The following is a 143,072-nucleotide window of genomic DNA, read 5'->3' on the forward strand; positions in this document are numbered from 1 at the left end:
AGGCAGGGAGAGTTATTAATGCAAACAGGATACAGAGATTTAAGAGCAGCCTACAAGAGGTAGAATGGGAAGAAGTATACACAGAAAATGATACTGATGCGAAATTCATTTTATTCCATCGTAAATTTGTCTCAATATTTGAGAGTATCTTTTCTAAAACGTTACCCAAAAAACCCATTACAATGTCAAGTATGCCATGGATTACTAAGGGAATTAAGATATCGAATAAGAGAAAGAGGAAAATATATGTGCAGGCCAGAGTAAGTCTGGCTTACTACGAAAGATATTGTAATATTTTAAGGAAAGTCATTAAGAAGTCGAGAAGCTTATATGTTCTGACAGAAATTACTGATGCGGAGAGTAAGACTAAAACTATATGGAATATTGTGAAACGGGAGATGGGGCAGCCTGAGAGCACACATAATACCGTAGCAATAAAGCAAAATGATGATGTTGTGAGTGCTAACTGACAAGTTGCAAGTAGTTTCAACAATCACTTTATGAATGTAGCAGTAAAAATAAAATTAAAGGGTTTAGTTGAAGAAGCAGAAAAATATGTTGAAAATGTCATACTGCAGGACTTTAGGCCTTTAGGAAAAACACCAACATGCACCACTGAAATTAAGGGAATTATAAATATAATCAAAAACAAGAGCTCATGTGATGTTGATGGAGTCTCTAACAGAATTCTGATGTGTTGTTCTAATTTAATAAGTGGAGTCCTTAGTGATATATGTAATGCTTCGCTGGCATAGGGAATTTGTGTTGATGGAGTCCCTAACAGAATTTTGAAGTGTTGTTCTAATTTAATAAGTGGGGTCTTTAGTGATATATATAATACTTCGCTGGCATAGGGAACTTTTCCAAACAGATTGAAATACGCAATTGTCAAACCTCTTCCTAAGAATGGAAACGAGAGTGACTTAAATAATTACAGACCCATCTCACTGCTGATTTCATTTTCTAATATATTCGAAAAAGTTATGTCTTCAAGAGTAGTCTCATATTTAAGTGAAAATAATTTACTCAACATGTCACAGTAGGATTCCAGAAGGGTTACTTGACTGAGAATGCTAGCTACATATTTACCCACCAAATAGTACAAGCCCTAAATAACAAATTATCGCCAGTTGGTATTTTTTGTAATCTTTCCAAGGCATTTGATTGTGTGGATCATGTTTCACTCTTAGAAAAACTCATGTATTATGGAATTGATGGCTACACATACAGCTGGTTTTAATCATACTTAACGAAGAGAAAGCGAAAAGTTGAGCTGATTAACTCAAATATTGTTGGGAGGGTGGTAAAGTTTAGTGAATTGGGAGGTATCACCAAGGTAGTCCCACGTAGTTCCATATTGGGTCCTCTGTTGTTCCTTTTTCATGTGAATAACCTCTCACTTAATGTTCAGCAAGCAGAACTAGTACTTTTTAAAGATGACACGAGTGTTATAATAAATCTCATTCCAGAAAAATCAGTAGAAAATAATATTAAGGATGTCTTTCAAAGCATTATAAATGGTTCTTAGAAAATGGACTCTCCTTAATTTTTAAAAAATTCACTATATTCAGTTCTGTACATCGAATAGACTCATACTGGCAATTGATGTGGCATATGAACAGGGCTCAGTTAACAGGGTAGATTTCTCCACATTTTTGGGTGTTCACATTGATGACGAACTGGAAGAAGCATATTACTGAGCTTCTCAAACAATTAAGTTCAGCTTATTTTGCTCTTCGTATAATCGCCAGTCCTGGTAATAAATAGATCAGCCTCCTAACGTACAATAATGTCTTATGGAATAGTTTTCTGGGGTAACTCACTACTTACAAATAAAGTATTCATTGCACAAAAGACAGCAGTGAGAATAAGTAGTGGTGTTCAACCAAGGATGTTATGTAGGCACCTATTCAAGGAGTTAGGTATTTTAACTGCACTATCAGAGTACATATATTCGCTAATGAAATTCGTTATAAATAATCTCATTTCGCGAAAAACAGTGATGTTCATACATACAACACTAGAGAGAAAAATGACCTTCACTAACCGTTATTGAAGCTTTCAGTTGCTCAAAAAGGAGTGCATTATTCAGCAACAAAAATATTTGATCATTTGCCCAACAACATAAAGTGTCTGGCAGGTAGCAGATCAAGATTGAAATCTATATTAAAATCATTTCGTCTGGAAAACTTCTTCTATTCCAAGGACGAGGTTCTGTTTCAAAACTGGTAAAAAAATGTACCTCTAAATGTAGTTGCATGTGTAGAACAAAAAATTTCAGTAATACTAATATTAGCCCTATTCATTTGTGTATATGTATCTTGTAATCTGGCCTGTTCCACATCATATCGATAAAATTATCGTGAGAATGATCTAAGGAGCATGATATTACTAAACTAAACTAAACTAAGGAGATGTATCGAAGTCGGTCGGTGAAGCCTGGCATGAAGTCGGCGTTCCAAAACATCCTGAATGTGTTCTACAGGATTCAAGTTAGGACTCTGTACAGGCCAGTCCATTACAGGGATGTTACTGTCACGTGACCACTCCACCACAGGTCGTTTTGAAACATGCAATCGCCATCCCCGAATTTATCTTCAACAGTAGGGAGCAATGTAGGCCTGTGCCGCGATAGTACCACACAAAACAACAAGGGGTGCTAGTACCCTCCATGGAAAACACGACCACACAATAACACCACCGCCTCCGAATTTTACTGTTCGCTCTAAACGCGCTGGCAGATGACGATTCCCGAGCATTCACCATACCCACACCCTGCAACTGGTTCGCCACATTGTGTAGTGCGATTCGTCACTCCGCACAACGTTTTCCCATAGTTCAGTCTTCAAATATTTATGCTCCTTACACCAAGCGAGGCGTCGTTTTGCATTTACCAGCGTGATGTGTGGCTTATGGGCAGCCGCTCGACCATGAAATTCAACTTTTCTTACCTGTCATGGTACTTGGAGTGGATCCTGATGCAGTTTGTAATTCCTGTGTGGTGGTCTGGATAGATGTCTGCTTAGTACACATTACGATCCTCTTCAACTGTCGGCGGTTTCCTTCAGTCAAGAGACGAGTTCGGCCTGTACGCTTTTGTGCTGTACGTGCCCCTTCACGTTTCCACTTCACTATCACATCGGAAACAGTGGTCCTAGAGATGTTTAGGAATGTGGAAATCTCGCGTGCAGATGTATGACACAAGTAACAACCAATCAACTGAGCACGTTCGAAGTTCGTTAGTTTCGCGGACCACCCCATTCTGCTCTCACAGCATGCGTGATACTACTGAGGTCGCTGATATCGAGAACCTGGCAGTAGGTGGCATCAAAATGCCACTAATATGAAAAACGTATGTTTTTGGGGATGTCCGGAGAGTTTTGATCAGATAGTGTACGCAGTTTATACCTGTCAAATTACTGGTTGGAGGAAGAGATACTATTACAAGTTAAAGCAGGATGTGAGTAAAAATACACCAGACAAACAAAGAAATGGTTGTCCTCTGTGTGTAAATGTATATTAGATGTTAATTAATGTTTTACGAGAATATTTGCTTGTCTTATTCACTAACCCAATAAAAAGCAAACGAATAATCCGGTTTATAATCATCCACACACATTATTTCAGATGTTATGCGTAACTGGATGACTTTCAAAAGTAGCTGAAACTAGATAGCTGAAGGGAAGATAATCCTCAGTTCATACCTTTACGAATGTTGTGTGAGTCACACCGTCGAATATCTTCCAATGTCTCCTGGAATAGTGGGTATTTAGTCTGATACAGCGTTTTTGGAAATACACATACGTATATGCTCAAAACGAACTCCATCTACTGTGTTAGCAGCGACATGTGAACATTTGTCTAGCCCCAATTGGATAGACCCCCCAGTAATTGCCAGTGTATTATCAGGAAGGCGTTTCTCGTTCTGGTCTTCTATGCTTTCACAGGAACAGTCGCTTACAACCAAGTCCTTGTGGTGGGGATGCTTCAGCCATCCTCTCATGATACCACTACATCAGTTACTGATGTGCAGTGGGCTTTTATAGGAAGGAGCCACTTGTAATAATCCTCTGTGTAGCTGCTATAGTGTAATCAGTAGCTAGAGGGGAGGAGGGTAGGGGCAAGGGGAGAGATTAGGAGTAGAGGAAGAGGGGCGGAGGAACACCATGACAGTATCTGCTATCATCAACGGTGCGATGATGCAACATCTACCAATACCATTATGAATAAATGTGGCAACAATGTAGACTGAATCCATGTCGGCTCTCCCTTCTACTGAGGTGGGCCAATGCATTATTGACTGCGCAGTTCAGCTTTGGCCCTTGAATAAATCATTCAATTTTTCTGACACTGTAATCATTTATTTCTATGTGGATGTAAATGGCATCTACCGATTTCCGTTCCATTTGGATAATTGCTCTGTGGTGCGACGTTTCTCTTGTCCTAATGTGTACAAACGTTACACTGTCTAAAACCAAGGAGCGGGGGGACACAGAAAGATACACTGAAGTGTCCTCTCAAGGGCCACCTCGTCGCGAGTCAGACCAGGGAACCACATATTCCCTGGTGCCTACGAAAGAACTTGCTACAGCTAACTCTGTGAGTCATTTTCGGAGCGTTATGCTACGACTGGCTGCGACGCGGCCTTGGATTGTTTCACCTCTATTTTAAGGACTCGACAAGGGGATGGCTTTGAAGAGCCATGTTCTGAAACCTATTCCTCATGTAGCTGTGTGGGCGTTGCCTCCGGCTCGCGGAATCGGACGCGCACTGCCAAGGCAGTTGATTTTGTCTTTCTGAGACAAGTAGACGGTGTTGAATTCGGCACATATTGCTTGTTTTCGTTTGCACAGGGAACAGTGCCTGTATTGGGATGCCACGACATTGAATTAAAGTTTTAGGTAGTAGTTGGCAAGACAGTGGCGTGGAAAGAGAAATAGTTGACCTTCAGGTTATCCCATAATTAATGTTCTATTACAGTGCACTTTGCCCCGCTGGCAGTTACGATATCCCTGTGTGATCTATGTTACCTTTTTTCAACACGTATGAGAAGTCTAACGAACTATTTCTTGATTATTTACAATTGTTTTGCATGTTACTATGGCAGAATATCAACGCTTTACTACGAACGTCGATATTCTTCAAGGATTGTCACGGCAACTGGCTGAAGGTACAGACGACTGACTTCAAAAGCAGGAACACAGAATGAAAAATGGAGCTCCAGAGTGATCACAAAATTGAGCACCATCAAGATCCAGGGAATTACAAACAGTTCAGGATATTCAACTAGGTGTCCACGTTTATAGAATGCATGTTGAATCTTATTGACGTAATGGGGTGATGAGAACAGAGTGAATGTGATGGAATGCAACCGAATGCGAAATAGCCTGTTATGGAGCTTATCGTGGAATGACTGTCCTTGAAGGTGTAGTTGCAGATATTGCGATAACATGTTTTATACGTACGGAAGAAACAAGCATCCAGAGCCTGAACTTTTCCACTGGTTGCGGGTGGTATGAACTGCAATGACACTCACTTTTCAGGAGCGGTAATTTACTCTAAAGCAGTATGATTTTCGTGCGCAAACCAGGAATCAAGTAAAAGTAAGCTATTTTGACCAACTTTAGGTCGAAAGCGGTGTTCACACCATAGTTGTGGTTCTCTGCCAATGATTTTAACATTCATGCTTCCTGTGACGTAAATATTCGCTACTACCCTTGGAAGACAAGAAAGAATCATAGGGAGAGAGCATATCCGACTTCTCGCAGCATAATATGTAACTTTCCAGTAAGTTTACCATCCAGATTAACCATCAGCATATTCTATCATTCGTTTTAGCAGCATTCTCTCTTCAAATCCCAATTGGTCGGAGTTGAAAACAAAACGATAATTTAGTTTCTCTCACCTACTAATTTTCGGGGTGGTTCCGCAGTTTGTTGTGCATCGTCAAGTTGACGCTTCGTTTAAACTTTCGTTATCTTACGTCGTCCAGTTCTGTAGCACTCTTTAAAGTTATTCAACATTTCACAGCTTCACTTGAAATCACTGTAATGTATGTCGTGGCAGATTTGTTTGCGTAACGTAGCAGGTCACTATCATGCACATCCTGTAGATTCTATGGAGCATCTCTGATACGCACAAACACCTGTTACGTTAACTAGTACGGCTTGTCCTCCCTTGAATATCCGTAGTTTTTCTTGCGTACTACACGGTCTTACTGCTGTTAACTTATTCAAAACCTCTTAATAACTGTGTTTTTACTTTAATGCGGATCATCTTCCATGTAGGTAATTATGTTTAGTACCTGCTCCTTCGGCAACGATTGTTCTTTACTTCGTTTCACTGGAGATACTCCTGAAATACAAGAACTCTGAATGAACTTAATCAAAATTAAATTTTTAACTTACTGTTCTGCAGGCTCGTAACAATCGACGGCTGGAACCTGAACGAGCGATTGTTGGCTCTTTAAAACAAACAAATGTGTAACAACTGTGCTACAGCTGCGTGAATTTACATTGGTAGTTAATCGTTGTAAATAGAAAAACATGCATGGAATTTAAGAAATATACTACTAAGGAAAAACAGAAAAAAACTTAATACTACTTGCTGCTCCAAAGGTGTGTGACAGACGAGAGTTGGATGAAGACATAAAATGTCGTATCCTTTCATTGCATTCGCATTGATGCTGAAATGTTGCACACCGCCAAGATGCCGTTGACCTTTTGACATAAGTTTCAGCTTGATACCTCTACCCATTCCTAAGAAAAAGGTCTTTAGCGTTGGACAGATAGACAGACGCACAAGAAATTGATCTTATAAGGGTTTCGTTTTTACCAATGGAGATACGACATGCTAAACATTAAGACATCAAGTAACCATGCACGCAAAATAGAACGAATCACAGCTTTGCTGAGGCTACTGATGCAGATTAAGAAAGCCGATGTGCACTACCTACATCAACATCTACCACATACAGCTCACTCAACATACTTGGATCAGTCAGACACACACACCATCCGTGTGGTACAGGCTGTGCATAAAACAGTAATAAAATGCCGTTACACTGCAGTGAATTGGTTCGTTTACTATGAGTGGTGACCTGCTACGTCGAAGCCTTACACTGGATGTTATCTTGTCCTTCATCTCTCCGAGAAAGCGGTCGGTGACGGATGAAAGACAGCTGTCTTTGGTTAAATGGCGTATTCACTACGGGCAGGCCAAAAGGATTAATCCTTCATTCCTTTGGCGAGAAGTACACGACCTTCATTTTCATCATTCAGCTCATAACTTTAAGAGGTCTCGACTCCCAGACCGAGCAGACGTTTTTCATGTGGCCAAATTACAAAAGTGCATCCAAAGAATCAGATTTACACCGGATTACGGTGGTTATAAAGATGACTTGTGGGCAAGCGGATCAATACGTGGATGGTTAGTTCAATCAGGCTACAAAAGCAGCATCACGTGAGGGAGGGAATATTGTGAATAAGCGTTGAACTCGAATGAAATCATCAAAACCTGGAATTGAAATCGTTTTGTGTTTAAATAACATTTTGAAGCGTATTCGGTGCTTGAATGCGCAGTTGTCACACTACTTTGAAACTCAACGAAGTAGCGTTAGGCCTGAAAGTTCACCAGGTGGTGCTTCAAAACGCAAGCTGACACATCTTACCAGAAATGAACAAGAAGTAGGTGCTGTAAATATTAAAAACAACAGTCACCTTTTAATTAGCAAGCACAAATTTTCCGAATTGTTTTGCGTGTTGCTTGATATGAGTACTGCCACAGTGAAGAATTAGTTACATTTAGTGAGGGTATAAATAAAAGAGGAAGCCTTTCTAGCAAAATTGTAGTGGAAGAACAAGTGCGTAAAGTAACGTAACGGTCATTGGTATCTTCATATCATAAAAAAATATAGTGAAGTGAATATTCGCCTTGCTTCTACCATGAGATATATTGGGAAGGGGAGAACAGCAGCCTATATTATCTGTGCTATGATGATCTTCCCAGTGCCACCTGACAAATCTGAGAAGTATTATAAACGTATGCATAATACCGTAACAGAGGTCAGTGAATAATCTATGAAGATGGCAGTGGAAGTAACTGAAGATATTTGTCCATCTACTGATGTCACTGCATTGGATGCTTCCTGGTGGAATAGGGGCCATATATCGCTGAATCGAGTTGTCACAGTTGCCTCTGAAGATACGTTTAAGATGATGGACTATGAATGTCTGATAAGACATTGCCAAGGCTGTGGCAGTTAGGCATATGAAGGCAAACGTGACCAAAACTTCGAAGGTTTCAGTGGGATATGAAAATCTCTATTTTTAAAAGGTCAGTTGCTAAATGTGACGTTCAATACACTCACTACCTTTGTGATGGTGACTCTAAAATCTTTAGTGTGGTTGTGATTGCTATACCGTAAGGTGGAACAGAAATTTAAAGAAAATTGGATGTGAAGGACTTGTGGAGAACGGGGCATGACTTTGAGAACTCTCCAACTACTTGACAGGAAAAGAAACTCTGTGATACCAAAGCAACTGGTCGAGAAGGGAGACACACTAATTCAGAATTAGAAAACCTTATACAATATTATGGTGCGCCCACCAGGAGAATCATTGAAAATATCAGTGAGATGAGAGAAGCAATTTGGGAAATTTTGTTTTAGTCACAAACAAAAAACCACACAGAATATTGTAGTCTATCATCACGAGAAACAGCGAAAATATCTGTGAGACGAGGAAAGCTACTTGGGTAACTGTGTTTCGCAGAATATTCACTGACGAGCATCGACAGCATCGCGACTGCAAGATGAAAAGCACTTCATTGTGCAAGGATAATAGGTGTGAATCAAATGGACAAAAACATAACATGCACACCCCTTGCTAGAAATCCTTAACGCAGAACTAAAGCAAATATATAGAGATCTTGCAGGTTCTAGATTCCTCAAAAACTTTCGACATGGCAAAACACAGAATCCGAACGAAGGCTTCAATAGTTGTATTTGGGAACGCTTAGCAAAAACTATTTTTGTTGGCATGTCATTTTTTAAACTTCTGTGATGGACACCATAATATGTTTTAATGATGAAGTAAGAGGCATATTCAAAACCATGAACAGACCAGGATGCCAAACTGGGAAACAGGGGACAACATTAAAAGTGGGCTGCTACGAGTAAAAAGGCTGCTTACAGCATGGCAAAGGAGGCCAGAATAACAAGGAAAAGAAAGAAAATTAAAGAAGATGAAAAGGACGCTCACAATCAACAACATTATGGAGCTATTTGATTTGGTGTTATTGGTAAGAAAATGACATGCAAATCTTTAGTTTCAGTTTCCCGTAATCAACGATTTTGCTTCCTTAGGTATCATTATTTCATCCAAGATAATCCTACAAAAACAAAGTTTTGCGTGAATAATAATACAATGCTTGCCTATACAGCAAACTACATTATCCAGTAATACATCAAATATTTTAATTTGAACCATGTTATACATTCTTAAATTATTATGAGAAAAAAACTGACGTCCAAAAAACAATTAAAAAATATAAAAAAGCAAAAAATTGGTAAATGTTTATTATTTACTGTTTCAACAAGCATACAATTAAAAGAAAAAAAACTTGTTTTGATCATTTTTTTAATAGTGTGCAAGTAAAGTGTATCTAAAGTAAGAGTTATATCTAATTCAGAATGTAAGTTAAAAATCAATATTCACTGCATTATGTACTACAAATTTTTAAATGTTTTCACTAGGGTCACAATATACTAGTTATTTTGTTGCACTTTCTTTCGAATATCTTTTAATGTTTTTGAGATATTAAATTTCAAAATACTAGTTGTAACGAAACGCTATGACATCCATGTCCTCTTGAAGCACCTAATTTTCAAACATCCCTATCTCCAAGGTCACACTAGGAACTGTATCCAGCTAAGAGTATTGGGAAATAGGGCAGCACACCACCCCCTTTCCAACTCGGCACCCAGTTGCAATCAGTTCAGTTTTCTATTTGCTATATTGTAGAGAAGCTGTGTTCTAGTGGCATCATGAAGATAATGTGATACATAAATTGCGTAACACTGATGTAAGTGTCAAACATGATAATGTATCTGATTTGCATAAAGTACCAAAAACTTTAACAACTACATTTCCACACTGAACTCCAAAAATTCATTTAAGCAATGACTAAATAGTCACAGTGATTAATTTGATTTGAAGGTATATATTTTTTGCCACAGTATATAAGAATGAGTAGGTAGCATATTTTACACAAATCGTTTAAAACCAACATATGCTTATAAATATAAATAATGAATAATAATAAATAATGAATAATGAATAATGAATATAGTTGTTGAACATGAGTTATACCTTAAATATTATCAAGGAAAAAACTTAAAATCACAGTAAAATGCCAAATTCTCTTTAACATCCCATTTGCTCTCGTTCTCAACAAATGGGTGCACTGTAGAAAGTGAGCCTAGTTCATTCTCTGTACCATCAGTTTTTACTGCCACCAACAGATGTCTGCACTGCAGGAAATGTGTATAGTTCGTTTCTTGTATCATGAATCTCTTAGTACCACCAACAGATAACAGCACTGTAGGAAACAAGCTTAATTCGATCTTTGTATCAGAAGTAGAAAACATGCATTCCCCTGATAAAAGCGATAACTGAACTTTCTCTGTACAGCGCTTGGCTTAAGATGCAACAGAGTCGTAAATTAATTATTTTACATATTCATTGTTCTTTTAAATGCCAAAAGTGGTTCAAATGGCTCTGAACACTATGGGACTTAACATCCGAGGTCATCAGTCCCCTAGAACATAGAACTACCTAAACCTAAGTAACCTACAGACATGACACACATCCATGCCCAAGGCAGGATTAGAACATGTGACCGTAGAAGACGTGCGGTTTCAGACTGAAGCGCCTAAAGCCGCTCGTCCAGACTGGCTGCCTTTTAAACGCCAACAAATTATTTTCAGTCATTATCCAGGTTAATGATTCTTCTCAAGTGTTAAAATAATCTAAAAGTCGGCAAAAATACATCTAAAATGTGTTGTAACGTTAATATCCACATACATACATAGTTACCAAATTAGGGTCCAAAATTCTAAAATATGTACTCCAATGCTATTTTTCCATTCCTTAATAACATTTGACTATTTAGAAGGTAGTCTCTATGGAATCGATGTAACAAGACTAACCTGACCAGGCTTATAACTGCTGAAAAATACTAATACTAAGCAGGAAACACCGAAAGCAAATTGTGTGTGTGTTGGGGCTTATGGGCGCTCAACGTCGAGGTCATCAGCGCCCTGACACACATTAAAGGGAACGAATGTGGGCAGACCTAATAAAATTGAAGCACGCGCGCAAAGAAAGCAGGAAGAGAAGGAAAATGCTACATAAGAAAGTAAAACGTAAGCAAAGGGAAAACGTAGAAACAAGAATGCCACAGTAAATTGTCATTAGCTGGCCGCTTACATAAAATATGGGCGAGGTTGTCACACAGTGAGCAAATGAAGATCCTCTCCCTAAAATCTCTGTAAAAACATTTCACATGGCACAGAACTTTAAAACTTTAACCACATTCGTCCGAGTGTTGCCTAAAAGAGATGGCAGGTCCGCTGGCAAGTCAGCTGCGGCCCGCTGGTCAGAAAATAAAACACAATCCAATAAAACGTGGCGCATAGTGACCTGGACGCCACAAGCACCACACATTGGAGGGTCCTCCCGCCAGAGCAGAAAGCCATGCGTCATAGGGCTGTGGCCTATCCGAAGCCGAGTGAGGAGAACCTCGTCCCGTCGACAGGGCTGGAAAGCAAATTGACAGTCTGGATGCAACTAATTAGGCTTACCCTTACTGTAGTCACAATACCTCTTCATGTTTAATATTTCGGCGTTTAAATTGTTGTCAAGCGCCATTTTAGGAGGAACGAAGGTAACGCATCATGCATTATAAATGTATAAGAAATAAGAAAAATATAACCAATGATAAAGGTTGAATGTAATAGCAATTAGTATAAATGACACAGGCCTACTGGAGCTAAGTAGAATAACAACTACCAACGAAGTTTGCTATCAGAATAGTCGCGTCACGTCCCCCTCTAAAAGCTCTATAGACTTCATTTCCTATACTATTTTCCACATTTATGATGTCACAATATTCTAAAACATGAGAAAACTATACCAGTAGCATGTAAAGTGTGATGTTTACACATATTATCCACGACGCTGTAAGGCTCAAATCAATCACTATCAATGATGTCGCAAAATTCTAACGTATGTGAAGTTTGTATTCAATCAGCATGCAACTGGATCCCCTATCTCTTCCTTGCCAACTCCTGTTTCTTCTTCTGTCACATAGTTACACAAGTACCCCCCACCGTAGAGGCCTCCAGTGTACTCTTCCACCTGTCCACTATCTACTCTGCATTTAAGAGTGAAATTCCCCTACTTTTAATTTCACCGAATGATATTTTGGCTTTCTTATATGCTGAATCAGTCCTTCTGACAGTCATTTATTTTGCTATTTCTTCTCAGTTTTCAGACTGCAATTTTGCCTGGATCACAGCACTTCCTATTTAATTCATTTGTAAGTTAATTGTATTTCTGTATTCCTGATTTTCCCTGAACACTTTTGTGGTTCCTTCTTTTGTCGATGAGTTCAAGTATTTCATCTGTTATCCAATGTTTATTTGCGGTTGCCACGTACCTACAGTTTTGATCCCACTTTCTGTGATTGGCATCTTTAGAGCTGTCCACTTCTGTACTGCCTACTGAGTTATTCATTGTCACAGTGTCTATAACTTCAGATAATTCCAAGTGTATCTCTTTATTCGCCGATTCTGATGAGAACAACCCTACCACCGAACTGTACACTGCAACTTAATTTCCGCCCTACCTTCCTATTCACAACAAATTCTGCTCCCGTTATTAAATCAGATAAGTGAATTACAACACCAGGCGCCAATGAGCCACACATAGGGCATTTGTAATACTATGATCAGAGGAGGGCAATACAACTTTGCTGAAGGTAGTAATCAGAATATCTGTCAAATGTGTCTGGGCAATAATAATTCTATTTTGGAAGTCTCTTTACGATAATAATAAGTATCACAGCCACTCCAATGTACTGTAAAAATGGAAAGAATTTTCCTGTAAAATATTGTGCCGAGGATATGTGACACGCAATGTACTGAAATTTACATTTTTCCTGTGCTCTGTGTGTCTTCTTTACATAAGAAGGCATGATTTTGTTAGAAAGATAGACAGGAAAACTTGAAGATCTTATTATGAACTGTGTTTGAGAAAGATATAAGCATTGTACAGCTTGTGATGTCAGCCAAACATATGTGCACTGTTTGTGTGTGTGTGTGTGTGTGTGTGTGTGTGTGTGTGTGTGTGTGTGTTTGTATGTGTGTGTGTGTGTGTTAGAGAGAGAGAGAGAGAGAGAGAGAGAGAGAGAGTTTAGTGCAAAGCGAAATATGTGAACAGTATAACAACGTTTTTGGAGTGTTGTTTAGCTGTTTTATAAATGCTTCAGATGTGGTTTATATTTGCTTAGAATCCAGTGTCTGTTATTATTTTTTTGACAGTGTCTTCTTTTGCATTTACCTCAAATAGTTGGTGTTACCATGTAAAAAGTATTTTATTAGCGTTTCTCTGTCGCCTGTCTGATTGTCAAACAGTCAGATCAGCTTTTATCCTCATTTATATAAACAGCTGTACCATCTTGTGATCTTATACATTTATATTTCTCATACAGCTAGTTAATGCATCCAACACACTCTCTGCAGTTTCGGGTGAAATGAATCGATGGTACGCCATGGTTCTTTGGAGATTGTTTGTAGATGGATGCTGACTTCTACACCTCTCAATAAAGTCACAATGAAATTCCTAAGAATTATCCACAGATTCCAAATCTACATGAAATTACAAATCTTAAGGAACAGAATAAACATCTTAACAGTTAATCCTAAGATGTTAACTGAATGAAATGGACGCTGTTGATTTCCTTGAATGACAGTTGGAATTTCTATGTGCAGTAGTGATTATTGTAAGAATAGTAAAGGATTAATCCAATTTGTAATTAATTTCTATGAAAACGATGATATGCTTAGGAAGTTGACATGAGCTTCTAAATTCCATGCTGTTAACAGTTTTTCTTTTGTAAAACAAATGTGAGATTTCATATGACTGTTGTATACTCATAAGAATATACATATAGATCAAATGTTTGTTGAAATTCTTGCCACTAGGCAGAGGATGAGCAATAGTTACTTACTGTGAGAAATGTTCATGTCAGAGATTTCATAGTTTTGCTTCCAGTTAAGAGTAAAAGTTTATTGTATTTATCGAAATTTAATCTGTTCTCAAGATAAGAACATATTTAGCAGCAGAATTGGTAATAGTTAAACATAGGTTTGACCATTGTACGAAACTGAAAAAAGTTTTTGCTAGGAAAACCTCATTCATAATGGTGACATTCATTTTTCTGTGCATGGTCTTAATAGAATGACATTTATTCAGAAATCTTTTGAATATCCTAATAAATTGCTTCTATTCAAAACCATTGAAAAAATTTAATTATCTGTATTGGCAATGAAAATTTGTATAAACACATTTTCATACATTTCCAGATGTCCCACAATGATTAAACATATCCTATTGTGGATTTGAGCACTGATTTAAGATATTTTTTAGTAGCTTACATTCATATTCATAGCTTCCTTTTAGAATTTTCTTAGTTCTGTGCTCCATAGACTTCTGGCTCAATTGAAACATTGTAGAATAAATAAATTTATGGATTATGAATACATGATCTGTTTGTGAATATGGATGCATGCCGAGTAATTGCAGATCACTGAACATCATTATGGTTTCAACGTAATTAATTTTGCGATTAGTGAAAATCCTTTAACAAGAGCAAATATGTTTAATGCTGTTGATTGAAGGACTATTTGAGTCAATTACAGATTTATTTTTGGAAAGTACAGATTGTTTCTTCTAGTATTATGGCAGTGGACATCATTATGTTTCCAAATTTTTATGGATCACGTGTGACAGTGTTTTAATTACTTGAACAGATGACTACAAGTTTTCTGTGTGTGAAGAGCACTAGTAGTTTTCATTGGTCATTGGTTATATGTCTCCATTACTGCATAGGTCTATACCAAAAGATCATTGACAAGGTGAAATATGATAAATTCCTTAGATTATTGATTTGATTTTTCTTAGTAATTAAATTTAGAAAAAAAAATTTTCTAATAACATGTTCGTTTGCATGGCTGTCCCCCACAACAGCTGTAGAATTCAGATACTACGGAACTCTCTGTCTTAAGCTTACTTCATTTAATTATATAGAATTTAATGCGAGATGCATTTCGCTTTCATTTACATAGCATCTTCAGTAGTCATTCTGGAAATATGGATACATATGTCCATGCATTTGTGTTGTTATAGATTAAAAATCGTATTTCTTTGTAATGTTTGAATGCTGTATACATGCAGTGTTTCTGACTCTTGTTGACATATTCTGCAAAGCCCTGCCCTTTCCTTCTTTGTAGCAGCGATTGATAGCGAAAGAAAACTTTGTCATACAGTAAGCAAAGAGATGGAGATGGAGAAACCACTAATAATGGAAAATGTTTCTATATCTAGTTGTCAGAGAAGCTCATTAACATTTATATTCCAGTTTAAATCTTCCATCCATATGTAAACTGAAAATTTGGCATCAGTCTTCACCGTTCACTGGCGAGTGTACATGGGGTGCATCAGTTCTCATTTTCCGTCCGAATAGGCCTCGTTAAGTCCAACGGTACGATCGATCGCCGTGTCATCCACAGCTGCTAGGTGTCACTGGATGTGGATATCAGGGGCATATGATCAACACACAGCTCTCCCAGCTTTTGTCAATTTTAATGACTCTAGCCACTACTTCTCAGTTATCTAGGTCTTGAATTGGCCTCACACAGGCTGAGTGTATCCTGCTTGCTTAAAGTGCTCGACAGACCCAAATGGTCACCCATCCAAGTGCTAGTGAAGTATGACAGTGCATTAACTTTGGTGATCTCACAGGAACTGGTGTTTCCTCCAAGGCAGTGCTGTTGTCACGTGCATCAGTGAATGGTGTTAATCTCTTTGTTGTACAAGGCAGAATGATTTACGTTTTTCAAACTACCAGGTGATTTCGTTTTCTGAAAATTGATTAACAATTCTTTCGAAAGTTGTTAACACTTTTTCTTTTAAAATTGAGGATTTCCTCAACATAGAGGCTTATCTGTAGCATAACAATTCTTTAATATGTTTTGAAGTAAATATTACTCTTTACAATGAATGTTACAAAAGTACAAATTGAATTCATGTTACAATAAATATTACACCAGTACCTAAACATTATCTCTTCAATATGTTCCTGCAAGTATTTCAGTCATTTGCATCTCCTTCTTCTTCTACACCATATCTTCTCGTTGTTAGGTGTAAATTTTGTAGCCAACTTGTCATTTGTCGTTCTTGCCCTCTTCCTCCAATATCCCACCTCATTATCAGTTTTGGTATTCTTGTTTCGTTCACTTTCTCTTACATGTTCGCTCCACTGTGATTTTCTTCAATTCATCAGGCGACATACTCTATCTTCTGCATCCACTGTATTTGTGTTTGTGGTGCTCCTTATGTAGTTTTTCCTGTAAATTCTTACTCACCCTCAAACATCCGTCTCTAATACATTCATCTCGTCCATATGTCTCTGATCAGTTAACCAGCTGTGTGCTCCATATAATAATGTACTCTGTAATACTGACTGGAATATCAGTCTTCTATTTCTCACAAGACTGCTGTATAGGATTAAAATCAGCACTACTAATTAGTATAGTTAATATCTAAATTTGAGTCTCTATGTGTTTCTACCCCCCATGAACCATGGACCTTGCTGTTGGTGGGGAGGCTTGCGTGCCTCAGCGATACAGATAGCCGTACCGTAGGTGCAACCGCAATGGAGGGGTATCTGTTGAGAGGCCAGACAAACGTGTGGTTGCTGAAGAGGGGCAGCAGCATTTTCAGTAGTTGCAAGGGCAACAGTCTGGATGATTGACTGATCTGGCCTTGTAACAATAACCAAAACGGCCTTGCTGTGCTGGTACTGCGAATGGCTGAAAGCAAGGGGAAACTATGGCCGTAATTTTTCCCGAGGGCATGCAGCTTTACTGTACGATTAAATGATGATGGCGTCCTGTTGGGTAAAATATTCCGGAGGTAAAATAGTCCCCCATTCGGATCTCCGGGCGGGGACTACTCAAGAGGATGTCGTTATCAGGAAAACGAGAACTGGCATTCTACAGATCGGAGCGTGGAATGTCAGATCACTTAATCGGGCAGGTAGGTTAGAAAATTTAAAAAGGGAAATGGATAGGTTAAAGTTAGATATAGTGGGAATTAGTGAAGTTTGGGGGCAGGAGGAACAAGACTTGTGGTCAGGTGAATACAGGGTTATAAACACAAAATCAAATAGGGGTAACGCAGGAGTAGGTTTAATAATGAATAGGAAAATAGGAATGCGGGTAAGCTACTACAAACAGCATAGTGAACGCATTATTGTTGCCAAGATAGATACGAAGCCCACACCTACTACAGTAGTACAAGTTTATATGCCAACTAGCTCTGCAGATGACGAAGAAATTGAAGGTATGTATGATGAAATAAAAGAAATTATTCAGATAGTGAAGGGTGATGAAAATTTAATAGTCATGGGTGACTGGAATTCGGTAGTAGGAAAAGGGAGAGAAGGAAACGTAGTAGGTGAATATGGATTGGGGCTAAGAAATGAAAGAGGAAGCCGCATGGTAGAATTTTGCACAGAGCACAACTTAATCATAGCTAACACTTGGTTTAAGAATCATGAAAGAAGGTTGTATACATGGAAGAACCCTGGAGACACTAAAAAGTATCAGATAGATTATATAATGGTAAGACAGAGATTTAGGAACCAGGTTTTAAATTGTAAGACATTTCCAGGGGCAGATGTGGCCTCTGACCACAATCTATTGGTTATGTCCTGTAGATTAAAATTGAAGAAACTGCAAAAAGGTGGGAACTTACGGAGATGGGACCTGGATAAACTGAAAGAACCAGAGGTTGTACAGAGATTCAGGGAGAGCATAAGCGAACAATTGACAGGAATGGGGGAAAGATATACAGTAGAAGAAGAATGGGTAACTTTGAGGGATGAAGTAGTGAAGGCAGCAGAGGATCAAGTAGGTAAAAAGACGAGGGCTAATAGAAATCCTTGGGTAACAGAAGAAATATTGAATTTAATTGATGAAAGGAGAAAATATAAAAATGCAGTAAATGAAGCAGGCAAAAAGGAATACAAATGTCTCAAAAATGAGATCGACAGGAAGTGCAAACTGGCTAAGCAGGGATGGCTAGAGGACAAATGTAAGGATGTAGAGGCTTATCTCACTAGGGGTAAGATAGATACTGCCTACAGGAAAATAAGAGAGACCTTTGGAGATAAGAGAACCACTTGTATGAACATCAAGAGCTTAGATGGAAACCCAGTTCTAAGCAAAGAAGGGAAAGCAGAAAGGTGGAAGGAGTATATAGAGGGTCTATACAAGGGCGATGTACTTCAGGTCAATATTATGGAAATGGAAGAGGATGTAGATGAAGATGAAATGGGAGATACGACACTGCGTGAAGAGTTTGACAGAGCACTGAAAGACCTGAGTCGAAACAAGGCCCCGGGAGTAGACAACATTCCATTGGAACTACTGACGGCCTTGGGAGAGCCAGTCCTGACAATACTCTACCATCTGGTGAGCAAGATGTATGAAACAGGCGAAATACCCTCAGACTTCAAGAAGAATATAATAATTCCAATCCCAAAGAAAGCGGGTGTTGACAGATGTGAAAATTACCGAACAATCAGTTTAATAAGCCACAGCTGAAAATACTAACACGAATTCTTTACAGACGAATGGAAAAACTAGTAGAAGCCGATCTCGGGGAAGATCAGTTTGGATTCCGTAGAAATACTGGAACACGTGAGGCAATACTGACCTTACGACTTATCTTAGAAGAAAGATTAAGGAAAGGCAAACCTACGTTTCTAGCATTTGTAGACTTAGAGAAAGCTTTTGACAATGTTGACTGGAATACTCTCCTTCAAATTCTAAAGGTTGCAGGAGTAAAATACAGGGAGCGAATGGCTATTTACAATTTGTAAAGAAACCAGATGGCAGTTATAAGAGTCGAGGGACATGAAAGGGAAGTAGTTGTTGGGAAGGGAGTAAGACAGGGCTGTAGCCTATCCCCGATGTTATTCAATCTGTATATTGAGCAAGCAGTAAAGGAAACTAAAGAAAAATTCGGAGTAGGTATTAAAATCCGTGGAGAAGAAATAAAAACTTTGAGGTTCGCCGATGACATTGTAGTTCTTTCAGAGACAGCAAAGGACTTGGAAGAGCAGTTGAATGGAATGGATAGCGTCTTGAAAGGAGGATATAAGATGAACATCAACAAAAGCAAAACGAGTATAATGGAATGTAGTCGAATTAAGTCGGGTGATGCTGAGGGAATTAGATTAGGAAATGAGACACTTAAAGTAGTAAAGGAGTTTTGCTATTTGGGGAGCAAAATAACTGATGATGGTCGAAGTAGAGAGGATATAAAATGTAGACTGGCAATGGCAAGGAAAGCGTTTCTGAAGAAGAGAAATTTGTTAACATCGAGTATAGATTTAAGTGTCAGGAAGTCGTTTCTGAAAGTATTTGTATGGAGTGTAGCCATGTATGGAAGTGAAACACGGACGATAAATAGTTTGGACAAGAAGAGAATAGAAGCTTTCGAAATGTGGTGCTACAGAAGTATGATGAAGATTAGATGGGTAGATCACATAACTAATGAGGAAGTATTGAATAGGATTGGGGAGAAGTTTGTGGCACAACTTGACCAGAGGAAGGGATCGGTTGGTAGGACATGTTCTGAGGCATCAAGGGATCACCAATTTAGTATTGGAGGGCAGCGTGGAGGGTAAAAATCGTAGAGGGAGACCAAGAGATGAATACACTAAGCAGATTCAGAAGGATGTAGACTGCAGTAAGTACTGGGAGATGAAGAAGCTTGCACAGGATAGAGTAGCATGGAGAGCTGCATCAAACCAGTCTCAGGACTGAAGACCACAACAACAACAACATGTGTTTCTAAAAAGCACCTCATCCAACCAAAGTTGTTAACTTTTTTGGTTCTTTCCCTTCTATGTATAGTTCCTTAACATGGAAAACTACACAGAAGGTGAATGTCTGACAGCTTTCAGTGCATGTAATGTACCTAAGTGTGACAGTAGGTGAGTTTTCCGACTTACCTGGCGTATAAAACATATATTATAAACCTTACGGATTTATTCTTGGCATCAAAAGTTTACAAAAACTTCATTAATTAGTGATGCACGCAAGGATATAGTGTTCATGGTACGAAACTACATTTATCACGATTTAATTATAGAAAACTTGCTTCATGTGGCCACCTGGTGTTTCCAATGCATCCCCTGTGTCTAGGTCGCACATTATGCCATTAATTATTTGGGCTCTCCATATTTGGTCAAATCCATCTTGGATACGCTCCATCAGAACATCGATACTAGGAATGGGAATTTAATACTACAATCATTTTAAAAGTCTCCAAACGAAATAATCCCTTGGCATAAAATCTGGCTATCGAGCAGGCCATAAAATGATTCCACCTCAACCAATCCTCATTAAGGGAACTGGTTATCGAGGTACTGGTGAGTTAACAATGTAAAGCGAGGCATAACACCACTGCTCACAACATGCGTCAGATGGAGGACGTCTAGAGCAAAAGAAGCAACTCAGCTCTGAGAAACTGTAAGCACATTTGTCCATTAATACTTTGCTATGACAAGTATGTTTCAAATAGATGATGATTAATGATTCAGTCCAGTCAGGATGAACCTCTATTGATGTCTGTCTCTTCCTGCTAGGTAAAGGATTTATTAAGAACAGACATGATTGTTTTGCTTACTGAAGATCGCATCACGTGTAAAGCCAGCCTCTCCAGTGTATAAAGAACATGAAAAAAAAAATTGCAGACCCACAGTACACTACCGTAACATGCGCTGACAGAAAGTTATTCTTGGCAGAAAGTCAAACTCATTTAATTCTTGTAACTGTTGAACGTGATATGAGTACAGAGAAATTTCATGCAGAATATTCCAAATCATCAAGTGATTAATGTCTTCGTTTCTAGCAATTCTCCTTGTACAAGCTGATGGAGTTAGCACAAAGAACTCGTTCGTCAAGCTCAAGCTTTTATACGTCGCGTAGTCTCCCACCATTAGAAACTCACTTCTTAACTGAGGCAGTCTCTCGGAAGCATTAGTAGAGTCGCTCAGAAGTTCTTGCTCAAGATACCTGTCTCCTACGGTAAAGTTTAGGAGAACGTTAACGTGCTAGGTCCGCATTCCCTTCTACTAGGCCATACATGTAGTCCAAATCCGTCATTTCAGACACAGAATACATCATCGTGGTGTGCTGTGATGGTTATGTGGACGGGGCTCTTCTTATCGGCGCTTTCAGCCATGATTCTATGGCAGAGATGACCTATAGAACACCAGTAAACCATCTTTTTCGGTTATGGATGCTGTCAAGACCAACCTCAGGCAAAAGGACAAATTTCTTGTTGCGTGATGTGTATTTATTCATTTTCACAGAAGTTATTTTTTTTTTAATGAATAGTAATGGAAGGTTTAGTTGGCATATGTGTGGGTTCAAAATGGTTCAAATGGCTCTAAGCACTATGGGACATCTGAGGTTATCCGTCCCCTAGACTTAGAACTACTTAAACCTAACTAACATAAGGACATCACACACATCCATGCCCGAGGAAGGATTCGAACCTGCGACCGTAGCAGCAGCGTGGTTCCAGACTGAAGTGCCTAGAACCGTTCGGCCACAGCGGCCAGCTAGGTGTCGGAAAAGTTGTCGTAGGTATGCTGGCTAACCCCATATGCCAATGAGCCCCGTGACGACATCGGTAACGAAATAGATACCACACAGTGCCAAAAAACAGAAACAAAGGATTAGTGCGTTGCCTTCATGATAAGTGAGTAGCTCTATTTCTGTTGGTCGAAGCCTGAAAACTAATGGTACCACAGATCACGCAGCCTCCTACATATCATAATAAAATAGAGAGATTTGCCTAATAAAACGACTGCACCTTGTTAGTAACGCACCACTCCAAAAGATACATAGAAACACATGCAATAGCAACCAAAATGAAATAGAACGACAGAAGTGGTAAATAGTAATGACTACAGCTAATAATAGGAAAACAGTATCAATATCAAAATGTGAACTCCTTCAGTGCAAAGCTACATTTACTTATAGAAGCGACAATGTCCTTAAAAAGTGTCATAAAAATTACAAATGACACTATTTAAAGTTCTTTCTGACTCTTTAAATAGCAAGAGCGAGCTTTACGTTGCAGCTTCTCTGTGCATGGTCGGTGAGTTGCGAAGTTGACGGCAGTTCAGCGGTGGTAACGACGAGATTAAAGTAGATCTATCGGTGATGAAATATATACATCTCCTTACCCGGTACGCGATTCACTCAGTATCAGTCTTATCTTTCGATCATCTCCCACTAAGTGCATGTTGGTCGTCAGTAATTATTGTTGCAGTTTGGATTCGAGCCCGTCATGAACGTCAGTAATGTTACTGATAAATATTGTACGAAAGTTAACATCAAATGCACAGCTTCGATGGAACGTAAAATCCACTTTCACTCAGTGTTCGTTGACGTTTGTTTCACCGTTTTTAGCATACACGTCGCCTTAGCGACTTCACAATTTAGCTAATCAGTTGCACAAGATGTAAATAGCTTAACTATTTCTATAGCGAAGTTTCACCGATTTAATGCGCACCGAAGTCCTTTTAAGTTGCAAATCGAATAAGATCTTAAAGTACATTTGTTTCTGCAAATTTTCTGCAAATAATTTGTTTCAAATGACGACAACCACTATTAACTGGCGGGTACATTGCTACTGCAACTTATAACTTTCCCCGAAACTCGCAGAATTCAAACGGTCAACGTTTTTTCTTTCATGACGTTCACTTCAATATTTAGTCAGTATTCAAAACATAAGTGTTCAGTAGTATAATTGTGTATGCGTGTGCGTGTGCGTGTGAAAATCGTATTGGTTACAAGCTAAAGCGAAACAGAGTGTCTGGCCGTGAGGAATGCTAAAGTCACGCATGTTCACTCATTAACCAACAACAGAAACAGACCAGCTGGCTTGTGGGTGGTCTTGGTATAGACAGTGTAGCTGCTGCAGATCAACATTTGTTGTTTTCAAATATCTGCATCTGGCATGTCACCTATGACGGTATTTTCACCACGAATGTGCACATACTAGACTGTTCCATAAATGAATTAAACCTGACTGAGACTTCAAATACATTAATTTATCCGAACTTGCAACTGAGGTGCAAGAAATAGATTGGGGAACTTCTGTTCCCTCTCGGACATAAACGAAAAACTTCTGGGATCCACTAACAGACGTATTGTACTATACGAAAAATATGCTTCGCTGAAGCCCGGAAAAGGAAGAAGGAAATCTAAACCTCAGCTACCTGAAGAACTGAAACACATCTCATGAATCTCGGCGATGCTGCATTTCGGGCATACAAACTATGTCCTACGTCTGAAATTCGTATTGGTTACAAGCTAAAGCGAAACAGTGTGTCTGGCTGTGAGAAATGCTAAACTCACGCATTTTCACCCATTAACCAACAACAGAAACAAACCAGCTGGCTTGTGGGTGGTCTTGGTATAGACAATGGAGCTGCTGCAGATCCCATTGTCCTAGCTCATCTGAACAACTGATCCGGTGCCTCACATTACCTACAACAACAGCTGAACATCAAATGAAACCCTCCGACAATTTCATGGGGAACATGTCTGTACCCGCGAAAAAATTTGTCTAAATAATGTTACCTGCAACAGCGCGAGAAACGCCATCTTGCATATGAGATCAGTGTCAGCTGGACACGATGACACCACAGACGAAATGATGAAGTTTGCCCACTACAGGAGATGTCTTCAATCATTCCCTGAAGCTTGGAAGAAGGGAATAGTTAGCCACAGCACTCGCAGATTATCGATCTACTCGAATTCTTCCTGCACTGTCCGGGTTCTTAGAATATGTGGTCCACGACCAACTAACAAACTACCTAATTACAAATAAATAGACAAATACGAATCAGGTTTCTGTGAACATAACAGCACAACATCTGACGCAATAAAGTTAACACGTAAGCTGGAGCTTCCTACGGACGCATAAGAGGCGACTATCAGGTGCTTCTTAGAATTCAGCAAAGATTTTGACACTGTCGACTTCGAAATTTTACTTGTCAAAATCTGCATCCTAAATATCTCTCCAAGCGCATAACAATGGTTTCGCTCGTACCTGACTTCTCCACAGCAGTGCATCTGGCACGATAGATTCATGATGGAGGCAGGTAGTAAAAGGTGTCCTCCAGATTTTGTTACTAGGTACTACAGCGTTTTTGATTGCCGAACAGTGATGCGTTGTCAATTTTGTCCTATGGTAATACCACATATACGCTGATGACCACCAGTTGCATGTAAATACTAAGACAATAAATGTGTAAACAGCTATCTAGCAACTGGATACCAACTTGTGTGCACTATTAAAATGGGCATAGAATATATGATTATAGCGCAACCTGTCCAAAAGCTGACTGGCACTAGGTGGCCATACTAGGCTCATTAGCGTGAAAGATCGGGAATCCTTACCATTTCTAATGTAAGACAAATATCAGCTTCTCTGTATCAGCAAAGGGTTTAGGAGCAATAATAGCTGAAAATCTAAATTGGACTAAAAGCGCAACTGTAATGCTCAAGAGGGCTTCAGTATCTGTCCATGTCCTACAGGAATATAAGAATAAAAATTCTTCCCTCTTGACCTGAAAAAGAAGCTTACACAATGACTTATAAATCCAATTATTTATTAAGGCGATGCTATCACGAAAGGTCTTACTCAGGAAAGCCTACTGCACCTAGAAGTGGTTACGAATGCCTGTGTTCATTACATGTTCGACTCCTTGATCATATTTCACCAGCATGTACGCAGGTGTCCTGGCTGCGTGCACATAAGAGCAGAGATTTACAATTTCTCTGTCTTCTGCACTATTTTGTGAACGTACACTTTTTCTCATATCTCTCCTCGACATGAACATCATGGCAGAAACATCCGTTCCCTTCAGAGCAAAATCCCTTCTGTTCCACCCTGTCGTTCAGCCATATTATCTCTGTCAGTAGCAGGAACCAGACTCAGGAATAACCATCCTCATTATATGACATAAATGAATAAGATCTTCAGCTTCACAAGACATTAATGACATATCTATTGAAGCAACTATGATGACTAACGTTGCCGCTGTATGCACTGGTTACCCCTGTACATTCTTCTTCCCCACCAGGTCTTCTTCAATTGCCAGTATTCCTAGCTAGTGCACTCTTCTTCCCCAGAAGTCGCTGTATCAAAAAACATCTGTTTCATAGAACTATAATTTTATATCTTCTACTAATGTTACAGTTAATATTATAACTACTGTTATTATTATTATTTTCATTATTAGTGGCTGCACCAGAAGTAGTACACAAACAGACTGTATCAACTTTATTAGCTCACTGTCAGTATTAATTACGCTCTTTATCCCTACACATATACAAATATTTTTAATTCAATATACTATATTAAATTTGTTATTTCTTAGGCAACTGTGATGTAAGAAAAGTACTGTATGCGTGAAATCATGGTGTGATGGGAGATGTCCGGATGATACTAATCGGATCAGGTTAAATAAATCAACACGTAAATAAGTAATAAAAATTAACAAATACTAACACCTTTCAAACAGCATACCCGCGCAGGATATCGACACTGCACACACACACTGGCTGTCTCTGTTCTACTGCAGCAATCGATGTCACTCTTGCTTCACAGTTCGTATAAGAGTTAGAGATATTACATTTAGTGTCACATGTTGCACTTATCAAGAGTTTTTCAAGAAAGACAAAAAACGGAAGTATTTGCACACACAGAAATAAGAATGAAAACATGAACAAGAGATTCCTGTTGTAGCGTGAATTGCCAGGTGTTCGCGTTTTTATCAAAATGTTCTATATTTCACCGCATGTTGGATGTTGGGTACCGAAACTGCATTCGTATCATTAATTTATCAACTACTTTGCAAAATCCAGTCAGTACACATTTGGTACACTGTCGCCAGCTGGTACCTGCTGCTTTCGTAAGTTTGAACCTAACCTAAGCGAGTGGTCGTTGTCCGTCTCTTTCTTTCTTTGGTTTCTGCTGCCGCCACCCGCATCCGCCACCCAACCCCGCGCGTCAGTTAATCAGTTGAACCTCAGAGCAGAACACATGTGAGTTTTGACGTTACTGTGCGCAATGTTTTGACTTTGTATCTAACCTACTTGTTATTTAATAAATCGTGACAGAAACGAAGGTGTCTGCTGATTTGGAAAGTTATTACTATTATATTGCAAGACCATTTTAATTGTTTATATTCCTTACATCACAGCCGAGAATTTCTTTAGGTATAGCTACCTTCTTTAATATCTATTATTGAGGTAAATTAGATTTTACTCTTTTGAATGTTACATAAATACTATAAAGAATACTACGTAATCAACAAAAAATATGGATTCCTCATCCCCCGCCCCCCCCCCCCAAAAAAGAAGGTTGTCATTGATCTTGTGGATTTAAAAAGGAGTGGATGCATGATGAAAGATTTCTCCAGTTGTATTAGTCAAGCCAACGACAGACAACAGACCATATGTGTGATTGGTTCATCTTCTGTTAGTGTACACAACAATGCGGTGAATTCTCTTATTCAAGGCAGAAACGGCAAGATGCAGCCTTCATCGGTGGCATCAAGAAAAGTTTCACGCAGCATTTCTAAGTTTCTTGTACTAGCCTTTGGAGGTTTAAAAGAGAGCTTTAGTAGCGTTCAATAAAATCTATCGCACGGTAAAACATGAATACAGCTACAATTCCTGTGACAGTGACAGTAGAATACATTGCATACTTTATTATGTCCCTCAATTAACTTCAGAGGTGCAGTTAGGTACAACAAAATTGGACGCTCGCACGACTAATGTGACGGCACTACATTCTAGGGAAACCGTCGTAAAAAGTAAAAGATAAAAGCAGTCCGTAATTCAATACCTATTGATGAAATGTACGCTTGGCTACGACATCACGTCGGATAGAGTAGTTTATTTATTTATCCTAAGGCATTATAAGTGCAAGTACAATCAGTGACATGATTAAAACACATAATATATATATTGAAAAATATATACAATATGTTCCACACCGATATAAATACAACTAACACCAGTATATATAATGTTCATATGAGAGGTTAGTTATGGTAAAAGGCAGCCGTAATTCATTATAAAGTTAAATCCAAAGGAGACAGCCTCTCAGTAACAGCAGGGCAGGCTTTTATAAAATCCCTCGATTTTCCAGGGAAATTACGCAACGGGCAATCTTGTATTATATGGAGCAATGTTTGTTCAGCAATTTCACAACCACACATTCGATTGGCAGTGGTACCCTCACTCGCGCATCATGGATTCACTTTTTGCCTTCCAGTCCTTACACGGTTCAACCGATACCGTGTTCTGCGGGAAAGTTGCATTCCTGGGATTTGTTGGTTGGGGCCTTCTACGTTGTTCCGGATAACGTCACTGTTAGATAGGTAATTATATGTTCCATAGAACATTTGAACAATTCTTTAATCCAAGTGAAGTGGAACGAATCAGTTTACAGGATGGGTATACATGGTTACTGCTAACATTAATGAACGCATTATCATTTTACCCTTACTCATGAAACTACGTTTAAAAACAAGATTTCTTTCGTTTTTATAAGCTACCAATTATTAAGCATAAATTCCTCAATGGAATAGGAGGAATTGTCCAGGAGAAATGATTTTTAAATTATATTCAAAACTTGCTTCACTACCTGTCATACATTTTATGTTATTAGCCAGCTGATCAAAATGTCTTATTGCTGAATATTAATCTCGTCTCTTACTCACTGACAACTTTAACAAGGCGTAAGAAACGTCATTTTTTTTCCTCTAGTGTTGGTGGTATGCACATCAATGTTCTTCTCAAATTGTGATAGGTATTTTTTGAGGAATATCATTAGCGAAAATATGTATTATGATGATTAGTTAAAACTTCTAGCTCCTTGAGGAGGTACCTGCGCGACGTCAGTGGATAAATATCATATATAACTCTTACTGCTCGCTTTTGTGCGATCAATACTTTCTTTAACCTTGAAAATTATTCCGTACTACATTGCTTAATGGAAATGTACAAAACATGTGATAATAGTTGGACAACGATTGTCCTTTACTGTGTTTCACTGGAGACGGGATTTGTGGCTCCCTGTCCGACAAGTGTGATGAACTACGTGGCTCGACACCATCTTCAGTACCACGTTCAGTTGTTAAGCACGTATCGTCATCTTTGTACTCCTCATGTACACTGTCCGCACAGTAGAGCGTATACTATATCACACATTCCACTGACTGATCTTGCAGGGACGCTAATATTTCATCTGCCACTTCTTTTGCACTCTGCGAAAGTCCTTTGGGTCCTTTGTGACGAAATGTCAATTTCAACAACTGTTGTTATCGGTATACTGTAATGTTTGCTTTCTTTATCTTTACCATTACTCTGCTTCGTATCAACAGCACTAGCACTGTAGCACTGTGCTCGTCGAGTAATTAGTTGAATTACGCCCCATAGCCTCATGCTGGACACCATCGTGGACACATCGAGTAAAGCCTCCTCTTTGTATTAGTGGCCAATAATGTGGTTGCATGGTAGACAATATGTTGGGCATCAGTTGCCGAACTGGGGATTAAACGCAGTACAAAAAATTTTTGTAGCTACGTCTTTTAACGGTTTCGACAGAGATGTACAGTACAAAAATATAGCATATGAGATATAAAACAAGTATCAACCCAAGTAATTAAGCCCAGCTATTTTTCACCGTTGCAATTAGACATCTTTTATCACAGTAATTTACCGGACATCGTTCGCAGTCGATAATGGATCAGTAAGCACGAGAACTTGTAATTTGACACCTTGTGAATGCTCAGTCTGAAATACGATTTATTTTCAAGGTGTACGTAGCAACAGGTATTTCTCGTACTCTCTCGCTAAGAGTGGAAAACTCTGGTGCCTGGAACGTGTTCGCTTCCTTCCTTTGTCTTTCTGGTGTGATTTATTTCTACCAGTATCACAAGCGTCCGCTGACAGAAGGATAACGACAAACAGACAAATTAGACAACTACAATTGGCAGTTGGTTGGTTGAAAGCTCACGTTTCTTCTAATTTACCGAGGCATACAAAAGATAATTTAACGGCCATTTCTTCGAGACAGTTTTTTTTTTTTTTTTTTTTTTTTTTTTTCGTAGGATGTGGTGTGCTGCAAGCTTATCTATCAAAGACGTCTCAAATTCTAAACAAAATAATATAAAATTTGTTACATATACAGTTCATACGTTTGTTACGCTGCATAAAACATTACAAAATTAGAAACAAGGTAAACTGTTGCTATGCCTGTAGGTTCACACATCACCGTAATATTGGTAACAAAGAGAGCAAGCTAATCCATGTCGAGGTACACTGTTTTTTATTGAGTGAAATGTATGATCGTTTGAATGTTTCATTGAGTGATAACATTCTTCCATTAATATTTCTTTACCCAAACAACTTGGCTGGTAAAATATTGTTTTAGTGAGCATTTGTGAGTATTTAAATCAGATTATACACATGCTTAAGTATGGTATACTACTTCTAGCCACGTCGAGCTTTCTAAAGGTTATCAGTTCCGCCATTTATTGTGGAAAGTATCTATGTTCACATTTGGAATTTTCACCTTCACCTCATAGCCTGGTAGTGTCCAGAAAAGGACTGCGCTTCAGCACACGTAAAATTTCAAAAGTACTTCGCTATGTGCTCATGACATTGGTGTATATGAGAACTGTGGCAATTTTAAGTACTCAACAGATATCACAATTAACCACTGCCTTTGGGCATTGCTTACATGTGAACTCAGGCAATGTACAATCACAGTTGTTCATCGGGATTTGTGTTTAGGCTGTTAACATTGTTGTAAGACTCAGATACGACGATTACATGAGTACACGTCGTTGTTCGTAGCAAAACTTTCAGAATGGCCCTAAGACTGAAATTGTATTTGTGAAAATAAATACATTCAACAGTCAACAGCGAAAATGATCTCTTTTAAAAAGGCCTGAGATTGTTATTTCAAAGTGTTACTACCTGCCAAAAAAGTGTTAACAGTGGCATACGCCTAGGTTTTTTGACAGAATGTGACACATATTTATATATGTATTGTCATTATCAATCATTTTCTGATTGGATGAGCAACGTACATCGCCACATGACTTTTAAGTGATCTTATCAACCGAACTGTTTAATGTTTCATTTAAGCTATATTATTAAACCCTATTGACTTACTGCGTTTGTTTACGTTACATAACTCAGACTGGATTAATTCAGGAAGATGAATAAATCAACAACAAAATGCTGAAATATTACTTGATAAATTGAAATTCGTCTCGACCTCTCAATTTTTTACTACTGCACTCATGTATATATATGAATACAAGTGACGTTCAGCGTAAATGGATCGAGAAGCTGAAAGGACTGCAGTAGTTTAAATTTCGCTCCACTGTCTGCACCGGTCTGTGTTACGGAAGTCTGTTCAGGCGGAGTATCCTGAGCTGCAGGTGGAAGAGGAGCGATGAAAAGTAGAGAAAAGGGTGACACGGAGCTGCCTTTGTCATGGTCGGAAAGCGAGCGGTCAGTCTTGAAGCTGAATATGCGCCACTTGTGTTTATTTGGAGCATGGCCGCTGTCAAGGTACCGAATATTCCACGTTTACAGCGTCATCAACCTAGCTCTGGGCATCTGGTACGTTAACGAGGGCTCGACGTACGTCTCCTACATATGGGGAGACATGGAGGAAGCGACGCTGGTACTCATTAGTACTTTCAACATCGGTAGCATCGTTGTGAAGACGACTCTGTTCCTGTGGCACAGAGGACAGTACTTTGCTCTGGTCCGACGAGTGGACGATCTGATGCTGGTGCAGGGCGAACCCTGCTCCGAGGACCCGGTCCTCGGTCACTTGCTGTGGCGCTCCAAGAGGACCGCAGTTCGCCTCACCACGGCCATGCTACTGCTCATGGTGTCCCAGTACGTCACGTGGTACCCCATGCCGCTCATCATGAACTGGGGTGAGCGTCGCTTGCCCCTAGCGCAGCATCCCTGGGACAACAACAGCAATTATTACGTGCTGTCGTACGCCGCACAGTGCATTGCTGTATCGTGGATGACGCAGATCAGCTTCGGCATCGACTGCCTCTTCGTGTCCATCATGATCCTGGTGGCCGCGCAGATGAAGATCCTCGCTTCGCGCGTGGCCAGTCTGAAGATGCAAGACGACGGGTTAAGTCGCAAGCAGCACATTGTTAAAAGTCCCAGATACAAATTATACAGAGATTTGTGCCTCTGTATTCAAACCCATCAACAGCTTCTCAGGTACGTCGAACAGTAACTTGTAATTCCTGTGAATGACATGAACCTTTTCATAGTCTAGAATGTTAATCTTCATCGTATAAACGATCGGTTTCAAACGGTAGCAGTCATCATCAGGCAACTGTAAAAGGTGATCCTTATTATTGTAAAAACTTATCGTAAGCGATGTCTAAACGGTTAAGCAACCAACGGTTTTTATTACGAAGAACGAAGAAGAACGCCACAAACAAAATTTAGGTGAATGTTCTAGGACATTTTCTGAGTATTTTGGTACAAGGTACAGGTGGTCTCCTGGGACTTGTTACAGAATGATTTCGTTGCATGAAGATTTCGATCGCTATTTATCTTCGTAATCGTACTGCAATGAAAATGTTTGCACAAGAGTGCAAATGCTCACAACATGCACAGTGTGTCTTCTTTTGAAGCAAATACGTTCCATTCACTCACGGTACTTTTTGTTGACAACAGCAATGACCACTTCACTCTACGCCGTCAAAATTACAATTCAGTGTTGCTCGGTTTCCCTCCAAGGTTTGTTTCACTAACAGTCCTAGTCGCACATTATCAGCAGTTACACACTCTGCAGTGTTCATGGTGGTCAATTCTGGGGAAAATAAGAGTACAGATCTGCATTAGTAATGTGCAATGGTGTACACTGATAGAACCGTTTGAAATCATTTTGACAAGAAAGTACTTCCTTGGTCTGAGTTTTGTTACATTAATTTGTGTTTTCTGTTGAACTTTATGGTGACTGTATATTACAGGCTTCTTCAATGTTGTGAAGGAATTTTCACAGAAACCATGGTTATTGGGATGACCAACCGAATACACCACTGCTATGTTATTACTCTGAAATGATGACCGAGCGTTTCTAATAGCAAAATACTCAGAAAACATCCCCAACCAAGATCCCTAATTTTGCCAGTGGAGTTCGGCTTCAGCCTGTATCGTAATTTTACAGTAACTTATTATGTGAATACACATTGTATATTTTGGCATTTTAGTTTCTAAGTTCATGTCCTCATTAGGTTATTTTTGTTTGCTACTCTATATAACGAAGTGACGACTACATTTTCATTTTCAGGTTTTGTTTGTTATTTGTGGTTGATGGGACGCCTCCTAATAGTTGAATTTCCGCCCTTTTATTTTAATTTTATCGTAGAGAAAGGTGAAGCAGTCCCACTGATGTATCACACGTTTGTAAACTGCAAACGACACGTTACTGGGAAGTAATCATTCCGTAAATACGTTTCTTATCTTTTCCTTTTGTTTCATCCCATTCATTTTGGCTTTAATTGAAAGTCTCTAGTAGTATATCTTTGGGCACTCGAACAGTTTGACCAAACTTCAACCCTACGACCGTCCCATGTTATCACTGAACTTGAACGCATGACTTCAGTGTTGCAGCTGTAACGTGATACGCAGTTATGACTACAAAAATCCAGAATCTTCAGCAAAAATTCTGCCCATCTGGAACTATCGCATTCAGTACACACAAACACACCTTTTGCTCTCTCAATCGCCCGCATCTCGTGGTCGTGCGGTAGCTTTCTCGCTTCCCATGCCCGGGTTCCCGGGTTCGATTCCCGGCGGGGTCAGGGATTTTCTCTGCCTCGTGATGGCTGGGTGTTGTGTGATGTCCTTCGGTTAATTAGTCTTAAGTAATTCTAAGTTCTAGGGGACTGATGACCATAGATGTTAAGTCCCATAGTGCTCAGAGCCATTTTTTTGCTCTCCCAATCGCAGCGCAGTATTTTACGAGACACAAACTGGGTCAAGAGAAAAAGTATCCAATTATATATGAAAATACAAAAAGTTATTCACAATTCCAAAGAATTTCCGTGGCAAAACCGTTACGTTTCACCTGAATCGCATAAATCGGGTTCTTTTCGAAATCATCCAAGTGAACTGAATTTCTGTGCCATTTTCAAATAGTATCGGAACAGCTTGTATTATTTATCGAAATACATGCCAAGATTTAGAACACTGTTGTAACAAATTAAAATTTTCTGTGCTATTTATCAAATATACACACGTTCAGAAAAATTTATTGAGTAAAAAAGTGTTTTGCAACACACGAAATTGTTTTTGCATGAAGCCCCAGGTTCCCATATAATTCCAGAGCCTTGACACATACACTCACCACACACACACACACACACACACACACACACACGCACACACACACACACACACACACACACACACACACACACACCTATATACAGGGTGGTCCATTGATCGTGACCGGGCCAAATATCTCACGAAATAAACATCAAACGAAAAAAAATACAAAGCCGGAAACTTGTCTAGCTTGAAGGGGGAAACCAGATGGCGCTATGGTTGACCCGCTAGATGGCGCTGCGATAGGTCGAACGGACATCAACCGCGTTATTTTAAAATAGGAACCCCCATATTTTATTACATATTAGTGTAGTACATAATGAAATATCAATGTTTTAGTTGGACCACTTTTTTCCCTTTGTGATATAAGGCGCTGTAATAGTCCAAAACATATGGCTCACAATTTTAGACGAACAGTTAGGAACACGTAGGTTTTTTAAATTAAAATACAGAACGTAGGTACGTTTGAAGATTTTATTTCGGTTGTTCTTATGTGACACATGTACCATTGCGAACTTATCATATCTGACAACGCATGCTGTTAGAGCGTAATTACCTGTAAATACCACATTAATGCAATAAATGCTCAAAATGATGTCCGTCAACCTCATTGCATTTGGCAATACTTGTAACGATATTCCTCTCAACAGCGAGTACTTGGCCTTCCGTAATGTTCGCACATGCATTAACAATGCGCTGACGCACGTTGCCAGGCGTTGTCGGTGAATCACGATAGCAAATATCCTTCAACATTCCCCACAGAACGAAATCCGGGGACGTCAGATCCGGTGAGCGTGCGGGCCATGGTATGGTGCTTCGACGACCAATCCACCTGTTATGAAATATGCTATTCAATACCGCTTCAAACGCACGCGAGCTATGTGCCGGACATCCATCATGTTGGAAGTACATCGCCATTCTGTCATGCAGTGAAACATCTTGTAGTAACTTCAGTTGAACATTACGTAGGAAATCAGCATACATTGCAACCATTCATATTGCCATCGATAAAATGGGGGGAATTATCCTTCCTCCATAATGCCGCACCATACATTAACCCAACAAGGACTCTGGATTTTCCGTTGCCCAATAGTGCATATTATGCTGGTTTACGTTACCGCTGTTCGTGAATGACCCTTCGTCGCTAAATAGAACGCGTGCAAAAAATCTGTCATCGTCCTGTAATTTCTCTTGTGCCCAGTGAGAGAACTGTACACGACGTTCAATGTCGTCGCCATGCAATCCCTTGTGCATAGAAATATGGTACGGGTGCAATCGATGTTTATATAGCATTCTCAACACCGACGTTTTTGAAATTCCCAATTCTCGCGCAATTTGTCCACTACTGATGTGCGGATTAGCCGCGACAGTAGCTAAAATACCTATTTGGGAATCATCATTTGTTGCAGGTCGGGGTTGGCGTTTCTCATTCACATGTGGCTCAACACTTCCTGTTTCCTTAAATAACGTAACTATGCGGCGAACGATCCGGACACTTGGATGAAGTCATCCAGGATACCGAGCAGCATACATAGCACACGCCCGTTGGGAATTTTGATCACAATAGCCATACATCAACACGATATCGACCTTTTCCGCAATTGGTAAACGGTCCATTTTAACGCGGGTAATGTATCACGAAGCAAATACCTTCAGCATTGCCGGAATGTTACCTGATACCACGTACTTATACGTTTGTGACTATTGCAGTGCCATCTATCACAAAGCGAAAAAAGTGGTCCAACTGAAATATCATATTTCTTTACGTACTACACGAATATGTAATATAAAATGGGGTTCCTATTTAAAAAAACGCAGTTGATATCCTTTTGACCTATGGTAGCGCCATCTAGCGGGCCAACCATAGCGCCATCTGGTTTCCGCCTTCAACCTAGACGAGTTTCGTTGTTTGTAGTTTTTTCGTTTGAGCGCACAATTACGCTAGATACTGTACCTAACATTCTGCTTAATCATTAAATTTCATCTACCTATGTTTTACAGTTCACAAGAAAATGTCCAGTACCGTATTACCTCATGAGAGAATTTTATCCTCTCGGTTTTATTTGTACATAACTAAATGACTTTTCGAGCCTGATTTAAACGTAAAATACTACCTCATCAACAAAATTTCATTGCCTTATTATCTTTTATAATTTATTCTTTCATCACTTTCAGTGTCATAAAAAGTAAACCTTTAATTGTGTGTGTAGTAATATTTCACAAATGTTAGCTCCTTTGTTTCCGAATGATGCGTCTGTGTCAGATTGATGGACCATATTGAAGTTAACTAAAGAAACTTTCAGATGAAATAAATAAAGTTATATGCGTTTTATGTTTTTTTCAGTTTTCGCACTATAATTCACTGTTTCGTTATGTTTTCATACAACCTCTAAAATCAGTTACAGATACTATTTTATACTGTGACGGAAAAAATTTCAGTTACAAAAAATAAGTAATCTAGAGCAATTTTGTCTAGGTCATATATATAAATGATTAGCATTGCAAGATCAAATTTTAATGTAAGTGGAGATAAGCCATTGCAAATGCGAGAAGGTGGTATATCAATAACCGCTGTAAGTACTAGAATGTTGAATGGAAGCATGAAAACGGGCAAGAATTGTGTTGTACATGTGCCGTGCGACAGTTTATGGGATGGAGTTTCATGGTCCGTCAGTACAGGAACGGTTAATGCTGCTTGTGGATGAGACTGCAGTAATCGTCCGATGGTGCCCTCTATGCTCCATTGGAGACAGATTTGGTGATCGAACCGGCCAAGGCAACACGCCGACATACTGTACAACATGTTGGGTTACAACAGGGGTATGTGGGTGAGCGTTGTCATGTTGCAAAACACCCCCTGGAATTCGGCTCATTAATGGCAGCGCAACGGGTCGAATCAACCAAACTGACGTACAAATTTCCAGCCAGAGTGTGTGGGATAGCCACGAGAGTGCTCCTGCTCTCATAAGAGACCACACTCTGGGCCATAACGCCAGCAGTCGGTCCTGTGTGTCTAGCACACAGACAGGTTGATTGCAGGCCCTCCATTGGATTACTTTTAACCAACAAGCTGCTATCACTGGCACCGAGGCAGAACCAGCTTTCATCAGAATACACAACGCACTTCCACCCTGCCCTCCACTGGTCTCTCGCTTGACTCCATTGAATTGACTGAAGTATCAGAAAACGGCAGTTTGGGGTCAGTGGAGTGAACGAGTGCTCACAACAAGGCATCTAGCTTGGAGCTGTCCTCGAAATAAACAGTTTGCAATAGTTCTTTGTGTCACTGCGGTGCCAAGACCTGCTTAAATTGCTGCTGCAAATGCAGTATGATACATCATAGGCATATGCCGAACACGATGGTCTTCCCTCTCGATCCTGCCGCGTGGCCCTCTGGAGCCCCGTCTTCTTGCAGCCGTAAATTCTCATGACCAGCACTGCCTGCAGTCGGGTATAGCGGCCACATTCCAGCTAAGTCTTTCTTTCTGCAATACCACAGAAGGAGCATCGAGCCTCTTGTAGTTCTATTACAGGATCTCGTTCAATCTCAGTAAGTTGTTGATAACGGCGTCTTTGTCGCCTTAAAGGTTTTCTTGACTAACAGCAACTCACTTCCTCGAATCTCGAATGAAACTTAACGCTCACTACCGTTACAGAGTGTATTTAAAGCAAACCTGATCAGCATCCTTATAGTGGCGTTACCAGTGCCACTGTTACGCGACTGGCGCAAAATTCTAATGCATGTAGTGTTTCAGATGTACGAACGCGCCTGCCAACTTTCGCTTATGGCGCACAACTCTTCCTTGGTGCTGTGATTTTTTTCCATCAGAGTATTTTCACACATACGCAACAAAACCAGTTATTAGTTTTCAGGAAGTTGCTACCCAAAGCTACAATAGCAACTTCTTCTAGAACTATGAAAGTTTAACATCTAGTGCTGTAAAGCCAGTTTGTGGTGTTTAACAGTAGAAACTACATGGCAGTTTGATGAATAACTTTCTGTACAGTAGCTTTGATATCAGAGTTTAACCCATATTCCCAGTAATCAACAATGCTTAGTTCTTTTGTGGATGAGCATTTCACATCTTTTGTTCTATGCACTATGTTTTGTGCTTCAGATTCGGGGGCATACAATTTTGTTTTCAGTCCTACGAATTCTATCACAGTCTCTACTGATAAATCAGCTGTAATTGAATTAAGTTTCTTTTTGTTGCCACTTGGGATAATAATAACGTTATTACGGAAAGCTGAAAAGTCAAAGCAACTATGCCCTTCACTTGAAATAAGATCATAAATATATGGGGTAGTTACATGATATATTACTCCAGCTGTGTTTGTACTTCACATTCTAACATTTTTGAAATACAAATACCACTAATGGAAATCTGAAAGCCCCATCCAAGAAACAGCTAAATTAGGCATTCCTATAGCTATCATAAACAATGTTAATACAACAACAACCTAATGTTTTTACGACATTGCGTTTGAAATTCTGTCTTGCATTCAGAGTCGCATCTTAATATCTATCTTGCCAGGATGTCTCTAGTTATGTGTCTTTCATATTTCGGACATTTTCCATTGTTTTACCGAACACAAAATTATTTATGAGTAGATGTAAGAGGTTTCTTTCTCAAAAGATTGCTTTCATTGATACATTCTTCTGCATTCGTCTCAATATATGGTTCCATCGAAGTGGTTCATCCAATGGTTAAAACGCTCAGAATCTCTTGTAACATCAATTTACAGTGAAATTATTGCTTTAGATTTCTATAGTCAATTAAGGTATATCCATGTCGTTTTTTTTGATTTGTTACTATCAGATGGTGGTGGATTTTTTTGACGAGAGGAGAATAAATCTGACAGGAAACTATGATTACTCTAAAGGTATCTTGTTCGAACAGGTACCATACTTCAGAATGTTTTTCATGTTAAGAGTTTCAACACTCTCAGGAAAAACGCCACACAAAATTGGGCACTGTTAGAGACTATCACTAACCAGCTGTATTCACGTCCAGTTTGTAAGATTATTCAGTTTTATCATCATAACTAGCAATGAAACTGTTGATTGCTACAGCATGTCCGCATGAAGAATGGACAATAAGATGATGTTGCTGGCAATAAGATGCCAATAATCTGCTCGTGTAATTATCAGTAGGGCACCCCATCCTAATCGAGGTAAAATAATGTAAATAACATGATCCAGTTTACATGTTTTAAGACATACGGTAAAAATATTTTTGTTAACATAAGCTAGCAGTAGCGTAAAAGTTTCAAGACTGTGCTTGTGTTAACGCACACGATCACTCTATCTCACATGCTTGAGGACAACAAAGAAAGGATGAAAGCTGCTATATCTGACATTAAACCATAAGTAAACGGGCAGATGAGCTAAAAGAAAGACAAAGAGGAATGTGGCTGGATGACCACTTATATATATATATATATATATATATATATATATATATATATATATATATATATAAACAGGTTGGCGATCATCCTTTTAACACGTCTCCCTAAGATTTTAGGAAACAAGTTTGACACATCACAATACGCTAAACTCTCACCCAATTCGTTAGAGCGTCACTTAAAATAGGGAACAGATACGTCGGCATATCTGCCGCTATCCTCTGGCCTGAAAATAAGGCACAGTCTAAAATGTTGAGGATTCTGATCTATACGCCACGAGTACCACACACTGGTGGGTTCTCTCGCCACAACAGGAACCCATGTGTCTTAGGGATTTGGCCAATGCGAAGAAGAGCAAGGAGGATCTCGTCACGTCTGCGTAATTGGAAGAAGGTACATCACGACGACGTTGTGGGCTTTACTAGACGCAACGTATATTCTTTCACTTCCAGCCACTCATCTACCCGTCGACGTACGACTCTGTACCTCAGCAGCAAGAAGATAGAATGCATTGGGATGGCATACTGAACTAATTGAGAATCACGACACACCTCCTTGGCTACTACATCCGCCCTTGCGTTCCTCGCAGTACCTATGCGTCTTGGCTGTCAACAGTGAGATACCTCCTTCCCCATCATTTGTAAGTGTAAAAGAGCGTCCTGGATACCCTGTAGGACTTTATCGGCTGGATGCAAACGTTGCAGACTCTGACGGCCACTCGGAGAGTCGGACCAGACCAGTAGTTAAGCAGGCAGGGCGCATCTCATCTGCTCCAGTGCCCTCAAGATGGCGGACTCTGGAGCTGACCATACCTTGAGGATACGATCTGGGGAACCAACAGAGTAGCCAACGGAATGCATCTGTTTATATCTATTCACGAATACAGTTACATAATATTCGTGCTAATTTAAAATGTCTGAAAATATCACATTAAAAATAGGAGAACTGCTAGCTCTCCTGTACTGTACTAAATGTAAAATTACTCTGTGCTTCTGCAGTAAACAGGGTGGCAGTCGTTTAAGAACCCGGATTTGAACCCATAAGTGCCCTGCACCAATGGACTCCAACATACATTTCGTGCGGACTCCAAACGGCCTCATTGCACATGGACAACTGGTAATGAGGTGTTCCATAGCTTAACGAGTAACGATAACTCTTGTGAATTGGGAGTAGAGAGAAACGTACGCGCATGATGCACCATGAGGGGTTACGGTCGGATGGTAAGTGGCGGTTCACCAACCTCAGCGCAGAGACTGGGTAGGAGTCTGGTCTTGTTTGCGCTTGTGGTCAGTCTGGTCCACCCATAGTGTACAACGTCAATTCTCTCCAATTGAGAAGGTCTCGTCCACCCATACGCTGTACAGCCATAGCAAGCCGCTATCGCCCGAAAACCCTGTAAAATTGGAGCGGACGCGCCCTGTCCTCTCCCCAAGACCTGTGGTCCAAGACTCTTCAAAGTGTTCAGTGCCTTCTAGGCCTCACCTTCGTGTCCTTCAGGTGTGGTAATCACAACAGTCGGGAGCGAAAATTGAGGCCCATAGACCACACAGAGTTATATTAGAACAAATAAGCCCTCGGTCACAAATATTAAGTCAATATTGACCAGGTTTCGACGCTACTCTGAGCGTCGTCTTCAGAATTAGACTAACTGTTCTAAAACATATTAGGTATATAATACAAAAATAAAATTATGGTTTGTACTGACTGGAAAAGATGCAGTCAGTACAAACTTTAATTTTATTAATGTACTATATACCTAATATGTTTTAGAACAGTTAGTCTAATTCTGAAGACGACGCTCACAGTAGCGTCGAAACCTGGTCAACTTTGACTTAATATTTGTGACCGAGGGCTTATTTGTTCTAATATAATTCTGACACGGTCACTGAACCTTAGCACCTATGTTCAAACTTTTACCACACAGAGTCTTTAAAGGCAGGAGCAGAAGAATGGTGTCCCTGAGTGCAGTGTTCTAAGTGTTACCCTCTTTGGCGCAGCCATAAACAGTATCAAATCTACATTATGGAGTCCTCTACAGTCCTCCTTAACTGAGGATGATTTTGCAATTTTCTCTTTCTCCTCCCGTACAGCAACAAGAACTTGTCATCAGTTGCAGTTAACAGTAAAGTGGCTGGAGGAGTGGGCTGTCGATTTCGTAGCTGCAGTCACAATTAGCTGAAATCAAGGAGCCATGACAAATGAACATAGAAACTACCTCCATTGTTCCTCTTCGTACATGGCATGTAGTGATAGTGTATTTGCCATTATTTCCGTATTCCTGGCATTCGCATTAGACCTCCAGTAAGAGCATTCTTAACTCTTTCTCATTATCTGCCGCTGGTATGTTATCAACTAGATATTTAAATCATTTACATCTATCCCAGTCGTTCTGGTTTCTCCTTCATCTAATACGGGATTCGTCATAATGTACTCTGCATACAGATTGAATACATAAGGTGACAGTATGCAGTCTTACTGTACCGCTTTCTGAATCTTGACCCATTTAGTTGTTCCATATATGGTACTCACCGTGGCTCCTTGGTCAGAGACCAGGAGTTACAACAGGCACTAAAATTAATATTGCTAATGGAACAGACAGCGTTCGTAACAGAAGCATCTAATACCACCTGTTATTTGGCTTCAAGCGAAGGTGTGTTTACACATATTTAAAAAAATGGTTCAAATGGCACTGAGCACTATGGGACTTAACATCTGAGGTCATCAGTCCCCTACACTTAGAACTACTTAAACCTAACTAACTTCAGAACAGCACACACACCCATGCCCGAGGCAGGATTCCGAACCTGCGACCGTAGCAGCAGCGTGGCTCCGGACTGAAGCACCTAGAACCGCTCGGCCACAACGGCCGGCCTACACATATTTATTCGTTCGTATGTTTACTCAGTTTCTGTCGACGTCCATAGAAGCGGAATACATTTATAATAATTACTTATTAGTCACGATTACTAGAGTAATCGTTGCGTTGATCTGCAGTTTCTGTTAGCAACTGAACTAAAAAAAAAGCTACAAGACGCAAAATACACTTTAGTATCGTTACGACGGAGCAGGGCCACCTAGCAGCACCGCATGGGTCATAGCTTTAAATGCATGCATATATCCTAGATGCAGGAGCAATATTCTAGTAAGCGATGGTCCTTACTGTTGCAAGGCGTGGAATGTGCATGTGTACCCAAAGTGGTATCATAGCTCACAAATATAAGACGCCAAGTAAGTATCCTTTACGCAGGATGAAGAACCGTGACTCTGCCAGCCGCAACAAACTACGTTTCCTACGCTTTGTCCAGATAATCAGATACAAAGAAAACGGCGTATGATGTCCATTGTGAATGGTTCATGAATTTACTCTAACTGTAGACACGCTTTTTTAAAATATACAACTTTTGTAAAGGTAAATGTGTGCTCCCTACATCGAGTGATATTATTCTGAGTTCTAAGCGTAGCTGCATGTGGGCTCATGTGCATAGGAAAGCGACGACGAGGAAAAATAATAGACATAGAAAATATTTCAAAAGAAGTGTAGTAATTGCAGAAGGTAGTTAAGCCACGACAGCACACACAATATTAGCGCTCAGAAACACGATGCACACAAGGGTTAAACAAGCGAAAAAATGACATTTATACGAGCCTCAAGACATTGTATAAATTCCAGTGATAGGGAGTGTAACGACTTCAAATGCTCTGCTATTTGCATGGATTAAAAGCAGACAGTTTCTGCACCGTACTTCTAAAAATGCTTTCTTCACAAAGGCAAAACCTCTGTAGCCTCACATGGATGAAAGGCCTTAGTGTCATGAAAGATTCAATGAAATTATCTACTTCAAAGCTCGGAACGCGAATCAAGCAAATAAATTCGTGTAAACTACCCTATCTCTGCGTGCAATTCACAAACTTGCATCCCACATGTGCTAATGTTGCAAGCAACCAAACTGCAGCTCACGATACCATTGTGCCTAAAACAGAGAACTATGCCTTCATATTGTAAAGATGTAACACCACACTAGACACACGCACACTCTGTTTCTCTTCAGACATGCTACCTATCGTTCATTCTGATGTTAGCTGTGACATATGGGCCAGCTGGGTTGGGTGCAGAGTCCTCCTTAAACACGTTACAAAACAAACTCCGTAGAAACAGGCCTTGGAGGTCCAACTGTACTGACCAACTGCTACGTCATCCTCAGTGCAAAGGGTGCAGATACGGAGGGGCGTATGGCCCGCACACCACTCTCCTATCCACTGTCCAGTTTTGTGACTGGAGCCAGTGCGTCTCAGTCAGTTAGTTCCTCAGTTTTCCTCACAAGGGCAGAATTCACACGATTAGCCAACACCACTTGGCAGATCCTGACGGTCACCGATCCAGGTATTAGCCAAACCTGACATGCTTAACTTTGGTAATCTGATGGGAACTAGTGTAACTACTGCAGCAAGGTCATTGGCCTAAACACCTTACAGACTGTGACAAAAACCAACTATGTTGATAGCAGTCGATAACTAGACACAGGAAAGTATCTTTAAACCTGTGGTTTAATAATATTCTAAGCAATCTAGAAGAGAAAGTGACAAATGTAACATACAACCATCACAGTCCCAAGATAGGCAGAGAGACAGAGGCGCAAATAGACAGCGACAGAAGGGAGGTGGACAGAGAATGGCAAATGAAGAGACAGGTAGAGGAAGAGAAGAAAGAGACAGAGAGGAGGAGGAGGAGGAGATGAACAGAGAGAGGGAGAGGAAGAAATGGACAGAGAAATGGACAGAGAAATGGAAGAAGTGGAGATGGGGAGACAGGAGAGAAAGGACCTGATGGAGAGAGAAAGGAAAGAGGCAGAGACTTACAGGGCCAGGGCCGGGAGTCGGAGATGCAGAGGGGGGGCGGCGGGAAGAACAGATGGATATAGAGGGGGTGAAGGATGAGAAGGATAATGATAGGGGAAAGAAAGAGATGGGCTAATTGAATAAAGAATAACTACCCAGTGATGGTGTTCTGAGTGCTGCTGTGAGGATGCTGAAACATTGCAGATACGACCTATAATCGGTGCATGATGAAAAAATACTAGTTCCATTTTCTGCCACCATATGAATATATGACACTGTAATCAGTCAGAATGTAGTGTGGGTGCAGAACAATGGGAGCAACGATCAAGCACATGATAATGGTGGTCTGACATGTTTATTAGGGTATGGCCAGATTTTGAATCATGTTTTCAATACGATGTTCTGACAACATGCTGCATCCATAACACTTCACGGGCCAGAGTTGCTCGCTGCATATCCTGTGTAATCACAGTGATATGTCGTCGTATGCTATATATCAGGTGAGGAATAATGCAGACACATCACTGACAGACACCATCTTTCAAATATCTCCACAACCAGAAGCCACGTGTATTTAAATTGCGTAGATAAGATGCAGTCGTTACCAAAGTTTTCACTGTGCAAGTCATTCACATAGAAAGCAACATGAGGTGTCACCACATCTTGCATGACAATAGTCGTGTGCATTCTTGGAAATCTTGAATGATGCCTAGCAGAAGGAGGTCCCTATAACACGCAGATGCCACCGCACACCGAAGAGGTCCTCGAAATGTCTTGTCCTTGATGATAAGAATAAAAGTGTTTACGAAATGGCAGCGCACACTCACATAAGCTGAGTGCCGTGGATTTTTCTGCACAACATGTGGTGGAGTAGAACCCCACATGTGACATTTCTGTGCATTCAAGGCGTCATGTGGAGTAAAATGTGCCTCTTTCATCCATAGAACATTTCCCAAGCACCTGTCGTCCATTTCTACGCATGCCACGGAACAAAGCGTAAAGTCACGGCACTGTAGTATATATTGGATGTTCGTCTGCTGCACGTTCTGAATCTTGTAGGGCTACCATTATAGAAAGCGTCTCAGAATCTCTTGAATTGTTTACCCGGGCAGAGAAAATTCCCAGCTCGAGCATTGGTTGCAGAATTTGATACACTATGAACAGTCGGCTGTAGCTACAGCAACTTCACCGACAAGTGCCAAGGGAATTGGCCGCCTCCCTCTACCTGCTGCACCGCCTAATTCACCTGTTTCTTCAAATCTCTTGAGTACATTCTTTAGCCCGTTTATGGGAATGAGGCCTCTTCGCAGCTGTTTCTGTCGACGATATACCAGTAGAGCACCGCTGAATAGCCATCGTGTTTCATACGGAAAACTTTTTAACTCTTTACACCAACAGTCAGTTCATAAGGACGCACATAGCCAACTGAAAAATAGATACTGATGTCAAATCAAAAACATTTCACATGCTGACCGCTTACTGCGACATAGTTTCACCTTACTGCAGAAAGTGGAACTATGATTTTTGAAAGCATACTCTGCGAGTGGACCGATTAACATACATACCTAAGGTGTTTCAGGGTCCTACGATGTGTAAAGCATGCGCTACAGCACTCCGAACACCGTTATCGGTCTCATCGGATTAGAGAAGGAAGGCGAACCATCCCGTCACTGGCCTGGAGCGACTTCAGGAAATCACGGAAAATCTAAATCAGGATAGCCGGACGCGGGATTGAACCGTTGTCTTCCCGAAAGCGAGTTCAGTTTGCTAATCACTGCGCCACCTCGCTCGGTTTAAATGAATGGTCAGATTAGCCATCACTTTTGCTCAACGGTCCCTGCAGAAGAAAAACCGATATTCGTTCATGGGCTCATATACCCACACAAAAATAAGAGAACGAGTTTAGTTACGCCAACATATTGGCCCCTTTGGCAATTACGGTAAGGCAGACCCAAAAAGTTACAGAGAGCAAAAGGAAACAAACCAGTTGGGAAAAAGTTGGTGCTGTTCGCTAAAACACAGAAATACACCATTAAAAACAAACCGAATTTGTAATATTAATAAAAATAAATAATCAAATACCCTTAGTAATGGTTGTACTATGTATACACATAAATTGAATCAAACCAGGAGAAAGGCTGTGCTTTTTTCTTAGGGAAAGTGCTACTCTTTCAGCTTTTCAGTCAGTAGCATGTAAAATACTTTGTCGATTTTCTAACTTGAGATAGGAGGATAACACGAATCAGTTTGTAGTTTGACACAGACAGTGATATAAGATGGGATTTTTGGTGATTATGGTAATGCTTTCTGACAGGTAAATTTACACATGACTCAGGGGAAGCCAGAAGGCTGACGTTCTGGATGGATGGTCAGCTATTACAATGGACCGATCTGTGCATGATAAGGGAAGCAAATGCCTTTCTTAGGTGTCATGAAGGTTCACAAAACATCCTTACATTCGAGCAGCTAAGGAAGGTGTAACCGAACCCATCGATTCCAAGTGTACCGATCCGTCTTTTAAATTTAAAGTACAAGAATCATGTGTAATTGAACGTTTTCATACCACGGAATATATTTCTATTGTAATAGCTGTGTTTACTCTCTGTGATATTTAATACGGTACAGAATGATAAAGTAAGTTTAAGAAAGAAAATACTCCGACGTCTACGGAGCTGTGAAAAAACACAAGCTGTTATCACTTCGTTTTACGACAGCATTGTCCATAACCCAGCGACCGCCACGCAAAAATCGATCTCACTAAGCACGCTGTTTCTCTTCCCAGAAAACTGACGCTCTTGTTCACTCAGGTGAGCATTAGCATTTAATCTATACTATACAACTATCACTATTTTTGCTGGCCCTAGGAATATATACTTATTTGCTTAACCATGTGCAGCCTAACGCAATATCAACCATCTTTTGGCAACTAGTTTTCTCTCTAATGCGTGATGAGGACAACTGGGTTCAGTCTGCAATAATTTCGGCACACAATAGAGGATACTACACTGAATGCTCTGCACTACCAACCCTGTTGTTTTATCCTCATCACACTAGCGCTCTTTAGACCGGTATTATTTAACCCCACGAAAATGAATTTACTTTATTACAACTACTTGGAATCATGATTGCCGGCCGAAGTGCCCGTGCGGTTAAAGGCGCTGCAGTCTGAAACCGCGAGACCGCTACGGTCGCAGGTTCGAATCCTGCCTCGGGCATTGATGTTTGTCATGTCCTAAGGTTAGTTAGGTTTAACTAGTTCTAAGTTCTAGGGGACTAATGACCTCAGCAGTTGAGTCCCATAGTGCTCAGAGCCATTTGAACCATTTATTTTGAATCATGATTCCATGATTCACCCCAATGGGTACCAAATTTAAAATTTGCTTTTATATGTTAATGAAAACTGAATAACTGAAAATTAATTGAAAGTTCTCTCAACATCGGAAGCATTAAGTGAATTACCAATGTGACCAGATAATTTAAAATCCAAGTAAATAAATTTAAAACTGTATTTTCAGCTAAATATACCTGCGACAAACTAGCACTCTCGTAATTCCGAAATTCTTCCATACAATCATTTGACCGTTTAGATTTACTAAAATTTATTTAGTCTCAGAGACAAGGAAATCAGGATTCAGTTTGTTACTTTAGGATAATGAATTTAACAGAGACGTCAAAAAATTGACTCTGTTCAATAATTGTATATTAAGATTGTAACTGTAGCAACCATTACACTTCCGATTACTTAGAATTAACAAAAGTCTTGCCTTGTATGTCGTAGTTGTCGTGGTGCTGTAGCTGTAAATTGGAGAGTGACAAGTAGCAAGGCTTTTCAAATCTGCAATGAGATGGAGTAAAGTTATTACTACCACGGTGTGCTGGCTCCAAATTCCATCTTAGATTAATATCTGGTATTCCTGCTTTCCATAAACCGCAATTTCTGGAGATGATTTTACGACACAGAGGCCACTTACACACTAATTTTCACTCGAATGAGCACTATTTTAGCACTCACAGCATTATTACATAGTCAAACATGGCACACATCTACACTGCCTGCGACTGCTATGTATTCGTTTCTTTCTGTCCCTTCATCGCTACTTCACACAACTATGGTCTGAAAACCCGAAGTGGATTCTCGACTTTCTGATCTGCTTTACCAAAGTTAATATGAGTTTTCAAATAAGCCGTGAATATTGCAATTGTCAAAATTACAGGAAACAATTATTATTATGTTTTTGTTTTCTTTAAACAATATTCATTACTTCATTTACTTTTAACTGATTGTCAAAGACATTCAACGTAGAAAATATCTATACATTTAACATGGATTGAAAACGTTTGAGTTAACAGAGAGTCTCAAAGCACACAAAATTATTCTCCAACAGATGGTGCATAGCACACTGAATGGTTTTTAAGGGGGCTTCTAACCGATATGCTAATGTCGGTGAACGTAGACATTCTATAGTCATCTATTAAACACCATAGGGAACTCATAATCCGCCCTGTGAACATCTATGCTACAAAAACGTATGTAAAGGTGGAGTGCTGTGGGTGTTAAGAAACAAATATTTTGATTGGGCACACATGTGCCTTTGTCAGGGACTCGTCTCCATCTCTTGGGTGACAGGTATTTGAACCCTCCATTTTACAGGTAACGCTATATAGAAATGGTGGTGTAGGGTCCCTAGGTTCAGCATTATTGTCGCTTCATATAGGTAATCGGTACTGTGCAATCATAGTTTTGGATTTCCTGATCAGTTGTCTTGTTAAAATACTGATCTTCAGTGACACATGGGGGAACTGAAGGGAACATTGTTCACGCTGGGATAAATTGTCGCCAGTGATCAAAAATCACAAGATTAATGTACCATGAAGAGTAAATCGATTAAAAGGTAGCCAAAATTACTAATAGTCATGAAAAAGTGCCGCAAACCATCAGGTAATTGCTTTGTGTGTGTGAACAGATCTACCCATGAACATGTTGTTTGTGTTAAACCCACTACAGGAAAATGAGATATTGGATCCATCACAATGATTTATACGTAGGAGTGTTTTATGTGTACATGCAATGGATGGCGAGAGGGTTTTTCAGTGTCGATAATTTCGGGGCTGCCGGGGTAAGTTTGGCCAAATGAATTTTAGTCAACAATTCAGATGTTCTAAATGAAGATGATACAGACAGGTAAATTGCATACCATAGCAATAAAAAGGCTGCCAGAACAGCTGCATTACATTTAAAAGTGGAGCATATGAAAGGAGCAGAATGGGTAGATGTGGAGAAATTGTTAGAATTTCAGGAGCGCTCAATCTTTATGGCCCATTGCCAACAGAACCCATAACACAGCGTGGGATTCTGACTTGAGATAAAGCAACACTGCACCAGGAAGTATCAGTTACAGCTTATTATGAAAGAATTTATAAACCAGTCACAGAAAGATGGCGTTACTGAGGAAAGTACTGATCCTGGGCAGCAGTTGTTGTTGTCGTACTGAAGAAATTATTGAATGTGTTAAGAAATTATGAATTTTGTGACTGTCAAAACTTAAATAACAGAATGGTAACGAATGATACGTTACAGAAACTTAAGATAATTTATAGTGGTGCCAGTACTTTTCTACATTACAGCTAAAAACTGGTTACCGTTAACTGGAAGTGGTGCCAGGAGATTGAACAAGAACTGTAAACTCCACCGTGGTTAAAAAATACTCGAAGGGATGCTGACGGGTTTAAAGCTATTACAATGTATGGTTTGCCTTTACAATACTATCATGTTTTCGAAGGACATGGATGAGCGTGTGATATCATTGAGCGATGCTTTAGGAGGTTAAATACTTCTGCCAGTATCTCGTTTCCTACCTTCCAAACTTTACAGAAGCTCTCCTACGAACTTTGCAGAACTAGCACTCCTGAAAGAAAGGATACTGCGGAGACATGGCTTAGCCACAGCCTGGGGGATGTTTCCAGAATGAGATTTTCACTCTGCAGCGGAGTGTGCACTGATATGAAACTTTCTGGCGGATTAAAACTGTATACCCGACAGAGACGAGATACTGGCTGAAGTAGAGCTGTGAGACCGGGCGTGAGTCGTGCTTCGGTAGCCCAGATGGTAGAGCACTTGCCCGCGAAAGGCAAAGGTACCGAGTTCGAGTCTCGGTGTAGCAAAGCAGCTTAAATCACTTAATAAAGGCAAGGCCTCCTGTCCAGATTGTGTACCATTCAGGTTCCTATCAGGGTATGCTGATGAGATAGCTCCATATTGAACAATTATATGCAACCGCTAGCTAACAGAAAGTTCCATACCTAAAGACTGGAAGATTGCTCAAGTCATACCAATACCCATAAAGGGAAATAGGAGTAATCCGCTGAATTACAGGCCCATTTCCCTAATGTCGATTTGCAGTGTGGTTTTGTAACATATACTGTATTCGAACATTATGAATTACCCTGAAGGAAAAGATTTATTGACACATAGTCAGCACGGTTTCAGGAAACATCGTTCTTCTGAAAAACCACTAGCTCTTTATGCTATTGAAGTAATAAGTGCTATCGATAGGGGACGTCAAACTCATTCCATATTTTTAGATTTCCAGAAGGCTTTCGATACCGTTCCTCACAGGCGTCTTCTAACCAAACTGCGTGCCTACGGAATATCGCCTCAGTTGTGCGAATGGATTCGTGATTTCCTGTTAGAAAGGTCACTGTTCGTAGTAATAGACAGAAAGTCATCGAGTAAAGCAGACGTAATAACCAGCATTCCCCAAGGAAGTGTTATAGGCTCTCTATTGTTCCTGATCGATATTAACGACATACGAGACAATCTGAGTAGCCGTCTTAGATTGTTAGCAGATGATGGTGTCATTTACCGTCTTGTAAAGTCATCAGAATTGGAAAATGATTTAGATAAGATATCTGTGTGATGCGAAAAGTGGCAAATGACCCAGAATAAATGGTTCAAATGGCTCTGAGCACTATGGGACTCAACTGCTGAGGTCATTAGTCCCCTAGAACTTAGAACTAGTTAAACCTAACTAACCTAAGGACATCACAAACATCCATGCCCGAGGCAGGATTCGAACCAGCGACCGTAGCGGTCTTGCGGTTCCAGACTGCAGCGCCTTTAACCGCACGGCCACTTCTGCCGGCCAAGAGTAAATAAGTGGGAAGTTATTCACATGAGCACTAAATGAAATCCGCTAACGCGATAAGTCACATAAATCTGAAGACTGTAAATTGAACAAAATACCTAAGGATTACAATTACAAGTAACCTAAATTGGAAAGATCACATTTACAATTCTATGGGTAGAGCAAATCAAAGATTGTGATTCATTGACAGAACACTTAGAAGACGGAACAGGTCTACTAAAGAGACTGCTTACACCACCCTTGTCCGCCCTATTCTGGAGTACTGCTTTGCGGTGTGGGATCTGCATCAGGTGGGCCTGAGCGGATGACATCGAAAAAGTTCGAAGAAGAGCAGCTCGTTTTGTATTATCGCGAAATAAGGGAGATAGTGCCACAGACATGGTACGTGAATTGGAGCGGCAATCATTAAAACAAAGTCGTTATTCGTCGCGACGGGATCTTATCATGAAATTCCAATCACCAGTTTTCTTCTCCGATTGCGAAAACACTCTGTAGGCACCTACCTACATAGGGAGAAATGATCATCACGATAAAATAAGAGAAATCAGGGCTCCCACAGAAAAATTTAAGTGCTCGTTTTTCCCGCCGGCCGTTCGAGAGTGTAACGGCAGAGACAGCTTGAAGGTGGTTCTCTGAAGGAACCCTCTGCCACACACTTAATTGTGAATAGCACAGTAATCACGTAAATGTAGAATGAAACAAAATTACAGCATTGCATATTATGGCTAACTAAAGTGATATTTTAATTTGTTATTACTTCTTACATTTCGATTCTTCCGTAATGGTTCAAATGGCTCTGAGCACTATGGGACTTAACCTCTGAGGTCATCAGTCACCTAGAACTTAGAACTACTTAAACCTAACTAATCTAAGGATATCACACACATCCATGCCCGAGGCAGGATTCGAACATGCGACCGTTGCGATCAAACGGTTCCAGACTGAAGCGCTTAGAACCGCTCGGCCACTCCGGCCGGCGATTCTTCCGTACTAACAAACACCAATGTGATAGCAATCAGGTTGAATCTACCTATATTATATCGGTAAACATTCACCTTCGGATTCAATATGTTGTTTCCACTAGCAACAGGACATTAGATACACGGATCACCATAGAACCTTGCATATACTGTAGAATATAAGTTCGTTAGTTAGGTGGACAAGTCAATGTGATTTTTGTGTGTTATGGATGAGCTCGTCAGAGATGGAGAATAAATTTCGTTAACGTTAAACAATCTTTGGTCTTGTTGTAGCAGAGTTTTTGACTCTGCGCAGCCTGATACATTCTTAGCTGCAGCATGGTTGGTGATGGATATATTCAGTAGTGTGGTGTTGACGTGCGATTATATGTATTAAGTGAAGAAAGATTGTTGTACAGGACAGTAAGCATAAATAAGACGTATACGGGGTTGTCCATTGATAGTGACCGGGCCAAATATCTCACGAAATAAGCATCAAACTGAAAAAAACTAAAAAGGACGAAACTCGTCTAGCTTGAAGGGGGAAACCAGATGGCGCAATGGTTGGCCCGCTATATGGCGCTGCCATAGGTTAAACGGATATCAACTGTGTTTTTTTTTTGAAAATAGGGACCCCCATTTTTATTACATATTCGTGTAGTACGTAAAGAAATGTTAATGTTTTAGTTGGACCATTTTTTTTGCTATGTGATAGATGGCGCTGTAATAGTCACAAACGCATAAGTACGTGGTATCACGTAACATTCCGCCAGAGCGGAAGGTATTTGCTTCGTGATGCATTACTCGTGTTAAAATGGACCGTTTACCAATTGCGGAAAAGGTCGATATCGTGTTGATGTATGGCTATTGTGATCAAAATGCCCAACGGGCGTGTGACATGTATGCTGCTCGACATCATCCAAGTGTCCGGATCGTTCGCCGGATAGTTACGTTATTTAAGGAAACAGGAAGTGTTCAGCAACATGTGAAACGTCAACCACGACCTGCAACAAATGATGATGCCCAAGTAGGTGTTTTAGCTGCTGTCGCGGCTAATCCGCACATCAGTAGCAGACAAATTGTGCGAGAATCGGGAATCTCAAAAACGTCGGTGTTGAGAATGCTACATCAACATCGATTGCATCCCTACCATATTTCTATGCACCAGTAATTGCATAGCGACTACTCAGAAGGTCGTGTACAATTCTGTCACTGTGCACAAGAGAAATTACGGGACGATGACAGATTTTTTGTACGCCTTCTATTTAGCGAGGAAGCGTCACTCACCAACAGCGGTAACGTAAACCGGCATAAAATGCACTGTTGGGCAACGGAAAATCCACCATGGCAGCGACAAGTGGAACATCAGCGACCTTGGCGGGTTAATGTATGGTGCGACATTATGGGAGGAAGGATAATTGGCCCCCATTTTATCGATGGCAATCTAAATGGTCCAATGATGCTGATTTCCTACGTAATGTTCTACCGATTTTACTACAAGATGTTTCAGTGCATGACAGAATGGCGAAGGACTTCCAACATGATGGATGTGCGGCACATAGCTCGCGTGCGGTTGAGGCGGTATTGGATAGCATATTTCATGACAGGTGGATTGGTCGTCGAAGCACCATACCATGGCCCGCACGTTCACCGGATCTGACGTCCCCGGATTTCTTTCTGTCGGGATAGTTGAAGGATATTTGCTATCGTGGTCTAACGACAACGCCTGACAACATGCGTCAGCGCATTGTCAATGCATGTGCAAACATTACGGAAGGCGAACTACTCGCTGGTGAGAGAAATATCGTTAAACGTATTGCCAAATGCATTGAGGTTGACGGAAATCATTTTGTGTATTTATTGCATTAATGTGGTATTTAGAGGTAATCACGCTGTAACAGCATGCGTTCCCAGAAATGATAAGATCACAAAGGTACATGTATCACATTGGAACAACGGAAATAAAATGTTCAAACGTACCTACGTTCTGTACTTTAATTTAAAAAACTTACCTGTTACCAACTGTTCGTCTTAAATTTTGAGCCATATAATTGCGGCATTACAGGGCCATCTATAACAATGCGAAAAAAGTGGTCCAACTAAAACATTCATATTTATTTACGTACTACACGAATATGTAATAAAAATGGGGGTTCCTATTTAAAAAACGCAGTTGATATCCGTTTGACCTATGACAGCGCCATCTAGCGGGCCAACCATAGCGCTATCTGGTTTCCCTCTTCAAGCTAGACAAGTTCCGTTCTTTTTACTTTTTTCGTTTGACGCTTATTTCGTGAGATATTGGGCCCGGTCATGATCAGTGGACCACCTTGTATATTGGAAAACGAAGAGAATATAAACTTTGCATAAAGTTATCATTTTGGAGAGAAGAAGTTTGAGGTAAGACTGCAACACAGCGCACCTGATTTGTAGAAATGATTATTGTCACTTGATAAAAGCTAAGAGAAAGGCCACCCCACTTCTCCATCCCAGATGATCCCCAGTTCGATTACTCCCTCTTCCCAGATATCCGCGATCGAACTGACACCTCTTCCCCTCCCCTCGCTCCTGGTTTCCAGTACTTGGACGACGTTACACACACGGAACTCAATGCCCCTATCACTACACAGGATCTCATTGATACACTCCGCACAAAACGCAACACCGCTCCTGGTCACGATCGTGCCACCTACCGTCACCTTCGTGAAGCTCCTGTCTCTTTCCTCTCCACCCTGGCCAGGCTCTACAATGTAGTCCTGTCCACCGGTTACTACCCCGACCTGTGGAAAACCTCCCGTATCCTCATGTTCCTTAAACCTGGCAAACCGCCGTCCGCTGTCTCCTCCTACCGTCCCATCAGCCTTACCTCGGTCTTCACCAAGGTCCTAGAATCTATCCTCACCCGCCGCATCCACCAGCATCTCCGCCAGCACCGCCTCCTTCCCGTCACCCAGTGTGGCTTTCGGCCATCCTTCTCTTCCGACGATCTTCTCCTTCACCTCACTCATCTCCTTTCCGAACAGCTTAATTCCCGTCGCTCCGCCATCTTCCTCTCACTTGACCTCGAACGCGCTTATGACCGCGTCTGGCATTCTGGTCTCCTCTTCAAGCTCCAAACCTTTGCCCTTCCCATTAACTACGTCCGTCTGATCGGTTCCTTTCTCTCCCGCCGTCCTTCCTATGTCACCATCCATAACACCGATTCCTACACCTTTTTCCCCTCCGCCGGTGTGCCCCAAGGCTCCGTTCTCTCCCCCCTTCTGTACCTTTTGTACACGGCGGACATGCCGCCGCCGTCGCCCCCCGTCCACCTCCTCCAGTTTGCCGATGACACCGCCTTCCTCGCCCTTGCCCCCACCCTGCAACGCTACCAACGCCTTCTCCAATCCCATCTTGACCGGTTCACCGCTTGGTGCAACCAGTGGTTGCTCAAGGTCAATCCCTCCAAAACCCAGGCGATCATTGTAGGCAAAACCACCCCTTCCTTCCGCCTCCTTGATTTCTATCTCACCGTCTATGGCCGTCCTATCGCCCTCACTCCCACCCTTAAGTACCTTGGCGTCACCCTCGACCGTCGCCTCTCCTGGACTCCCCACCTCCGGACAATCCAAGCCAAGGCACGTTCCCGACTCCGTCTCTTCAAGCTCCTTTCCGGCCGCACGTGGGGTCTGGACCCCTCCACAATCCTCCACACCTATAAATCCCTCATCCGCCCTATCCTTTGTTACGCCCATCCAGCCTGGATCTCCGCCCCCCCTACCTTCTATAAATCCCTCCAAATCCTTGAACGCCATGCTCTCCGCCTTGCCTATCGCATCCGTCTCCCCTCCCCCACGCGGATCCTGTATGATCTCATCCCCTTCCCCCACCTCCTCCTTTTCCTTGAAAGGATACGTATCCTGTACACCTCACGTAAACTTGATCCTCCTCACCCGCTCATTTTCCCGATCCTCTCCCACCCCCACCCGCTGCCGCGCCTGTATTCCCACGTCCCACCCGGTCTCCATCTCTCCACCCTCCATACCCTCTCCCAAGGTGGCTTCCGCCAGCTCCCTCTCCCTGATGATGTCCTCGTCCCCTCCATCTACCCCTCCTATCAACTTTGACCCTGCCCCGCCCCCCACTTCCCGTGTCCTTTCCTTTCGGCACCCTCCCTCCCTTCTCTTCTCTTCCCTTCTTTTTCCATCTCCCTGTCCCCTCCCTTCCCCCTCTTCCCCCAGGCTTCCTCTCCCCCTTCCTCCCTCCCCCCTATCTCCCCTGCCCGTGGCATCTCTGCTCTCCCCTCTCGCTCTCCCACTCCCCTTCCTCCTCCTTCTCTCTTGGCAGGTCCCCGGACTCGCACACGTATAGTGAACATTCGTGCGCCGGAGATCGTCGCCTTCTGTGTCTCGTGTGTGTGACGTCGTATAGTGTTTTTGGTGTCCGCCGTCCCACTCCTATGTTCACTTGTGCCGTCGGACTCATCAGTGTTTTGTGCGCCGTGCCAACGTGTTTTCAGTGTTGTTATCGTCACATGTGAACGACTCCGTGTTTTTTATGTCTCTGTGACCTCTCTCTTTTGCCCGTCACTTTGTTCATTGTCATTCACCATGTTTTATACTCTTGTAAACCGCTATGGCTGAAGAGCGGCGTAGTGTGCCGCTGCCAGCCTACCTGAGTTGTACAGGTTTTAAAATAACAATAAAGTAAAAAAAAAAAAAAAAAACCACCCCACTTCCCTCAATCATGCATTACGATTACAACTAATTCAGCTGTTTGATTTTTATAGAAATTCTGTGTTGACATTTACGCTTTTCAAAACATTGTTCACTTTGTTAATCATAATAATATGCAGACCAATGTTGTGTGAGAAGATTAGTCAAGGTTTTACTTTGTCTTTCTGAAATAGTTGTCTTAAAATGTCATTTCATAGGAATAGTTACGCTCCCCGTTCCACTGTTTATCATTAAGCTTTACCACACTGCGCCAAGTGAATAATTATATAGAAATAAAAATCCAGCTTAGCCACTACCTACTTGCCATTTGCTGTTGCTCTTTCGAGAAATCTGCAACAATGTTGCCATCATGCCGGATAAGTGATAATTTTAATTAGGGCCAGATAATTACTTTACTTCAGTTGCGCATTTAATATGAAGACAAGTTGCATTCAGGTCAGTTACAGTTTAGTTCAAATTAGGTTCTGTTTAGTCAAAGGTTAAGATACGAGTTTAAGTTGGATAACGGTTTGTGGGTACATAGTTCTGGTAGTATATAGTTTACTTATAGAGTGGGAGGTAAAGTTGGACTAAATTTCATACAGAAACAAATATAGTGTGGAGGTCACACATTATTCTAGGACTGAAAATAATCTCTACAAAGGCTTCAATTGCTTAACGTTAGTAAAAGTCTCCGATAAGAAAATAAAGGCATATTCAACACTGTACCAGAGCATTCTTAATCAGTGTGCCAGAGCATTGTTAATCTCTTGTACGTAATATGTCGGAACGTAATATAGGAATAACGAACATTGTATTAGGCCCATTCTACTTCCGGGAACACACTAAACACTATGAAAAGCCTTTTGGAAGAATTTATCTTTGTGTTTGGTTCTAATATGATTGTTTTTGACACTGTAATCTTTCATAGTTTCACGTTGTTCTGCAGACTTTTCTTGCAAAATAGAGGTTGGTTGGTTGGTTGTTTGGGGAAGGAGACCAGACAGCGTGGTCATCGGTCTCATCGGATTAGGGAAAGATGGGGAAGGAAGGCGGCCGTGCCCTTGCAGAGGAACCATCCCGGCATTGGCCTGGAGTGATTTAGGGAAATCACGGAAAACCTAAATCAGGATGGCCGGACGCGGGATTGAACCGCCGTCCTCCCGAATGCGAGTCCAGTGTCTAACCACTGCGCCACCTCGCTCGGTCGCAAAATAGAGACTCCACTCTATGTGTCCTATGTAGTGCGAATTTTGTAACGTAAAAATACATACATAGTTCCCAGTTTATGATTCTAGAAGTAGAAATGGCACTAGTAACACGGTTTGTTAAAGAAACAACATGAAACTTTCTCTGTTACAGGTTTATCAGAGAGTTGGAGGACGCAATGAGTCCCATCGTATTGACTCAATTTGCCTGCAGCGTTCTTGTCACCTGTGTGACACTGTTTCCAGCAGTTTTCGTAAGATTCTTACTTCAGACTAATATGATAAATAGTAAATAGTTAATTTTTTTCAGCTTTAAGTATTTGTAGTCCTTTTGGTGCAAGAGTAGCAAAAAAATTGGTCAGATTCATAAAAATGGTTGTGAAGAACTGCCTAAAACGAGTAAGTAGACTGACGAGTGTTATAAGCTAACACTGTTTAAACTGGTGGTTGGATTCTATGAAGAATTCCTGTCCTGGTAGCTATTGAGTTACTTGGTTCCAATCAAGAGAGCGCCTACTGCTGTGAACCTTTTAATCACATACACTCGTAGCACAAAAAGTTATCCACTTCACACGTCAATGCACACGGTACTTCCAAACCGCTGGCTACGCCCCTGGAAAGGTGAAGTGGGTGGCTTGTGTAGACTAGTAGTGTGGACATAAGTGGTACTGTAAAATGATTCTGTCGTTCGCCACCTGAGAAAGTGGAGCAACTGTGATGTGATTGTCATAAAAAGGGTAATCGTTTTCATTGTTTTCTTGTTGCTTCTTTTGACCGCGAATGAGAGTTACAACTTATAGAGCTTTGGTTACTCTTCCCCACAAAAATACTGCTGTTGCAGTGGGTAAACTGGTACGGGGGATAGACTAAGGAGCGAAGTAAACGTTTATATAGCGACGCTAACCTTTCAGTATAGACTGCCGTTTTGTGTGTACACTTCAACACATAAACTACTGCCCAGTGGAAAATAAGCACTAATGGTTTGCTCTTGCCAAACATACTTAGAGGTACTAACCAACCACATAATTTGTAGTAGGTGTGATTATTTTTTTGAAAATGACGTAAATACTGACGTAATGTAGTTCAGTAGACAGTCTTCACTCACCAATAAAAATGTCTGCACTTATACCTGTTACACCATATTTGTTCATGGTGGTTAGAAAGAGTCGGAAAAACTTGTAAGGGTGTTGCAAGGGAGTTTGTACGGATAAATAACTTTTCAGAAAAAAATTCGATAAGTTGTTCCGTTTCCGAGTTATTTAGCATTTAAATTGGACAGTCAGTTCGTTTCGCGCAGAAATTGAAGCACTTGCGCGCGCTAAAATGCCATAATACATAGACATCTGTGGATCTGTGGTTACCGTTTGCAGTCATAAATTTAAGCTAGGTGACCATAAGCTACGTTCGTTCGGTTTGAGGAAACAAATGAAGTACCCGCTTGGCGACACCGCTGCTCGATCTGCGTGATGACCCGACTGGTCAACCTATGTGCTAAATAACTCGCAAATGACGCAACGTATCGTTTATTTTTTTTTCTTTCTTAACAGCTATTAATTCTCAGCCCAACGTCGCCTGCAACAACCTTTCCAGACTGTTTCTGACCACCATGTGTAGCTAATGCGGTAGTTTCGAAAAATATAGGGTATCCGTAACCGAATTTCTGTCTTCCACAAACACAATACTATGAGCGGCAATGGACGAACATGTTCAACTGTATTTATTTCATGCTGCAGAGCACAGACTTCACTGCCGTGATTCGGAGTGCCGGCTTCCTGCCCGTGCCATTAGGACAACCTTATCTCTACTGCTGGGGTGCTCACACCGTGACAGAACAGGTAATAACGCACAGGTCATCCATGTTCTCTTCATTGTGTTCGTCTTGGTTTCTTAGACCATGTGATCCCGGAAAGTCTCTTTCGTCAACTATATATGCATTACTGTATGTTGGATGTTGCTTACTGTAATTGTTACGTATATTGTAATTTAGTTGCACCCCCGTCACAACTTCTCCCCCTGCTCCCGCCAAAAGTAAAAATGATTATGATCCTTTCAACGAGAAAGTCCTACCTTGTTCTGTCGCACAAATAGACCTATCAATTCATATCAGTATGAAGCGAGTCAAAACATGTAAAGCACACTGACTATTGCCAAGTGTACAAAGAGCGGTTTATCATAAAATGTCAAAACTATTTCTCGTCTATTTTTATTCCAGCTGGAAATGCCAGACTGCTCTACGCTGCAGATGCATCGAGTAGTGTTTTACATATATTTCAGAGAATTTTTCTTGTTTTAAAACAGCGATTTTCGAAACTACTAAAACGTAAATATGGAAAGTATTTGCACATATCCGAAAGTTACCTGTCTTACTGCAGTATAATACGTCTATGTCTCATGAAAACTCTAGAAGATAAGTCGTATGTGCTTCTTATAAAGAAATATCACTACTACGATCAATAATTAATAAACAGTTTTCTATGATTTTGTACTGTAAACTGTTCAGTACTTTTCTTCACTCACAGTACTTTTACGAAAGTAATATGATTTCCAAGTTCCCACCCCCTCCTCTCACACTTGACTCTGCTGAATACGCCATTGCTTCAGTGCATTATAGCCTATGCCACATATACTTAGTGAATTGTTGTTGTTAAGGTTTTCATTAGTACAGCGTTCATCTATGTCGATGGGCAGCTCACACTATCGCAAATATATGCGACATTACTGCCTCCTCACTAAATTACCGAAGCTGCTCGGATTGGTAATGAGCTGCTCCTCATGGTACATTAGAGCAGACTGATGTCTAACATTTTTAAGCTATCCGTCAAACACATAAAGGAAAAATACCATGCCGTTTCAGTTTTCTTATGCCGTGATTCAAAAGAGATAAATAAAACTCTCCTGTGAGAGTTACGTTGAGGAAACTGGACGCTGATACATTATTGTAAGAGTATTTTACACTGTTTCCGACAAGGAAAGGGTGTTTACAGACCAAAAAAAAAAAAAATGGTTCAAAATGCTCTGAGCACTATGGGACTTAACTACTGTGGTCATCAGTCCCCTAGAATTTAGAACTACTTAAACCTAACTAACCTAAGGACATCACACACATCCACGCCCGAGGCAAGATTCGAACCTGCGACCGTAGCAGTCGCACGGTTCCGGACTGTGCGCCTAGAACCACTAGACCACCGCGGTCGGCTGTTTACAGACACTTTGCTATGCTGAAACACGCTGGTGCCATTTTCTCCAGGTTCACTTTCGTTTCAAGTTTTAATACATTTATGTTTTAATACATTTATTTCTTGGCGCGTAGCTGATCGCTGGAACATTGTACTGGGTGGTTAGAATGAAACTGAAGATGTTTCAAGGGCTGCAGTGCGGGTTCTATGCACCACAGGATGCTGAAACATCATAAGTACGTTCATTAATTCCTCCCCCCCCCCCCCCCTTCGCTGAGTGCCCTAAAAAAATTGTATTTCCATTTTCTGCCACTACGTGAAAATATGGCACTATGAGCAGTCAGAATGTTGCGAGGGCGCAGAACAACGGAAGGAACGCTCAACACATGATAACGATGGTTCAAAATGGTTCAAATAGCTGTAAGCACTATGGGACTTAACATCTGAGGCCATCAGTCCCCTAGACTTAGAACTACTTAATCCTAACTAACCTAAGGACATCACACAGCTCCATGCCCGAGGCAGCATTCGAACCTGGGACCGTAGCAGCAGCGCGGTTCCGGACTGAAGAGCCTAGAACCGCTCGGCCACAGCGGCTGGCGATATCGATGGTTGTGGCACCTTTATCTTGGTATGGTTACAAGCTACAACATGTGTTCAATATGGTCTTCCGACTAAGGAACATGCTACATCCATAACACGGCAAGATCTACAGTTGCTGGCAGCCTATCCGTTGTAATAAAAGTGATATGTCATCGAATGCTATGCTTCAGATCAGGAAAAGTCTATACACCGCAACATGAAGTCACATAGAGAGAGGGCTTAGAGCCTAGAGCTGATGGGGTCGTTACCGATGGCTTTCGAAATAAATGTTTCACCTGGCAAGCAACATGAGGTGTCTACCGGTCTTGCGTGACAATAATAGTGAGTACACAGTTGTATTCTTGCAAACCTGGATTCAAGTGTTGCACAAGCAGATCCCCATAACGTGGAGATGTCACTCAACACCTAACAGGTCTGTGAGGTGTCATGTCCTCCTCTGCATATCATGGACCCGACACCGGTTCTCGTCAGATCACCAGAGTCTGACTAGCGCTATTTGGAAGCGGGGTGCACGCAGCCTGTGTGAGGGAAATTGAGGAGCTACTTGACTGAGATGTAGCTGCTCCGGTCACGGAAACTGACACCGGCCGGAAGAGCGGTGTGCTGACCCCAGGCTCCTCCATATCTGCAACTAACGACGCCTGAAGACTGAGGATGACACGGCAGTAGGTCAGTACTGTTGGGCTCTTCCGAGGGCTGTTCGGGCGGAGGTTAGTTTAGTTTTAGTTTAGTAATATAGCATTAAATGTCTACGCACAGGCCGTGTAATGCGCGTAGACCACGGGCCGTTGGTTGCGTGCGTGGTTATGGCGCCCGACAGCGACACAGAGGGTCCCGTAGGATGTACATCAGACAAATCTGATCGCCGAGAAATCAACATGAGTTCACTGCAAACACTGTCCACCCCGACAGCTCAATGATCAGCGTGACAGGCTGCCGTCCTAAGGGGCCCGGGTTCGATTCCCGCCTGGGTCGGGGATTTTCTCCGCTCCAGGAGTGGGTGTTGTGTTATCATCATTTCATCCCCATCCGGCGAGTCGGTCGCCAAGTGTGGCGTCGAATGTAGTAAGACCTGCACCAAGGCGGCCGGATCTGCCCCGTAAGGGGCCTCCCTGCCAATGACACCAAATGCTCATGCACAGAGGGTCCCGTAGGATGTACATCAGACAAATCTGATGGCCGAGATATCAACATGAGTTCACTGTAAACACTGTCCACCCCGACAGCTCAATGATCAGCGCGACAGGCTGCCGTCCTAAGGGGCCCGGGTTCGATTCCCGCCTGGGTCGGGGATTTTCTCCGCTCCAGGAGTGCGTGTTGTGTTATCATCATTTCATCCCCATCCGGCGCGTCGGTCGCCAATTGTGGCGTCGAATGTAATATGACCTGCACCAAGTCGGCCGGATCTGCCCCGTAAGGGGCCTCCCGGCCAATGACACCAAATGCTCATTTTCATTTTTGCTCTAAACCCTCGCAAACCACTGTAGCATAGTTCTGACTCAGAGACACGGACAGTTATACTGCTGAAGGACGACTTTGCGTCGGGGAAGGCATCAAACTTGAAGTGATGTAGGTAGTTCGCAAATGTCAGCGTGTTTTGGATTACCACCACAGATCCCATTCAAGTGCAGCAGAATGTCTTCCAAAGCGAAATACTGCTCTCCCCAGCCCGCGTCCGTGACGCGCAGCTAGTTTCAGGTTAACGTTCACCACGATGACTGCGTTTGTGAAGAGAACCATCGACCTAACGTAGCAAAAATGTGATTAACCAGAAGAACAGATACGTTTCCATTGATCGACCGTCGGATCCCGATGGTCCCATGCCCACCGCAGGTGCAATTCACTAAGTCGTTGGGTCGACATGTGAAGACCTACAGGTGGTCTGCTGCGGAGCTCCCTGTTCATCAATGTGCGTGCACCAAAGTTGCGCTCGTTTGGGCAGAGATACCATAGATCACCATGTATCCTACTTTACAGAGTAAACAAGCCTCTGAAACCCTCTCTCTGTGAAGAGTCGTGGACGTCCAACCGTTTAGCTCCTGTCCTTATACCTTCTTCCGCAGATACTGAAGCACTAACACTTGAGGTTTCGACCAGTTTCGCTGTTTTGGAGATACTCGTTCACAGGCAGCGTAATAATAATCCGCCGAGTATCAAAGTCCATCTCAGTGGATTTCCCCATTTGTAGCCCATATCTTCGTTAGCGTGATTCCCCGTCCGTGGCCGCTCAGCTTACAAACTTTTGTTACCGCGTGACGCGCCCGCAACGGTGTCAGGCGGCATCCAACGTCTTGATGGGCAGTGGTCATAATGTTTTGGCTTATCAATGTATGCTGAATGCAGTGGATGCTCCTGCGCAACATGTACCTGAGTAGAACGCCATATTCGTCAGTTCTGGGCGTTAGCTACACTTTGCACAATAAAATGAGCCTCGTCTGTCCAAACCATATTCCGCTGCCAATTGTCACCCATTTCCATGCGCACCAAAATACGAAACACGAAGTTAAGGCGTTGCAGATTATCTTGGTGTTTCATTTGGTGAATTTCCTGGATCTTATAAGGATTCCAACGTAAAATACGTCGGAAAATATTTCTAACTGTCGACGAGGGGAGAAAGAATTCTCATGACACACCTCGGGAACTGGCTGCAGAATTTGAGGGATGTACTGCTCGGCCAGCATCTTCACTAACGACTACCAACTGATTGGGCCACCTGCCACTACCTGCTGCACCACCGAACTCACCTGCTTGTTCAGATTTTTTGATCATATTCTCTAGGCCATTTATTGACATGTGGCCTCTTCGCAGTTGTTTATGTCGGTGATTCCCCACAATGCAGCGCAGCTATTTCTGCCCTTCTGATAAAACAACTTTACCAGCAGCGCACTGTCTTTCTTCTCGGTAGCCATTGCATTTCATGTAGAAAAAACTTTTACGCCAACAGACTCTTCACAAAAGAAAGCAGCAGACGCCACCAAGCAAAAAACAGCATACGGACTTCGAACAAGTAAACATTTCACATTCTGACTGCTTTCAGCGCCGTGATTTTACCTGGTTGCAGGAAGTGGAAGTATTAATTTTTTTTTGCGAACTCCACTATCGCACCTGCTAACGAACATACCTACCATGTTTGAGCTTCCTGCAGCACTCCGAACCCTTCAGTTTAATTATAACAACGCGGCGTCCTTCACTGTCTCATTAACCTCTTCGTCTCGATAGGCTTTTAATTTGCTCTTTTGAGCATTACTTACGTACGACCTATTACTGAACATTGTGTTTCTAATTTAGCGTAGCTTGTATAAGAAAAACCAACAATATGTTATACATTAATGGATGCACAGCTTAGATGAATAGAAATTAAACTTAATTACACAAATACTTGATCTACAAAATTTACAATGTCCTAGTTGCTTTGTACCAGTTCAATTGCAATATAACACTACGTCATCACAGAAATACCAAAAATTGAAGGGACTTTAGCAGGAAAAGGTGTTGTTGTCAGTCCCAACTGCATATACACAGTGAAAAAGGTAGCGGAGTCCACAGCAGTAGCTGGCGTATCGGCCACCGCTTGTGCAGAGAAGTACCACAGGTGGAATCTGCAGGTGGAATCTGCACGCTGCACCCAATGCTGGTCGTCGCCTGCTGTAGCAATTCTCTTAACTTTAAACACGAAAAGGTACGAAATATGTGCTGATATACTTCTGTTCGCTTCTCCTTAATGAGTATCCAGTACTAAATTGAATATAAGACTACAATTTTTAACAAACCACGAAATTTCGTTTGGGAGCATCACAAATACAGAGCCCCCTTAGCATGGGAGCCTTCAAGAGTCTTTTTCTCGATTTGCATTCGAATTCACGTGTGTACGTGGGAGCTTGTATTACTTTATTATTTTCCATCTGTGAATGTAGATAGTTTCCAGTATTCATCTGCCTGTAGGAAACAGCATTGGAAACTACTTTCTTGTTTCACGGGCGTTGCGTCGGATAATGCTGTGAAAGCTGCAGATTTATTTCAACGAGACAGCTGCTCGTTATCTTCGCGTGCTTACTGACGAATTTCTGCAGTGTCTAGCCAATATATATACGCTAGCTCGCTCGAAAACTGATGGCACCACGGTGTATGTCATTGTAAAGAAACCATATAGTGACATCAAGTGTCTCCTGCCAGAGAAACGTGTCACGGTCTTCGTATGAGCGAAGCACGGCCGCAAATAGCACCAAATGTTCGAATGTGTGTGAAATCTTGTGGGACTTAACTGCTAAGCTCATCACTCCCTAAGCTTACACACTACTTAACCTAAATTATTCCAAGGACAAACACACACATCCATGCCCGAGGGAGGACTCCAACCTCCGCCGGGACCAGCCGCACAGTCCATGACTGCAGAGCCTTAGACCGCTCGGCTAATCCCGCGCGGCGCTAGTAGCCCCCACCATGCGCTCGGTTAGAGTGTTGGCGTCCGATTTTAGTGTTCGCACTCCGATTCCCCGTCTCTGTAGACTCGGTTTTATTCGTCTGCGGCCAACGATGCTTTAGTGCCGCCAGTGCTGGTTCGCGTGTCTTGCTGAATTGAAATCCCGTGTTTCTATTACTCACGTTGTTACCCACACGTATTTCGACTACTTCTTTAATGTTGCAGTCCCAATACCTGCAGGTGAACGCAAGGATCTTTGTCTCACCGTAGATCATACTGAGTCTCGTGTCAAGACAGTGTCCCGCAACAGGAGACTTTTCTGGCTGACCCAATCTGGAGTGATGTCCATGTTCAGCACATCAGTCTTTAATAGTGCGGCACTTCTGGCAAATGTATAATTTACGACACTGACATTTAATTTTCTACATCCCAGCTCTCCTTATACCTAGGTTGCCTTTAACAGAACCCAACATCATTTGTACTGCTGGAGGGCAGAAGAAATATTTTATTTGACCCCTCTTGAACGGCCTACCGACCTTGAAGGACACGCTGCCAGCATAAGAGTAGGGTAGAAAAGCCATTCTCCTGGAGTTCCCCGTTTCGTCTGACTGTTATTGAGGGTTAGTGTGTTCAGTTTGAAATGCATTACGCGCCAGTTTATCAGAGTACCCGTTTTTTGCAAACCCAGAGCGAAGATGGTTAAGCTCTATTGATAAGCTGCCTGCATCCGAGATAACTCTGGTCCTATGAGAAAGAATCCGTAATATGCCACTGCGTTAAGATGAGTGATGGCAGCTCGTAGCTTATAGACATACGAGGTGCGGTAATAAAGTAATAAGACTGACGTGAAAAAAAATGTTGCCTACCGTTTTATCTAGTTTAGTGTTGTCTCCTTCATAGTAGTTCCCTTTTGATTGCACACAGTTTTTCCAGCGCTTCTGCCATTGATGGTAACATTCCTGGAAGTCATCTTCTGTAATATCCTCCAATACCCTCGTCACAGCTTTTTGGACATCTTGTGTTGTTTGAAAATGGTGTCCCTTGACCACCGTTTTGACTCTTGGAAAAAGAAAAATGACGCACAGAGCGATATCTGGTGAATAAGGTGGCTCTATGGTGGTACTGAAATTTGTTTTAAGGTTAAAAATTGCTGTACTGACAGAGCAGTATGGGATGACGCATAATCGTGATGCAGAATCCAATTATTATTAGACGGACCATTCCTCGATTGATGTTCAGTTCCTCTGCAATCATTTTTACGAATAATCTTCGATCAGACCAAACGAGTTCAAGCACCCTGGCCAAGTTGACGTCCGTCGGTGAGGTTGATGGTCATCCACTGCGGTCTTCATCTTCAACATTCGTCCTGTTTTCACTAAACATTTTATGCCAACGAAAAACTTCAGCTCTTGACATAACATCCTCTCCAAAAGCCTTGTGAAGATTACCGTAAGTTGTGGTCACGTTTTCACCCAACTTAAAGCAAAAAAAATGGCATACCGTTTCACAATATTATGCGTTTCCATCTCCGTGACGAGACACAAACACATGTTCACTTATTACAGCACAACTCATGACTGAGCAGTTGCATCGATGTGCCACTTGGACTAGAAGCAGCTTATAGACCAAGGTCAAAGATATTGTGCCTACGCAAGCCTGCAGGGTTGCCACATCTTCCAAAAAACATCAGTCTCACTTCATAGGCACACACTGTGACCTAAGAAACCATCTTTTTTTCTGCAGGCCAAGCCATCTAAGGATAGAAGGTCTCCATTTTTGTCCACTTTCATGGTGAAGCAAATGCTTGGATGGAGGGAGTTAAGGTGTTCCAGAAATGCAGGAAACGTTGCTGTCCCATGTGGCCTTACTACAAAAGTGTCGTCCGCGTATCTGTCGAAAGATTTAGGTTTCAACACCGCCGACTGAAGTGCTTATTCCTCGAAGCTACTACGGAAGGCCGGCCGGAGTGGCCGTGCGGTTCTAGGCGCTACAGTCTGAAGCCGAGCGACCGCTACGGTCGCAGGTTCGAATCCTGCCTCGGGCATGGATGTGTGTGATGTCCTTAGGTTAGTTAGGTTTAATTAGTTCTAAGTTCTAGGCGACTGATGACCACAGAAGTTAAGTCGCATGGTGCTCAGAGCCATTTGAACCATTTTACTACGGAAGACAAACACACACAGTAATCCGAAATATTGTTCATTAAATAAAGAGTAAGTTGAGGTAACTACACGTTTAAATAGATGTAAAGTGTTCTCCACCAACTTAACTAATATAAGTTGTAGAGAGTCCACGGGACGTACTCGCGTGAATAAAGACACCACATCGAAACTCACTAATACGTCAGCTGGTTCGAGACGCGAAGTCTTCAGTCGCTGTATAAAATCTACAGAATTGCAAATGTGATGTTTACAGATTCCTACCAAAGAACTCAGAAGAAAAGCCCGCTTTTTGCTCAGTAATATGTTGGGACTCCTATATTGATCACAACTGGGTGAAGCTGAACACCTTGCTTATGTATTTTAGGCTGTCAATAATCTCGTAGTGGAACTTGCGGTTGTACTCTTAAGATCTTTTTAAGATAGTCAAGAAACTGGCTGAACTTGATGAGGGTGGATGACTTCCGTTGTACTGCATCACTCGGATCCTTTTGGAGAAGACATACGCTGAGCCCTGCAGCAAATCCGTTATCTTCCCGAAGATGTTGCAGGCAAAAGAACAGTAGCGTTCCACTTGCAAGCAGCTAAAATAGACTATTTCTGTGTCTTCTCTTAAGGAATGAAGCGCTTTTCGTTCTTCAGTGTAGATGTTCTGCTTGGGAGCGGGCATCCTACTTAGGGCCCTGCAAGTCTCTCGCCTCTTTTCTTCAGCAGTCTCACTGGGATGTTTTAAGACACCTTCCATGACACTGATAAGATCCAAATTTAGTCCCTTTCCAACACCGATACCGTAGCGTCAATCTGTTGTTTACCTGTGAAATTGAACAAAGTACTTCTACACATTTCATGTTCTAGCGATGACCGGCTTGTAAGGCGATGTGACTTGGAAGTTTGACGCGCCATGGCCTGTTGCCGCGTGAAGCCCGAAAGCGAACACTTAGCATTGTGCGCCCACTCCCAGGAGTCCCCTGACAGATGCGATGAGGTATTCAGATGTATGAAAAGTAAGCTCCTGGAGACTCTCTCTAATTCTCGCCTTATGCAACAGATTCTGTCTCTCACCAATGCCATACTGCCTCCTGGATTTATCCTCTAGGCGACTGCAGAGTCTACATAATGAGCAAACTTGGCGAATGTCGGTATAGTTTGATGGTCAAAAGTGAGTTTCTCTTGTTGCAGAGCTTATCTAACTCTGGTGTTCTATTGAGCATCTCCTCCCTGTAGAGGAACTTCCACGTACTGGGACTCCTACATTAAGGGGTCATTTTATGTCCTATGCCGCCAATATAGAACTATCGAATTTTGTTACCCATTATCTTGAAAACTTTTTAAGACACCAACTTACAATTTTCCGCCGGCCGAAGTGGCCGTGCGGATAAAGGCGCTGCAGTCTGGAACCGCAAGACCGCTACGGTCGCAGGTTCGAATCCTGCCTCGGGCATGGATGTTTGTGATGTCCTTAGGTTAGTTAGGTTTAACTAGTTCTAAGTTCTAGGGGACTAATGACCTCAGCAGTTGAGTCCCATAGTGCTCAGAGCCATTTGAACCATTTACAATTTTCCATAATTATTTAATGCACCTCTTTAGATACGCTGAACTAGAATTATTAATAAAATTGAATTGTGGAACATATTATCTTTTTTTTCTCAAACACTCAATTTTTTGTAGAATTGTGTTACTAAATGAACATAAAAACAAAATGACGCAGGATATTTTAATTACACTACTTCCATATGTGTTGCATCTCACATTTGGCATGCTGTGAAAATTTCATGTCTCTACCATCACTACTTTTTTAGAAAATGGATCATTTATTGCAAAAAATGTAGTTCAGAGATAGTGAGGTTTAAAACTCTTCTTATTACAAATTCTTATACAGACTTACATTTCTGCGTCTTCTATGCACTAGAATTGCCCTGCCCATAGTCTGTGTCTTCTTCACTGTCACAACAGCCCAGTTCTTGCGTCCTCCTTTTCTTCCTTACTTCTTTTGTCATTTGCTGAGCAGATAACTCTGCTTCATGTCCAGTTCCCGCAGTCTTTTAGCTGTGTTCTGTCCAAATCTTACCCCTAACTTCTCCAGAACCTTGAGACAATTAATAGTTATTACAGCATCAAACACTGCTACCTTTAGAGTCATAAGGCCAACAAATACATTTTTAGGCACACGGCGCCACACAGCATTATTGAAGGACCCATTCACATTCTGGGTCTTCCCATGTAAACACTTCTTTAGTAGCTCAGGATTTACCAGATCTCTGTAAATTGGAAGAGAATGTGTATGTGTAAATTCATGCAGGGTGCCAGAAAATTCAGCTTGCCTATATTTGCACCAAGTGTTCGGTGGAGGTGGACACAAAGCATGACACAGCTTTCCATCGGCTGATATTCGATGAAGGAATGTGCTCCAGACAGCTCTTTTCATCATCTATACTTTTCATATTCATCTTTTCTAGTCATTTCATTTACATATAAAAACCAATAGAAATTAGCTTACTACAAAGTAGCCAATAATCACACTGCTTTCAAAGAAAACTAGTATCAGAAACAATGGACTGATTTGTGTATTCGTAATGCTAACTTCTGAGACGTAGCAGTAGGCACAAAAAGCAGTTCACAGACTTCTAGACTGTGTATTCCCAAGATATGACTGCTCAACTGCAGCAGTATATATGTAGCCGCGAAATTTGACAATCGCGCTCAACATTCAAAATATTATTTGAATGTCTCACAATTGTTTGATTTTAATGTACTATCTACCAAACTGTTCAGGGAAGTCCAAAGTACATCATGGAGTAGAAAACAGAAAGTGTCAAGTTTCAGCTAATTTCACATACAATGTCCCCTTGAGGAATCAGACGAAATACGTTTGCGTAACGACCTGGTTAACAGAGACACGGGATTCCAACTCTGCAGGACATGGGAACCAGCACTGGTGGCCCTAAGGCATCGTCGGCTGTAGAGGATTAAATCCGATTCAACACAGACTGGGAATCTGAGTCCGCATGATTAAATTGGGCGCCAGGACTCCACCCGTGCGCGTGCTGGAACACGATATGCGGTCGCGCTTTTGACTCGTCTCGCAAGCGAAGGTAGTGGGCACTCCTCTATGAATCGTCTACGAAGACGGTACAGCCTGACCCCTCGGCACCTGCGCTTTTCTAGCGAGCCAGTGCATATGAGGTGTGGCAATAAAATAATGAGACTGATGTGAAAAAAAATGTTGCTTACCGTTTTAGTCAAGTTTAGTGTAGTGTTCTTCAAAGTAGTTCCCTTCTGATTGCACACACTTTTTCCAGCGCTTCTGCCGTTGATGATAGCATTTCTGGAACTGATCTTCTTTAATATCCTTCAAGACCCTCGTCACAGCTTTATGGACATCTTGTGTTGTTTGAAAATGGTGTTCCTTGACCGCCGTTTTGACTCTTGGAAATAGAAAAAAGTGGCACGAAGCGAAATCTGGTGAATAAGATGGCTGTGGTAGCACTGAAATTTATCTTGAGGTTAAAAATTGCTGTACTCACAGAGTAGTATGGGATGGCGGATTGTTGTGATGCAGAATCCAATTATCAGCAATATTGGCACGGACATGAAGAACTCTTTTATGAAGTTTTTCTAAAATTTCTTTGTAGTAATATTGGTTAATTGTTTGTCCAGGAGGCACCCACTCTTTATGAGCAATTTCCTTGACACCAAAGAAGCACACAAGCATGCTTTTCACTTTTGACTTTGACATGCGACCTTATTTTGGTCTGGGTGATCCCTTTAAGCACCATTACGAACTTTGGCGTTTTGTCTCTGGATCGTACTGAAAAAAGAAAAAAAATTTCCATCACCAGTGATAACACGGCTCAACAGTTCTGGATTGATTTCTGTTTGCTCTAACAGATCGGCTGCCGCATTTTTCCTTGTTTATCGTAGTTGTGATGAGAGATTCTTGGGGACTATTTTTGCACAAATCTTTCTCATACCAAAATCTTCAGTTATTATTGGACGAACCGTTTCTCGATTGATGTTCAGTTCTTCTGCAATAATTTTTACGGATAATCGTCGATCAGATCGTACGAGTTCACGCACCCTGGCCAAGTCAACGTCCGTCCGTGAGGTTGCAGGTCGTCCACAGCAGTCTTCATCTTCAACATTCGTTCTGCCGCTATCGACAGGGGATCTCAAGTTGATTCCGTATTTCTAGATTTCCGGAAAGCTGTTGACACCGTTCCTCACAAGCGACTTCTAATCAAGCTGCGGGCCTACGGGGTATCGTCTCAGTTGTGCGACTGGATTCATGATTTCCTGTCAGGAAGGTCGCAGTTCGTAGTAATAGACGGCAAATCATCGAGTAAAACTGAAGTGATATCAGGTGTTCCCCAGGAAAGTGTCCTGGGACCTCTGCTGTTCCTGATCTATATAAATGACCTGGGTGACAATCTGAGCGATTTTCTTAGGTTGTTCGCAGATGATGCTGCAATTTACCGTCTAGTAAGGTTATCCGAAGACCAGTATCAGTTGCAAAGCGATTTAGAAAAGATTGCTGTATGGTGTGGCAGGTGGCAGTTGACGCTAAATAACGAAAAGTGTGAGGTGATCCACATGAGTACCATAAGAAATCCGTTGGAATTCGATTACTCGATAAATAGTACAATTCTCAAGGCTGTCAATTCAACTAAGTACCTGGGTGTTAAAATTACGAACAACTTCAGTTGGAAAGACCGCATAGATAATATTGTGGGGAAGGCCAGCGAAAGGTTGCGTTTCATTGGCAGGACACTTAGAAGATGCAATAAGTCCACTAAAGAGACGGCATACACTACAGTCGTTCGTGCTCTTGTTAGAATATTGCTGCGCGGTGTGGGATCCTTACCAAGTGGGATTGACGGAGGACATCGAAAGGGTGCAAAAAAGGGCAGCTCCTTTGTATTATCACGTAATAGGGGAGAGAGTGTGGCAGATATGATACGCGAGTTGGGATGGAAGTCATTAAAGCAAAGACGTTTTTGTCGCGGCGAGATCTATTTGCGAAATTTCAGTCACCAACTTTCTCTTCCGCATGCGAAAATATTTTGTTGGGCACAACCTACATAGGTAGGAATGATCATCAAAATAAAATAAGAAAAATCAGAGCTCCAACAGAAAGGTTTAGGTGTTCGTTTTTCCCGCGCGCTGCTCGGAAGTGGAATGGTAGAGAGATAGTATGATTGTGGTTCGATGAACCCTCTGCCAAGCACTTAAATGTGAATTGCAGAGTAATCATGTAGATGTAGATGTAGAAGTAGATTAACCATTGTAAGCCAACGAAAAACTGGAGCTCTTGACATAACCAACTCTCCAAAAGCCTTCTGAAGCTTACCATAAGTTGTCGTTGCGTTTTCACCCAACTTAACGCAAAAAGAAATGGCATATTGTTGCGCAATATTATGTGTTTCCATTTCCGCGACGAAACACACAAACACGTGTTAACTTATTACAGCACAGCTCACGACTGAGCAGTTGCGTCAATGTGCTGCTTGGACTAGAAGGAGCTTATAGACCAAGGTCAAAGATATCGTGCCTACGCAAGCCAGAAGGGTTGCCACACATCTTGCAAAGAAAATCAGCCTCATTACTTTATTGTCGCACCTCATATATTGACGAGCCACTGCAACAACATATCAGTTAGCACCTGAAGATGACGAGCAACTCACTCCTTGATATACTGTGAATCTTTTACAACATCGTCCGACACGACGCATGTGAACCGATAGAGCAGTTATTAAGTCGGGAGAGTCTCAATCAGCACAGCACTGGAAACATTTTGCAGCTTGACTTATGTTATTCATCGGCTGATTGTGCCATATGGGAAATAGTACATCATATGTACAGATGTTTTAATTGTCCACGTGGTTCTACCTTTCCTGTATTATTGTTTCTAACATAAAAAGATTCATGTTTCACTTTCTGTATGTATATTTATTGCAGTAGAGGTTACAGTTTTCCCGTATACAGGGTGGTCCATTGTTCATGACGGGGCCAAATATCTCACGAAATAAGTGTCAAACGAAAAAACTACAAAGAACGAAACTTTTCTAGCTGGAAGGGGGAACCAGATGGTGCTATGGTTGGCCCGCTAGATGGCGCTGCCATAGGTCAAACGGATGTCAACTGCGTTTTTTAAATAGGAAGCCCCATTTTTAATTACATATTCGTCAAGTACGTAAAGAAATATGAACTTTTTGGTTGGACCACTTTTTTCGCTTTGTGATAGATGGCGTTGTAATAGTCACAAACGTATAAGTACGTGGTATCACGTAACATTCCGCCAGTGCGGACGGTATTTGCTTCGTGATACATTCCCGTGATAAAATGGACCATTTACCAATTGCGAAAAAGGTCGATATTGGATTTCCATCGTGTTGATGAATGGCTATTGTGATCAAAATGCCCAACGGGCATGTGCTGTGTATGCTGCTCGGTACCCTGGTCGACATCATCCAAGTGTCCGGACCGTTCGCCGGATAGTTACGTTATTTAAGGAAACAGGAAGTGTTCAGCCACATGTGAAACGTCAACCACGACCTGCAACAAATTATGATCCCCAAGCTGGTGTTTTAGCTGCTGTCGCGGCTAATCCGTACATCAGTAGCAGACAAATTGCGCGAGAATAGGGAATCTCAAAAACGTCTGTGTTGAGAATGCAACATCAACATCGATTGCACCCGTACCATATTTCTATGCACCAGGAATTGCATAGAGACGACTTTGAACTTCGTGTACAGTTCTGCCACTGAGCACAAGATAAGTTACGGGACGATGACAGATTTTTTTGTACGCGTTCTATTTAGCGACGAAGTATCATTCACGAACAGCGGTAACGTAAACCAGCATAATATGCACTATTGGGCAACGGAAAATCCACGATGGATGTGACAAGTGGAACATCAGCGACCTTGGCGGGTTAATGTATGGTGCGGCATTATGGGAAGAAGGATAATTGGTCCCCGTTTTATCGTTGGCAATCTAAATCGTACAATCTATGCTGATTTCCTACATAATGTTTCACCGATGTTACTACAAGATGTTTCAGTGCATGACAGAATGGCGATGTACTTCCAACATGATGGATGTCCGGCACATAGCTCACGTGCGGTTGAAGCGGTATTGAATAGCATATTTCATAACAGGTGGATTGGGCGTCGAAGCACCATACCATGGCCTGTACATTCACCGGATCTGACCTCTCCCGATTTCTTTCTCTGGGGAAAATTGAAGGATATTTGCTATCGTGGTCTAACGACAACGCCTGACAACATGCGTCAGCGCATTGTCAATGCATATGCGAACATTACGGAAGGCGAACTACTCGATGTTGAGAGGAATGTCGTTACACGTATTGCCAAATGCATTGAGGTTGACGGACATCATTTTGAGCATTCATTGCATTAATGTGGTATTTACAGGTAATCACGCTGTAACAGCATGCGTTCTCGGAAACAATAAGTTCACAAAGGTACAAGTATCACATTGGAACAACCGAAATAAAATGTTCCACCGTACCTACGTTCTGTATTTTAATTTAAAAAACCTACCTGTTACCAGCTGCTCCCCTAAAATTGCGAGCTATATGTTTGTTACTATTACAGCGCCATCTATCACAAAACGAAAAAAGGGGTCGAACTAAAACATTCATATTTCTGTACGTACTACCCGAATACGTAATAAAAATGGGGCTACCTATTTTAGTAAACGTAGTTGATATCTGTTTGACCTATGGCATCGCCATGTAGCGGGCCAACCATAGCGCCATCTGGTTTCCCCCTTCAAGCTAGACAAGTTTCGATCTTTGTAGTTTCTTCGTTTGACGCTTATTTCGTGAGATATTCGGCCCATTCACGATCAATGGACCACCCTGTATATAGCCACGTGGAGTTGTCCATTCTTATGGATACAACATGGCCCCATGCAACATACCACCACTTTCCTGTGTCGCTTGTTTTACAGGAAAGGAACCTATTCGCTTTGCACTGCATGCTCCAGCTGTCTTTCATTATATTTTGCAGAAATCGGAGAAGGATGTCACATCACATTTCTGGAGATGCAGCTTGTAGCTGTTCTTCGATAATTTTCAGATAAACAACTGTTTACTGTTTAATAACTTTTCTAGTGATAACTGTAATAGATGGCAATCACGATTGTGGAGTGGTGAGGGTGAGGGGTTCCAGGAGCGGTAAGTAGCAAAGCAAAAAAAAATTCTCAATTTATTTGACACCGACATTTTCACATAAGACACACGCTGGTATTTGATTATTAAATTAAACACTCATAAGGGAAATTTACTGAATAATTTAAAATCATCACTAAGTAATTCAGTCCCTTTTAACGACACTATACTGACGGAATTCCAACAATGAAAGTTAAATCACAATGCACAACTTATTTAAAGTTCCAAAACAGTAGGCTAATAGCTGACAAAGGAGGTTAAAGACTCATCCTGAAAATCTTCGTTTAGAAGCTGGCACATGAGTTATTTATATTCGCCCAAGGTCTCAACAGTGCTTCCCACCAGATTGAAACAAGTGTAATTAAACAATTAGAATTTACATCTCAAAAACTGTAGAATTATTATTATCACACATGTCAATAGCAACTTGAAAGAATTACATACGTGAAGGAGTGGCACCTGTTCCACAAACCACAAACATAAATTAGTTTATGATACGGTATTAAAGCAACTCTCTTGTCTACACTACCCCTCTGGTACAGTCGCACACATTTAAACCAATTAACAGCTAGAGAACCGCACATGGGAAATTTACTCCCAACAGGTTTTCTTAAGGGGCTCTGGAACGCCCTATACTCGCAATGTTAAAATAACGCTTATAAATTACATCTCTCCTCATAAAGTATTTGAGGTGGGAAGTTGAACTTTTTACAGATTATTTATTGGAATATGGGCTACAACTTAACACAGGGATTTTACAAAATTTTAGTTCAGTTATTAAATATGATTTTTTTTCAATTGTAATGAAAATTCACAACATTTTTTTGCAATTTTTTATTTATATATTCAAAAATATACAGTTTTTTGGAAAAAAGCTGTGTTAAATTATGCAGAAAGTACTGTGTAACACTTACTGAAAGTTTGAAACAAATATGTTTGGAAGATCCTTAGAAAACATGTAATTAGTATGAGAAAATAAAAGTTTTGGGAATCGAGCGATAAAGATTGGATTAACTTTTTAGTGCATTCCAGGTCCATAGGATGGATTATCTTCATCCTCTGCAAACTCCTCCTCCAGCTTCCTCTTGTTCCTCCTCCTGTTTACTCTTGCTTGTATTTCTAGACTCTTTACAGCCCTGTCTGCAGCCCGAAGGCGTCCCTTGTCTAAAGCAAGCATCGCTCGTTGTTGTGTTCGTAGATTTTGCTACCATTTTATTCAGTTGCAGTTACTACAACACTGTTTCAAAAGGTGGTCATGTATGAACACTTATCACATTTCAGTTGTATTTCACTAGCAAGTCCTACGTGCTTTATTATGGAGAGTTCCAGACCAACTTCACTACAATGAATACATCTTACACAGTTTGAAAAAGTTCCTTTGAGAACCGACATATCAAATATTTCATTCACATCCGATTCGCCCATAAAACATTCATAGTTTTCACTCATTGAACCAAGCTTCATCTGTGAAGTATTTTCTTTCCCACTTTGACTGCTATGGGCAGGTGTACTTGAGGGGTTAGGTTCACTCACTTGGTTATCGTCTTTATTGTTTACAGTAATAACACATACCTTTGGCTTTCCAACATTTCTCCTTTTCTTAAAAGCCTTCAGAGGATTTCTAATAACTTTACTTTTACTCATTATTATACTTCAACAAAACAGAGACTCAAGAAACAGAATTAATTACGAATATTTTCGAGATACCGACAGAGTAAATAAACATGAAACAATCGACAATCACACCAGCGATATATATTGAACCATCACAGGTTAGCCACAACACATACTTTATCTCACATCACTAAAATGTACCTGATGAACACCGACGTTAATAATAACACCATTTGACAGCAGTTTAACAGCGCCACAGTGGGTCACGCCCATGTAGAACACATTTCAAAAAAAAATTTAAAAATAGTTGTAGTCTTCGGAATTGAATAAATTATATATCTATTAAAAGGTAATAGTCTGCAGGTTCAGAAAACGCAAAAAAGTAAAAATTGAACTTTTCATGATTTTGAGCCTTTCTGGAGCCCCTTAAATAACTTCAGTCTCAGTACAACATATATCCATAAAGACAACATAATAAAAACTGTAACAGTCCAAGTCCATCTCAGTCAAACCAAATCAAAGGTAAATTTCAGACAAGATTCTATCGGTGGGGTGCAGTTTCTACAGATAAAACTAAATCATAGAAATGCAAAGGTTACTGTTGGGACACTCTTTAGAAGCTTACATAAAAATCACGTAAATTTAACATATTGCGCCGCAATAGTTGGCATCTAATTCCTAAATATCAAACAGAGAACCAATTTTCGTTTACATGTAAATGATGGGGCATCAGACCTCGCATGCACACTGTCGAAAGTTATCCATGGACGTGAGTCACCTTGGTACAACTAAGAGCTGTCACGAAGTAACTCGGCTGATGGAAGCTTACCATGAACTTCCGTTGGATGATGATGATAACGTCTAGAATCGTCTCACAGCAAGTACAACTCGATTAACTACTTTTGTGGCAGGAACAGAACCTGGCGACATCGAATGAAAGTGTTCCGTACAGACAGGGCCCCAATCACATAGCCGTCGACTTACCAAGACGACAATCGTTACTGTGAGTGGGCTGTGATAATGTGCTCACCACTGCCAGGAGTCTCTTTGGCCAAGTGTATTTAGAAAACCCATCATTCAGATCGCGCATCCAGAACTTGCGGCCTCTCATGGCATGCGCATGGAACTCCACACACCTAACGTTAAGGCAGCGACGCTAGCTTACAATATATCGATATGAAGGTATCAGTCTTCTCCTATGAAATCAGAAACTGGAGTAAGAGTTCATTCATTAGATACCAGCTTTGCTTCGGTACTAGCTAACTTCAGCTGACTCAAATATTACCTGATTTTCTTACGCAATTTAATTTCTTAGAGCAAGAAGCTGACAAACCATTAACAATCTTATGCGGCCTGAGATATCAGGGCATTTTATCCATGATCCTCCGTGTCCCTTTACTTAGCTCCAGAGAGTCTTCACATAAATAACATAACCCACTCTCATTGAATTAGTGTTCCCCCAAATATACAAGAGAAATTATATTTTTCGCCGTCTCCCATTTAGCCTTGATATCCTCAACGTTATTACAAACTGGTCATAGATCATTCAATGACCACAAAATCCTCAGTGGTGAATTAAGGAAGAATGTGAATGTTAGTCTGCCAGGCATCGTCGCATGTGCCTCATGGCAGGCAGTACCATAGGCAAGACTAGGCCAATCTACAAAACTAAACGAGAATGGTAAATTATTAATGGTGATTTCAAATTTCTGCTACTGTTGTTGTTATGGTCTTCAGTCCAGAGACCGGTTTGATGTAGCTCTCCATGCATCTATATCCTGTGCAAGCTTCTTCATCTCCCAGTACCTACTGCAACCTACATCCTTCTGAATCTGTTTAGTGTATTCATCTCTTGGTCTCCCTCTACGATTTTTACCCTCCACGCTACCTTCCAATACTAAATTGGTGGTCCCTTGATGCCTCAGAGTATGTCCTACCAACCGATCGCTTCTTCTAGTCATGTTATGCCATAAATTTCTCTTCTCCCTAATTCAATTAAATAATACTTCATTATTTATGTGATCCACCCATCTAATCTTCAGCATTCTTCTGTAGCACCACATTTCGAAAGCTTCTATTCTCTTCTTGTCTAAACTATTTACCGTCCACGTTTCACTTCCATACATGGCTACACTCCATACAAATACTTCTAGAAACGACTTCCTGACACTTAAAACTATACTCGATGTTAACAGATTTCTCTTCTTCAGCAACGCTTTCCTTGCCATTGCCAATCTACATTTTACATCCTCTCTACTTCGACCATCATCAGTTATTTTGCTCCCCAAATAGCAAAACTCATTTACTACTTTAAGCGTCTCATTTCCTAATCTAATCCCCTCAGCATCGCCCGATTCAATTCGACTACATTCCATTATCCTCGTTTTGCTTTGGTTGATGTTCATCTTATATCCTCCTTTCACGACACTGTCCATTCCGTCCAGTGGCTCTTCCAGGTTCTTTGATGTCTCTGACAGAATTGCAATGTCATCGGTGAACCTCGAAGTTTTTATCTCTTCTCCATGGATTTTAATTCCTATTCCGAATTTTCCTTTTGTTTGGTTGGTTGGTTGGTTGTTTCGGGGAAGGAGACCAGACAGCGAGGTCATCGGTCTCATCGGATTAGGGAAGGACGGGAAAGGAAGTCGGCCGTGCCCCTTGAAAGGAACCATCCCGGCATTTGCCTGGAGCGATTTAGGGAAATCACGGAAAACCTAAATCAGGATGGCCGGAAGCGGGATTGAACCGTCGTCCTCCTGAATACGAGTCCAGTGTCTAACCACTGCGCCACCTCGCTCGGTCTCCTTTTGTTTCCTTTACTGCTTGCTCAATATGCAGACTGAATAACATCGGGGATAGGCTACAACCCTGTCTCACTCCCCTCCCAACCACTGCTCCATTTTCATGCCCCTCGACTCTTATAATTGCCATCTGGTTTCTGTACAAATTGTAAATAGCCTTTCGCTCCCTGTGTTTTACCCCCGCGACCTTCAGAATTTGAAAGACAGTATTCCAGTCAACATTGTCAAAAGCTTTCTCTACGTCTACAAACGCTGGAAACGTAGGTTTGCCTTTCCTTTATTTATTCTCTAAGATAAGTCGTAGGGTTAGCATTGCCTCACGTGTTCCAACATTTCTAAGGAATCCTAACTGATCTTCCCTGACGTCGGCTTCTGCCTGTTTTTCCATTCGTCTGTAAAGAATTCGTGTTAGCATTTTGCATCCGTGGCTTATTAAACTGATAGTTCATTAATTTTCACGTCTGTCAACACCTGCTTTCTTTGGGATTAGAATTATCATATTCCTCTTGAAGGCTGAGGGTATTTCCCCTGTCTCATACATCTTGCTCACCAGATGGTAGAGTTTTGTCAGGGCTGGCTCTCCCAAGGCCATCAGTAGTTCTAATGGAATGTAGTCTACTCCGGTGGCCTTGTTTCGACATAGGTCTTTCAGTGCTCTGTCAAACCCTTCACGCAGTATCATGTCTCCCATTTCATCTTCATCTACATCCTCTTCCATTTCCATAATGTTGTCCTCAATAACATCGTCCTTCTATAGACCCTCTACATACTCGTTCCACCTCTCTGCTTTCTTTTTTTGCTGAGATCTGGGTTTCCCTCTGAGCTCTTGGTATTCTTGCAAGTGGTTCTCTTTTCTCCAAAGGTCTCTTTAATTTTCCTGTAGGCAGTATCTACCTTACCCCTAGTGATATACACATGTACACCCTTACATTTGTTCTCTAGCTATCCCTGCTCAGTCATTTTGCACTTCCTGTCGATCTCATTTTTGAGACGTTTGTATTCCTTTTTGCCTGCTTCATATACTGCATTTTTGTGTTTTCTCCTTTCATGGATTAAATTCAATATCTTTCCTGCTACCCAAGAATTTCTACTAGACCTTGTCTTTTTACCTACTTGATCCTCTGCTGCCTTCACTATGTCATCTCTCAAAGCTACCAATTCTACTTTTACTGTATTCTTGTCAATTGTTCCCTTATGCTGTCCCTGAAACTCTCTACAACTCTGGTTCTGTCAGTTTATCCAGGCCCCTTCTCCTCAAATTCCAACCTTTTTACAGTTTCTTCAGTTTAAATCTACAGTTCATAACCAATAGATTGTGGTCAGACTTCTCATCTGCCCCTGTAAATGTCTTACAATTTAAAACCTGGTTCCGAAATCTCTGTGTTACCATTATATAATCTGTCTGAAACCTCCCATTATCTCCAGGCTTCTCCCATGTATACAACATTCTTTCATGATTCTTGAACCAAGTGTTAACTATGATTAAGTTATGCTCTGTGCAAAACTCTACAAAGCGGCTTCCTCCTTCTCTCTTTACTCCCATTTCATATTCACCTACTACGTTTCCGTCTCTTCCTTTTCCTACTATCGAATTCCAATCACCCATGACTATTAAATTTCCGTCAGCCTTCACTATCTGAATTATTTCTTTTATGTCATCATATATTTCATCAATCTCTTCGTCATCTGCGGTGGTAGTCGGCATATAAACTTGTACTACTGTTGTAGTCGTGGGCTTCGTATATCTATCTAGGCCACAATAATGCGTTCACTATGCCGTTTGTAGTAGCTTACCCGCATTCCTATTTGTTTACTCATTATTAAACCTAGTCCTGCATTACCCTACTTGATTTTGTATTTATAACCCTGTATTCACCTGATCAGAGGTCTTGTTCCTCCTGCCACCGAACTTCACTAATTCCCACGATATCTAACTTTAACATACCCATTTCCCTTTTTAAATTTTCTAGCCTGCCTGCCCGATTAAGGGATCTGATATTCCACGCTCCGACCCGTACAACGCCAGTTTTCTTTTCTCCTGATAACAACGTCCTCCTGAGCAGTCGCCTGCCCGGAGATCCGAATGGGGGACTATTTTACCTACGGAATATTTTACCCAAGAGGACGCCATCATCATTTAACCATACAGTAAAGCTGCATGCCCTCGCACAAATTACGGCTGTAGTTTCCCCTTGCTTTTAGTCGTTCTTAGTACCAGCACAGCAAGGCCGTTTTGGTTAGTGATACAAGGCCAGATCAGCCAATCATCCAGACTGTTGCCCCTGCAACTCCGGAAAAAGCTGCTGCCCCTCTTCAGGAACCACACTTTTCTTGGCCTCCCAACTGATACCCCTCCGTTGTGGTTGCACCTACGGTACGGCTATCTGTATCGCTGAGGCACGCAAGCCTCTCCACCAACGGCAAGGTCCATGGTTTCTTGGTGGGGGGATTTCTGTTAATATGTTCCTGTAAATAAGGTCGAGTCTAATACGGGGTAGTCGTCACATGAGAAGTATCATTATTAAAACGAATTTTTTTTTTTTAATTCGTGTGGCTACTTGCCATATCCTAAACCGGTTAATATAATACTTAAGCGCTGGATACTAACGGTGGTCTACATTCCTTTATTGGGGGCCAACCACACATACCTCATAAAAGCACTGAATGCCACTAAAATGTACTTAATACCATTGTTGTTAGGTGGAAGAGGCCCCAAACAATCACGAAACAGTTGATCCACTGGCTGATGTTCCTCGGTGCATTGACAAAAACTTCTTCTGGTGTTAGTATTAGACACAGCAGTCTCACTTTCTTGACATTGGCGTACTAATCTCTTCATATGTGAGTCATTCTTTCCCAGGTGAGGTGTTGTTTAATATGCATGCTGGTTTTATAATGCCCCAGGTGCCCCCGCACAATGAATGATGAAAGTAACTAAAGACAGTTGGGACTAAGCTCTCAGGACGACAGATCTTGAGATTCCTGTTGTAAGGTGTACCGTAACACACAGTACTCCCTTCTGCACGAAATAGACATCGAACGAGTTACCGTCCTCCAGATTTCACTGAATTTCGGCCAGACCACTATCTCGCAATTGTCTGACATTAAAATCAAAAATCCGTGAAGCAATTACTGCGGCTACCACCGAATACACTGCCTTCGTCTGCAGATTCCAGCACGTTCCCCTGAAATACGCGACTAGGCGCGTCCGCGGCCTGATGTTGCACATCCTGGATACGTATTGCTTCTGACTGGAAGGCACATTCCACGAAGTTTCAGCATGGTAGCCAGGTGACGTAGACTGTTTTCCATGATGTGTCGGCTGATACCTTTCAGGTGAGCACTTCGCACGGTTGGTTTCTTGTTCACTTCTTTGACTTCACACCAAAACAATATAGACACTCCGACGTATCACTTTGCTAGAAATTTTGCGTCTGTACTGAGACCTTTTGTGGGGAAGTGCACGCATCGTATTCGCAACTCTTGTGACTTTATTGATAGACTGAAGTAACTTCGACTCGTTGAATCGGACTTGTTATTGAGATTCGACGTTGTCTCATCCTTAGTACAATGTCACTCATTAGCGGTAAGTTCAAAGCTATCATAACAGCGTTATTTTGACATGCCCTTTCATCACACTACCTTTTCTTCAGCAGTGAATATTCTGAGGAAAGTAACGGTGTTGCCCCTGGTAATAAAGTTTCTTACGGAAGACTTTGAGTAGAGGGCACTTGATTCTACCGCACTTATGCCAAAAGTCTTCTGGCAATGTACAGAAGATGCATTTGCAGTGTGGCCCCACGCTGAAGAAGACTGTCACGTTTTTTGTGGCATCTGAATTCAATCCACCAGAATATCGAAATTATGATAGATGCGGAGAAGGTCGGCTGTCTGTCGTTTCTGGACTTCTTGGTCATTTGGAATGTTGATCGATCGTTGTGTCAGTACATATATAGTAAGACCAGACGCACAGACCTGTATGTGCAGGTGTCCAGCTGCCACCACACGTCATAGACTATGGGAGTACATCGAACATCGGTGCAAAGGCGCATGTTGCGTCAGATCGAGACAGCACTTCAACCTGCGTTCGTAGAAATTGCATTCTCTCTACATCAGGCCGTATCAGCTTTAAGGAGGAAGAACCCAAACGAGCAAGTCCAGGCCGTTCCTCTCATATATCGGCATTATATCTTCGAAATCAGGCAGAATCCTAAGGAAACTTTATGTGAAAGTAATCATCCGGCCACCTACTAAGGCTTGCGCATTTCTCGGTTCAGAAAAGGATGACCAGGGATTGCGGAGGGCTGGAAACTAAAGAATATATTGGTAAGACAACACGTGTAGTATGTGAAAGGTGCGATGAACATGATCGCCACACTCGCCTTATGCATTCCAGCCGAATATTGTATTGCCACAGAACATTCTTGGGAAATCTTAGCCTCGAAATCCTTCTACGATACCATTGTTAAGGAGTCAGCGCAAATACGACTGACGGAAGATGTTATTAATCATGATAGCAGCATTCTACTGGATAAGGAGTGGGACCCGTTGATTTCTTCAGTATCTGCTGAAAGGAAACATTTTGTGACTAGTGACACGTCTAGTGACTACTTTATTAATTTGACATCTGAATTTCAACTATGCAAGCTCGCATTGCGACAGCCAGAGCGCATGCAGTACCACCGTCATGCATGTTGCTGCATGTCGTAGATGAAGCAATACTGAAAGACGACGTGAAACTCGATGCAGATCGCTCATGTAGTGATTACCTTAGCACATGTGACTTTGCGCAAATTTTTTTGTATAGTCAACGATGTGAACTAGCAATCATAAGTGAAAAACACTTACCTGAATATGACTGTATGGTTGTCAAATGTTCAAATGTGTGTGAATTCCGGAGGGACCGAACTGCTGAGGTCATCGGTCCCTAGACTTACACATTATTTAAACGAACTTATGCTAAGAACAACTCACTCACCCATGCAAGAGTGATGGGCCACGCAATCCGTGACATGGCGCCTCAAACCGCATGGCCACTCCACAAGGCGAATCGTTGTCAGCCGAAATATTGTGGCAAGAAGTCGACGTCATTGGCTACAATCCCGAAACAACCACGGAGTACTCTATACGCCAGGAAAATTTCAAATTAATGAAAGGCAGATACTCGGACTTCCATCGCGCAATATTTCCGGTTTTATGGAACCTGGCACGGACGCTACTCAATCCCTGATTATCAGTTTCTAAATTAAATGTATTATGCTCCAGGTAAAACTTAAACCATTCTACGGCAGAGACGACCATCAAAGCTTCCAACTCATAAACAGAATAATTAACTTCTGCAGCTGATGAGGCTGAAGAGCATAAGACAGAGACCTCTGCTCTCCATCATGTTCCTGTAACAAAACAGCACCTCGCCAGAATTTGAAGAGTCTGTCTGCACAACAAACAGCAAGTTGAAGTCTGTAACACCTAGTACTGGGGCACTGCACAACGCTTGTTTCAAGGTATAAAAGTCTTCCTGTTGAAAATCTACCTCTCTCCTCACTGGTAATTCTCATTTTTCTCACCCAGATTACAAAGTAGGGCCGCACGTTGGGCGTAAATGGGAGTATATTTTCTAAGAAAATTCTGCATGCCTATGAATAGCGCAACACACTTCATGTCATTGGGCAACAGAAACCTATACGGAGCTTGAGTTCGTCCTGATCTATACTAGCCCCACAGACGATAACATATGCCCCAAAGAGATTTTACTCTGGGCCAAATTTTCGCTAGATAGCATGACTATCAATCCCGCCTCACTTAGATATCCCAACACTTTCCTAAGACGCTCTACATGATCAAACAAGGTTGCACTATAAATGACGACATTGTCTAAGTAATTGTAGTTGCACTTAAACTTTAGATCCCCCAACACAGAATCTAAATGGGGAGACAACACCGCCGCACCTGTGGACTGTCCAGAGGGCACGCTGTTAATTTCAAAAAGATTGATATCAGTGCAAAACATTGTTCAACACAGAATTTTACGTGAGTGATCTCTGGTAATAGGCTTAATTAAAGTCCAGCTCAGTAAAAATGCGTACTCCTGCAGATCACATAAGTCTGTTATGTTAGTCAGGAAGTAGAACAGGTTCCAACAACGCCTTCTGATTTGAAGCATGGTAATCAACGACTGGTCTACACTCTGCATTATTTAGCTTTGGCACCAAAAAATATAGGAGCTATTTAAGGGGGAAATGAAAGTCTAATAACGCAGTCAAGTAGCCGTTGGTTTACAGTTTTAGGCACCTTCATCTTAGGTGGTTAAAGCCAGACCAGAGTGTGCCAAATTTGTTCTGGTAATAAAAGTGGGAGGGGGAATGAGAGTAAAGGCTCATCGGTCTAGGGGAAGGATGGAGGAGGTATGACATTGGTTGTACCACATAAAATAGCGTGGACAGGCCTCAGAAGGGGAGGGGAGAGGTATTGAAGGGGTGGACGGTGGGGGGGGGGGGTGGAGAGGGAGAGTGACTTTCAATACACTTGTCAACTGCCTCACATGTATCCTACACTAACTATGCAATCTGATACGCCCTTATGGGTTCCTGGAAAACTGTTCCCATATGCCCACTGATCCACTACTAGCATTAATGCAGTCGTCACGAAACATGAACCACCTAAACGAATTCTGAACATCTTCTCCTTGAATTCATTCTTGGAACATGCCTTTGCGGCTTACTTCTGGATTTCATTAAATCATATAATAAGAAATTATTCCTGTAAGAATAAAGTAAGCAATTCATTTAGAATATGAGTTGCCATATTCTTCATATATAGCACATATCTGATACTTATTTAAGGCGAATTATCAACAGAAAGAGGGAACAATCAGTAAATCGAAACTTCCAAGCAGTTCAAACTTCGGACCTTTGCTTTTCGCGTACAAGTGTTCTACCGACTAAGCTACCCACGCACGACTCACGTCTTCACAGCTTTACTTCCGCCACTAACTCATCTCCTACCTTGCATCTCCTACTCTCCCAATTATTAGATCATTACATGAGCTTAGATGAGCAATCCCGCGAAATGTAGGAACAGACGGCGAAGCAATACGTACTTACGTCATTAATTATCGTAGAAGATAGCTTGGTAAAGGCGTATTTCCATTAGAGCATTTATAGATTTCTAAAAAGCTTTTGACAATATTGACTGGATATATTATCAGGGATATAATACAGGGAGCGAATAGCTTATTAGAACGTTTAGAGAATTCAGACTGCAGTTACCACACTTCAAGGGCATGTAGAAGAGATGGTAACACGGAATGGAGTCCATTGCCCATGCTATGCTAACTGTACATAGAACAAGGGGAGCAGAGATGCTGAAGACATAAATGGTTTAAGGTTTCCTGATGACACTGCAGTTCTGTCAGAAATGGCAAGGCAGAATGGATAGCGTGTTACGAAGAGGTTATAAGCTGATGGTCAAAAAAAAAAAAAAAAAAAAAACTGTGGGGGGGGGGGGGGGGGGGAAGGAGGAAGAGAAATGTAGTGCAGTCAAATTAAATCAGGCGATCCCGATGGAATTGGTTTAGAAAATGAGACTGGGAAACAGCAGATGAGTTTTGAATTTCAGGCAGCAAATAATTTATTAACTCACAATCGTCTAAATAGAGAGGATATAAAACGGGGACCGGAAACAATCAGAAAAGCTTTTCTGAAAAAGAATTACTTGCTCATGTAGATACAATGTACAGGACGTTAAGTATGAGTGTCATTAATGAACAGTACACTAAAAGTCTGTAATAAACCTCGCATTCTGTGGAAAGATGATGAAAACTTTATTGCCTATTTTCACAGCTTCCAAAGCATGAATCATCTTGAACGTTAAGAATGTAACAAGAAAGAGAGATACCTTGCATACTCTGATGTGCGTCAGTTTTTCAACAATAATCACCTTTACACACATAATCCGCTGATACAACCGTAATCATCGTATGACAAAACTAATACTTGTTGATTGCATGCATCACCAGTGAGGTGAAAAGTGTGTCGCTATGATCTTAGCTTTATCAGCCCTAATAATTATTTATTTTGTTAACTGAAAGACGTCGCGTCGTGTCAGTAATATTAATGTTAACAGGCCGAGGCTGTGTCAGCGGCGGCTTACAGCTGCGCATGGATGGAGGCGAATGAAAGCTTCAAGCGAGCGCTGAGGATCCTCATCAGCCGCGCGCAGAAGCCGCTGGTGATCACGGCCGGGCACCTCTATCCCATCAACAGGCCTGCCTTTGTTTCGGTTAGTATGCAAGTATGTGCGTGAGAGCTATATCTGGTGGAGTAAAATCCGGATTTCAGGTGATTTATCACACAAGGGAATGAGTGGACAGTGAATGATCGTTTCTTTGTTTCTCTCTTGTGCGTTGCTAAACAATTCATCGAACTGCGATGAAACTTTGGGCTGTTGTTGTGCGTGCACCAACGAAAGTTTCTGAATTAGTACAACCATTTTGCAATAGGTGTTGCACTAGCTATTTCAACTATTGAAATTGATTAATTTTTGTCGGCTCACCTGAGAAAGTTTCTGCTTATTAGTACATCCATTTCACGGTAGATGGCGCACGAGTCGTTTCTACAAGTGTGTCTACCTGGTGTCCCACAAAGGCTCATATAGTTTGAACTTCAGTAACTCGAACAAAAATAAAACTATGAATTTTAAAACAGGAAGATTTTCACGATGTTGTTAATGATGTTTTAACATTGAAGATGTTCAAACTGCCTCCCACCGGCATCAATACAATGTCTGAAATGTGTCGTGGTTGCTATTAGAAATAATTTACATTTGATCACAATCCCCTCTTGTATGTCATCCCGGAAACGTGGTTTGTGGAGTGCACTGGGTCCTTCAGAGTTACCCACAGAATGAAGTCTGTCTGCTAGATCGGTAGATCTGGATGGAAACACTTCCTCATTGGCCTATACACATCTCAACAAATGTTTCAGCCAGAAATTGCCCCGAGTCATGTGAAAGGCTTGTTGAAGAAAACAACCTTCATCTCGCTACAGCTGGTGAACATCTAATACAGTTTGTACCTTCAATATGGTAAGGTACTTCACACATGTCACTCTTCCATCAAAAAAAAACAATGGTCATACAACTCCTCACTTGTTGGTGGGCTCTGACAGTTATGGTGAGAAGGTGGTAACCTATGACATCATCACTGATGTCACCTCTGATTCATCATATTTCCCCAGACCTCCACCCCTTCACACCTCTGACAAACGCCAACGACCCTGCACATGAAATGGTAGGAAACTGAAACAAATGGGGTTTTCCATCTAATCCTATGACGTCACTGTGGAAGTAGAGCTGTTGTCCTCAGTATAATTATCCGGAAATTGAAAAATACTAGATGTCACATCATCAAGCTTGTCGAAGTAGGTCATTTATGCTAAGCATTAGAGGTCTGCATTATCTCCGATTTTTACCGGCGACTCCCGCTCGCCCCTCCGGCTCTCGGGAGTATGCGGCCGAGCGTCCGCTTCCGCCGGCTGTCGGCAGCCGATCGCCAGCGCTCGGCCGAGTGCGCCAAACGCTCGGCCGGTCGCCAGTAACCGGTGGACTCAGTACCAGCGAGCGGCGCTTCGTCACACTCCTTGAGATCAGAGGCCACCGCTTCACATTAACCACTCACTAATTCCTTTTACAAATGTCTTTCGTTGTTTACTACCAGTTCTATGACCTAAATAATACACTTGTATATGTTACATTTGATGTTTGTTAATATGTTGCAGACTACTGGAGTTTCCACGTTGAGGTTATCATGTATTCCAGTAATTGTAACGTTAAAAACTGTGATGTCTGTGCCGGCCGCTGGTGGACGAGCGGTTCTACGCGCTACAGAATGGAACCACGTGACCTCTACGGTCGCAGGTTCGAATCCTGTCTGGGGTATGGATGTGTGTGATGTCCTTAGGTTGGTTAGGTTTAAGTAGTTCTAGGGGACTGATGACCTAAGCAGTTAAGTCCCATAGTGCTCAGAGCCATTGGAACAATTTTTTTGTAATGTCTGTATTTAGTATTTTGTTCCGTTCGGTAGATAAACGGGAACACAGTAGTCTAATCATGGACTATGTGTAGCCTATCTCCAAACTCGGCCACGTATACGTTGTACTAATAATATTGAATGCAGGGTCGGGAAGGAATGACGGAGTTAAAGGTAATACTCAAGAAATTTTGTTGCACAAACGTTAATTTCTGAACTAATTATGACCTGTAAATAATGTTACAAGTGAATCATGACTGTACAATTCGTTTTTCGTCATTGGTGCTCCCTAATACACAGGCGTCATTTGTATTCCTGGAACTATTACTACGCCTGGCGGTTTGAACTTTTTCCTGTGAAGTCAATGAAAGTGGAATCATACATTTATAGAGTTTGAGAAATGTTTCCTTCCTTGTGATTACGTGGTATGTTGTGAATACTTACGTAATTGTGATGGATCACTAAGAGATCATCCATCTTGTCTGATTCCATGCACGATCTTTTGCTGGACAGCAGGTGACCGGCCTGGCTAAAATTTCTCTCGCTGGCAGCACTAGTGGAAGGAACACAGAGAACTCTTCCAGCTACCTCCGACAGCCTTGGAAGTAACCCCGCGTGCGTTTTCCACCACTGCAAAATTTGGCCTTCGGCACAGATACAGTCGGATTTGGAGAGCGAAAGGTACCTGTCGAGTTCATTGGTAGTAACTGTGTGTCAATCTTCGTCGTCCTCATCCGAACTCCAGTCCATCCTGGACTTTTTCATGGGAAGAACTTGGTCACTGTTTGCTTGAATGGGCTCTAAACATGAATGAAAACATCCGTAAGATATTCCGGTCACCTTCAAATATGTATAAAGCGTAATCAGAATTACTGGTTACTAAACGACTATATTTCAAAAAATGGTTCAAATGGCTCTGAGCACTATGGGACTTAACTGGTGAGGTCATCAGTCTCCTAGAACTTAGAACTACTTAAACCTAACTAACCTAAGGACATCACACAGATTCATGCCAGAGGCAGGATTCGAACCTGCGACCGTAGCGGTCGCGTGGTTCCAGACTGTAGCGCCTAGAGCCGCTCGGCCACTCCGGCCGGCGACTATATTTACTGTGACATTATATATATACATATCGCACAAATACATGAAACCGCATTGTGGAATGTTTAAGCTGCGAAACCTTTCCCAAAAATCACTCTGTGGACGTAATAAATGTTGATCTAACGAAATATGGCAGATTAGACAAACAAACATTCGTTCACTAACTGGTTTCAGTGAATGAACCTTACCATTTACGGGCAGTTCCGAGTACAATCGTCGAACTTCAGCATACGTTCTAGCGTTGTTACCTTTGCAGTTTCCAAATCCTACCTCGCTTCTTTAAAGGGGGTTAGAAAAGCGACAACGTCTCGTACGCACTCTTCTTGGAAGGTTTCTAAGAGTGTCGATTGCCCCCGGGGATTCTAGTAGATCTCGAATATCGTCGATTTGACTTATGACGGAATTGAGCATTAACAGTACACTGTTCCACCGAGTTACAGCTTCTTGCTTCACAGAGTGCCCCAGACGCCCCGAGTGACCCGATCTCTTCAAATAGCCTACTATAGCTCTTGTTGATAGTAGAACGACAGGATTTCAGGGGCTTCGTCTTCTAAAAACGTCTCTTGAAATGTGTGACGAAGCGCAGTCATCAAGCAGTGATCAAAGCAAGGCAAACGGTCCTAAGATTCAAGTGCCTTCTTCATATTAGCTCCTTGGTCGGTGACAAATTAACATTTCGTAAGATCATTCTTGTTAATTCCTAACTCAAGCATCCGCTCTTCGATTTCGTGTCGTATGTTCTCTCCTGTCTTAGGTACGTCCGGAAACTCGGTTGTTATCAAAACAAACGTTTCTAGCCGCCACTCATATTTCACATAATGCGACGTCACAGCCTAAACATTTCTCTTCTTGTAGTTATCAGACCACAGATCAGTGTCTAAAGCGCACATTTTGTTCTTTAAGGCACATATTAGCTTGTGCACCATTGTCACCCATATTTTTTCTGCCTTTTCTTTAATATGCCACGATACAGTGGTAGGGTGCGGAAGAACATCTTCTGTACTGACTTACCCGTAAGTGGCGCCAATATTGATGAGCTCCTGCGAATAATTCTTGAAGCCAATCTTACTACAAGTATTTAACGGTAGCAAATCTATTCCACTCATATCGACCAACGTATCAACAACAACTTTCTGTATGCTACTTGGTACTGCAAGTGGCCAGTGGACTTGTGCTCCGCATTTACTTTTGAAGTGCCGAAGCATATCTGTTGTGCTTGACTGGTATGAAAGTATGGTATTACATGTGGTACATTGCACGAAACCAGCAGAATCCTGCGTGACAGGATCCACTACAAGTGCAAACGATTTCCAAGCTTCACTTTTCGCCTACTCTTCCGACATATCTTTCTTCTTCGGGACTAATGAGCCGCTCCTAATTCTCTCCATAAAACTTCTCTTCGTTTCATGAATGGAACGTTTACGACCTATTATTGGTTTACCCACAACGCTGTCTGGGCTGCTCCAAGCCAGGCCGCCATCTGCGTTTACACACGGTTTCTAATGCGATTCGGCACTGTAGAGAGCACGACGGTTGTACTGTCACCGGCCGAGATTGTGAGTACAATCGAGCGCTCGGCAGTGCTCGTCAGTCCAACCGATAACCGAGAGGTGGAGGACAACCGGCCACATGGTGCATTAGACGGCCACAGCCGTATTGCAGCGTGGGACTTTCCCAGCCGTCGAGCAGCTGCACGAAATGGGAAATGTTACAGCGGTAGTTTTCTTCGAAATGCAGAGCTCTACTAAGCATACTAGGCCAGCCGGTGTGGCAGAGCGGTTCTTGGCGCTTCAGTCTGGAACCGCGCGACCGCTACGGTCGCAGGTTCGAATCATGCCTCGGACATGGACCTGTGTGATGTCCTTCGGTTAGTTAGGTTTAAGTAGTAAGTTCTAGGGGACTGATGACCTCAGATGTTAAGTCCCATAGTGCTCAGAGCCATTTAACCATTTAAGCATACTAGTGCAATACTAGTGTAGACCTACTATGATGTCAGAAACCAACACGACGACTGGACACGGTGACCAGAGCACACTGGCACATCGCTATTATGTCAGAATCCGAGATGATGGATTTTGGACACTCGCGTTGCTCTGTAACGTTAGATTCCAGGGCACTTGAACAAAAGAAAGTTAATTGCCTGCTACACAGTACATATTCCTGAAGGGACCATTAGGGCTACTAACAGTGTTAAGGTCACTTGTCGTACGTCCTAAATTAGAAAAGTCCCCTCCAATATCATTACAACAGGTGTTTTAGTTTGCACAGCATTTACACTACTGGCCAATAAAATTGCTACACCACGAATATGACGTGCTACATACGCGAAATTTAACCGACAGGAAGAAGATGCTGTGATATGCAAATGATTAGCTTTTCAAAGCATTAACTCAAGGTTGGCGCCGATTGCGACACATAAAACGGGCTGACATCAGGAAAGTTTCCAACCGATTTCTCATACACAAACAGCAGTTGACCGGCGTTGCCTGGTGAAACGTTGTTGCGATGCCCCGTGTAAGGAGGATAAATGCGTACCGTCACGTTTCCAACTTTGATAAAGTCCGGATTGTAGCCTATCGCGATTGCGGTTTATCGTATCGCGACATTGCTGCTCGCGTTGGTCGAGATCCAAGGACTGTTAGCAAAATATGGAATCGCTGTGTTCAATAGGGTAATACGGACCTCCGTGCTGGATCCCAACGGCCTCGTATCACTAGCAGTGGAGATGACAGGCATCTTATCCGCATGGCTGTAACGGATCGTGCAGCCACGTCCCGATCTCTGAGTCAACAGATGGAGACGTTTGCAAGACAACAACCATCTGCACGAACAGTTCGACTACGTTTGCAGCAGCATGGACTATGAGCTCGGATACCATGGCTGCGGTTACCCTTGACACTGCATCTAGGGCAGGAGCGCCTGTGATGGTGTACTCAACGACGAACCTGGGTGCACGAATGACAAAATGTCATTTTTTCCGGATGAATCCGGGTTCTGTTACTGCATCATGATGGTCGTATCTGTGTTTGGCGACATCGCGGTGAACGCACATTTGAAGCGTGTATTCGTCATCGCCATACTGGCGTATCACCTGGCGTGATGGTATGGGGTGCCATTGGTTACACGTCTCGGTCACCTCTTGTTCGCACTGACGCCACTTTGAAGAGTGGACGTTACATTTCAGATGTGTTACGACCCCTGGCTCTGCCCTTCATTCGATCCCTGCGAAACCCTACATTTCAGCAGGATAATGCACGACCGCATGTTGCAGGTCCTGTGCGTGCCTTTCTGGATACAGAAAATGTTCAACTGCTGCCCTGGCCAGCACATTCTCCAAATCTCTCACCAATTGAATACGTCTGGTCAGTGGTGGCCGAGCAACTGGCTCGCCACAATACGCCAGGCACTACTTTTGAAGAACTGTGGTATCGTGTTGAAGTTGCATGGGCAGCTGTACCTGTACACGCCATTCGAGCTCTGTTTGACGCAATGCCCTGGCGTATAATGGCCGTTACTACGGCCAGAGGTGGTTGTTCTGGGTACTGATTTCTCAGGATACATGCACCCGAATCGCGTGAAATTGTAATCAAATGTCAGTTCTAGTATAATATGTTGGTCCAATGAATACCCGTTTATCATCTGCATTTATTCTTGGAGTATCAATTTTAATGGCCAGTAGTGTATGTCATGCAGCATTGTCCGCCTACTTATTTCTTTATGTTGAAGCCCAATTTTAAAACAATATGCTGCATAGTAGGAACAATTGTGTCCTTATTCAAATAAACATTAGGGTGCTGGGCTCTCCGCCCCCCTACATACCCCCTCCCCCCCCCCCCCTGCCACCCCGTCGCCACTGCAGTCGGAAACACGTCATTCGGAGCTGTAATGAAGCGTGCTGGGCCTTGTTTTGTGTAATGCTGAGCAGTACCGGGCGGCCGGGAAGACCCCTACGCTGCTACTGCTATTGCCCCACTGCAGATATAAGACACACACAACACCAGCGAGGAAATCCGGAGTCACGTCTTCCTCAGCGTGTCACAGCTAAGCACGTAGTACGATTCACACATTTACTCTCTAGTGACATTAATGTGGCAATCCATCAAAAGCCTGAATAACCATCTTGTGCAGCGCGTGCGACTGTCACATGTGCAGGAAAACAATCAGTGAAGTTCTGCAGGGTATTGACGTGGCTGTGGAGCCAAGCTGGCTTCAGCATAGTGGCCAGATGGGCTGGATTTCTTGGCTGAGGATACATGGCGCGAAAAGGCCTATCGAGTCGGTTCTATAGTTACTCGACTGGGTTTTAATGTGAGGAGTCTGGTTGGCAGGAGAGTTCATCCTCGTGCTCTTTGATTCATGGACGTACAATGCGAGCTATGTGGCACATTGATTTATCCTGCTGGTAGATCCCATAAAGATGAGGAACAAACAAACTGCTTGCTGGGGTGTACACAGTCAACAAGGATGGATGTTTATGAGTGTGGGTCCATTATTCCTTCCAGAATTAAGAGCTCACCCTGGCAATGCCACTAAAACATTCCCCAGACCATAACGCTCCCACCTTCCAGCTGTTGCATGGTGTTTGCTTTTAGATGTTGGACGCCTTATACACCAACCGCCATCTGTCCAATGGAGCATCGAACGTGATTCATCTGGAAAGGCCATGTGCTGGCACCCGTTGAGCGTCCAGTTGCGGTATTGGCATGCAAATTCCAACCTTCGTCGCCGGTGAAAACCAGTCAGCATGGGTGCATAAGCCATGCACCTACTGAAGAGTCTCGTGCGCACCAACTTTCCCTGAACCGTAATTAACTAGACGCTTTTGGTATCCCGTTCGTTCATCTAGGCAATCAGTTGCTCCACAGTTGCACATGTGTCCGCCCATACACATTTCCACAGCTGTCACTCACGCCTCAGCGCCAGTTCTGAATAGTATCATTTTTCCACACACAGTATTCTTTAACCGCTACAGCACATAGAGAGTTTACAAACTTATGTGTTTCGGAAACGTCTATTTATAGGGATACGCGAACATTTAAAGAATATTTCCTAACATTTGTGTTTTAGTAATATCAGTTATACGTTTTATTCTATATGCTTTTTTTATTAAATGAGACAGAGATGAGAGAGATAAATACTGATTTACTTTCACTTTGTTCATTCTGTTTAACCTATCATGTCAAGGAAATATACATAAATATGCTCACAATTCTCTAGCAACATTAGGTTCAAAATGGTTCAAATGGCTCTGAGCACTATGGGACTTAACTTCTAAGGTCATCAGTCCCCTATAACTTAGAACTACTTAAACCGAACTAACCTAAGAACATCACATACATCCATGCCCGAGGCAGGATTCGAACCTGCGACCGTAGCGGTCGCGCGGTTCCAGACTGTAGCCCCTAGAACCGCTCGGCCACCCCGGCAGGCCACCATTAGGTAATGATGAACCAGATGCGTTGTACGTGGTGTGTACACATAGAAATTCGTAGCAAAGATTTCCTCCGAAGTATTCTGGTGTCATCGTAATGACGTTACGAAGCTCAGTGGTTTACAGTGTTGGAATATCAGAAATGAATAACATAATACAAATTCGTAGTAGAGACATTTTCCGCATTCTCCTGATAGGCGTGCTCTGTAAAGATTTATCACGGAATTCCATAAAATTTGTACAGAGAGGGATATCACGCGCTGGATGGTTTTGCTGCCATGCATCAGGTTCCTGAAAGTGAATGAACTTGTAGTGTTCTCTTATATGGTTCTTACACTTTAATACAGGAACACTGTTTGCAACTGAGAGTTGAACATTGCAGTTATCTGTGCTGAATTTCGCTATAATTCAGATCAATTACAATCCAAAAGCACTACTTTCATGTCAGCAAACCGTGGCTTTTCATAATGTAACACTACATTAAACTCTTGACCTGAATTTGTTTCTTAACCATCAGTCTTCTGACTGGTTTGGTGCTGCCTGCCACGAAATCCTGTCCTGTGCCATCTCTTTTATCTCAGAGTAGCACATGCAAACATGCAAACTACGTCCTTCAGTACTTGCTGGCTATATTTCAATCTCTGTCTTCCTCTACAGTTTACGCTCTAGTACCATGGAAACTATTCTCTCATGTCTGAAATATGACCTACCCTTCTGTCCCTTCTTCCTGTCAGTGTTTTTCTACATATTCCTTTCTCTGATTCTGCCGAGGACTTCCTCATTCCTTAACTTATCAATCCTCCTTATTTTCAGCATTTTCTGTTGCATCACATGTCAAATGCTTCGATTCTTCTCTGTTCCCGTTTTCCTCACAGTTCTTTCCTCATTAACATACACAGTCGTAATCCAAAGGTAATAAAATTGAGGCATAAGTTTGATACCAGTAGACTTTTCTGGTACAGGAATGCCATTCTTGCCCCAGATATACCGGTAGTCTGAGGACCTACAAATTTGTGACCATGGACGTGAAATAAAAGAAATTTATTCTACATTTTCGGGCCACTGTTCCATTTGCGACCATGTCGCAGGTTGTGAGACATCATGAACAGTATATTAGTGGTGAAAATCGGCACTACTATTCCACTTTTTCCTTTAGTTTATTGAATCGGTTGTATTGATGCAATATCCCTATTGGTTAGCTGTCAGGTAAATTTTGACATGACGCCCAGTTACCTGGTTGGTGTCGTGTCGGACTCGTATGTCTGCTGTGAGGCAGTATTTTAGTAGCAGTAGTGGGGTCTTACCTATCACCCCGGTACAGCACACTGCTACACATGGCTTGGCGGAGCTGTAAATAAAGTTTGCGGGTAAAGTGGTGTAATGGGGGGGGGGGGGGGGCTTGGCCTGGTGCTTGTTTAAATAAAGACACAGTTGTTCCTACTACACAGCACACAGTTTTGAAGTTTGGTTCAAAATGGCTCCGGGCATTATGGGACTAAACGTTTGAGGTCGTCAGTCCCCTAGACTTAGAACTACTTAAACCTAACTAACCTAATGGCATCACACACATCCATGCCGGAGGCAGGATTCGAACCTGTGACCGTAACGGAGCTCGGTTCCGGACTGAAGCGCCTAGAAACGCTCGGCCACAGCAGCCGGCTCGAAGTTTGGAGTTTAACACATATGAATATATAGGCTTACACATGCATGACACATATGCTGGTCAAACTATTTTTCTTGAAAAATTTCGATTGAAAAAATGTGGAATTTGTGGTGGGACATCGTGGAATATTCGCATTTCTGGCCTACCTGTTTCATGAAGTTCCGTAGGTGGTGGCCTTACACGTAGTCTTGAAAATGACGACCGTAACGCAGGTGCGCTCCAACCAGAGAGCTGACGCTGCGCCTCTTTTGGCGGAAAAACGGAACATCGCAGATATTCATAGGCGCTTGCAGAATGTGTACCGAGACCTGGAGGTGAACAAAAGCACAGCGAGCCACAGGGCTATGCCTCTGCTATCACCACAACAAGTCGTGCAAACTCGTCCGATCTCGCGTGTGCCGATCTCCCGCACAGGTCTATGACTCCAGTAATGATTGGTCTCGCACTTTCCGACTTCCATGTGTTTGGGTTAATGGAGGATGTACACCACGGGAATCAGTAAGTGGAGGACCGGAAGGTTTCTGATGCAGCAAGACTTTGGCTCCAGCACCGACCATTTGAGTGGTAACATTCGGGCATACAGCATCTTCTAATAATATGGGTAAGCACGTTGCCTTGCATGGAGATTATGTTGAAAAATAGGATCTTGTAGCGAGAAGAGTGGGGAGTAATATGGTGTATTTGAATCCTGAATAAAACCAACTTAGGTTGGTTGGTTGGTTTGGGGAAGGAGACCAGACAGCGAGGTCATCGGTCTCATCGGATTAGGGAAGGACGGGGAAGGAAGTCGGCCGTGCCCTTTGAAAGGAACCATCCCGGCATTTGCCTGGAGCGATTTAGGGAAATCACGGAAAACCTAAATCAGGATGGCCGGACGCGGGATTGAACCGTCGTCCTCCCGAATACGAGTCCAGTGTCTAACCACTGCGCCACCTCGCTCGGTAAAACCAACTTAATTTCAGAAAAAAATGTTTTGCATTAGTTATCGTGTACCCCCAATATTACGGTAAAAATTAGAGTGAGATAACGTGCGTGCTTTAGACTAGTCTGTCGGAATATGGCACTTGCTATATAGACTGGAACGTCTACTTCAAAGATATAACACTTTTCTTGTTTTCTATGAGAGTCTGTTCATCACTGTGTATGTGGTGTCACCGCCTGACACCACACTTGCTAGGTGGTAGCCTTTAAATCGGCCGCGGTCCGTTAGTATACGTCGGACCCGCGTGTCGCCACTGTCAGTGATTGCAGACCGAGCGCCGCCACACGGCAGGTCTACAGAGACTTCCTAGCACTCGCCCCAGTTGTACAGCCGACTTTGCTAGCGATGGTTCACTGACAAATTACGCTCTCATTTGCCGAGACGATAGTTAGCATAGCCTTGAGCTACGTCATTTGCTACGACCTAGCAGGGCGCCATTATCAATTGCTATTTATCTTGTGATGCATGTACCGTCAGACCGATGTTCACCAATTATGGATTAAAGTTAAGTATTCCAGAAGCTACGTACTTTTTTTACTAGACTCAACTCCTTTAACTGTTCCAGACCTCACGCCAGCCTGCGTGAGTTTAAACGCGTGCCCTTCGGCCTCCCGTCCTTGTGGATTGGCTGTCTTGCCAGTCCACAAAAGTGTAAATAATGCAACTTGCATCCAAATAGATCTTCTTACTGTAGTCAAGTCTTCGTCTACTCTACAAAGTTTGCTCCCCACAAATCTCTTAGTTACCAAATTGACTATACCTTGTTGCATCACTGTGTCCTGCCAATGGATCCTTTGGCTCTGTCAGCTTGTGACATAAATTTATTTTTTTGCTCAGTTTGATTCAGTACTTCCTCATCAGTTCTTTTTACTGCCAGTCTCCATTTTAAATTACTCTCGATTTCGCCCATCGTCAGTTCATTTGCTGCCCAAATATCAAAATAAACCTACCGATTTTAGTTGCTCATTTCCTAATCTAATTGTCTCAGGGTCGCCTGAGTCAGTACAACTCCACTACCCCTGTTTAGATTTTTTTATGCTCACTTTATTACTTCTATTCCAGAAGCTATCGATCCTGTTCAACTGGTCTTCCAAGTCCTTTGTCGTGCAGTTAGCAATATGTTCCATAGATCATTTGAACGATTCTTTTATCGAAATCATTTGGAACGAATCAGTTTGCAGCACATTGGTACATGATAACTGTTAGCATTAACGAACACATTATCCTTTTATTCCTACTCTAGCGACTGCACTGAAAACAAGTATTTTTTTATGTTTAATTCTTTTACTGACTGCCAATGAAATCCTAAGAGAATAAACTCACGAATATGCACAAATGAGTTCGTCTTCCTTTTCAACTGATACCTTCCATTCATGCTATACTGAGCATTACTTATGCTATTGGATATGGTTTAGCGACTGTTCTGATGCATACCTCATTACTTGGACAAAAGCCAATCATAATCGGACAAAGTAGTCTCTGTTTGCATAAAACTCATATAGCTACTTGGAAACCAGGAACCCTATGGATAAGATAAGGTCAAGAGGCACAGGTGATAAGAGTGCTTTCTGTACTTAAAGTGATATACTTACGTTTCTTCTCTGGTAATGGTTAGCATCATCATGACAAGAACCATAAAAAATTTTTCAGTTTTTTCATATGTGGTATTATTGCCTGCAGAGAGTAACACATGTTCTTTAATAAAATGTGAAACACTAATCAAACACATAGAAACTAGAGCATTTAGAGACAATGTAGACTCTCAGAAAATACAAAAATATGTTATCGGGTTTGCAGGATAATATTCTGAGGATGAAATCAGACTGAAAATAAGTAATTATAGTTATTAGTATACCTACAGTTTTTTTGCCATTTTCTTAAATTTGGTCTTATTTTACAGTTGGTGAATGCATCGTACACGTACTACGCATTGCTGTGTCAATTCAACAAACGCGCAAAGGAACGAGCGCTCTGAAACATCAGGCAAGATGGTTAATTAAGATGAATGTCAACCAACAGTTTATCGGTGTTTACCATTAGTTCTATTTTCCTGTATATTTTTGTATTGCAATTAGTAACACAGCTAAGTCACGAGACTTGTAAGAAGTATTAAGGAAATGCAGGCTCTGGAGAACAACAATTACAAAAACACTATTATAAAACGTCAGAAGCCGTGATGCACTTAGTTTGACATTATTATTTCTATTGTCATTATGAGGCTACTACAGCATAAGATTAGCTCTACTTCTGAAACCCTGTCAATAAACTTTTCACAACCTATCAAAAATTATTCAAAGATAGAATATAATGTAACTGTCCTTCACCCAGCGAATTGTGTGTCTTCCTGCAGAAAGTTATCAAAACCGTAAATTATAAGAAAACTTTAATATGCGTAATTTGAGGAACACCATATACATTGGAATTTCAATTGAGACTATATTACGGAGATTGTCATCCATGACAAGATGTCTTTACGTGAAAATAAGTAGTGCAGCAGATTTTTTCGTATTATAACACCAATTACGGATTTTTATTCGATGTTAATTATAATTGTAACCTACAAGATTACATGAGGTAGCAATTTCAAGTCATTCCTTTTTGTAGCATGTAGGTGTTTAAGTTTAGGCCATTTCTTCGAAAACAAACATTGTGAATTAAATCCTGCCTTATACGTGGGAGCCAACCCCTCTCCATAACACGATGTTGGGTGAGCTCTTATTTTGACCAGAAATTTCGAGCTCCAAGGTTAGGGAATCATCTCGACTGATACCTCAATTAATTACATTTGCTTCTGGTAACAATCTTATTCTGGCCACGAGTGCTTCATTTCTTGAAAAATGCCATGAGCTACTGATAAAACGTTTACTGAAACAGTCAGTTTCGACTGCCCATCGTCATATTCATTAAAGCGTTTACGGCATCGTATTAGGCGAATATAAAATCACAGGACGTCGGCTCTATGCGACACGCATCCGTTCACAGATTTAACGTCGATTGCAGCTATAACAGGATAGCACAGTTAATATATTGACATTGTAATTTACATTGTGATATGACAACAGTGACAAATTTATCGGTTTATTGTCTGTCAAAGATCTTGTGTTTAAGAAGTTAATGATCGTCAGTCAACCGAAACTGGTTATTTAAATAAGGAATTTATCAGCAGATGAGTGCATAATGTCATATCTGCAAGCTGTGGGGCATTAGCTCCTGAGAATACGCTTTAGTTCTTAGTTTGGTGCCATACTGTTGCATAAGCATGCTGATCACACTGGCGCCCGATTGCATTTACCTCCGAAACGCTGGCCGCCACCTACTACAATCATTTACAAATCGAGGAGGAGACTATGTTAAGTGTAGAATTATTTCATATTTCTCTATATGAGAATATGGCCCGTAAGCCCCTGATATCAACGTTGGGTCAGCTTCCAACCTATGGGTAAAATTTCACTGCAGGTGCTAGATGGGCTTTGATTTTAAGTAACTATACGTACTAGAACCACTATAGCCCACTAAGCAGCATGCCAACGCTGACGCACTCTTCATAGCTGCCATGCGGACCCCACAGAGACTTCGATGGTTAGGAGCCGGTGTTTTTTGCTTTAGACATCAGTCTGCGACACACTCTCGACGAATCTATCAGTAGCGTAGGCAACCAACCGCAATCCCTTGCTTAACGAGGTAATGTAGGCGATTCAGTACGGCTGGTAGGGGCCACGTCTAAACAAAACACAGTCGACGTCCCGAAGGTTCTTTTCGTTGTCACACATCCTCTGCATAACAAGTAGTGTCGAACTCTTATCGACCATGACTGCTAACGCCGGGATGAGATTCAGATTACGCTATCTCGTGGACACTGCACACTGGGGTGTGTGCAGCATGAAGTACTTAGAGCGGCATCAGGTTTATTGGCCAGGTGTGGGCGCCACCATTCAACACATGGACCGGAACAGCCATTTCTATGTTCTAGCGCTCCCGTCCGAAGCAACCTGGGCAAAGAGATTCCATTGATGTCACCGTACCATATCAGCAAGTGTGAGGATGACCTCTCAGATTTCCCATAAGAGGCGCAGATGGCTCTTACATTAATGTCTGCTACCAACCGTACTTTGTCTTCTAACTTTGAGAAAGAGGAGAAGCATCGAAAGTCAGATGCACAAAAATGTGGCGACGACCCTTTCTAGAAACCGCTCTCCAGTTTCCTCACCATTTAATGTACTGGTCCAGCCCAGTCATCGGACGGAGCCAGGCTGAAATTCCACTAGTGTGCAGGTCTTATACAGATGTTCGAAATCACTGCCGGATAGTTCTTCATCGAAACCAATTCCGGCCGTGATAGTTTACATCGTCGACTAGAGCAAGATTAAGCAACCACAGCCATAACACATAACAACCCCACCCCACCAGCCTGATTCTCACTTCCAGCCCCAACCATACTTATGGCGAGATGGGGAGGGGGTGTTGTCTGCAACAACCAGAATGGGGGCCGACGCAGGTAAAAGCATTAAGAATACCAAGTACTTGGGGCAACCCCAACTGCAGCCTGAAAGCAGTATCTCGCCCCTCGGATCGAACATTGGGATAGAGATCAGTCAACGATGCAGTGGCGGCTGAAAGTAGCAATAATAGATTTTACAATATACGAGGGTTGGAACGTAAATAGTGGCAAGTATTCATTCACAACCGATACAAAAGAGTTACATGTTTGCCCCTGTTACTGTCCTTCAAAGCAGTCACCAGCGTTGTGTAGAACCCGTTGCCAGCGATGTGGAAAGCGTAGTATACCGTTAGCAGAGCCGGTTCTGTTGATGGTGCGCCAATTGAGTCGGTATTTAACTGTAGATCCATTACGGTTTACTCTCTTTGGATATTCATTCTGGACTAATCTCGTATGCTTACAACAATCTTTCCGTGTTTTGGACTCTGTTTCTACCCAGCCGCCAGCCATTCACCAGATGGATTTCTTCGTCAGCGACCACTCCGAATTACATTCGCTCTGCCGATCACAGCAACATTACTGCGTGCCAGTTGATATGAACTTTCTGCTACCTACGCCGATTAGGACAAAAGACAGTATCAATACGACTCTGGTATGCAGATTTCAAGATATTTTTAACTGTCAATTATGTATAATTATAGGAGAGCAGTTACGTGGGGAGGCGCATCAGACTGACAGTTTATTACCTGTAGCAGAATGAGATTTGTGAAAATCTGGGGAAGTGGATGCCACTCGGTGATCATCGTTCTAGTACATTATGGTGTAAAAGCTTGTCGGTAATAGCCACAGAGTCTATGAAAAAAAAGTGGAGGTGTGATGCGATCAGACGGTTGAACAATTTGGAAGGTAGGAGACGAGGTACTGGCAGAAGTAAAGCTGTGAGTAGCTGGCGTGAGTCGTGCTTCGGTAGCTCAGTTGGTAGAGCACTTGCCCGCGAAAGGCAAAGGTCCCGAGTTCGAGTCTCGGTCGGGGACACAGTTTTAATCTGCCAGGAAGTTTCATATCAGCGCACACTCCGCTGCAGAGTGAAAATCTCATTCTGGAAACATCCCCCAGGCTGTGGCTAAGCCATGTCTCCGCAATATCCTTTCTTTCAGGAGTGCTAGTTCTGTAAGGTTCGCAGAAGAGCTTCTGTAAAGTTTGGAAGGTAGGAGACGATGTACTGGCAGAAGTAAAGCTGTGAGTCGTGCTTCGGTAGCTAAGTTGGTAGAGCACTTGCCCGCGAAAGGCAAAGGTCCCGAGTTCGAGTCTCGGTCGGGGACACAGTTTTAATCTGCCAGGAAGTTTCATATCAGCGCACACTCCGCTGCAGAGCGAAAATCTCATTCTGGAAACATCACCCAGGCTGTGACTAAGCCATGTCTCCGCAATATCCTTTCTTTCAGGAGTGCTAGTTCTGTAAGGTTCGCAGAAGAGCTTCTGTAAAGTTTGGAAGGTAGGAGACGATGTACTGGCAGAAGTAAAGCTGTGAGTACCGGGCGTGAGTCGTGCTTCGGTAGCTCAGTTGGTAGAGCACTTGCCCGCGAAAGGCAAAGGTCTCGAGTTCGAGTCTCGGTCGGGCACACAGTCTTAATCTGCCAGGAAGTTTCATATCAGCGCACACTCCGCTGCAGAGTGAAAATCTCATTCGGGAATATTAATAACAGTTGAATTTCAAGTGCACAGGTTGAAAGTGACTGTGAGGTGGCCAAACCAAACCCTGTCATCACTATTAAACATAACACTCATTTTTTTACCTTTTCTTTTTCAAAGCAGTCCCTCACCGAACACGTGAATTGGTGTGGTACGCTGTGTAGCAAACAGCACACAAAATAGTCTACGAACTGAACTATACACAAACGACGAAACGACAGACACTCATTGGTAAGTCCCTGGCACGTGCCTGTCTAGTTTTCAGAGCGGCAACGTGGCTCCCGCATCCCGCTCCAGTGCAGTCGGTCGTCGGCTGGTCGCTAGGCAGCGGTGTGACGCTACTCTGAGTTGTCAATACTAAAGACTCGTCTCCCAGACTACAGTATAATACACTATTACATTTCTTTCATGCAGTCTGGAAGGCTGGTTTAAATAATCACGTATTATGTCTGAAGCGGAGAGTCATATATATATATATATATATATATATATACGGGTGAGTCACCTAACGTTACCGCTGGATATATTTCGTATACCACATCAAAAACTGACGAATCGATTCCACAGACCGAACGTGAGGAGAGGGGCTAGTGTAATTGGTTAATATAAACCTTAAAAAAATACACGGAAGTATGTTTTTTAACAAAACCTACTTTTTTTAAAATGGAACCCCGTTAGTTATGTTAGCACATCTGAACATATAAACAAATACGTAATCAGTGCCGTTTGTTACATTGTAAAATGTTAATTACAACTGGAGATATTGTAACCTAAAGTTGACGCTTGAGTACCACTCCTCCGCTGTTCGATCGTGTGTATCGGAGAGCACCGAATTACGTAGGAATCCAAAGAGAACGGTGATGGACCTTAGGTACAGAAGAGACTGGAACAGCACATTACGTCCACATGCTAACACCTTTTTATTGGTCTTTTTCACTGACGCACATGTACATTACCATGAGAAGTGAGGTACACGTTCGACAGGCATGCGGAAGTTCTGGAAGAACTGTTGTCGACCTCTGGAGGCGCTTTAGCTAGACGACAGCTAGTAGCGTCACGGTAAGTGTCGCGCACCGTAGATAAGACGTCGCGAGTTGTATTGCATTCGCTGCTACATTTTTACAACGCAATTCTGCTGTCTGCTCAAGTTACCAATTTAATGGAACTTTGAACATAATTCCCTTCACTTCTAAACCCAAAACAGCCGCATGTGGAAAAATGGGTAACTTCTCCGACATTTTGTTCTTGTCAGGTTTAACAGACGGCCAGGCAGCAGATGCATCTCGAAGCTATTGTATTACGTATGAGGAGAGCGCATCGTGCCAAAATAGTCAGAAAAGTATTTTCTACATTAGCTGTCGTCTGGTACTGGCATTTTATTCTTCTTCAAACCTTGTTTGACAGCTTTAACTCAGAACAAGTTTTCTACTTGCATGTAATCAATAAACTGCATGTGCATTGTCAGACTGTCAAAGATAGCGTCAGGGAATTCGCATGTACCGTTGATGATTAATTTCTCTCTAATGTTTAGTATTGTTTTAACAACACTAAAGGAAACCTGACGAAAATTCTGCACTGCATTATAAGAAATGAAACAAAACTACCCACGATAACCTTACATAACCTTACGACGAAAGTTTCTTTGGTAAAACTGAGTATCTGTACACAAGCGTGCATCTATCAGCACGAATTAGTAAAATACTAATCACTTAGATTTCGACTGGGTCTGTTTTTAATTGGTAAGCTGTGTGATACTCAACAGGTATGGAAATGTGGCATTCCATAAATAAAGTTATGTATTCCTAGAGACCCAAAATTTGCTTCTCAGCAGCGAAACGACGCGCTACCTGTTCTGTAGCATTGTAAGTTTTTCACCATTCCACTATGAGCTGAAAGTATTTTCTTGCGATTTCCTTATCGATGTTTGATCTGACTGCTTGTAGCTCTTTCACAGAGGGGATATAAACGCTACATTCAGCGAGAATGGAACCGCGAACTATAACAGACTCTTTTCAGAGGTCAGCACATCATCACAGTGCTAGTGAAGAGGTATGTGATGTGCAATCGTCTTACGAGGCCAATAGCGGCTAGAACTCGTAAACTGCTATTTAAAGGACGAGTTTAGTTGCGATTTCCACATGCAACGACTTTCCTGGTCTGAAAACTAAGAAACACATTCACAGACGTTTTCGTGCCTCACCGATAGTCGAGCACATCAAACAAATAAAAATATAAAAGTGTGTGTGTGTGTGTTTGTGTGTGTGTGTGTGTGTGTGTGTGTGTGTGTGTGTGTGACAGAGAGAGAGAGAGAGAGAGACAGACAGAGAGAGAGAGAGAGACAGACAGACAAAAATAAAGATAAAAAAGAATGAGAGAGGCTGTAAAAATTTTTTGTAAAGAAATTGAATACCAGTATGTAATGTAATCTTTCATTAAAATAACACATTCGACATCATTACGAGATGTCGTATTCATGATCTATGGAACAATTATTAATCTCATCTAATCTAATCATATCATATTGCTGATTAGCCGTGAAAATTCATGAATTATCGAAATTTTCGCCAATATCGGTAACGAAATCTAAACTTGAAAATAAAAGACAACAGTTTTTGTAATAACTCGGGACTCCTATTAAGACCTGTGGGAAGTTTGTTTTACAACCTTAATATCTGGATAAAAAGCTTTTTCTGTTTGAGATGTCTGTGAATGTTGCTGCATAAGGCGATTTAAGAAGAAACTAAATTCCTTCAACTACACCAATGTTTATAGAAATCGTGTTAACGGCGTTAAATCGTGCTTTGTGGATCGTTTACCGGCGTTAATCTGCCGCATTTCGCTGGTTGGAAGGCAAAAAGCTTACTGACAAATTTCACACGAGGAGAAGGGGGACGGACGAAATGTCTCCCACTGGAAGGTCATGTTATTTTATTTAAATGATTACAATATCAGGTAAAACGAACACTGAGGTTGTCAGTAGAAGCACATTACTGTTGTCAGTATGATATTGCAACGCCCATGGCCTGTAATGATAAAGGGCCCGTTTGAATGGCTCTGAGCACTATGGGACTTAACATATATGGTCATCAGTCCCCTAGAACTTAGAACTACTTAAACCCAACTAACCTAAGGACATCACACAATACCCAGCCATCACGAGGCAGAGAAAATGCCTGACCCCGCCGGGAATCGAACCGGGGAACCCGGGCGTGGGAAGCGAGAACGCTACCGCACGACCACGAGACGCGGGCCCCGTTTAAATCAAGCATGATGTATACAGAAGTGGAAGAGAGAGCACCACTGAGTTCTACAATCCGTATGCATTGCATACACACAGAAATTACTGTTACACTGTACTAATGGAGCCCAATGAGTGAATTGCATATTTTCCGGTGAGAAATAGCACTAGGAAAGAGTCTTCGCTACATTAGTTTACTTCAACTGGTGTCACTCTGTGCTAGAATATATGGTCAGCGACTAAGTGTAAGGACAGTCACATGCGACTTTTGCAACAGTGAAATACTTTCCTATATTATAGAAGCGAATATTGAATTTGAACTATAATGCGAAAATTTTGAACTTGGATAGATTAGAATGAAAATCTTTCTGTTTAAAGGAAAACAATTGATTTTATAAAATATTCTGTGTCATACACAACTTGAAACAGGTCACGTCGACCAAATCATATGGAAGAACTGACAGCGACGTATATCGGAAGGCAGTAAGATCCCTTGGCTTTTGGTTTGGCAGTATTCGACAGCCATTTCTAGGCACAAGTAAATGAAGAAAGGCAGCGCGTTTTGTTATCAAGTAACGTCTTCATCAATTACTTTAGATTTAAAGTAATCTACGAGTAATTGCTGATGTTTGATATTAACATGAAAAGGAGTCATTAGACAGGGAAAGAACCTGTTCTTGGGCAACTACCTCCATAATGACCAAAAGGCCTTAAATGATCTTCAAGCACAGCAGCGGTATGAAGAAAATGATAGTAATAATGACGGTAATAATCGATTTATCCGGTAACTTCACATTTCACAGTGGATTTTCTCGAACTAAGAAATTTCCTGAATTATTGAAAATTTCAAAATGGCTTCACATCGAGGCTATGATGCCTAGAAGAGTCTTTACATCCTGCTATCGTGAGAATAGCATAATCTCCGCATCAGAAGCTTGCTTCTACTTAACCATTTAATAGACTCGCATTTTTTCCGCCATGACTAATTTTGTGTGCTAAGAACTTCATCCGTTACAGCACACTCCTGCGGCTGGTAAATGTGGCTACAATGGTCTAGTGGAACGAACTATCACAAGTGCAATGCGTGGGTTCAGGCATTTACTTTTAAGAGGCACAAACAGATTTACTATACCTCTGGTAACCTCGAGAAAGACGTTATAATCCAGAATCCGCATTAAACATCACGTTCCTTCATACCCAACTGGGCAGAGCCGGTTTGCTTTAGGAAATGACATAGGAGGAGATCATTGTAAACAGATATACTGTCGCCAGTAAACTTACTTACATTACAAAATCTTATTTTATGTGATGTACCGATAGCCATTTAAAGAAAAAAAAAATGGTTCAAATGGCTCTGAGCACTATGGGACTTAACTTCTTAGGTCATCAGTCCCCTAGAACTTAGAACTACTTAAACCTAACTAACCTAAGGACATCACACAACACCCAGCCATCACGAGGCAGAGAAAATCCCTGACCCCGCCGGGAATCGAACCCGGGACCATTTAAAGAAACAGAGCTCTTATTTTACTTGTACTTGATTGAACTAGAAACGTTGAAAAATTTGGTGCTGGACTGCAATTCGAATTCGCATCTCCCCCTTCGAGGCTCTGAATCTCTCGGAACAGTATAGTTCAATCATTTCGTTCCTTTTTCCAAGATTGCAACCTACTCTAGGTCTCCTCAAAAGGTAAGTATGTGGGTCCGATTCCTGATCCAGTGCAAAAATATTCATAATTTCATTTCAAGCCCTATCACGTGCATACCGGATTGCTAGTGAAAATTAACGTGTATTTTTAATGTCTGTTCATGTGTTGCCAACAATTTCTGGTCAAACACGCACACGTGTTACTGTTGCTGAGTAAGTAATCGATACTTAAGCTATATTCGTGGACGATGAAGAAGAACGACAAGAGTGCAGTTCGATTGTCGCTCAGGCACAAAAAGTAGTATCCTCATTTTAGATACAAACACCTAGCAGATGGTAAGAAAAACCGATGCTTAACATTTGATTTGTTTAGTTAACAATCCGATTACGTGTTGGGTTCGTACCTCCGTCAAGAACTTCACATCATGCACTCCATCTTTACATGCATACACACTTCGTTACATCTGAATGGAGGTATATTAGACAACTTTCGTGGTTAGTTAACAGGGATGAAAGGGTCTTGATAGGAGTCCCGGGTTATTACAAAACCTGTCATCTTTTATTATCAAGTTTAGATTTGGTTACTGATATTGGCGAAAATTTCGATAATTCATGACTCTTCACGGCTAATCAACAATATGATATGATTAGATTAGATGAGAATAATAATTGTTCCATAGATCATGAGTACGACATTTCGTAATGATGTCGAATGTGTTATTTTAATGAAAGATTTCTTTACATACTGGTAATCAATTTCTTTCCAAAAATTTTTTACTGTCTCTCTCATTCTTTTTTATCTTTATTTCTGTCTCTGTTTCTCTCTCTCTCTCTCTCTCTCTCTCTCTCTCTCTCTCACACACAAACACACACACACACACACACACACACACACACACACACAATTTTTTATTTTAATTTGTTTGATGTGCTCGACTATCGGTGAGGCACGAAAACGTCTGTGAATGAGTTTCTTAGTTTTGAGTACAGTTACGAAAGATATATAAAAAACACTATGAGAGCTACTGATTTATGATGCTTAGTTTGCAGTCAGTTCTGAGTATTATTAGTAACTACTCTCCTGTCCCTAAACCTGGTTACAGAAAAGCAAATCAGACGCATTACGTATTCCAGGCCGTAGCAGCCGCGTGTTTGAGAGGCCAACTATGGTCACTTCCCAGCCCGCTGTTGGATCACATCGGTTCGTCTTCTTCCTGCTAGTATTGTAACTGAGAATTGGCAACAAGGCAAGGTATATTTGGCAACTCTGTGATCGAAGAGTTCTTTTTTGCTGTGCACGGAATTAAGCCGCAAAGTTCACTTGATTCTTCCTGTCATTTCCATTGAAAAATCTGAGTTATTATCGGTTGAGATGTGACAAAAGATAGTAAATTTACGGCGAGGAACGAAAACATCTGTGAATGTGTTTCTTAGTTTTCAGACCAGGAAAGTCGTTGCATGTGGAAATCGCAACTAAACTCGTCCTTTAAATAGCAGTTTACAAGTTCTAGCAACTATTGGCCTCGTAAGACGATTGCACATCACATACCTCTTCGCTAGCTTTCTGATGATGTGCTGACCTCTGAAAAGAGTCTGTTATGGTTCGCGGTTCCATTCTCGCTGAATGTAACGTTTTTATCCCTTCTGTGAAAGAGCTACAAGCAGTCAGATCGAACATCGATAAGGAAGTCGCAAGAAAATACTTTCAGCTCATAGTAGAATGGTGAAAAACTTACAATGCTGCACAACAGGTAGCGCGTCGTTTCGCTGCTGAGAAGCAAATTTTGGGTCTCTAGGAATACGTAACTTTATTTATGGAATGCCACATTTCTATACCTGTTGAGTATCACACAGCATACCAATTAAACACAGACCCAGTCGAAATCTAAGTGAGTAGTATTTTACTAATTCGTGCTGATAGATGTACGCTTGTGTACAGATACTCAGTTTTACCAAAGAAACTTTCGTCGTAAGGTTATGTAAGGTTATCGTGGGTAGTTTTATTTCATTTCTTATAATGCAGTGCAGAATTTTTGTAAGGTTTCCCTTAGTGTTGTTAAAACAATACTAAACATGAGAGAGAAATTAATCACCAACGATATATGCGAATTCCCTGACGCTATCTTTGAGAGTCTGACAATGCACATGCAGTTTATTGATTGCATGCAGGTAGAAAACTTGTTCTGAGTTAAAGCTGCCAAACAAGGTTTGAAGAAGAATAAAATGCCACTATCAGACGACAGCTAATGTAGAAAATACTTTTCTGACTATTTTGGCACGATGCGCTCTCCCCATACGTAATACAAAAGCTTCGAGATGCATCTGCTGCCTGGCCGTCTATTAAACCTGACAAGAACAAAATGTCGCAGAAGGTAGCCCTTTTTCCACATGCGGCTGTTTTGGGTTTAGAAGTGAAGAGAATTATGTTCAAAGTTCCATTAAATTAGTAACTTGAGCAGACAGCAGAATTGCGTTGTAAAAAATGTAGCAGCGAATGCAATAGAACTCGCGACGTGTTATTTACGGTGCGTGACAATTACCGTGACGCTACTAGCTGTCGTCTAGCTAAGGCGCCTCCAGAAGTCGACAACAGTTCTTCCAGAAGTTCCGCATTCCACAGTGCTGTGGTATAATCCATATGGCTGGATCTAGACTTCTGAGAGACAGACAGTTACAGCTTTTCTTTTGTACTACAGGACGTTTTCAACAAACAGATAGTGCAATAGAGTAGCTCAACTGGAAAGGAACACTTTCTATTTAAATTTCTGCATCCTACACTGTTGGAAGTTATGTGTAGGTGGCAGTTACGTGATTTTATTTCGGTGATTACAAAATAGAGTCGAATGTTTGCTCTGGGTAGCCAATGCAGCTAGTTCGTGGCGATTCAGTCAACCATGTAAATGAATGTACCGAACAAGCTGCAAACGGCTACATGAAGCCTGTGTGTCAGTATTCTTATCGAGTGTGCCGCAACGGTGTTATGATAGAAAATGAGTCTTACAGAAATGGCGTTGGTAGTCTGTAGGATTCGTGATAGGTTCCTATGATGGTGGTCTCGGTTCGATTCCAACTTCTGCCGTTGGTTTCGAATAGGGAGAGACAGATTCTAATCTCTTCTGGCTACGCCAAGTGAAGAAAGTATAATGGTATTGTGGTCTGAAATTCACATGAAACATGATATTCCTTCTCTACCAAGTAGACGTAAGGTTGACCACAATGAAGTCAGGAGTGGCGAAATGTGGGAAGCCTTTTACCACTAACCTTTCTTATACTAGTTATTTATTTCGAGTGACGAAACAAACGCTATGTAAGGCACAGGACCCTTATTCTATCTTTTATTTGAGCTTCTGTATGTCGATAAAATTGGTTCTGAACTTGGAATGCAACTCAGACCGCCCTTAACGTGGAAATTGATCCTTTCGTGACAATACAGCTCGACTACAATTTGTTGTTTGTTCAAAACTGCAGATTCCTCAACATCTCCACATATTGCTCGTGAATGGGTTCGAACGCTGGGCTGGCACTAAAGTTTTCATTATGTATTATCAAGCTCTAGCATGAGAACACCTGTCTGCTGGTGGATAATAATTTTGATTTTTAATGCATTTTCATTCGTTGTCAACACTAACGATATCTGACGGTTTTGACTCCCAGTGGGCCACAGGACTATTTGAGAGATCACTGTAAGTTCAAGTATGTTTTTCCGAGCTGCTGGTGGAGAAAAATTCGGTAGCTGACGTCTCTTTGTGTGTAGTCAACAACGGTATCTGTTAGGTTCGATTCCCAGTCAGCACTGAACTCTTCGTTATATTATTTCTAGTTCAAACATGCCCACATGTCGCTGCTGATGTAACAAACCCATATTTAACGTTCCCTGTCCAACACAAAGCTTTACCTCACGGCATTTCAAGTAAGTTACCTGTGAAGAAGCAATATTTAACATTTCTCGTAGTTCGTTAACAGGGACAATAAATGCTGGGTAGGTATTCACGTCCGTTAAAAATGTTTACGTTATGTAATTTAAAGCTGATATTTGCTAACTGATACTGTCGAAAATCGAGTTATATCACTCTCTGTATGTCTAGTCAGGGATGACTGTTAGATTCCGTCAGTCACGTAATAGTAGTCTGCATGACCTGGGTTTGAATCCATATGCAGAATGAGACGGTTTGTCGTGTCATTTGAAGTTCATACATATTCTCAACCAGCTGCTCGTGAATAACTTAAATTTTTAATGTCATTTCGTGTTAAATAAGAAGTACGGTATGTTACTTTGAAGAAGAAATCATGAATACAACGAACGTACTGGGTGCATTACCTATCTGACGTAATAATGAGAGTGGTAACATTTCAGGTATGTCATTTATTGCAATAATGGTGAGCTTACAAGCCTTAAGGCAGTCATATCTGTGATAAGGTGTTCCCTGATATTTGCAGTATCGTGGCATTACTTTACATTTTGAGTTATCGCGTTACAGAGCCGAGTTTTCTAGATGTGACTTGTTGGAGCCACTTTCAATAGTCAAACGACTGTACCAAGGAGCGATTAGAGGACATTCTAGACAACTGCGTTATGTGGGTTTTCATGCGAATCAGGCGAAATGCTATTCAGGTCGTTCGGATACTTTTGAGCACGACTGTACCTCCTTCTTGGTGGAATGACTGGAACTGATAGGCTGTCAGATCTCCTCCCTTTAATAGGCGTTCCTCGTGCATGGTTGTTTACGCGTTTGGGTGGGTTTAGTGACACCCTGAACAGTCAAACGCACTGTGTCTGTGATACAGTAACCACAGTCAACGACTATCTTGAGGAGTTCTGGGGACTGGGGTGGTACAAAACTTTTTTGACGTGTGTATTTGGCAGGGGAATTTTAAAATGTCCGCTATTTAGTTGAATCCGCTATTGTCAAGTGACCGTTAAGGGAAGTTTTACTCTATTTTTTGGGAGGAGTGGCAGCGAAAGAGCACTACCTTTATAAACTTCACATTATTCGTTGAAATTAAGATTTACATGTAACTGACAAGTGGGATGATTATTCAAACCGACAACTTCAGTAGTTAAGAATTCTATAAAGTTAAATTTTGACTTCTTACCAAATAAAGAATATAGGATAAGCAGTGGGTTCTGGTTGCTACATTCATCAGTGAAACAAGCATGCCATCTTACGAACACTAGCACGTGTTAAGGGAGACACTGACAGTGCACCCAGAACCATGCAATTTCATGAGCAAGTTAAGCAGAGTTATGACCTCTGGACATCTGTAGGAAGTAGACAAAACGAACATGGACTCAGAGTCTCGCTAATAACAGCTTCCTATAACCCAGATTCAAGATGCAACAGGGAAATTAGCGAATTAAAGTTTTCAGATGACGTGCATCATACAAAATATTCCTCTAATTGACTAGCAGGACGCAGCAGGGTGGCACACAGTTGATTCTTGGACAGACGAACACATGTACGATACTATAACGGAAGGGAGTTGCGATGGCGGGGACTGAATCATGCCAAAGCTAGATGTAATTATTATGTATTGTTGCGTTAGTTCAATTTCAGGTCTTTACAACCAGACACTTCTGGCACTGGGATCCAAAGTAATAACGCGGTTAACACCGAACAGACAACTGAACACAAATGGTGGCAACACATGGTGGTATATCAACTTACAAAGAAAGGGTGCTAAAACCGATAAAATACTAAATCGAAACGGAGGCGGTTCTAATAATATTTATTGCAGCCAATCCTAACGGCTGGAGTTCATTTTGACTGCGTAAACCTACCACGCTGCAAATGGTGAACACACCTGAGTGGACACTGCTTACAAAGAAATCACAGAAATACAAGAAAAATTCTGGTGTAAAATTGTTATAGCCTCTCTCATATTCATTTAACCAACCTCACCACATATGAAGGATCACATGAAAACGTTATTTTTTCAGTGTTAATCCAAGACACGATCAATGATGGGCACGTGTGGTTGAAGTTTACTTACGAAGAATGGATCACGAATTCAGTAAAATGTCTTCACAAAACTGTTACGATTTAATTGACATTCAGCTGAAGAAACCTTTACTTTTATAAAACCACGAGAAAATGTAATTTGGGCGTAGTTTACTCAGTGAATGGCGAGAACATGGATATGACGGGGTATCTAGCAGAATACTGAAGTATTGTTCCACGCATATTAGCTCAGTACTTAGCCATATCTGTAACTTTTCCTTTAGCAGTGGTCGGTTTCCTGACCGATTAAAGTACTCGGTAGTGAAGCCACTTTATAAAAAGGGAGACAGGGATAATGTTGACAATTATAGACCTATTTCTATGCCATCGGTGTTTGCTAAAGTTATCGAGAGGCTTGTATATACAAGGTTACTGCAGCATTTAAATTCACATAATTTGCTGTCAAATGTACAGTTTGGTTTTAGAAATGGCTTAACAACTGAAAATGCTATATTCTCTTTTCTCTGTGAGGTTTTGGACGGATTAAATAAAAGGTTGAGAACGTTAGGTGTTTTCTTTGATTTAACGAAGGCTTTTGACTGTGTTGACCACAAAATATTACTGCAGAAGTTGGAACATTATGGAGTAAGGGGAGTAGCTTACAATTGGTTCGCCTCCTACTTTAAGAACAGAAAGCAGAAGGTAATCCTCCGCAATATTGAGAGTGGTAATGATGTTCAGTCCCAATGGGGCACTGTTAAATGGGGCGTTCCCCAAGGGTCGGTGCTGGGGCCACTGCTGTTCCTTATTTATGTAAATGATATGCCTTCTAGTATTACAGGTGATTCAAAAATATTTCTGTTTGCTGATGACACCACCTTGGTAGTGAAGGATCTTGTGTGTAATATTGAAACATTATCAAATAATGTAGTTCATGAAGTAAGTTCGTGGCTTGTGGAAAATAATTTGATGCTAAATCACAGTAAGACTCAGTTTTTACAGTTTCTAACCCACAATTCAACAAGAACTGACATTTTAATCAGACAGAATGGGCATGTTATAAGCGAGACGGAACAGTTCAAGTTCCTAGGCGTACGGATAGATAGTAAGCTGTTGTGGAAAGCCCATGTTCAGGATCTTGTTCAGAAACTAAATGCCGCTTTATTTACCATTAGAACAGTATCTGAAATAAGTGACATTTCAACACGAAAAGTAGTATACTTCGCATATTTTCATACGCTTATGTCATATGGTATTATTTTTTGGGGTAATTCTTCTGATTCAAAAAGGGTATTTTTGGCTCAAAAACGGGCTGTTCGAGCTATGTATGGTATAAGTTCGAAAACCTCTTGTCGACCCCTATTCAATAGTCTGGGAATTTTGACATTGCCCTCACAGTATGTATTTTCTTTAATGTCGTTTGTTGTTAGCAATATTAGCTTATTCCCAAGAGTTAGCAGCTTTCACTCAGTTAATACTAGGCAGAAATCAAATCTGCATGTGGAATGCACTTCCTTGACTCTTGTGCAGAAAGGAGTGCAGTATTCTGCTGCATCCATTTTCAATAAGCTGCCACAAGAACTCAAAAATCTTAGCAGTAGCCCAAACACTTTGTGCAGAAAGGAGTGCAGTATTCTGCTGCATCCATTTTCAATAAGCTGCCACAAGAACTCAAAAATCTTAGCAGTAGCCCAAACACTTTTAAGTCTAAACTGAAGAGTTTCCTCATGGCTCACTCCTTCTATTCTGTCGAGGAGCTCCTGGAAGAGATAAAAAATTAAGCAAATTCCAGTGTTACATTCTTGATTTTCTTTATTTAAACTAACGACTTGTTTCATTTTATGTGTTTCTACAATCGTGTTATAATTTCATGTATTGACTCGTTCCATGACCATGGAGACTTCTCCTAAATGTGGTCCCACGGAACAATAAATAAATAAATAAAATAAATAAATAAAAACATGTGGTTGAACACTGATTACAAAGAAACCAATATATATTCACCACAGTTTCCCCACAAAACTGGTGTGCCCATTTCACATGCATTTAATCAAATTATCCGTATAATAAGCACCACCAAAAAATTTACTTGAGATGGAGCTAAGCTAAAACTCGACTAATGGAGGAAAAACGTGATTACGTTCGACATAAAAGAACTTAATTTTAACAAAAACACTACCTGAACTAAAACTTCCTGGCAGATTAAAATTTTGTGCCGGACCGAGACTCGAACTCGGGACCTTGGCCTTTCGCAGGCAAATGCCCTACCAACCAAACTACCCAAACACGACTGACACCTCCTCCTCACAGCTTTACTTCTGTAAGTATCTCGTTTCCTACCTTCCTTGGTAGAGCACTTGCCCGCGAAAGGCAAAGATACCGAGTTCGAGTCTCGGTCGGGCACACAGTTTTAATCTGATATGAAGTTTCATATCAGCGCACACTCCGCTGCAGAGTGAAAATCTCATTCTGACTACCTGAACTACGAAACGAGATTTTACACCAGTTCCAACACTTCGCAATGCTGCAAAAGTAATTAGAGCATAAAATGACGGCTTCAACTCAACTGGGATGGCCCTGGCTAAGCCCCTTTGCCGTGTTAAACCACCAGAATAACAATAATTAGCAATCCTTTTTGAGTTTTCTGTGACTACGTCGTTTTCTACAACAAACCAGCACAATTCAATATATTTCTACGATTATGTGAGGAGCCTACAACGTAACGATAATCTGCGGTGTTTGAAAGGGATTTTTCTGACACATGTACCGAAAGTTTCGTAATTAATAGAAACAAGGCATCGAATTCGATGATTAATGCTAAGCGGTATAGGTAATTTTAGGCTCATCGTTATCGCATGTACAACAACGATCGCAAGGAACGAAAAATTGTAGCAAGTTAAAGTTTCTTTGTAGCTAACCGTAATTTTCCATACCAAAAATTGTTTCAATGAATGTAGATTTCGAAATAAAATCGCGCCCCAGCCCCACAACGAGCAAAAGTTAAATTTTTAAATAACTGTAATGACTTCGAAATCGCTCAAATTCTGGACAAGAATAATAAAGCGGCAAATGAACAAAATCCACTGGTGCGATCTTGGATGTACAAAACATGTCTAACATGAACACTGTAGACGTTAGTTTGGGATGCATTGAAGTTAATTGTAATTACTATTACCAATAACGTCCAAACACTATCAAAACTCCATGGAAACTGTAGTACGTCAAGTAACTCACAATAATGTTGTATGCCTGAAAATATGCTTAATCGTTATCAAACCAGATTAATACTCTCTACTAATTACTTTACAAACGATTTATTTTCAAATTAATATCCTAAAAACTTTCGTTCATGGCAAAAGCTACTTGTCGCTACTAATGCTATGAAGAGATAGGCTCTTAATATCATTTACATAACACAGCATCATAAAATTAGTTTTTACTTTCGTCATAGAAATAAGAATGTCGGCACTAACGACGCCCCCGCCGCTTGGGTTATGAGGCCATCCTCTGCTCCTTTCGGCGGCTGGCTGAAATGGTGAAGGCAACTAGCAACGCGAGTGGGGTGCAGGCTAATCTGTCTATTTGTAGCATTGTACCCAGTGTTGATCGCGTCCCTGTGGTTTGGAGCAGAGTGGAAGGTCTAAAGCAGAGGCTCACACGGCTCTGCGACGGTATCGGATGCTAATATCCCGACCTCTGCTATCGGGTGCAGAATTGTAGGGTTCCCCTTGACAGGTCAGGCGTGCACTACACATGGGAAGTGGTTACTAGGGTAGTAGAGTACGTGTGGAGTGCACATGGGGCCTTTTCAGGATTGAGGACCCCTCCCTTGGGAGCAAATACGATTTGTATGTTAAATCAGCAACAGCGACCTCAGAGAATCTTGGTCTTCATAGATCAGAGATAGAAAAGATTAATAAGATTCTAGTAAACTGCAGGAGCATCCAAGAAAAGGTTTGAGAAACAGCATCGCCTGTTGAAGGTTATAATGCACTGACAGTATTTGGAACAGAAAGCTGGTTGAAGCCAGATGTCAATGACAACGAAATCTAAGTTCAGACTGGAATGTTTATTGTAAGGCTAGGTTATTCGTCAATGGTGGCGGCGTGTTTATTGCAGTAAAATATTCCATAAAATCTAGCGACGTTATCAGAGATTTGGAATGCGAATTAATCTGGGTGAAACTGAGTATCAAAGAATGGTCAAAAATGGTGATCGGATGCTTTTATAGATCGCCTGGATCAGGATCTGTAGTAGTAAAGCGCTTCTGACAGAGCTTGCAGAATATCATTAGAAGTTTTCCTGATCATGCAATTGTGATAGGGGGTGACTTTGCCATCAAAACTGGTGCCAGAGACAGGGAATCGTATGGCATTGTTCTGGAAAACTACCTTGAGCAGATAGAGAACCAACTCCTGAGGGTAACGTCTTAGACATTCTGTCAACAAACAGACATGAACTCATCGAATTATTTAACGTAGAGGAAGGTATCAGTGATCATAAGACTGTGACAGCACCTATGATGACGGGTCCTACAAGAAATGTTAAGATATATTTGCTCAGTAAGGTAGGAAGATATATTTGCTCAGTAAGGGCGACAGGATACAAATTTCGGAATATCTCAGCAGTCAGCATCAAATACTCGGTAATGAGGACGAAGATGTGGAGAGCAAATGGAAAAAATTGAAATGCATCGTTCAATATGCTCTAGACAAGTATGTTCCGAGTAAGGTTTTAGGGGATGGGAAATATCCACTATGTTTTAGTAGCCGTGATAGAAAAGCGCTGAGTAAACAAAGAGCACTTCAACTCAGATTCAAGAGAAGTAAAAGCCTAACTGACAAACTAAAGCTTAACGAAGCGAAAATGAGCTTAAGGAGAGCCATGAGAGAAGTGTTCAATGATTTTGAAAGTAAGACGTTGTCAGCCGACCTGAGTAAAAACCCTGAGAGATTTTGGCCGTGTGTAAAATCAATAAGTGGGTCAAAATCATCTATTCATTGTCTCAGCGACCACACCGGCGCCGAAACGGAAGATAACAAAGGCTGAAATACTGAATTTGGTCTTCCGAAGTTGTTCCACAGCGGAAGATCGTAACACTGTCCCTCCTTTCAATCGTCATGCGGACGTCAAAATGGCAGATATTGAGATAACCGATTGTGGAACTGATAAGTACCTACAATCGCTTAGTAGTGGAAAGGCTTCGGGACCAGATGAGATACCTGTAAGCGTCTATATAGATTATACTCCCCTTCTAGCAGTAATTTATCGTACATCGTTTGACCAACGAAAGGTACCTAACGACTGGAAAAGAAGCGCAGGTCATTCCCGTTTTTATGAAAGGCCGTAAGGCAGATTCACACAATTATAGACCTATATCGTTGACGTAAATCTATTGCAGAATTATGGAACATGTTCTCCTCTCAAGAATTATGACGTTCTTGGAAAATGAATAGCTCCTCTATAAAAATCAGCATAGATTCCGCAAACAGAGATCCTGCGCAACGCAGCTCGCTCTGTTCCTCCGTGAGATCCACAGCGCAGTGGACAACGACGCTCAGGCTGGTGCCGTGTTCCTTGATTTCAGTGAGGCGTCTGACACAGTCCCGCATTGCTGTTTAATGAAAAAAAAAAAAAATACGAGCTTACGGAGTATCGGAACAGACCTGCAATTGGATTCAAGACTTTCTTGCTGACAAAACTCAACGCGTCGCTCTTAACGGAGCTAAATCGGCAGGTATATAGGTAATATCCGGAGTACCACAGGGAAGTGTGATAGGACAGTTGCTGTTCACAATATATATAAATGATCTAGCAGAAAGCGTCGGATGCTCTTTAAGGCTATTCGCAGATGATGCAGTTGTTTATACCAAAGTAGCAACGCCAGAAGATAGTAAGAATCTGCAGAATGACTTGCAGAGAATTGATGAATGGAGCAGACTCTGGCACTTCACCTAGAACGTAAATAAATGTAACATATTGCGCATACATAGGAAAAGACATCCACTAATGTACAGCTTCATTATTCATGACAGACAGCTGGAGACAGCGTCTACCGTAAAATATCTAGGCGTAACTACACAGAGCGACATAACTGGAATAACCACACAAAACAGATAGTGGAAAAATCAGACGCAAGACTCAGATTCGCCGGAAGATTCATAAGGAAATGTAACTCATTCGCGAAGGAAGTGGCTTATAAGGAGCTTGTTTGCCCGATTCTTGAGTATCGTTCAGCTATCTGGGATCCCTGTCAGGTAGCACTGATAGAAAAGATAGGGAAGATCCAACGAAGAGCGGCGCGTTTCGTTACGGGATCGATTAACTGGCGAGAGAGCGTTACGGAGATGCTAAACAAACTGCACTGGCAGACGTAACAAGAGAGACGTTGCGCATCACGGAGAGATTTACTACTGAAATTTCGGGATAGCACTTTACAGGAGGAGTCAGACAACATATTACTTCCCCCCACATACATCTCGCGTTTTGACCACGAGGAGAAGATTCGAGAAATTAGAGCCAATACAGACTCTTACCGACAATCATTCTTCCCACGCACTATTCGCGAGTGGAACAAGGTTGTAGGGATCAGATAGTGGTACCGAAAGTACCCTGCGCCTGAACCATTAGGTTGCTTGCGGAGTATGAGGTAAGTGTAGATGCAGAAGAATTGCATTCAAATCAGTTTTAGTTTGAACTGAATGTAAGAGTGGTGCAACACTAAATGAACAACTATAGTTACTACAGCTTTTTATTACAATAATTACTTGATTCAAAATGAACTGTAAACTTTTTTTTTAAACTATGTCTTTAACCTACGACTTTCTCGAAAGTCATGGTGAGAGGATAGAACGCTGCTCATGGTTAACGACATTAACAATCTGAAACAGACTGAAAATATTTCAGGTAAGAAAGAATTCATTAATGCGCTTTACTGCTTGCGCTTTACTGCTGCAAGTAGTGTGTACCAGGCTGTGATCTTGTGCTATTTTATTTCAATATCCCAGCTGTAAATTACTTTTCTATTTCAGTTGGACAAATACTTTCATCAGTACAACAGTTAACAGTAACAAACATAACAATACGCATTTTAGCTAATCCAGGATGGAAGACCTTGTTTGGTCTCGCAAATAATGGCGCGCTTCACTATCGAAATAAATGCAGTCTCTATTGTGGTCATTTTGCAGCAGTGTAAATAGCTTCCTCTGTCAATTAATGACATTTATTGTAAAATACATTACTGATATTTATTAATCTTTCAGTATTATGTTCAGAATTGGTAAGAAACAGAAAACAGCAAAAACAATTTTTTGTAACAAGCTTCAGACGAAGAAAGCAACTAAGCAAAAATTGATTCAAACATGGAGAAAACTACTATAACGAATGAACGGAACGCATCCCTAATGGTTGGACCTTTAGCCTTCCCATCTGTTCAAGTTTCTGGTGAATTCGATATACGACAAATATTGCGACAGTGACTGTGACCACTATGAGTACTAAAGATACGTCAGAGTTCGATGAAGCAACGAAAAATATCCCATCAGAAAGTTTAGAGCTTTCATCGACTGCATCTAGTTTGTAGACAGTTTAGTAACATTTCCGTAGATGTAGGGAAAATATCGAAGAGAATAAAAATTTGAAGCAACAACGAGGAACGTTACCTAGCAATGTCTCAAAATCATCTAATGTTTGGCAGTCTTTTCTATTAATGCACTTAAGATCACTGGTGTAAATACACTTCAGTCCAAAGTTGAAACTTTCGCTACTGGAAAGGTAAACACCTTAAATTTACAGTTCAATGACTAGATGCATACCTTTAGCAGTAACTTTTCCAAATGCATAGATAACAAAGTTAAGCACACTGATAAACGTATTGCTGAAGAGTTACATTAGTGAAGAGTTATTCCGAGCAGTGCAATGGGTGGTTAATGAATATTTTTCTAACAGTGAAATTTTAAAACAAGAACAGATTTATGAATTTAAACAATTTAAGCAAACTATTGAAATATCTGCCGGTTTGGCAACAAAATGTGTCCTCAGATGCCTGATTTGCAAACAGATACAGGAAAGTGTAAGACATTCCTCCTCCATAGTAGCACCCACTCATGTAAGTGCTAGTCACTTACAAACTGCACAAAGTTTCGGTTATGAAAATCCTTGTCGTGCACAGTTCCCACTAATGACCTATTGTATAATTTGGGGGCAGTATCTAACTTGTCAGCTGTTTTACTAGATGAGAGTTTACTACAACATCGTCAGTTCCAGGTATTCTTCAAGAGGGAAAGACTGTCCACCCTATTGTTTTTACTAAATCATTTAAAACGACCTTGCTTAGGGCTTGGACTGGTCGACAAAAGATGAATTACATAGTAAGCTGCACAGAGAGTGAGGCGGTTGTAGGGGCAACAAAACTGCGGACAACTGTATCGGCAACGAACAGCTTCAAAGCGCTTTTCTGAAAACATTTCGGTAATGCTCTGTTGAGCAAAGGTTGAGAAAACAGGTTGTTGAGCCACAGTTAACCGATCCATGTCAAGATAGCCTACTGTGCTATTTTCAAAAGTATCTAAATATGACTCAGTACTGAGAAGACCCTGTCTCCAAAGGAGATGTGTTGCAGAATCTAAAACAAAATTACCGTTTGAGGTAAGGGAATTCTAATCCAGGTTCAAGAGACAGATATAGAATACTTCATGTTTTTAGTTGACTCACTGGAATAACCCAGGAAGACAAACGACGTGTTCGAAACAGTACATCCAACCTAATTCGAGCTGTTAACTTTCTAGTACTGACCAATCATCCACAAGATGCAAATCCTGTTGCTGAGAACTATGGAATGAATTCGTCTAATATCAAAAGAAGCAACAGATACCGTTTCCATCCAGGATACAACTGTAGTCGTAACAGATGAAACAACTGGAATGGGAACAGGAGTTATAATGAAACAGTAACTACTGTAACCACCGTAATAATGGCAATAAAAATAATTACTAAAACCGACAGTGGCAGTGGTACCCACTGAACAATAACAATAATAGCCCTGAGAACCTGCCTCCCTCTAATACGAGGATGCTTTGAAAAGTTCTCGCAACGGAACAGAAAAAAATTACTTACATCACTGTTCTTTTTTTATTTTTCAATGCAGTCTCCTTATAGGTTAGTGCACTTGGTCCCTCGATGTTCCAGTGACTTGATCCCATCTCGAAAATGAATTTCATCCAGGCTAGCAAAATAGTTGTGAACTCCGGCTACCATTTCTTTGTTTGGAGTGAGTCTTCGTCTACCAAGAAAAATTTTCAGTTTTCGGAAGAGATGGAAGTCCGACGCAGCCATATCTGGTGAATAAGGCAGGTAGGGCAATAATTCATACTTTAGTTCGTGTAATTTTGCCATGGCGACGGTACATGTATGCGGGCTCGCATTGTCTTGATGGAAGATGACTTTTTTCCTTGTTAAACCTGGCCTTTTTTCGCGTATCTTTTGTTGCAATTTGTCCAGGAGGTTAGCATATTACTCTCTAGTAATGGTTTGCGCAGTGGGGATATAATCTACAAACAGAATCCCCTTCGCATACCACAACATTGATGCCATGATCTTGCCCGCCGAAGGAATTGTATTTGCTTTCTTTGGTGGCGGAGAATCAGTATGTTTCCACTCCTTTGACTGTTTTTATTTTTTTGTTTCTGGGATGTAGTACTGCACCCAAGTTTCATTTGTGGTCACAAATCGGCACAAAAAATCTTGTTCATTTCTCCGGAAATTGGCCAAACATTGTTTCGATATCTCCACTGGCAAGGGTTTTTGATCCAGCGTCAAGAGTCGCGGCACACATCTTGCAGATAATTTTTCATTTCGAATTCTTCAGTTAAAATGTGATATACCCTTTCAGATGACATTTGGCAAGCGTGAGCAATTTCACACACTTTCAATCGGCGATGCTCCAAGACCATTTTGTGCACGTTTGCAATGATTTCTGGAGTAGTGATACATCTTGTCCGACCACTGCGCGGATCATCATCTAAGCTCTCCCGACCAAATTTAAATTCATTTGTCCACTTGGCAACAGATGAATTTGAAGGAGCAGTGTCCCCCAGTGTATTCTGGAGATCGGAATGAATGTCCTTTGTTTCATACCTTACTTTACGAAATACTTAATCACTGTTAGCTCTCGATTTTTTTCATATTTGCAAATCACTATGAGGGAACAACAAGAGAGCCACGTCACCGCCACAGCTCTCTTCCAAGAGCACTGACGTGGCACGTGTTTTCAGGCAGTAGTTCAATGACTAGCTCGTGAACAAGTTGTGCTAGCGCTGACCTCTCGTGGTGATCCCGGAAACTTTTCAAACCACCCTCGTAATAACAGTAATGACAATAACAGTAACAACCACAATAATTTGCTAAATAACACGCGAAGTTCTGTTGCCAAAGTGACTGGAGGACACAGCATCCTCATATGAGCTAGCGAATGAACCTCAACCGTCAAATGACGGCCTGTCAAACTTGACTCAATCTGAAACTTCCTGGCAGATTAAAACTGTGTGACAGACCGAAACTCGAACTCGGGACCTTTGCAAGTGCGGGCAAGTGCTCTACCAACTGAGTTACCCATGCACGACTAACGCTTCATCACAGCTTTAATTCTGCCAGTACCTCGGCTCCTACCTTCCAAAATAACAGAAGCTCTCCTGCGAACCTTGCAGAACTAGCACTCCTGGAAGAAAGGATATTGTGGAGACATGGTTTAGTCAATGTTTCCAGAAATAGATTTTCACCCTGCGGCCGAGAGTGCGCTGATAAGGAACTTCTCGAGGTAGTGGCAGAATTAAAGCTGTGAGGAAGGGCTGTGCGTCGTGCTTGGGTAGCTCAGTTGGTAGAGCAATTGCCCACGAAAGGGAAAGATCCGGAGTTCGAGTTCCGGTATGGCACACCGTTTTTATCTGCCAGGAAGTTTCATATCAGCACACACTCCGCTACAGAGTGAAAATCTCATACTTGATTCAATCTGCCATACCGCAAGATTATGAGGTCACAATGCAGGTTTTTAACGTAATTGATGTGTAAAATGGTGCAATGTACTGACCATTCCTAGTAACTGATCATTTAGTTATTGACTGCCATATAGATGTAGATTTTTTGACAAAAAGACGCAATAATCGACTTCTGCTTCGAAAAATGTTTCTTGGCGCACAGTGGTGCAAGAATGGAGTAACTCTGGGCAGACAAATGTTAAATCATTGCAAATGTTGCCAGAGCTATCGTATACAACAGTCAGGCATTGATGACAGCTAAATGTTAGCCATTCCGTAACAAAGAGATACCAGACTTAAATAAACTCATGGGCGATAAAGTGATTGAATCTACATCAGCTGCAAATTAACAAGTAGACCAGTTATACGATTTATTACTAGCCTATTTACAGGTATTAACACGAAAATCTGGTGTTATTAAAACATCGTTATAATCCCCTGGGCAAAGCGTCCAACAGTGAGAGGTGAGATGAAGTAGATGCCAGCATAGAATGTAACTGAACCATCTACATCCCCAAATTGTAGTCCATTGCTGGCAGTAACCAAACACTAACGAAAATAAATAAATGCACCAGTATGCATAAGACCTGAAAATTTGTATGAGAAATTATAAAACTTTCATCGCGTCTAACATCTTACAAATATTGATTTAAATAGTTCATATTGGCAGCTAAAACGAACGACAGATTCTAGAATTTATACAACCTTTATTTTTGGTGGTAGTAGTAACACTGTATGTTGAAGGCATTCTGACACCAACAAATAGGGAATGACATCTACACAATCTACAAAAAGAACTCTGGAAGTTATCACAAGCAAGAGTAAGGGAAAACGCAGAGAAATATAAATGTACAAGGGACAAGATCAAATATTTAGCCTATGTAATATGCTCACATGGAATACAACTAGATCCCTGTAAAATTTGCGCAAATTTCCCATATACAAACACCAAGAAGCAGTTAAAAGCATCTCCTGATCTCTGCTATTTCTTTCAGTGTTTCGTTCCAGATCAGTTACTAAGTAGCACAGTATTACAATGTTTATTTAAGAAGAACGCTTTATGGCTTTAGAGACAGGAATATACCAGTGATTTTAACGTAGTCAAGAAGGCATTAGTTAATTACATTTTGTGTCATCCACGTGTGTCACAACAGACACATGTTTTGGCTCATGTCTGTTTCAAATTGATCTAGAATAAGTTGGTATTGTAGTGGCAACTACTGCAATCGAATGCAATAGCAACACCAAATGTAGCAAGAAGAGGTAGAAGACACCGTATTAAGACTCGTCCGAGCTTTCCAAGTGCTTTATTGCTCCCAGCTACAGTGCCCCCTTTCTTCTTGATCTACGTCACTGGCTCCCGCAATGCTGAGGGCACCCCTTCACTGTCTACAAAACAGCTTGGCACGGAATGGCTGCCTCAGCAACCCATGTACGCACTGTGTGTCGTCGGCCTTGTACGCCAGCAGAGTTGTTGCGTTGTGAAAAGAATCAAATCTGCGTGAAATCATATGAGACTTAACTGCTAAGGTAATCAGTCCCTAACCTTACACACTACGTAACCTAAATTATTCTAAGGACAAACACACACACACCCATGCCCGAGGGAGGACTCGAACTTCCGCCGGGACCAGCCGCTGCGTTGTCAGTATGCCAAAAGCTGACTTGGCAGTCTGCATCCCTGCTGACTCAGGGCTGCTTGGTGTGAGCCGCAGGTGGCCAGCTGCGTGCATCTCGCCGGCGTGGCTGAGATCGCGGCGACAAGTGCCTGCTATACGGAGTCCGAATCTGCTGCCCGCGCCTCAGGATGCTTCTGGCATGTGTTGGAATACAGGATGACTGCTTGCGGCAGTGAACCGCACAGTGGCCGGCTGCAGGCTGGCTACGGACCCCGCGTCGGCCTCAGAGGGTTGAACCAGCGACCCACCGTGGACTGCAACGCTGGCGCCACATCAGCTGCTGCGTGTGGCTGAGGGTGTACCACACCCCGCCGACCAGGAGAGCTGCCACACTTGAATGAATCTCATTGGAAACCCGCGCCAATTTATATGCGGCTGTGCACCTCTGTTTTGCCATATGTGCCACTTTGCGTCACGTACTCATACTACACTAGGTTGGCCAGTGGGCCCCTTCTGCCTGTGATTTGCTACATTCAAAACTGTTACATATTCTCTTTCAGCAATTTGACGGCCCTCAGGCCTCTATTTTACATCTCAACTGTTGTACGCTTAACTCACTGCAATCTGGCCCACACCTGGCTGTAACTTGTGCTCAGAATATTGCACTAACCTAACTTTCCCTGTTCTAAATGGTGGTGTCGCTACAGTATCACGCAAAAATGATCAAGCTTTGTAAGTTGAACACATTGAATACGAGGATTGTTATTCAGTGGTAGATTTAGGAACATTGGTAGTTATATGGGCATTCAAAACCTTCAGTTAATCATTTGTGGTAGAAACATAAAGCTATACACTGATCACCAAGCTTTGCTTTTTCTTATATTTTGCAAATTATTACACCAGCACCTAGTGCAGTGGTTATTGCTCTTACAGGAAAATTCCTTTGAAACAATTCATGTAGCTGGAAAGCAAAGCATTGTAGCTGTTCGATGACAGTTTGGTTGTCACCCTTGGAGAGTGAAGTGAGAGATCAGGATGGCAGTAGACATGTTTAATTAACTTCTTTGTTTCAGCCCTCAGCTGTAGTATATCCGAAACAGATTGTTGCCAATTGGTTTTCATGTGAAACAATAGGCTTCCAGCTTTGTTGACACTGCAGAGAGCAAGGTCATGCATGGTGTAAATCGAATCTCACTGTCAGCAGTGTCTCTGGCTATGACCACGACAGCATGGCAGCATAGCTGGCAAATACAATGGATGGAGCCGTGACCTCCCTCCAGCAAGCAAGTGGCTCTTCACTCTGGCAGCAGCTGCTTTTATGACTCAAGACAGGCTGCCCCGTTAAATGGTCGAACAGCGGAGCCCTTACTGTATTCCAGGATGTCACCCCAGGTGTCACAGGCGCATGGTGTAAGCTGTGACACTGAGATGAAAAAATTTTTAGTACACCAATGGTTGAGTACTTACACATACCAGGCTATGATTCGTCAGGGCTTATGGCACGTAGTCCAAACACTTCCACAGTGGCAAGTGAGGAAAAGCTTCAGTCCTTTCGCTATGTACTGCAGTGTTGGCTGTTGCTATATGGTGCCCTACTGGCTCTGCTTTGCAATGCTTGCCGGTGTGTTTTGCATCGAACCTTATCAATTGTCTGCCTGCAGCTCTGTTGCAGCTCACCTCGCTTTGGTGTACTTCTTTCCCAAATACGGATAAGTGTTACGCAGATGACACAGTGTCTAGACTGCCGCAAGTGTGAATGGAAATGTGGAAACACAAGCACAATTAACAGATTATCGCAATTTACTCATGAAGGACAAACTCTATCAACAATACTATACTGATGTGTGTAGAAATATGAAAGACTTACAAGCAGCAAATCCACGATCACACAGCTGAAGCAGGATATTCAAGGAAGTTGGACCCTTATTACACCATACTCAATAATGTATTGTTCTATAGAAGGCATCCCAACATGAAATCTTCGTGTGTGTGCATACCCTACACAAAAACGTAATGATCTATAGAAGATATTCCATCACAAACTCTTACTGTGTATGCACGCTGACTAAAAGGACAGGTAAGCTCAGAGGCTTAAACGATTTTGATTTTCCCAATATGTGACGAAAAGTACATCGATTACCAAACACATTTTGTGTCGGCCATCAGAAATCAAAATCCATCAGCAAAACCAGTAAGAATGAATTGCAATGTATTTTCCCTAACAAACCACTTGAAACCGCAACTGTTGATGTTGCCATTCCAGGTACAACCACACTCGGAGGTATCAAATATACTATTACCTTATTTTATATTATTTTCAAATTTATAAAGTTTTTTTTTTTGGTCATCAGTCTACTGACTGGTTTGATGCGGCCCGCCACGAATTCCTTTCCTGTGCTAACCTCTTCATCTCAGAGTAGCACTTGCAACGTACGTCCTCAATTATTTGCTTGACGTATTCCAATCTCTATCTTCCTCTACAGTTTTTGCCCTCTACAGCTCCCTCTAGTACCATGGAAGTCATTCCCTCATGTCTTAGCAGATGTCCTATCATCGTGTCCCTTCCTTATCAGTGTCTTTCACATATTCCTTTCCCCTCCGATTATGTGTAGAACCTCCTCATTCCTTACCTTATCAGTCCACCTAATTTTCAACATTCGTCTATAGCACCACATCTCAAATGCTTCGATTCTCTTCTGTTCCGGTTTTCCCACAGTCCATGTTTCACTACCATACAATGTTATACTCCAGACGTACATCCTCAGAAATTTCTTCTTCAAATTAAGGCCGGAATTTGATATTAGTAGACTTATCTTGGCCAGAAATGCCTTTTTTGCCATAGCGAGTCTGCTTTTGATGTCCTCCTTGCTCCGTCCGTCATTAGTTATTTTACTGCCTAGGTAGCAGAATTCCTTAACTTCATTGACTTCGTGACCATCAATCCTGATGTTGAGTTTCTCGCTATTCTCATTTCTGCTACTTCTCATTACCTTCGTCTTTCTCCGATTTACTCTCAAACCATACTGTGTACTCATTAGACTGTTCATTCCGTTCAGCAGATCATTCAATTCTTCTTCACTTTCACTCAGGATAGCAATGTCATTAGCGAATCGTATCATTGATATCCTTTCACCTTGTATTTTAATTCCACTCCTGAACCTTTCTTTTATTTCCATCATTGCTTCCTCGATGCACAGATTGAAGAGTAGGGGCGAAAGGCTACAGCCTTGTCTTACACCCTTCTTAATACGAGCACTTCGTTTTTGATCGTCCACTCTTATTATTCCCTCTTGATTGTTGTACATATTGTATATGACCCGTCTTTCCCTATAGCTCACCCCTACTTTTTTCAGAATCTCGAACAGCTTGCACCATTTTATATTGTCGAACGCTTTTTCGAGGTCGACAAATCCTATGAAAGTGTCTTGATTTTTCTTTAGCCTTGTTTCCATTATTAGCCGTAACGTCAGAATTGCCTCTCTCGTCCCTTTACTTTTCCTAAAGCCAAACTGATCGTCACCTAGCGCATTCTCAATTTTCTTTTCCATTCTTCTGTGTATTATTCTTGTAAGCAGCTTCGATGCATGAGCTGTTAAGCTGATTGTGCGATAATTCTCGCACTTGTCAGCTCTTGCCGTCTTCGGAATTGTGTGGATGACGCTTTTCCGAAAGTCAGATGGTATATCGCCAGACTCATATATTCTACACACCAACGTGAATAGTCGTTTTGTTGCCACTTCCCCCAATGATTTTAGAAATTCTGATGGAATGTTATCTATCCCTTCTGCCTTATTTGACCCTAAGTCCTCCAAAGCTCTTTTAAATTCCGATTCTAATACTGGATCCACTACCTCTTCTAAATCGACTCCTGTTTCTTCTTCTATCACATCAGACAAATCTTCACCTTCATAGAGGCTTTCAATGTATTCTTTCCACCTATCTGCTATCTCCTCTGCATTTAACAGTGGAATTCCCGTTGCACTCTTAATGTTACCACCGTTTGCTTTTAATGTCACCAAAGGTTGTTTTGACTTTCCTGTGTGCTGAGTCTGTCCTTCCGACAATCATATCATTCTCGATGTCTTCACATTTTTCCTGCAGCCATTTCCGCTTAGCTTCCCTGCACTTCCTATTTATTTTATTCCTCAGCGACTTGTATTTCTGTATTCCTGAATTCCCCGGAACATGTTTGTACTTCCTCCTTTCATCAATCAACTGAAGTATTTCTTCTTTTACCCATGGTTTCTTCGCAGCTACCTTCTTTGTACCTAAGTTTTCCTTTCCAACTTGGTCCTTTTTAGAGATGTCCATTCCTCTTCAACTGTTCTGCCTACTGCGCTATTTCTTATTGTTGTATCTATAGCGTTAGAGAAATTCAAACGTATCTCATCATTCCTTAGTACTTCCGTATCCCACTTCTTTGCGTATTGATTTTTCCTGACTAATGTCTTGAACTTCAGCCTACTCTTCATCACTACTATATTGTGATCGAGTAAACATCTGCTCCATGGTACACCTTACAATCCAGTATCTGATTTCGGAAGCTCTGTCTGACCATGATGTAATCTAATTGAAATCTTCCCGTATCTCCCGGCCTTTTCCAAGTATACCTCTTCCTCTTGTGATTCTTGAACAGGGTATTCGCTATTACTAGCTGAAACTTGTTACAGAACTCAATTAGTCTTTCTCCTCTTTCATTCCTTGTCCCAAGCCCATATTCTCCTGTAACGTTTTCTTCTACTCCTTCCCATACAACTGCATTCCAGTCGCCCATGACTATTAGATTTTCGTCCCCCTTTACATACTGCATTACCCTTTCAATATCATCATACACTTTCTCAATCTGTTCATCTTCAGCATGCGACGTCGGCATGTATACCTCAACTATCGTTGTCGGGTTGGTCTGCTGTCGATTCTGATTAGAACAACCTAGTCACTGAACCGTTCACAGTAACACACCCTCTGCCCTACCTTCCTATTCATAACGAATCCTACACCTGTTGTAAGTAGGCTGTTTATGTTTTCTTATTGGCAACGTTACGTAGCGCTCTGTATGAAAATCACTGGCTGTGCTGTGTGCAGTCTGTGGCTGCTTTGCATTGTTGTAATACACGCCATTGTAGTGTTAGGCAGCTGGCTGTGAACAGCGCGTAGCGTTGCGCAGTTGGAGGTGAGCCGCCAGCAGTGGTGGATGTGGGGAGAGAGATGGCGGAGATTTGTAATTTGTCATGAACTGCTATATATATTATGACTATTAAGGTAAATACATTGTTTGTTCTCTATTAAAATCTTTCATTTGCTAACTATCCATATCAGTAGTTAGTGCCTTCCGTAGTTTGAATCTTTTATTTAGCTGGCAGTAGTGGTGCTAGCTGTATTGCAGTAGTTCGAGTAACCAAGATTTTTGTGAGGTAAGTGATTTGTGAAACGCATAGGTTAATGTTAGTCAAGGCCATTTTATTTGTAGGGATTTCTGAAAGTCAGATTGCGTTGCGCTAAAAAATATTGTGTGTCAGTTTAAGCACAGTCATGTATAATTGTTCTAAGGGGATGTTTCACTGTTATACCATTTTCTGCTGCTGTTGATATTACCCGATACTCATCTGACCAGAAATCCTTGTCTTCCTTCCACTCCACTTCACTGACCCCTACTATATCTGGATTGAGCCTTTGAATTTCCCTTTTCAGATTTTCTAGTTTCCCTACCACGTTCAAGCTTCCGACATACCACGGCCCGTCCCGTAGAACGTTATCCTTTCGTTGATTATTCCATCTTTTTCTCATGGTAACCTCCCCCTTGGCAGTCCCCTCCCGGAGATCCGAATGGAGGACTATTCCGGAATCTTTTACCAATGGAGAGATCATCATGACACTTCTTCAAATACAGGTCACATGTCCTGTGGATACACGTTACGTGTCTTTAATGCAGTGGTTTCCATTGCCTTCTGCATCCTCATGTCGTTGATCAATGCTGATTCTTCCATCTTTAGTGGCAATTTCCCACCCCTAGGACAAGAGAGTGCCCTGAAACTCTATCCGCTCCTCCGCCCTCTTTGACAAGGCCTTTGGCAGAATGAGGCTGACTTCTTATGCCGGAAGTGTGCAGCCGCCAATGCTGATTATTTATCAAAATTTAGGCAGTGGCGGCGATCGAACCCGGGACGTTCTTGATTATGAATCAAAGACGCTACAATCTGCTAAGTCCGTTATGCTACACTTATTACCAAAAAAATCTCTAATGATTAGTTGCCACACTAGGAAAAACAAAGACAATGCTAATGATAATTCATTTTACTGCACTGGCTACAAATGGAGAGAGTTTATCCTAGAAAATTTAAATATCCTGCTTTAACCGTCAAGCCAATCAATCTAAACGTGTGATCTGAGAATTAAACAGATTAAGACTCACATATACATATCTAAAAAAATGAAAACAATCTCAAAAGTATGCAAAGTTATGATACAGAGAATTATGTTTTACACAGGACCTACCGAAAATCTTCGCAGCTCAAACGAATAAACAATAAGTGTGCGTTAATTTATGAAGGACGGTATACAATGACATTTATTCCCACACAGGTTGTATTTACTCACAAATTCTAGAACCTATAAGGTTCAAGGCCTGTACCCAAACAATGATCTGAAGAACTTTCAACATACGCTAAACTAGTAAATTAACATTATGAGAACCAGATATCAGCTACGAGAATATTTGTCATGCTGATCGCCAAATGAATCAAAACACATGAAACATGATTTATCTTTAGTTTGCAACACACGTATGTATCGGTGATAGAGGATCTATACAAGCTGAAATTGTATTTATCAATTTTCATACACACACATATATTAATTTCAGGAAGATGCGCTATATTTCTGATTGACTTATATCCATGGTTTTTCTATGTTTATTATGGTGCTAAGTATTTTCACCTGTGTAGGTATATGGTTATTTTCTGTGAGTACACATGTGCCTCTCAGACTTACAAATTCCAGAGTACCCACCATGCTTAAAGCATTTTAATACTGACTTTTATTTTGTGAACAGAGGAAAAGATGGTCATAAACTTATAAGACTGGGTGAACAGCAAAATGCCACGGAATAATGTCCTATCAATAAATGGAAACATTTACGCAGATACACTACACTGTGTAATGACCAACTGAATACAACACAATCATATGCAAATATTTAATGTATTACCATGTTCATGAAGCAAAAATCAGTAGTACATTCATATAAAATACTACTCAGCAATATAAATGGTACAGAGCTGCTGACATAAAACTTGTAACTAGAGGTTTTTGCTCTGCTGTTTTTGGACGAATATCTGTTAGATTTTGTAATTGAATCATTTCAATGGCGAGTACCTTGTCATTCTGCACTCACGTACTTTAGCTAGTGATGTGCTGTATTGACTTTCCTCTAACCCTACTTTTAAAAGTATATAAGTAAGTGCAATAATATTTTCGTAATGTATGAGTGCTACACCTAGATTCTAAAGTACATTTTAAGGCTGGTAACAGGTTTGGTAAAATTTGTGAAAACACGTCATTGATTAAAAAAATCGTAAATATATTTACTTTGATAGACAATCTTTAAACATAAAAGCCCACAGTAAATAAGCAATACCATACAAAGGAACCTAAACATAAACTAGTCATGTGTAAGTTATAAAACAGTAACCAATCATGTAATGGATAGAAAATTAGTGCATAGTGCGTAATCCCAATCCCTGGCAGGGTGCTAAAGTTACATTAGGACAAATAAGCAGCACACCTGCCAGATACAGAGGTGTCCAGTCACCTCTTGGTAAAACTGGGACTGATTCCTCCAAGCATGTATGCTACTGACGTTGCCGATGTATTCCACTGTATCAGTCTTCACTAAGAAAACTTAACATCACGTAAACATTGTGTGTCACGTCCAATGGTTACGTCTGAACTAAGCCATGGGCGTCCCTACACTAAAATGCGATTGTCGTTGGGTGATTGTGTGAATGTCATTATTGAACATATGAAAACAATGAAAAGTAAATAAAACAAGAACACGATAACAGATGAGTGAATTTATCAATGTTACACTTCTGTAGATAAGCAGCATACTATCATGATAAAGAATTAACTTTAACATATGGCTGAGTTCAAACTGTACTTATGCACTAGGCAATGAGCTCTCCAATTACCTAAAATAGAATGAAAATGAGTATTTTCTATTGAAAATAGTATAACAATTCTAAAGTCATGTTAAAATCTATGATTATGAAAAAACTCAAACTTTATCTATTTTACATTTACTTATCTATGTATTTCAGCTCTGTATGCACCAATATAATGCTCGTTTTTCAAAAGATTGATGGCAATATGGAAGTGTTTGATGAATACCAGAGCTGTGGCACTGCTGGACATATGTCATTGGAGTCTGACGGAGGAGTAAGACGGCGAGCCTTGTGTACATAGCGGACTTTTTTGAGGAGAATCGTGCTGGCTAGCCTGTCGCCACCCAGATGACATCATGCAACCTGCTTATGATGTAACTCCTCTACTGGACTTGAGAGCTGCATTTCTCCACGTACACGAATCAACAACTGTCTGAACAGTGGTCTCATACATAGAACAATGGTATTGCTCACTTTTCATACTGACTTGTAGCTATAGACAAGCCTATACCAAGAAGTTGACAACTAATGAATCGTTCACTTATGGGACTGTTCTTGTTGGACATGTAAAAATGTATATAATAATTTATCTTTTCTAGATATATATAGTTACGAACAATGGTATCAAACTCGTGAAAACCAGTACCTATAAATACGTGAGGCACTAAATTGTATTTTTAAATCTCTGAGGGGACTTCCACACAACTCTGCAGCCAACTGAACAACATAAATATGACGGAATTGGAGGGTCACTGGTTCGTCCTTCAAACTCACTGGAATCGATAGGTTTCTCATTTTCTGTGGCCAACCTCACATCTCTTTACCTGTTAACTCCTCTTATTTTTGGGACCATCTTCTCTTTGCTGAATATGCCCACTTAGTTTAAGTTGGTACAGCCTCGTTTTACTCCCACTATCTACGGATAACACTAAACCCACCTATCTTCACGTCAGTGTATAAGCTGTATATTGTATGCATATACTCCATAATTTTGATTTAGGTGTATCCTGATGAACATATCATTATGCAATTTACACGATATTTGTAAATTATTTTTGAGATGTTGGTGTAAGTTATTTCACCTTCTACCACCTGAAATCTGTATCGTGCATTACAATAGTGTTTTTACACATCTTGAGATACTAACGACAATGTGCAGAACCCTTCATCAGATAAATCTTTAATCAATACATAAACCTAACCAATCACCATCTTGACTGGGTCAGTGAACTCAGAAATTGCATCCGCAATCATGCTCTCGGTGCCCTTAATGAACATGGTTTCGAAATTGTATTCTTGCAAGAAAAGACACCACCTGTTTAATCGTGGATGTGTTAGCTTAAAAATAAGAAGAAAGATCAATGATTTATGGTCGAAATAAATTTTCATATGATGGCTGTAAACGTAAGATCGGACGGAATGGTGGGAGCATGTGGTCGAGCACTACTTACAAAGAAAGCACTATAAGTTCACCAAAATTTCCCCAGAAAAGGGGTGTAGCCCTACTCATACTCATTTAATTAAATTTGCAAAATAACAAAATTAACCCAAAATATATTTTAGAAAGACCTAAGCTAAAATTCGACAAATTGTGGGTACAAGTGGCCAGGTCCGACATAAAAGAACTATCCTTAAATTTAACAAAAGTTAACCAAACTGGTATTACCAGAACAACATCACGAGAATTTACATGTGTTCCAATACTTAGCAACCGCGATGCAAAAGTAAATAGAGACTAAACAGACGGTTCACACTTGGCCTGGACAGTCCCAGCTAAGTCCCCTTTGACTTTTCAACCACCAAAATAATATCAATTGATGCAAGTTTCGAGGTTTTTCTGACTATGTTGATGGTGATTAAATTATTATCGTTTTTTCTAACAAACCAGCACATTCGAATACTTTCCTTTCCATATGATGAAACATCTGCACACCCATACAGCTAGCTGAACAACAGCAGAACGGCACAAACGGAGGGACAAAGCTTCCTCGTTTAAACTCAATGGAGGCGGTATATTTCTCATTGATCTTGAGCAACCTCACGTCTTTTATCCTGTTAACACCGTTTATCTTTGCTGATAAGTTCCATTTGCATAATTCACTCACCTAGGTCAAGTTGGTACAACCTCATTCTAATCCCACAATCTGTGAATAGCCCTAAGCCTACCTACTTTCACCTCATTCTCACTCTCAGGCACTTAAACTCTTAGGAATGGAAACGGAGGGACGAAAAAAGGAATGTGACATATAAAATAAACACAAATTGGTACGTTTTTCCATTCAAAACACGTAGCATGTCAACATGAAGAGAAGGCGGTCATCCATATACCATCCATCGATACCAAATTCAGATCGTGTGAACACAGTAAATAGAGTGGGTGTAACAGTTCCACTTCATATTAACGAGTGCCTTTGTTCTAGCCATAACTGACATGTACTTAAATAAAGAAGAAACCAATCAATACCCTGTACATGTAATACATATATTAGATATACACATCGTTATAGGTTCAATGAATAACATCCTGCGTTCACTTTTACGATCAGATAACTCGTAAGATATAAAACATGGTATAATTCAGTAGATTAGTTAATTAGCAATGGTCCTCCTCTATCATTCAATACCTTTCTTGTCAAGATCACAGGTTACATTCTACAGTTACCAATTTTTAGTAGTTTTCATACGATTGTTCATTTATAGCGATAGTGTAACTTCTGTAGATGTTAGAATACATATAGTGTTAAAGTCCAAGGACACACCTCTCAGTGCCGCACGTGATTTTGTGCATCAGTCAGTCTATAAAGTACTACTTCATTTTAAAATTTCAAAGAAGTCGTCATCTGCCATTTCATGACAACCTGCATTACTGAAGCCATTGTCTCAGCCCATGCAGACTAAGTATTCTCACCAAACATAAGCAACACTTCCCTGGCTTTAGGGCTATATAAAGTTCACATCCAAGTTTACAGCATGTATGAATCCGACCATCTTGGCCATGGGCAACTGCTGATAAGGCAGTCCACACTGCCTCAGCACCTGCTGCTTCAATATTCATGACCTCAACAATGTAATCCAACTCCTAAGTGACTGCTCTCCAGCATATGTAGAATTTACCTTTCATTTGTGTCAGACGAATATTACGAGCAACTTTGTGCGGCGGTGGCGTGTCTAGCAGGGTGAACTTCATGAGACATGACAACTACATAAACTTAGCCTATAAAGTCATAATAAATCCCAAGCAAAGAAAAAATATATCGAGAAAACAGACATGAACATAAATCACAGATAAAAACTCAAGCATTCTAATGTTAAGAAAACAATGGTAAGAACAGCATTTTTGTGCAGCTGTGTTCACTATAAATGAATTAAGTTTTGACGACAGACTGTAGTAACATTTATCAACAACTGAAATTGGCCCTCGATTATTATTCTCTTTTGTTTTCAGTTTAAAACGTCAGAACATCACTTCAATGCACCTTCACCTGGTTGCACCACATAACAGCGAGGTTTTCCCATTGGGCACCAGTACTACACATTCTCTACATGTCTCTGCCGACTGTCATGGCTCCAAAGCCATGTACTACGCCCTTATGTACGTAATGATTTGTAGCCACTGTCAAGATGGAGGTTTTTTATCAAAATACGACGATGGTGTAGTTTCCAATAATAAATGGGATGGTAAACCATAATCAACCTCTGAGCGCCATCCCCAGTAGACCAATACAAACACACTATGAAGTAGCAATACAAAACGGACCTTAATGTTTGGAAAAATATATTTAATTTAGTTCAAAAGTTTTTCTAAGTCTCTCTCCGACAATATGTGCGTTTTCTGCTAGCAGAATTCGTTAAAATCAGTCACAAGCAATGTTCTTCAATTACTATTAAATCTTCATAAACACACATGCTTAAGTTAACTTCTCTGTACAATTTTACTATACATCTCAGTACATTTTCTACAATAAACAAATATTAATTTATCGACGTATTGACAGTAAGTCTTTACCCGCCAATAATTAACCCTGTCGTTTGAATTACACAGTACAGCTAACCCCACAAACAAGTTACATACATAAACACCGAAACCAGCCCAGATAAAAGTAATCCAACGAAACAGACTTACAAAAATTTAACTTATGCGCTGCACTGGACTGAATCTCTCCTTAAGACAGAAATAAATAAATAACTCGTTGTTTATCGACTTGTTCACACCAAATTATGTATCACGTTCTCCCTATGTCCATGCACCGAAATGTGCCACCTTATTCTTCGTGTGAATGAAAATACTACCAATTGCTTCAGTTCTGGCGGAACACAGAAGCCTACATACTACACATGAAGCACACTTATATACCGACTCCAAAAGATATTTACTCTCATACGAATAAAAGGTAAATGTGACACGACTGCACGTAGTAGATAGTATGAATACCTTTTATAACAATTTCCTCACCAGTGTTAATTAATTTTGAAGTTCACTATCTCTGTGTTTTCTCCTGCTCAAATCCAAGGCCTTTTTGTTTGTAGATTAACGGAACCATACATAGAATTTTAAGATTCCACTGGGACATTACATTTTGAACTAAGAAGAACATATTTTATTTCGTCACAAAAATCGATCTCCTTAATAGCAGCTTCTTGCACATTATCAAACTCTCTCCCCTTCGCACATTTTTTCCATACCCGCTGAACTGCAATATCCATTCATTTATGTTCTGCATTGACAGCATGCATATTAAATATATAGAATTCGCATAACACGTCCTATATCTACATCCGCATACATACATACACCTCAAACCATCGTACGGTGCATGGCGGAGGGTAACTTGTACCACTACCAGTCATATCCTTTCCTGTCCAACTATTTCACTCGCAAATGGAGCAAATGGAGCAAATGAAGAACGAGAAGTTCGTTTGCATTTTTGTGGCGACGAGCGCACTCAAATCGTTTGTTCAGTTTGCTGAGGGTAGCGCAATACCCATTAGAGTTGACCACTGCACCATGAGGGGGGGACATCAAACGAATAATGCCTTAAAAGTTCCAGA

General features: G+C 41.4%; 1 protein-coding gene and 1 non-coding gene across 2 annotated transcripts; both read left to right on the forward strand.

Annotated features, from left to right (window-relative positions):
- Positions 1 to 30,829: 30,829 nt before the first annotated feature.
- LOC126418976 (odorant receptor Or2-like) lies at positions 30,830 to 102,349 on the forward strand. The gene is made up of 5 exons (XM_050086022.1): positions 30,830 to 31,720; positions 58,247 to 58,346; positions 59,826 to 59,927; positions 89,181 to 89,336; positions 102,161 to 102,349. The coding sequence occupies exons 1-5, from the start codon at positions 30,921 to 30,923 to the stop codon at positions 102,233 to 102,235; spliced, it is 1,233 nt and encodes a 410-aa protein (XP_049941979.1). The 5' UTR covers positions 30,830 to 30,920; the 3' UTR covers positions 102,236 to 102,349.
- A 3,309-nt stretch (positions 102,350 to 105,658) lies between these two features.
- Positions 105,659 to 105,733, forward strand: Trnas-cga (transfer RNA serine (anticodon CGA)). Its single transcript has one exon. It is a non-coding gene; the product is annotated as a tRNA-Ser (tRNA).
- Positions 105,734 to 143,072: the final 37,339 nt, after the last annotated feature.

Source organism: Schistocerca serialis, chromosome 9 (assembly GCF_023864345.2).
Source record: "Schistocerca serialis cubense isolate TAMUIC-IGC-003099 chromosome 9, iqSchSeri2.2, whole genome shotgun sequence".
Classification (NCBI taxonomy): Eukaryota; Metazoa; Arthropoda; class Insecta; order Orthoptera; family Acrididae; genus Schistocerca; species Schistocerca serialis.

Bases quoted from the DNA above. Each gene is read 5' to 3' on its own strand.
- LOC126418976 (XM_050086022.1), top strand. From the start codon at position 30,921: ATGAAAAGTAGAGAAAAGGGTGACACGGAGCTGCCTTTGTCATGGTCG. The intron at 58,347-59,825 runs GTAAGATTCTTA...TTCATGCTGCAG, and splicing joins CACTGTTTCCAGCAGTTTTC to AGCACAGACTTCACTGCCGT. The intron at 89,337-102,160 runs GTTAGTATGCAA...CTTATTTTACAG, and splicing joins ACAGGCCTGCCTTTGTTTCG to TTGGTGAATGCATCGTACAC.